The following is a 144179-nucleotide window of genomic DNA, read 5'->3' on the forward strand; positions in this document are numbered from 1 at the left end:
AGGCTTCAGATTAGCCTGAAGTGATTGGACCTCATGAAGTACACACTGGCATTCTGTATCTTTGCAGTCAGTGTTTGCCTGTACAGTTTAATAGTGTAATAAATAAATACATATTATAGTGCAGCACAATTGAAAGCTGCAGAGATGCAATAGCCTAATAATCACTTTATTTATTAATCAATCGAAATGTAGGCCAGGATCATATGATTAATAATCTAATTAATGGCCACACACACAATGTATGAGTCCTTCACTTCCACTTTAATTATTATGGATACTGAGAGTGCAGAGAAAAAAAGTCTGTGCTTTTAATTGTTATTCATTTGCTTTTCTCCTGTCACCCCACAGGATATTAAAAAATGCCTACCACCGAGCCCCTCATCAGATCAAAGCAGACAGAGCAACAAATCAATGGAATCTCAACGCAAGTTGTTTGTACCGAATTTAGCAATTATATATTCATTGTTATCACACAGTATGGCAAGATTGGAACACTGGTATCCGTGACGCCTGACTCCCAAACCAATGATACCGTCTCTTCAATGTTCTCCACCAAAGTCCTGCTGGGAAAAGATGAGGTATGCTATAAATCAGGGGTCTTCAACGTTTTTCAGACCAAGGACCCTCTAGTTGAGAGAGAGATGAAGCAGGGACCCCCACAACTTATATATGGATGCAAGGGTTCAAGTGGTTAATGTAAAACTTCCTGTAGTAAATCTGAGGACCCCCTTGGGTCTCCGGGCCCCCTGTTGAAAACCCCTGCTATAAATGAAAGTTTTCTAATACATGGTGTCAACATGACAGCTTTGATCAGATGGCCATAATTGCTGGGAGACGAGTGGTCCCCCAGTGGTCTTACAGTATGGGGTTCTCATTTCATGCTGCAAATAGGCAAGGAAGGTTGCAGAGAGACTGCTGTGGTAGACAGCGAGCCTAATTAAATGTGCCCTGGGATGGATTTCTGAGGTCCGTCGGGCTCTTTCCATACAAACGATCCATGTTCGGTGTAGGAACATCAATAAAGAAATGCATATTATCTTTGCTCGGTTGCATCTTGGTTATTAAGGCATATACTGTATGCCAAACACAATTTCTAATTTTTTATGTCTTTTCAAGTAAAAAATATACAAACATTTTAAACAACTTGCAGTATTTCTACTTTGTTGTTTGTTCACTCTACCTACCTGATTTTGGCTCTACAGAGTTAAGTGTTTTGGTTGACACAAATTCTTCTTTGTGTGGTTAATTTGCGGTGGGATGGTTCTGTATAACTTTTTTTGTCCATAATGTTCTTTGTCTCAATGGGTAATAAACATTGAGCTACGTATCTCTGACGGGTGGTGTTTATTATAAGTATTATTATCAGTGTCCCTCGAGTAATGGAGGAGTGGGTACTAGGAAGAGAACAGGGGCACAAGATGGAGAAATCATGACTGTTAACCACTTAAACCCTATGTACTTATGTGTCCAGGGTCCTCCAAGGCTCTATACTTAGTCCGCTCCTTTTCCCCTTTACACCAAATCTCTTTTGCGGATGTAGATCTACTATTTTCGCTGAATGTTTGCCCCAGAATAGGGAGCTAGGGTGAAAGTGCTATACATGGGAGTATGATGAATGTAACAATGTCTCATGTTTGTTTTTGCAGGCTCTGACACATGTCTGTGCCAAAAACCTGGCAACTTCTGTGTCGCAAGAAGCTGGCAACAGGCCCGTTTTGCTGGGACTGTCACTTAAGGACTCCTCCATTGACTCCATAAAACAAATGAAAGATCTTATCAAAAGTTGTCAAGTATGGTAGCATTAGTCAGTTGGAGAAACTCAAACAAAGGACATAGAGCCTGAATTTGGTTAAATACAGCCCTTGTGCTGAACTCCTTATTTTTTTTATTTTTTTCACCTTTTAAACTGTTGTATTTGCTTGTTTTCTAAATGTTCATTTATGTAAATGTCAACTTGGAATGTATCATTTGTAATAAAGTAGCCTAAAGGAATATGTCCTTGGGCCACATTAAACTAAAGTGACATTTTTTTGTTGAATCTTGGCAAGAAAATGTCTTTTAAAAAGCAAGTTTAGTGTTAACCTCCATGTTTATAGGACTATTAATGCCACTTGGTTCTGCTAAAACTGTATGAATGTATGAGGACTCACTGTATTTCCAATGTATTTGAAATAATACATGTCTTTATTATAGGATTTTTGTATTTTTAAAATACCACACCATCTTCCTATACTTGATCAAACCAATTATGTGTTAGTAGGCTCGCTAGGCTGACGCCATTATCAGTAGAGCTACATCATAGGACCCTCAGGTCTGGTGACATGCAATCTGGGAACCCATCAGCAAAAAAAAGAAGAAAAATCCTTTGAATTTGCATCTGGGGGCACCGCACAATTCCGTGTAGAGACTGGATGTCGGCCCGTTAACTCTCCTTCAGCCCTCTTCCGTGGTGCTCCTTCGTTTACATTCCTAATAACAAATATACGCGTTGTAATGGGAGTTGCCGACAGATTCAGCTGCAGAGCTCTGAATCTGAGATTAGGTGACGGGTAGTCTCGACTCTCGCGTAGCCAGACAACTATTCCACAATCTCTGAATGCTATATAGAGTCTGGAACTACACCTCCCGAAATCCGAGAGAGGAAGCTGGCACTTCCGTTCACAAAAATGTATTTTAAAATACCTTTACATTTTATTGTTTTATTTCCATTTCTGCTAAGCATTAAGCTATATATGCCTAGATGATTTTGATTTATATTAGAATAAATTTGTGTGACTGTAAAGACAAAACGGAAGTGGGGGGGAGGCTTCACACCCGCTTTATATTTTAATCATGATCAGAGCTTCCGAGCCCCAGACTTTATGACCATAAACATTTGAAAATTGTGGGAGGCAACAGTCTGGCAACGTGAGACTAGGTGACGGGTGACGCCAACCTCCTTGAGGTCCCCAAGACCAAGAACCGTACCTGGCGCGATATGGCTTTTGCTGCCCCAATCCTGTGGAATGCACTCTCTGTGAAGCCCCCACCCTCCAAACCTTCAAAACCACTCTCAATTTCTCAAATCTCATTTGTATGAATAATTTGATGTATTTTGCCTCTCAAGCTTGCCACTGGGCCTGTAGACCCACACTGAAAAGTAGTGAAATATCCAGTGGGTTAATGATTCGAAGGAGAAGTCATGACAATTACTTTTCTATAGGAAAACTTTTACTCACAACGCACACTATTGCAGCATTTCCAACCAACTCATACGCTGGGCACAGAAGAGATGGTGTGCTTTGATTGACCTTTTATATTGACAGAGTGCGCATATACATAATTTACATATCTGTCAAAAAGATGAAACACAAACAACTCCAGAGCTTACTTCCATTGTGGTCCTTTGAGTGCAAATGTGTGTACAATGAGTGCCATGTGTTTGAGGTGGGGTGGGTAGCAGAGACATCCAGAAAAATAATAAAAACGGCATAGAACAACATGGGTACTGATGGGACCTGTTACAACTCAACTAACTCCTGTAATTACCCCTGTTCCTCAGGGTTCCCTTAAAATTAACAGAAAATAAAAGCCATATGGTGAATAAATGATAAGAAAAGACACAGTACTGTAACACATACACTCCCCAAGGAAAATAACACTTAACAATAGTGTGCACCCCAAAGCATGCTGGTAAGAACCTCCCCTGTCCTATGCACATCCCATCACCCTACAGTAGTTAAGCTTTTGTAAGAATTCCACGAAAAGTGCAATCTTTCTCGATATGTATCGTCAACCTCATAGCATAGGCTAATTGTAAGTAATTTCTTGGTCAAATTGACATTTCTGTCAATTTCTCTCCTAACTGCTGCTTCATTGTGCCTTATTGCCTATGTCCTCAGAGAGCCTATCAGAATGCTTGTTACATTCCAAAATCAAGTCAACTTGTTGATACACATATATATTATACACACAAGGTATTTATTTATTTTTACAACATCATTCAATTGTCCTGAGCTTGTACATATGCTAAATTTCAAAGGATTATTATACATTTTATACATTTGAAAACTTACCAGACTTTTACTTGTAACAGAGTATATCTACATTCATTGCAGAATTGATACTTTTACTCATGAGTAAAAAACAAATGTGAGTACTTTTCCCACCAGTGTCATTCAGTAGTCGTGGCCACAATAATGTGTCTGTGCCTGTGATGAAGAGGTTACATGACAAAGGGACATTCTAACATTCTAATGCAGCAGACACTGCCAGGATGAGCTCTGCCTCTGACTGGCAGGCAACGTGATGTTGATGTTGACTGATCACGTGACTCATTCACCTGTTCTGAACCTGTTTATCTGCTGGCCGGGTGCTCGTGTCAGTTGTCTGGCGCTCAACGATGATATTAAGGCATTCAGCACGAGTCTAGTGTGTCGGTTGCTTAGCCTATATAAGTACCATAGTATTGTGTATATGTATTGATCCGTGCTTTTACAGTACCAGTCGCCGGTGACGGTGTGGACTTCGACCTTATCAGTCTACCTGTTTCAAACAAGGAAGTACTATCCCTGGCTGTTTGACTGCCCATTGACGCAGTTGACGGGGCATTTTTTCTATGGGCAGTGAATGCCGACGATCAGGGTGTTTGAATAGGCAAAGTTTTATTTTTAATACAATACTTGTTGTCTCTGCGTGGGCAAATGGTAGTACATTTTACCTCATCGTCGCGGAATTAAGCTATTTGGATCAAGCTGCTGGTCACGTCTAGTCTTCACCAGATCAAGGACGAGGTGAGCTGCTTTGGCTGTGTGTTACTTCATGGAATGAGTTACAGTAGACTGAGGCTACACCAGTGGTTCTCAAACTTTTTTTGTCAAGGACCCCTAAATTAATGTGTATTTGGCCGCAGACCACTATCTGGAAATATTTGGTGCCAAGGGCCCCATACAAGGTGTTAAAAATATTCAAACATTTTCAAATAATCAGTCAATTTTGTTTTTAAATAGCTGATGTATATAGGGCCCTGCCCTGGGGGGGGGGGTCCCCCGGGACCACACTTTGAGAACTCCTGCATAATTAGACAACGTACCACCATAACTCTGAGAGTGTACAAATGGAACCAAATGGACCCGTACCATTTGATTCCATTTTTACACTCAGAGTTACAGTCACACTGTCTCACAAGGGTCCATTTGGTTTCTAAGTATCCTAACTACCTATCATTCAGCTGGGGACCCCCTGGAATCCCCTCAAGGACCCATGGGGGTCCCCGGACCCCACTTTGAGATCCACCGGACTACACAACTCCTGTTTGTACCATGCTGATCTGACACTATGGCCTCCGGCTAATTATTTTCCCTTCTCTACTCTAATAACAACAAACGTTTACCTTAATCTGATGTTCTCATGTAGCCATAAGCTATGGAAACAGCAGTTCCTGTAATCATGGTAATAAGGCACATTAGAATGTGTCTGATATTATTAGCCCAATGTTATTGTGCTCTGGTTTTACATGGTATGATAGGCCTACTGTATGATAAGATAGGAGTGAAGCAATACTGTCTGCCACTCAGTGGTGGAAAGAAACTTAAGTACATTTACTCAAGTATGTACCATTTTGATGTATGTTTTACTTTACTGGACTATTTCCAATTTTCTATACTTTTACTTCTACTCACTACATCTCGGAGGCAAATATTGAACTTTTACTCCACTACAATTATTTGAAAATGTTAAGTAGTAGTTACTTTGTAGATTTAGATTATTATTTCTAAACATACACTAACCACTTCAGCCCTATTTAAACTTAGTAAAACATTTGAGTACTTCTTCCACCACTGGTGCCACTCTGCAAGGGGAATGTCCTTTCCTTTTGCATGGAGGTAATGATAGGCCCTTATTACACATTGTGTGTTTTGTTTCCTGTTGTTTCAGATGAATATCTCTTTGGAAAACATGGACTCGACAACCAAGAATGATTCTATACCTCACTTGCCTGCACCAATTCTCGCAGCCGCGTCTGACATCTCCAAAACCAATATGACAATTATCCAAACAAGCAATGGATCACTCATAGAAGACCAGATGTTTTTAAATACAGTGGCTGCCCAAGCCATATCAGGGATTTTTGTCTGGGCAGCGTTGCTTATTACTTGCTATCAGGTGAGTTTTGGGAATCTTACAATGATCGTAACTTGTACCTTTTGTTATTAATATCCCTTACACGTCAAGGAAACAAAATCTCTGCTTTACCACCCGTCTTAAAGAGAAGCAGCCTCAAGGTTTACTTACTCAGTGGAGTCAAGGGTAATAAGAGATTGTACGGATCTGTTTTGTCTCCACCCCTGCCAGAGGACAGTGACATAATACACATGAATAGTGGCGGCCATCACTATAGGTTTCAATGTTGTTGTTTTTTGTTTAGTTTCTTAGAGCTAAGTAATCCAGTATAGTGCAGCCTTATGGAGCCACAGTTATTCATGAGTTAAGATGGTAGTGTGTTCTGTGTTGACAGATGCCATGGTTTCCCCCTTAACCCGGGAACGCATCTGCAAATGTCTTCCAAATCCCAACAGGTTTCTGAAAAACTTACGTTTCTATATCAGTGGTCACTGGTTCTCAAACCTTTTCATGTCGAGGACCCCCAAAGTTATATGTATTTGGCCGCCGACCCCCATGTCAAAATATTTAGTCCCAGGGAGAGATTTGAGTTACAAATGTTTGCTTTAAAAATATATATTCAAAGATTTGCAAAAATGTTCACGATTTAAAAAAAATCGCAGATCTACAAGCTCATAGCCCGGCACTCGGTGCTGCGCTATGAACTTGTATATATAGGTTCCCGGTCTTAATGGGTTAAACCATGGGATCATGGGGACATTTTCCTTGCTGGCTTTTCGCTTATCAGTGACAATTACATTGAAATGGAATGAGCTGCTTCAGGTGATTGAAATAGGTTGATACAATGCAATGGATAGTCTATAGAATACATAGCCTGTAGCTCATCAGGCCATGTGGCTTGACAGTAACATGTATTAAACAGAAAGTACAGGGTTCTTTATAAACGAGTGTTGTTAGTGGGTGTGGTTACTGCTCTGTAGGGGCCACACGATAGCTTATCTTTATTATTTAAGTACATTTCAGAGAATGCAGTTAGGCGCAGTAAGTTATCAACAGGGAAATCAATTGATATCGAGATCTCATTTACAGCACCATGAATAACTAAAGTCCTGCTCTCAGGCCTGCTCGCTAATGTGCATACTGGTCTGCAGTGGGAATTATGCTCACATTTGTCTCATTCATTACAGTAATAACTGTACCTGCAACTTGCATTCTCCAAAAGGATTGGCAGGATGGTCAAGTCACGTGTTTGTGTTACACTCAGGATAAGTTAACTTTACAGTCTCTCTTTGAACAGTGTTTGTTTATGTTTTCACTGTCCCTACAACTCTAATGCACATTTGTTTTTTATTTTTGAAGGGTTTCTAGTTTAATCAAATAGGGGCACTTTAAAGCCACCATTGTTCATGGATCTGTGACACCATCCTGCCAAGATTAATGTTTCGTAATCATCATGAAGCATCTGACCATACAGTTGTGCTTGTCCAAACACTTTTCATTTACACATATTAAAGGTAGGGTAAGTGATTTATTTTGGTTAAAATACTGTAAGTGTTAAATAGCTCTACATTCTTATAGTACTCATTGCTATAGAGTGTTTGTTCAGTAACAGGAGTCTCCATGTCTCTCCAGCTCTTTATTGAACATGAAAATGCATTTTCAGGTCAGGATACCAATTTGATCCAATCGGAATAGAGAACTCAGGATACAGATTAAACGTAAAATTGGAAGTGATGACACAAATAAATGAGCAGACAAAATTGGAACTGGAACACTACAAAAATGAAGCTGATAAATGGGTACTCTCTCCTTTTTGTCACCTGAAAATGTATTTTCTATTTATTAAAGAGCTAGAGAGACGGGGAGACTCCTGTTACTGAACAAACACTATAGCAATGATTACTATCACAATATAGAGCTTTAACCTAAAAACAAACGAAAAAATATCACTTGCCCTACCTTTAAATTGTGCAGTTAAATAAGTCTAGCCATGTGGAGAAATAATAACACCAGGTAGATCCGTTAGAATACAGAGTGAGGATAAGATTGTCCGTCTTTAGCTCTAGTTTTAGAATGCTAGTCAAGTATCTGACTTTGCTCTAAAACCTTGGCTGTATAGTATAGTCTCTTGTTCTCACAATGTGCATAGTAAACACGGACACAATGCCCTTACATCCCCTTTGCTGTAAGTTGACAATACTGTTTGTCTCATCCATCTGGTGGGCTTATTGGTGTCTGCACTTTACATCAGCAGTTATAAAGAGGATCAACACAGTCTATTTTGTATAAGCTTAATGGCCTTTCTCACTCGGATACACTACTTAACATCAATATTATGCAATCACCACTACTGTTTTATTTATTTATTTTTGCTTTATTGTCACAATGGGGCTGATTTAAGCTTACACTTTAATCACCTCAGTGGAATGATGGGCTGGTTTGCCAAGCTGAAATTAGTCCGTGCTTGGGGCCGTTATCCAGGGTGCATCTTTGTATTACTGTGAGGTCAGCATTGTGGAGCCGCCGGGAGTACCATAGCTTTTTCTAGACATTCTAGCAAAATGGAAGACATCAGTCTACAGCCTGCTTCACTTCACTTCTCAACAGGGCCAAATACATCACACTCCCCGCCCCAGGCTCACTGTGGTCAGGCTTTAATGTGCAGCCTCTAATGGACATTTAATCATGCCACAAGCTTCTAATACAGTAAACTTGAAGGCGACTAATAACAACACGTAATCTGCTCCTCCTCTGAATTGGTCATGTGTATTAGTAGATTATGAACTTTAAACTCGAACTTGTGCTGCCTATTATGAATATTCATGCGCGAGTTGAACAGGTGTTTGATTATTATTCTTCAGCATAGGTTCGTTAAAATGTTATTCAAACCACTCTACACATATACACTAAAAACTGAGATGTGTTTTTCCCTTTCTGACAGTCGTTTAACTCAATAACTTTGTCTGAGTTCAATATGCTGAAGACATTGCACTATGCCTTCCATCACTTTACAATTGATTTAAATTCCAGTCACTCATCGTGAATCCGTAGAAAACTTAGCTATCCAGCTTGCCACTATATCTCACTAATAAGGAATGAGGAATCTCTTCAACTAGTGACACGATGTCTTATACTGTAGACTCAAGGATACAGAATAGTTAACATTAAACATTAAATGAATAGCTCACCATGATGGAACATGTCAGCTGCAAAGTTAATGCAACTTTCATGGAGAGAAGTGTTGTAACATGTTCACCAATACTCCAGCGACACCGCTATCATCATGTCACTGTTTAATGTACAATTGCTGAAATTCTACCGCACCCCACAGCATAACAGATTATGCAATACCATAGATTACGCTAGAGAGATTGCCATAATTAGTGGTAAGATGACACACTGACTGGGTAATCCCTGCATTGGATGATTTTTATTCATATAGTACCATCTATTTAACTAGTGATTGGTTAATTCATTCATTTTAAGATTAAATTCCATTAATGGCCTCTGGAAATTCACACACATTTTGACTTTGCTGTTGAGTCAGCCTGCACGATGTGAACAGAATGTGATTTTGTGGTTATTTTGTACTTAAGTATAAGACTTTGGGGGAAGTTTGGGATGTAATTCTCTTTTTACTTACGCCCTTGAAGTCTACCGTAATACATCGAAGTGTTTTGAAACACTTTGGGTACACTGTGCATTTAGTGTTTTTGCTATACATCAACACAGCTTCAAATATTTCACTCCTGTTTCTGAGCAGTCACCTACATGTTTGCACTGCTTTGTTGTTGGTTCTGTTGCCGTGTTCTCAAGGACAGGTCAGGTAATCTGATACTTCCTGTCACAGCTGTCATGGTAGATATCCTATTTCGTTCACTGTGCCTTTTGAGAAGCTATTGTTGTCAGGCAAATAGTTAGCCTATATAAAACAGTCAGACCATTTGGTTGTAACTACTGAAATCATCTAAACCCTTTCAAATTTCAGAAATCTTTGTCATTTTCAACATTTCATTAAGGGGTTCTTGAAAGCTCGTAATTAACTATCCTACTTGCCTAATCTGAATGCATAAAGCCTTTAAAGATGCTTATACATCTGAGTTGAGGCTATGCCATAACCACATAACCCTTAAAAAAAACGGGAAAGCACCTAAAGTCATTTTATACTTTGGCTATTCAAAAATAGCAGATATACAAGCTCATTGCAGATCTGCTATTTTAAATCTTTGAATATCTGCTATTTCAAATCTTTGAATGTATATATTTTTAAAGCGAACATTTTAAACTAAAATCCCAGCTTCTGGGGTCCCTGGTACAACATGTTTTGAGATGAAGGTCCACGGCCAAATACATATAATTTGTGGCATCCTTGAGAAGATATAGCAACATAAGTTTTTCAGAAAACTGTTAGGATTTAGAAGCGCTTGTAGAATCGGCCTCATAATAGGTTAAACCAGTGGTTCTCAAAGTGGGGGCTGCAGATACCCAGGGGTCCTGGGGGGGACTGTTTGAATGTTTGAGATTAACAGACTTAAACTTAAGTCAGTAAGTTGACCGGGGTACCCCAGGGGCCTATACTTGGTCCCCTCCTTTTCCCTCTACACCAAATCTTTTTGCTGGATTTTTTTTTGCCAAATGTTCGGTGCAGAATAGGGATTCTAGGATCCATGTGTTTAATTTTTTTAAATAATTTATCTATTCTGTTCTCATGGTTACCATAATGGTGCTGGGTCATTGAGGCAGATTCTGCAGTCTATCCCTTTTCCATCCAATGACATGTACAAACAAATAAATGTATATAATTGCCTATTCCTTTCATAGAAACCTCTTCTGTGTCAAACACAGAAGAATATGACAAAGTAAACGATATTAACGATATTAAGGGTGCAGCAGTTAATCAAACTAATTGATTTAATCAATTATAAAAAATAGATTCAAATATTTTTTATTTAATTTGATTAAATCATTTAATAAAATTGTAGTCCTATCTACAAGCTTGTGATGAGCCGTCTTGTGAGCTTCTAGATCTGCTATTTTCACTCTTTTTGCATGACTCCGTTGTGCAACAAAGTATAGAATGGCTTAAGAGCTTAATCAATTCGAAAGTTACAATCTATAGAGGCCTCTGTAATTTGTTTGTTTGTGGATGTGATTGTTCCATATCTATTGGTTATGGTATCTATAGCAATGAGCGTCATCGTGTCCCCCAACAAAGTAGATGACTGTGAACACTTTATCTTATTTTAAAAGCACAACCTGTTTCTCATTCCACATCATGGCTGCATCATTTGAAAGAATACAGTATCTCCCTCCGATGATACTGATGATGATGATAGCATGGGATTTCTTTGTCTATAAAATCCTGTGATCATAACCGCTTTGTCTGCTTCAAATAATATTTTGAAAACATACAGTATGTGTTTTCTTTCTTGCTACCCCTGTTTAAGTCAGCAAAGTCTACAGAGCAAACATCAAGGTGTGCTCTGCAAAACAAAAATAGGACAAAGCTATGTGACTAATACTATCATAATAATTGCAATATATGAAAGAAAAAAACAGACAAAAACCATAACAACGGTTAAACTAATCGATTTAGAATAATGTATTTAAAATCCATCTAAATCTATTGATTTTTAAAAACAACAAACATAGCAGATCTACAATCTTATAACACGTTGCATTGCGATGTGTTGTGAGATAATGTGTGTGTGTGTATATAAATGAGCTTCTCGGTTATTCAATTAATACAAAAAGCAATCGATAGGACCATCGTCAGGGAAAGTTATCAATAATTACAACCCTACTTGTGAGTGCAGTAGTCAGCAGATCAGAAGGGAGCAAAGTGCTTAACACATCATTAAACTGATGGTCCTTGTTTGTACGGACCTATCAAAATGCAGGATGGATATAGACTCCAACAACAAACGTCCAAATCAATAATTATTATTTTGCTTAATGATAGAAATTACATATTATCTATCAAATACAAGTTAAAAAAATAACAATAAATACAATGTAAAACACATTGATTGTATTTCCTCAGGCAAGTGACTTTTGTATTTTAGTTGGTATGACTGCATTTTGTTAATTACCGTCTTCACTTTTCAAAAACAAAACAGTCCCTTTGTATGATAGAAAAAGACAAGTTATTTTAATTCATAAACTCGATATTTGAAACTGACCTGTAACTGTTTGACTGGAATAGGGAAAATGCATGTATCTTTTTAGAGGTTGAACATTGAACCCCTAATAAGACATTGAACCCCTAATTGCTCCCAATGAGCAGGTTGGTGCCTTGCATGGTTTCCTCCGCCATCGGTGTGAATGTGTGTGTGAATGGGTGAATGTAATGCACAATCTATGTAAAGCGCTTTGGATAAAAGCGCTATATAAATGCACCATTTAGAGGTGAAATTGGGGTGGGCATTTCAGTCATTGCATCACTACAGACTGATGTTCATCATAATGCTTGCATGTTTGCATCTTTCATTGCAGATCTACACACACCTTAGGTCCTACACTGTCCCCAATGAGCAGCGTTACATCATCCGGATCCTATTTATTGTGCCAGTATATGCCTTTGATTCGTGGCTCAGCCTGCTCTTCATCAGCAATGACCAGTACTTTGTCTACTTTGACTCTGTGAGAGACTGCTATGAAGGTGAGTCCCTCCCTCCCCATTAGGTCTGGGCCATATGACTTCAATATTAGGATTATTTAAAACCTTTAGCTCGTTTACGATTAATAGTAGAAAATAGTGTACATAGCAGATTTACAAGCTCGTAGATCTACAAGTTTGTAGATCGGCTGTTTTAACTATTTTTGTATAATACAGAGTTAATTGGTTAATCAGACTAATCGATTTAGTCGATTACATTTAAAAAAAAAAAGAATTTCGATTCATTGATATATAAGATTTATTTTTTCTTTATGGTCAAGAAACAAAACAAAAAAACCTGCTTCTCGATTATTTGATTAACCTTAACAGTTCATGAGCAAGATTAAGTCGGTTTTTGGTTTTAAATATCGGTTTCGATATATTTTCATTTAACCCATTCAACCCGGGAACGCATCTGTGTCATTTTAGATTTGAGCTATAACCATTATTTTATACTTTGGCTATTTTAGAAAAATCGTGAAAATGTGTGCATACAGAATCGGCCTCAGGTCTTTGCCCAGCCCTACTTCCTCCTCCTCTCCCCACAGCTGTTCCTTGTCTGGACAGTCGGGGCTTTACAGGTGTGGCAAGTTCATAGGACATGCACACCTAGTCACCTACACTCACTTGTAAGATGCCGGGTATCAAGATAGAGGCTAAGTGCAACTGACCAAACTCGTTTTTCTTACCAACATTGTTTCCATGTCGGAGATGTTATTGTCTGTGGTGTTTTGCCCTCAGGAGCTGTAACTTGGTGGATGTATTACATCTCTTATTTGATATGGGATCCTTTATTTCAAAGCTGTTGCCATTTTTTTCTTTTTAAAAGAAGTGTTTCTTTATTACAAATATAATAGAAATATCAATTTTTCATGCAGCAATTCCTTCCTTTTTAAATTACTAAAATTCCGTAGATTGCTCTTTAAATTGCCTTCATATAATGACCATAATTATGTACTGAATCAGAATAAGAATAATCAGAATAAAGCACTTCACCAATGGCAGAGGCCAACTATTATGCAAAATGAATTACGTTTTATGTGTAATCTGAGAGAACCGCAAAACTTTAAAGAGTTTAGTAATTACATAATTGAGATAGATTAATTTCCAGTGTGTGGGTCAATTTTGTGGTTGGCTAATATTGCACTTTACATTTGGAATCGGAAAGCAGGGAAATGTGGATTCCCACCAGCGGCTATACGTAAAACGTGATGGACTTGCTCTTCAGTGGACACCACTAGCATTAGCTTGACTTAAGCCCTCCTTAAATAGCAACAAAGGATTAGGAGGGGATTTCCAGCACAGAGAAGCTCAGAAAGCCTCTTAATGTTAGAAACCGAAACTGTGATTATTCAAAAATATAGGTCTAATTCACTTTTTTATTATTATGTGAAATATGATTTTTCTCCCTCGAAGATGATATCACATGCTAATGACATTCATTTTAAGGTAATTGTTTACAGTTACATCATGTCCTGACTGAATACATGCTACTGTATATAAACAAGCAATTCTTCTCTCTCCATCACAGCCTTTGTCATTTACAACTTCCTGACCTTGTCCTTTGAGTATCTGGGTGGAGAAAGTGCAATCATGTCAGAGATCCGAGGAAAGCCCATTCAGTGAGTGCCCTCATTCCCGTCCTCTGCACAACGGTTGTTCTTGAAGAACTGGAGGGCATTTTTTAACCACATGAACCTTAGTCTGGGCATGTAACAACATAACATTCAATGAAAAATAGCAGATCTACAAGCTCACAGCACGTTGTGCTGCGACGGGTTGTGAGATTGTAGATTTTAGAGATTTCCGGCAAAGAGATTTAGTGTAAAGGGGTAAAAAGAGAGTATAGAGCCCTAGGTGAGACTTGTTAACAAAGTATACAGGGTTCAAGTGGTTTAAAGCTGCATACCCCCTACTGTTCTTCAAACAATGCAACATATTTTAGGATTCACTACATATGTCTTGACTCTTTTATGTCTCTACTAACCATGGTATGGTATGGTTTGGTTTGTGTTTCTTCTGACTACCCCAAGAACAGCAGGACTTGAGAACAAGTAGTGTTAATTAAATCAGTATGTAATGTCAGCACAAGACAGAGCAAACAGCAAAACAAGCAGTTGAAAGTTTCACCTGTATTGTTCTCCCATTGCTTAATTTGTGGAGTATATGAGTTTAATATTTTAAAAAAAGGAAGGCTTGCAAATCTTGTTTTAATGCTCTGTAGAAATGTTTATTTGATACAACGTTTCGACCCCTCCTGGGTCTCCTTCAGTTATATTAGTGTTATATGACTATAAAAACTGAACGGTGTCCAGGTGGCATAGTGGTAAAACACTCTGCCACCAACACACACAGAGGCCCGGGTTTGTTCCGCGGCAACGGTAACTCTGTCTTGGCTGGGCGCTCCAACAAACATTGGCAGTGTGTTTGCCTGTGGGAAGGCAGCGGGGGATTGTGTCCTTGTTGCAGCACTAGCAACTCCTACTGGTTGGTACAGGCGCCTGTTCAGCAGGGAGGGGATCTGAGGGAGATGGCATGAAACTTTGTGTATGTTATGCTCTCTCGGGGAAACTCAGCAGCTGGTGATTTGCAGGAGACACAGACACGTGGTTTGTCTACACCCTCCCCAGGCCAGCTGACAGGGATCGCACTGCCAATACCTGCGGTGCACCGCGGTCACAGCAGTGCACATAGGTATTGGCAATGACTAAATTTGGGAGAGAATAGAAAAGTAAACAACTACTAAAACGGCACAACATTCAATTTAACATCAATCAGCATTAATAATCTGGATTTGGCCACACCTGCCCAGTTTGTGAAACCCAGCTAGCTGGAAATATGTGGTCTGATTCTAAAGGCAGTGGAGACTCTGGCTATGAGCCAGACAGACCATGGCATGGCTCAGACCTTGGCCAGTGGAGACAAGGCAATATATTTTATGTCATAAGGAATACATTTTACATTTAGAAAAGTTTAAAGTGCTATACTGGTTGGTAAATAGTGTTTATTTTTCCGCTTGTTCTCTCTCTTTCTGTCAAGCAAACCAAACCCAAAGTCATGAATGATTGTATCAATTAGTTTTTGATCTGGGAAAGTTTCAACTTGAAATATTGCATATGATCATATTTGAATAATCCTTACTTTACAACTCTACATTGTGTTGATTTTCACCTTAAAGGTGCCATGAACCTGTTTTTAAATGACATATAAAACTTTAAGGACTACTTAACCGAAAAGGACTTTTCCCCCCCCTATCAATTAAAGTATCACCCCGTGAAGCTTTGAATATATATTATGTTTTGCTTTTGTTGCATTCCCTTTGCAGTGATTGAATAATCCAAAAATGAAGAAAATATTTGATGAATTGAAGTTAATAGGTGGCCAAGATTAACAATGGTAAAACTATATAAAAAAATCGGTTTATGAATTCCAAAACAACACATGTCTTGTATCCAGTTAGTATATCCAAAACATTTCTTTAATCTGAAATATTTACTTTTTAATTAACTTCCGGGATAAATCGTGTTATGCACGAACAATGCACACACCTGGCGGCACGTGGACATGAGAACTGAGCTCCTGTTGAACCCCACGGGCATGTCATATCAGTTTGTGCATGACATGGTATGCAAGAGAATTAGTAAACAATATATAATATAGTAATCATTCCGCGAAAAGGTGTGTTTTTGAAGTAATGAGGATACAGCATACATGGCTGGATACAAGATTATTCTCTGTGAACTGTGTTGGAGGATGAATTCTTCGTTTAGTGTAAAGGAATGCGACAAAAACAGCAATTATCCATTTATTCAAGGCTTCACGTGTGAGTTAATGAGAGATAAGAATTAATTTTTGGTGGTGTAGTCTATTTGGTTGTAGAGTGTTTTTGTTAGTATACTACTAACACATATCCATGCTTGTTATATAATGACCTAAAATAGCAGATCTACAAGCTCACAATGATGCATTTTGAGCTTGCAGATCAAAACGCACAATAGCTAGTAGAGGAATATCTTGCATAGCCAACCAATCATTTATGAATGAGATTTGTTCTCTAGCCCATCAAATGCCATTGTATTCACAGGTCGAGTTGTCTATATGGTACCTGCTGCTTGGTTGGAATGAGCTATTCCATTGGATTTTTAAGATTCTGCAAACAGGTGAGCTCCTCTTTCCTTCTGTTCCATCTCACAAGGGGCACCCCTCTCTGCACACTGCACAGTTAAATGAATTACACACTCTGAATACATTGACATAATCAAACAGTGATTTAAACAATATATATCATCTAATTTACCCATTTAAATTTTAAACGGATTGCTGGGGCTTTTCAAAATGGCTACATGTTGGAGGATAATATTCGCTGCTTAAAAAAAGAAAAGTAATTTAAACCAGGTGAATCCTGGTTAGTAATAAACACTGAGAAATGATATGAGCTGTCAGCTCAGAGCCCTCCTCACAGTGTCTTGGGATGCAGCTCGAGCTCCCTGTTTAGCTATGATGGAAATTGGATCTGAGAGGCATGTCTCCAAAACAGAATCGAAGATGAAATGTAAAATTTTTCTTTTAAACGGAACATGATAAACACTTTTTGACAGAGCTACTACGTGGTGTGGTTTAAAAGCAAAACCTTGCTGTTTCCTCTGGTGGCATTATTGATATAAATCATGATCTCTGGATCTGACATTCAGAATTAATTTAAACATTATAGCAGGAGTGGAGATTGTGGCTGTTAAAAGCCATATAAGCCGTGCTTTTCCAGAGTTGTCTGGCTTTTAGACTTACGGTATATAATATCCTCATTTGCATTCACTGAAAAAAGACAGTTCTTTAGCTTTTAGTTCTGTTTGTGCAGGTTGGCTTGTGTGACTAAAATTACATTTTGAAGATAGCTGCACTGCTGTATATTAATCAAAGTAGCAGCTTGATGAGCGGCTTCCTTGATTGGCCAACCCTAACTCGTCCTTCACTGATTGGCTGAGCTCTGCGCCACTTCGTACAAAGTTTTCAATGAAACAAATAGTACGAGATCTGTGCTAATGGATGAAGGATGCCGCAGCGAATGAAAGCGGCGGCATAAAGTAAAACGCAATGTGCGTGGCGCTGACAACGGGTAGAACGGGTACATCATATAAGAGTTGTATTGCACAACGGGTGGCGTGTACCGCCGACTTGCATCATTCCCGACTTGCATGGCCCCCGAGTAGGCCGGTGCCCGGAGTGCACCGGTCTAGTGATTATATCATTATCACTTATTCACTGAGGTAGCAATGGCTCAGGAGATAAAGTGGCTTTCTGGGAGTCGTAAGGTTAGAAGTTTGAGTTATTCTAAATACTAGCAAAAGCGCTATATAAATGCAATCCATTTATTTCACTATATTATGAGAGCCCTGATCACATGTGCTTAAATTAGCAGGAATATCATAACATATCAGAGTAGTAATAGTATAAGCTGTGGCACTGCTTTGAATAATCAATAAAATCTTAAATTGGTTCTAAAGTCAACTGGAAGTCAAGTTAAGATTAATTAAATGGGGCTTATATGATCATACTTCTTAATGAAAAGTGAAACTGATTTATTCTAATTTATCTACTCCTGACAAAAATACTATAAACCTTCCCAGTACAATTAGGTAATCACTTTAAGGTAGCACTATAAATGAGACAGTACCCTGCAAAAGCTGTGTATGAGCAGTACTGTGTATGAGCAGTACAACTAATGCTTTCTGAACAAAATGAATTACCAGTTCAATAAATGGACAGTTGATATTTTGATGACAAGATGCTCCACTGCAGGGTTGCAGCACTGATTATCCAGAGTTGTAAGGATCTAACAGCTACTGCATCACCCCATGCAGCCAGTTCACAGTTCCTCCCTTAATGTGTTGTTGGGTGGGTCAAGTGGTCCAGAACCACAGACCCAGGAACATTAGCTGTGCTTTAGTGCCCAGCTAATGTGCATCCTAACAAACAAACAAATAAACAACACTATATAGTCACAGAAAGTTTTATGCCCCATTATTGTTATTATTCGTATTCTTTTAGTTATAATTGCCTTACTCTGTAGAAAAACATTTGGGATGATGGCAGGGAGGAGGAGGGCGCGGGGCTGTGGGGGGCGGATGCAAAGCATTGTGGCGTAAATAATTTAATAAGAATCTGCAGAGTCCTTGTTTATGCCTACTTCAACTTCCATCTCTCCACCATGAGTTACCCGCTGCATTTTAAACTGCTTTTCCATTTTACAATGAGTGATGACACTATTATTTGAAAAGATTTGTGATGAAGGTATGGGTGTGCACGTTGCCCTGATGTGTCATAAGTCTGTGTTAAGCAAGCTGGCAATGGAGCAGAGATGCCATCCACACCACTAACAAGGCAACCAAATCTTGCCCCAGAAAGTCAGGCTCACTCAGATGTTGTGTATACTGTATGAACGCAGAGCTCACAGCTCTACACATTTCTGGAATTTCTATCACCAACTATGTTGGTAATATTTACTATATATAGCTGAATATATATATACGGTAGTGCTTGAAAGTTTGTGAACCCTCTAGAATTATCTATAGTTCTGCATAAATATGACCTAAAACATCATCAGATTTTCACACAAGGGTCGTTTGTACACAAATCAGGGTTCAGAATTTTGCTAATTGTGCTTATTCAATCATGCTTGTCATTGTTCTCTGCACCGTTTTCTCCAGGCAACCCTTCAGTTCTGTGTTGTCAAACCCCTCATGGCTGTCATCACCATCGTGCTGCAGGCCTTTGGCAAATATCATGATGGAGATTTTAAGTGAGTAGTCTCTCAAGCCAGACAACTATTCCACAATCTCTGAATGCTACAAGGATTAGCTAACTAGGCCTACTGAAAGCCGTGAACGGAAGCTGTCATCTGTTCGTCAATTCCATTAATGAAAATATATTTTAGAATTTCCATTACTGCTAAGCAGCAACTATATGCTTTGGCTAATTTGATTTACAGTACGACAAATGTAATGTGACTGCAAAGACGAAACTGAGGTAGGGGGACGCTGTAGTTTCTTCACATTTTCAGCGCTTCTGTTGCTGTAAGGCGAAACCATTTGAAAATTGTGTGAGCCAACAGTCTGTCTCGAGAGACTATTAAGTGAGCATCACCTCCTCTTACATTTCCTTTTAATGTTTCATTTGTCTGTCTTTCATACCCACACATTTCAAAAGCACTTGGATGGAGGCTCATTTGTGACTCATACAAATAAACACTTTTTTTTGTTTGCCAATATCGTCCAACGCTGTTGGCAGGCACAGCCTAGGAGTAGATTGAACTGAGTACTTTGGTATTGATGTATTTTCAGCTATGAGAGATGGGCACTTAATGAAATAATTACAGCCTTTTTTCAGGCCATTTCCCCTATCAAAAGTAAACAATTATATATGCAATTAGTTTGTAGTCAAAAACTCTGAAGTCTGGAAATGGCAGGTAAAACAATGATAACTTATTAACTTTCAGGATCTCCTTTTTAAGACATTGCATTTTATGGAGCTTCTCTAATGAAGCTGTTACTTCACTTGATTCTTAATTAGTCCATGATGGAGTTATTCAGTCAGCCTCGAGAACATTATGTGCTCCCACATTACAGAGTATAAACAAAGACATCAATAACTTGTTTAACTGTTGTTTCCCTCTGCTTATTCTCTCACAGAGGTGAACAGGACAGTTGGTGGAGAGAAACCGTTATTAATGTTGGTCTTTAATCTCCATGAAGGGGCACAGTGATTTAAGGCTGGACTAATTGGCATCTCATTTACTGAGCACATAGTTATAGCTGGGAAAATAGACTAAATTGCAGAAAGGCTGGAAAGCGGATCTGTTAAGTTATTGAAGAATCTGGTGGAGTTTATGAGCTGTATCCTGAACTAGGGTGGCCATGTACAAGAAGTCCTATAGCTCTTTAGCTATTCGTTCTTTAACTGCAGATGCCATCGATTAAATCTAAATGGTCTGCATTTTGTCCCGTGTTGCTGGGTCCATTACGGGTAAATATTTTCAGTTAAATGAACACTCTGATTTCTTCTGTATATACAGTACTAACGTAGATGTCCTCACCTTTCCTGCAAAAATCCCTAGTGTCAGTTTAACTCTGAGAGTGGAAAAATGGGCCTTTGACTGACTGTGTTTATTGTTGTCTTTTACAGCGTAAATGGAGGCTACCTGTACATTACCATCATCTACAACTTTTCAGTCAGTCTGGCCCTCTACGCCCTGTTCCTCTTCTTCTTCGCCACCAGCGACCTGCTCAGACCGTACGAACCCGTGCTCAAATTCCTCACCATCAAATCTGTCATCTTCCTGTCTTTCTGGCAAGGCAAGTCCATCCGTCCCTCAGCTTAATTTGTACCAACAGCCATTATCTCTACTGAGGAGACTGTCATTTCAAAGATATCAGCCAGTGCTACGCAGTAAAAGTAAACTCCTCAGTGTGAATTTAACTCTGACCTGATTGTTCACATGCCTGATTGTCTGGGGAAAGAAGCTATTTAGCAATCTACGCTAAGGAATTTACTGTGTACTATACCACTATTCAAGCACTTAACAGTGGTACATTGATCTTTTATGTAGGAATGGTGTTGGCTATCTTGGAGCGCTGCGGGGTCATCAATAAAGCACTGGTCATCAACGGGCAAGAGGTTGGTGCTGGCACTGTGGCGGCTGGGTGGCAGAGTTTCATCATCTGCATCGAGATGTTCTTCGCTGCCATCGCCCTCCGCTACGCCTTCACCTGCACCGTCTACCAGGAGAAGAAAAACGAAGTACCAGGTAAACCACCACATACATACCACCGTCTTTAGAGAGAGGCGAAGCGCAAGCTGTTCAGAGGAGCATTACATGCCGCCACGCCTCCCCTCCATCATTCCCCACCCTGAAAATATGTTACGTGGTTAATTGCCCCTATCCATCACAGAGTCTGGGCTGGCATTCACTTCAAAGTACAAGAAAAACTAATAAATAAATGCTAACCTTTTGTTGAAAGCGCTTCACAATATGCATTACATTCACCCTTTCACACACATTCACACACCGACGACGGCGGAGAAAACCATGCAAGACACCAACCAACCTGCTCATCAGAAGCAGTTAGGGGTTCAGTGCCTTGCTCAAGGACACTTGGACGCCAGGCGGAGGCAGGGATCAAACCGGGAACCTTCTGATTCCCAAGCGGCTGCTCTACAGTACCTACTGAACCACTGCCATTCGCACTTTTTACATAATTTAACCCATTCAATCCGGGAACGCATCTGTCATTTTAGATTTCTTTGGATATATAAATAGCAGATATACAAGCTCATAGCGCTGCACCGAGTGCCGTGCTATGAGCTGGTAAATCAGCCATTTTTGAAAAATCTTGATAGTTTGTGCAAATCTTTGAATATGTACTTTTTAAAGTGAACATTTGTAACTCAAAACTATATCTATATCTAAAAATGTTTTCTAAATCCGAACAGTATGTTACTATATCAGTGGTGCTCCAACTTTTCCACGTCAAGGACCCCCAAAATGATATGTATTAACATTGCATACACAACCTGATGTGTATGCAATGTTTACACCATGGCCCCTGGGGGCCTAACCGTCTAGGAGAGGGTGGGTCTGTCCCATCCGTCCAGGGTTGATCTCTCAAACCACTCGGCTAGACTGTTGCTAGCTGCTCGACTCAATTAGTGGCATCTTTCGAACTCCCCTCATTTATTTTCACATAATATGTTATATATTTTATGAAATATTTAACTTTAATTTTATAATGGAAGTCAATGGCGGATCGTGGTAGAAACCTTGCCCAAATATGGAGATGGCTGACATCATATCTGACGTCATACATTTGAGATTTGAGATTTAGCACAGACGACCCATGGCGGTCGGATCGGACTGAAATCTTTGCCCAGGTAAGGAATAAGGATGAAGTCTGAGATCCACATAGGAGCCACAACTTTTTATTTTATTTTGTTTAATTCCTTCTGTTCAATTGTGTGCTATGGTAAACAGTGTGTCAGTCAAGTGTGAAATCAGCAGAGGTTGACATCATCCTTAAGGGTACAGGTGGTTACTCATGGCTTAGAGTAGGCCTGTCCCAATTACAATTATTTCACCGTAATAGTTATTTGTCATATTTTCCCTTACAAGCCTAAAAGCAAACATAAATGTAATTTTCATTATGTTCCAATGTTCAATGCCAAAAACACAATTAAATCATTATTCGTAATTATGTGTACTAGATGTCAGGGCCGCATCTAGGCCCGATCCGAGGTTGGTCCAGACAGAGTCCAAAACTCATCAGATGTCAGGGCCGCTTCAAACTCTCCAAACATTTCCTCTGTCATCCCTTCTAAATAGTCAATTTCCTCCTTGTGCTTTAGTGGTGTGTGTGTAACAGATTCACATCATCATCCTTTTTATCCTTGCCCACATTGGGCAAGGATTCTCTTGGCCTTGACCTTTATTGATGGTAACGGGGAAAGCTAACCTGACAGGGAACTGGCGTCTGCATAATGTGAAGGGAAGCTCTTCACTTCTGTCACGGTGAGGGATCCTTGGGAGAGTCCGATCACTGATCGAGGTGGGGTAAGATGCCTAAGAAATAGCCATAGCTCAGTCTGTGGCAAGTTTCGGGGCAAATGGAGTGATCCTGTGCTTGCATACCCCGGACGAACTTTCTGAGCTTTTGTCAATTATATAATATATAGTAAGATAAGATAAGATAATCAGTGTTGTGCCTGAACGCGTTCAATGAACGATCGTTCATGAACTCGTTCATATTTTGGGCGAACGTGAACTGAACGTACTGTATATCCGCTAGATGAACGTTATCGTGAACGCGTTCATTCTGGCGTTTGTGAACGGCGTTCTCTCTTCGTTCAACTTCGTTCAAGAGTGTCCCAAATTTCCATGGTTACATCGGTTTGTCATGTTGTATTTCATCCTATTCTGTGTTTCCGAGGCGCCTTGAACGCACCATCAGCCCCAGAAAAGAAAATCAAGGCGGTGTCTAACATTCATCTGCGCAGCGCGCCGAGCGCGGAGTCCGAGCAGCACAGACAGTTCACGGCCACTCGGCCAGGGCGAAGAGCTGACACTTTATCCGCTCTGCGAAGATCATTTCCCGCCCACAAGCATTTGGAAGTTGACTTGTGTCTCTTCCAAAGTATCGGTGTTGTTTCCTTGGCTTCACTGCCGACAAAATTAACTTGACGCTGGGCTGAATTAATAAGTAAACACCGCGGAATGGCGAAATGAGTTTGGGATCATGTCACAGCAACAACGTGGCTGTGTAGCACCGTAGCCTAACAGCCGACTTTAGGACGGTAGCCCCGGTCCCCGAACCTCTGAATGACCGTCATATTGTAGTCTGGACGTCCGACCCGACTTTATTTTGGCATTAAAAGTGGACTTCTGCACCTGGCTTTTGATGTTAACAGTGTCATACACTCACTTTGACAAGCCCCCAGCCCGCCCCCAAGATGAATGAAAATCTTTAGAAAATAGCAGATCTACAAGCTCACTGTGTTGCACCGTGACCTGTTTGTGAGCTTGTAGATCGGCTATTTTCCAATAGCCAAAACTTAAATAGGGCTGAAGTGATTCATGTATTTGTAAAATCTACAAAGTAACTAGTAACTCAAGTTTTGAAATAATTAAAAATAAAGTACAGTACTTGAATAAATGTGCTTAGTTACTTTACACCACTGGACATAATAAATATAGGGTGCTTTATGTATGAACACCAGAGAGGATATAATGTATAAGAAAATTAAATAAATAACATTGGTTTTTATAATGAATTGGATAAATAATAGAAGTATAGTAATAATAATAAATAATATATTTGGATGCATCCTGCTCCATATACAATACAATGCATTGCTTTTCAGTTCATCATTCAAGTTTGAGCCAATAAAAAATATGCGATTAATATGTGATTAATCGCACTAATATATATTGAAAAAAAGAACGAAAAAGAACTGAACTAGTTCATTTTTTGAACCATGAACTTTAGTTCAAAATTTTGAATTATGAACTGAACTTTGAACTAGTTCATTTTAAAATGTGTGAACTGAACTTTGAACTAGTTCATATTTTAAGTGAACTTTCCCAACACTGAAGATAATAAGATAAGATAGTAAGATGACTGACTAAAATAAAATTCCATGATCGTGACAGCCCTATTTCAGAGAAAACACTTTGTAGAAAAGAAAAGCAGGGGAAGACGAAGAGAAATTCACAGTCTCAGTACATAGACTAGAAGGGAGCTAGAGGTAGCCCTTTGACGTCAATACTGTTCACCCTTCCAAGACAAATGGAAACCAAGGGAAAAGCCTTCTGCAGTGTTATCAATCATTTTGGCTCACATTTCCCCTATAGGAACGCTACTGTTGCCTTCAACTGCACAATGTGTAGAGAGAGAGAGAGAGAGAGAATTAATTTAGCATTGAGAGCTGATAAACACTTTAATATCAACTTGAGCGGAAGTATTTTTTATTTAATCTAGAGAATCAAAGAATCATATGACAAGGCGTCTCAGATTTTCTGTTTTGATGGTCGATGGCAATAAGGGGGGAAGAAAATGCATTATTTGTTTGCTGTCCGAGTGCTATCAGTTATAAGAGTTATATAATCTAACTAGATTAATAATTAGATTTCTTAACCAATATGTGATAGCAATTTGGTTTTGTTGCATCAACACCCAATACAGACAGACACACACACACACACACACACACACACACACACACACACACACACACACACACACACACACACACACAGTCTGACACTCCTCATGTGTTAAATCTGTGGTCATTGTGCAAATGGAACCAAATACCATTTGTACACTCTTTGTAGTTAAATTAACATTAACAAGATTGCGCTGTGTGATATCACTGCCACTGTCCACGAGAGGAAAGGGAGGTTATTTCTGCTGGTCCTAATTTGGAAACCCTGGCACAAACTATCTGTCTATTGCACACCGTACGGTGTAACAACGTAGCAAGCAGTGCCAGCATGTATAATATTCTACAAAAGATATAAAATGGAGATGGAGCCTCTGGAGCTTCACACTACAATCAATTATCTTTTTCTTTTTTTACTCTACTACTACTCCCCTGTTGGTGTTTACAATGGTTCACAAAGAGATACATAGGAGCACACCGGCCAGGCTTTTCTAGCACAACATATATTTTGAGGTTTTACTATGTATTTTCTAATGGCCGGAAGGTTTATTTTTATTTTTATACAGTTGTGGAGGGAAAACCCATAATGGAGAAGTCTTCATGTATCGATTACACATTTATGCAAGGGTTTCATAAATCTATAAGCTGACAGCTACAGTACAGCTTAACTAGAGTTCACAGGGAGAAAGAGTTCCTGCTATTTACATCCTATGCTTGTAGAAGCATAATATAATATCGTCTCTGTCGGGTGGAAACCTCATTATGTCCCAAACTATTACTTTTCAGGATTCAAATTCAAAAGTAAAAGTAGCAGATCTACAAGCTCAAAACGCATCGCTTCACGTCGTGTTTCGAGCTTGTGGATCTGCTACATTTGATACCGTATTTTCCGCACTATAAGGCGCATCTGAGTATAAGGCGCACCTTCAATAAATGTATTATTTTCATACTGTATATAGGGCGCACCGCATTATAAGGCGCATCCGCACTATAAGGCGCACTGACGGTGCGCCTTATAGTGCGGAAAATACTGTACTTTTGTTTGACGCTGTAGTATTATCAAGTAGGACATTCATTTACGAAAAAACACAAAAGTTAGAATATGGAGATAAGAGGTTTCTGCCCGTTATAGTCCGATATAGTGCAGTTGCAGCAAAGCAGTTAGGGAGTCGGTGCCTTGCTGAAAGGCATTTCACCCGTAAACGTAGACTGACGAAAGAGTGCATTTTTACTCCCTTCCCCTGTCTGGTCTCGTTCACTTAACCTGCCCAGATTCCCCCTAATGGGGTGGTTTTCAAAAATGTTTTTCCCAAGGCACACCAATGACAATGAGCACTTAAAAATCTCACGGTACGGGCGCCCGCTGGCCTTGCGGTCCAGGCGCATACCACATACGCTGGTAATCCAGCTTGACAGCGTGTCGTGGGTTTGACTCTCGATCCCGACGACCTTTGCTGTGTGTCACCCCCCCATCTCTCTCCCCATTTTCTGTCAGTCTACTATCCTATCAATAAAGGCAGAAAAATCCCCCCCCCCCCCCAAAAAAAAAATCTCAAGGTACAACTGTATCCATGGCGGAGGGAAAAAGTCGATCTACAAGCTATGTGAGCTTGTATATCTGGGTTGGGGTGTATATAAGGACTGCAAGACGCCAGGTTTAAAGTGCTTCAAAATATTTGTTTAGGGTATAGAATTTGCCTCTGTATTGGGAAATAAGTTCATACAATGTACTGATGTAATCAATAAAAAGATTAATAACGTATATTATTATTATTTTTAAATAATTTTCAGAACCCAAGATATTGTGATCCGAAGATTTGCTGCTCCATTCACTTCTTGTTTAACTTATTATTATTATTTTGTTTTACTTTTAAAAAATTGCTGGCACAGTATGAACATATTTTTTTATTTCATTGGCACTGAGAGAGTTAATAAATAATGTTTATATAGTTGTGTATATATTGCAATAACAATAATGTGTGGTTGTCACAACAAAACCCAAGACATATCTGGACTTGTCTCATGGTACACCGTTTCGGAACCACTAATGATCTGGAGCTTTGAATCCACATTGTCCCAGATTTGTCTGACCATTGTTTCTGCTCTTATTTTGTTTTGCAGCCAATGCAGGCAATATCGCCCCCATGCAGAGCATCTCCAGTGGTCTGAAAGAAACGATAAACCATGGGGATATGGTCCAGGATGCCATCCACAACTTCTCTCCAGCCTATCAACAATACACCCAGCAGTCCACACAGGAGGTGATCCAGCCCAGCCAGAATGGCAAGGCAGGCCTAGGAAACAACAAGGGCTCCCGTAAGTCTGACAAAATCATGCTGATCACATCAGATGACGAGTTCTAGGCTGTTACCCAGCAACATGGAGGTGTAGTAGGGAGAGACCGTTGCTGGCTGCCCGCCCTGATGAAAGCATTCTTTCGCATTGGCCACATAAACGGCATTCCATCCGTGCGCTTAAGTTTCATCATCTCAGCCTTTAAGATCAATTCCTTCCTTCCGTCTGGTTTTAATGAATAATGCAAACATCAAGAGATGACTGAAATGGATTTTTGTCTTTTTGGTGTGTGTGTGGGGGGTCATCGTTGAGCAAGTCGACTTTAGATGAGCTGACATGATGTCACCTCATCAGCAGTAATCACAGGAAAATGGCCTCTCTTCTCAACGCTATCAGACAAATCTGGAGCTGTGTCCCCTCTTCAAACTTCAGAGTATGTTTCAGGCATATTGGTTATGTGCATGTCTGGCTGGCCAACTCTGTTGTCAGTTTCAAAGAGGAAGTTGATTAATACGGGACTCCAGGAGTGCACCCAGGAAGCCACTGATGTTGAGGACTGACACTCGCAGGGGGAAGCGACTTGTGCATTTGCTTGTTTGAAGTATTTGCTAAGCAGTTCCTCTGTAGGGTTTCAACAAATAGAAGGAGTCTTTCAAAGTGGCTGCTCCACACCGGCTGTGGAGCAGCCACTTCAAACTGCAGGCATCGGTTGCTTTGAAATTCTTCGCTTCTCAACATAGCATCTACAAATTGGATGATAAGCCTGTCTCCTGTAAACTGCAAGGTTGTTTTATCCTCATTAATTTTCTCAGCATGCACAAAGAGAGTGAAAAACCAGTGCAACTAGACAGTGGTTTAGTAACCAGTAACCGCTTTAACCCTGGTGTCCCTATTCTGGGCATGCCATTACAGGTGAAGATTTTTCAAAACTCTTTCAAAAATAGCCCTTCTACAAGTTCACAACGTATCACGATGCTACATGTTGTGAGCTTGTAGATAGGCTATTAAAAATATTTGAAAATGTTTGAAAATATGGCTTTGGTTAAAAATCTATTCTTCTGCAGCTTCTGTCTTGTGAAAACCTTTGACAGAGCCTTGTTTATTTGTTATGTTCAGACTTTTATTGATGTTTCAGTTCCATGGTCACCTGATTAGAAATGTACATAAATTGTTTTCTTGTTAAAATGTTGGGGGGGGGGGGGGGGGGGGGGGGGGGGGGACAAAGCTCTGATATTATCTTCTGGAACATCTCTTATCCTATTGCACATATTCAATATATGAATTGGGCTAGCTTAACAGTGGGGGAAGGCAAACACGTGTTTACTATAACACTAAAACTGTGTTTTAGTATACTTTGGTGTTCTTTTCCTCTTGTTTTCCCAACCAGAAAAAAAAAATCTATAAGTTTGTGTCACTAAGGGAGAGATGTATCTATCTATTTTAGTGTATAGTCTAATTGCATATATTACAATGAGATAGAGAAAAGTCTTTTGATACCCTTTTGTGCCAATGATAGCTGCCTTTCTGGGAAAGCAGACAGAATTAGTTGGAATAAAGTTATAATTCTAAATATTGTATTTTTTACAAGTAGTATCATTTGTCTTATTTATATTTTCCACCCATGAAAAATAAAACTTTTTTCTCTTAATTCTGAACATTTGTGCTGAAAAGAGTTTAACAAGGAGTGCTATTTATTGAGTAAAAGCTTTATTTAAAAGTACAAAAACAGACACAGCAGACCTATGTATAGGAATAATTTACCTCATTTTCAATCATAACAAACCAATACAGATTTTATTTGTACATGAGTGTAGTTTGAGAAAATATGTAAATAAATGCATGTAAATAAAATAATTTAGATGTTGAAAATAAAATTAGAGAAAAATCAATGTAATAAATATTATATATATATATATATATATATATATATATATATATATATATACGAGCAGAGTAATGACAAGTCAGGAAGGTATGTTACATATACTCAGTTTATGCTGCCTTAATATCATCCTCACTTACAGTCACCATTGGCTGTGAACTCTTACACTGCCATGAGACTAAGGATAAATGGATGGAATCTCCTTTTTTAAAGTCTAGTGTATAACTTAAAAGATACAAACCAATACGATGAAGTGAACATACAATTTGATTTAGCCATAGTTCTTTCACCCATAACCAAACGGTTAATTAATGAAGACTTACAGACATTGATGTCTGTATTATGGAGCTTTAAATCCACTTTGGGTATTGTAAGAGTGATTTGTTTAAATGAAAATAGCTTTTAGGACTGAGAAAGCTTGTGTATGAGAGCTTACTTACACCAATACAAACACCAAGATAATATAACAAAAACCTTTAAGGCTGCATACAGGATACATACAAGGAAAGAGTACTCTATATATATATATATATATTTATATATATATATATATTACCAACCCAATTTCTATAAAATTGCATTGTCATTTGTCTGGAAATCTGAACAAGTCAATGGTATCCTAACAGTCCCAGTGCAATGTCTAATACATAGACAGCAACAAGCACTTGTGTTCAACTGGACGAACAGGGCTCCCTTTAAAAATGTAGATAACTCCTAACTTGTGTTTATATGTAATTTAAAAAATAAGACACTTGAAAATGCCAGTTACACCTGGCTTTGCAAATCATCCCATGACTTTTGTTAACTGATACTAAGAATGTCTGAGACTGATTGGTCTCATTGCCACCTATCAGAAGATGGAAACAATACTTAATTCACCTGGAGTGAGGTTTGTCTATTATGACAGTACAGAAAATATACTGTATATATTTGTGTATCGATTGAAGACATTAAATGTTTTCTTTCAAAGGTGAATGACTAAAAAGGCATTCATTCACCTTGTATCCAATTGTCTTACACAACAGTATTGAGTGGTAAAATGACACAATGCCTCAAGTTACAGCATTTAGGTTTGGAACTTTACCACAAGAGGTCACTGTAATGCTTTTAAACGTCTAAGCATAAGCATACCGCTTTAGTGTTACCTAATGTGCAGGAAAAAGTGAACTTGTGTAAACGACATGTAAAAATAGATGTGTTTTCTGCTGCCTCAATCTATACTCTGGTTGAATACAGTCCATTGATAGAATAAAGGTCAGGGTGGACAGTCTAGCAGCTCTGGAATTACTTTCAGGTAAGGTTTCGTAGTTGTCACAAAAGCTTTACCATCATCATCTCAAATTCTGTGCACTAAATCAAGCCTTTCTAACAAGGTGAAACTCATCTTTAGAAAAGCATGACGTCAAGTTTTTCCATACTTGAATCAACCAACACCAATATCTGTTGTCTCTATTGTAACTAGGTTTACATGATACCTTTATTACTCTTATATTCTAAATGAAATGATCCCATTAACACTTAAACTAAAGCACCCACCCCATTACTGCTGACATTTCAGCTCAGACGGGTACATAGCCTGTTATTTACCTCTGAATAATTTCTGTCATAGAATATTGGTCATTTTAAAAAAAACTGTTCACATTACTTCTCCATTTGTTTGAAGTATTTGTCAGACGTATATTTAAGCTGGACAGCCTAACAATTATGCATAATCTTTGTGGTTACTGTCCTTTCCTTTGCATAGATATTTTATATGCTACCTTTCACCACACAACATTTTATAGATGTTGGGTGTTTGTGCTTCTAAAGGAGATCATAATGTTCAATAGAATTGCAAGTTGTGAAGGACAACATTAAATGTTAATCCAGATACATTTTCCTGATTTAAGTCAGGTTGTGCAGAGATAATCCAGTTGTGTTGTGCATATTGTATAAACACCTAATCAGTGACTGTCCAAATTGCAGATTAAATGAGTGTTAGGTGGCGGGAAGGTCTATTCACAGGGTGTTCAATGCAAAAACAGGATTAGGTCACAAGAAGAAGTGTTCAGTCATACATGTATATAACTTATTTTTTCTAACAAAGTTCAACAATAAACTCATTTGACTCAAAAGAATGATTACTGGATCACACCACTCCCAGGATATTACAAGACATAAATATAGAAAAATATGTATGTGTATATATAATATATATATAGTATATAAAAACTAAATATCAAGAGAAAACATGGATGTATCAACATATAAACCAAGTGAAAATACAAAATGAGAATAAGAGCACAGCAATGGCCCTGCTTACAATCTCAGCAGGTGATACAGCAGCAAAGTCCCCCATAGTTTTCTTTGCAGCTATGGAACAGAGGAAGAACAGTCATGTCCTCTTCGCAAAGAGAAAATCCTGACCTGAACAATCTCTATTGGCTTCACTCCACATTAGGAATGGATCCTAGGTAAGTATGACTTAATTTCAAGTTAATTTCATCATTTCATTTTCAATCATGTTACAATCACAATAGCGACATGTTTCACTGCATGGCGCCATGGTGTCTAGAGACGGGTGTCAGGAGTTCTCTTGCATAAGAGTCTGTGTCATAAAAGGTATGTAACTACAGTTTCAGATACAGTACCAACACCGGCAGCAGCGTTTTCTCATGATGTAGCAGTAGGAATGATTTTTATGTGGACGGAGTCAATGTAAAGTGACAAGGAGGCAATTGAGAGCTGTATGTTTCCTTCTCTCACAGGTAAAAAAAAAAGAAAAGAAAAAAACTCTAAAGCCTAATTAATGCCTCACTGAAAAGCACTGATTTACAAGCGAAAAAGGCTTTAGTCTGTAATATACAAGAAATGTGTTGCATTGCATTTCATTTCATTTGTCAGAGCAGATCCCATTATCAGTTTATCCAATATGGATTACCTACCACAAAAATGGCATTGCATATGAAGGAAATAGGCAAAAAGATCATAAGTGCTTCTCTGTATAGTATAAATACGCCCCCTGGCATTAGTTATAACTTGGCTTGACTCTATGCAATAAGTGCTCAGACTACACACACTATAGTCCTCATACAGTCAAGCCCCTATAACGTCAGAAATGCAACACTCAGCTCTGTTTGTAACATTCCTCTATCACAGGCTACAGATACCGTGTGACTTAAGGTTATTTCTGAATGTGTGTGTAGCTTTTATACTGTTTCTTTGCAGTTTTAGAGTAAGTGCTATTCAATGATGAACGAAGGTAAATCGTCGAATCTTCCTAAGCCAAACAAATGTTTAACGCTCCTGATAAACTCAATCACTGGAATAAAATGCACTGTGAAAACACATTAAAATGATTGTTGAGATTTTAGCTGCCAGTCTGATTTTTAGGGTGTCCTTTCAGTTCATCCAACATAGCACTTGCCATCATATTGGCTTTGGAATAGCTGAAGCAGAATTTATGTCTGAGGACCTTAAGCTTTCATTGAAAAAACACAAACAATATGCTTTTTCAGAGAAATTGTATCCAGCAGCCCCTTTCACTTTCATTGTTAACAAAATAATGATTGAACCATTTTTTCGGCCAACATGCAGGCAGAAGAGCTTCTTGGAGAAATAAAAGGACAGAAGGTTTATGATGAATCAGGTAGGCTTCTTCTAAAATCCGAACCATGCTTACATGAGAAAAATTAGCTTGTGAGCATGTCACTAAACTTGTTCCCAGTACCCTATAGGGTCCTGATTAGTTCACTGAAGTATAGTGAGTCCCCTTTTTTGTAGCATGACTTTCTCATTGCTAAGCAAACTATTTGGCATGATTGGATGCATGTGGTGCCCTGGTGTTCAACATTGGTCAGTTTTCATTGCATACTGGCTGAGAACAGATTTAAGGAAAAATTATTCCTTAATATGTTAAATAAACTGTGTGTGATCATCAGTATCTATTATTACAGAGATCACTCACAGGTTGTTTTAAGGCAAAGCTTATGACTCAACTTACATTGAGACACTGGAAAAAAATTAAATAAAACAGGCGTAGTGTTTTGCTATACAGCTTTGCCATCAAAGTAATACACATTTCTTATCTCTGATGGTGTGTGTTAATGCAATAATACCATAAATATCAGAGCTGTCTTACACCAGTGCCTCCATAGCAAGACATGTCATACACAATTCACCCTGGAGTAACAGCAAATCTCTGCTAACAGTCATGGAGGTAAGGTCAGTGAGGCCCAAAAGCCCTGCCGGTGCTGGTGGGGTGGGGGGTGGGGGTGGGGTCGCACAGTGCACAGACAATGTTGATTATTTAAGAGAAAGAGGGAGAGAGAGAGTGAGAGAGTAGTGAATGCAGCATCATATCACATGGAGCTCACCGCTCCCCACTCCATCCCTCAGTCTAAATACTGAGCTTCCTCTCAGTACAGGATGAGTGGGGTCAGCCTGGGGGTCAGGACCAGGCAGGTGACGGAGAGCCCAGTCCTGTCAACACTAGGAGGCAGCCGAGAACGGGGTCGTGTTGGAGTTGTGCTTGGCGGACTTGACAATGGTGATGACACTGGTGGTGGCCACTTTGCCCGGGGAGAGGGGCCCGCGTGTCACAGTCCGGGCGAAACACTGCAGGGCCTCGTACTTGGCTCGCAGGGCGTCGAGCTCCAGCCTCATGCTGGCGTTTTCACGGGCGAGCTTATCCACCTCCTGCTGCAGATCCATCTTCTGTCTCTCCAGCTCCTCCTTCTGGGTGACTCGTTTTATGCGGCAGCTGGCGGCGTAGCCCCTGTTTTTCAGGGTCCGTCGCCGCTGCTTCAACCGCACCACGTCGTCCTTGGTTAGGCCACGCAGGTGCTGGTTGAGCTCCCGCACCGACATGGCCACCAGCTCGTCATCACTGAGCACTGGGGCATTTTCTCCCTCCTTCTTAACCTGCAGGCAAATCAGAAGTGAAGAAGTGAGTGATGGGTGGTTTACGCTTAATAAGTATAAATCAGCCATGATGAGGAATGACTGTCTCTGTTCATTATTGAATCAAACATACAGTAGTAAAACACAGCCAAACTTAACGTGAAACATTGCTATTCAGACTTGCCTTCAAAGCGTTGCTCGTTTTAAAATGAGTCGTCATACCCTGAATGCGAACAATTTGGCTGAGTCTCACAGAAGTCACGCTGTGGAAAGAGAAAATAGAATTAGTGAAAGATATCTAATACATTTTAATAAAACCTTTTTTTATATGTATGTTGGCATGTTTTCCCATTAGTAATTTTCCTCTGTGAATAAATTGTATATCATCCATGGTGCCCAAAAATATTCCAAGGTAAATTCTGTCAATAGTTATGTGTGTGTGACCAAGCTGGCCAGCAGAGGGCAGCACCATACCATGAGATGGCAGCACTGTTGCGCACCCTTATTTACTTCTTGTAGGGCTTCAACAATGTAGTTCACTAGACCAAGCAAGATTAGAAACAGACCCCATCTCTCCATACATCTTTTTGTGATCTCTGTGCCTAGACAGTCTTCCTGAGCCATTTGCCAGAGCGCTTTTTAGAATGGCCCCTCTGTATTCAGTACCATGAGCCACATGCTTCTGAGATTACTGCCATGGCCAAAAAAAGAGAGATCACTGTGCTATGATCCTGTGAGAGGCACACATCCCCCCAAGGCTCCATTTCAGGACCTGAAGACCAGGCTTACTGCGAGTGCACTGTTCCATACTAGACCGCTGCCATGGAAACACCCTGCAAATGGGTGTGGGAGTGTGAATCACATGTTCAGCAAAAAGGGGTAAACAAGTCTAATTCATAATACCAACACAGACCTATAGATAATCGAAATACGCCTGGCTAACTTGTGTTGGTAAATTGGCACAATATTTACAGTGTATACAATACCACGTTTCCAAAAGGCTGTGGTCTTTTTTAACAGTTACCATTCCGTGACCCATGCAGGCCATTCTTCTTCACCACTGTGTCTCGTCATCACAGACAGCAGCAGTAAAACTGGCCATCACATCAGTATAACATTTAAAGTTATGCTGAACTTTACAGGGCAGCAGATACGCATGTGGAACATTCCTGGAGATAGAGTGTCACAGAGGAATAGTTTCCTTTCTAGTCACTGATGTATTTTCGCTGTGAGACAATGTACTCCCATCGATTTAGTGCTGTCTCGTCTGCTGGATCCTCTTACACTGGGCTTTCCTGAGCGAGCGGCCCGTATGCCCTTATTTAACTCGAGCAGATATATTTAGCTCGCTTGTGCCGACACAAATTTCTGCCAGCTAAACAATTTAAGTGAGCATGCGATAAGTGATATCTCAGTAAGAGGGCAAATATTTTGTGCTGCTCGTTTGTGATTACTGCTGATGTGCAGTTCCTGACTGAAAGCAATCGTAGACGGGCATAAAAACTTGACATCTGCTACTCTCTTCTTCTTTTTAAAATATGAAATGATAATTTAAGCAATACAAAGTGTTTAATGTGTTGGATTAATTATTTTTAATACTATACACTTAGTCATCCATTATCCTTCTGTCCACATGCATGGAACGTTCTGCTATGATGACTGAATTTCCCTTGGGATTAACAAAGGTCTATCCCTATCCTAACATCACTGGAGGAACAGCCACCTTCTGTATGCATGGTGTTTTAGCCATGAGCATATAATAAAGGAACAGAGCCCCGGATAGTACTGACAGAGAAAATAAACAGATCCCCCAATTGAACTGATGAATCCAACCAAGAACCACATGCATTCCTGTTTGGAGACTCAGTATGTAGTAACTTTATGATCCATTTAAAACTGCATTAAAAAACATTTATTCTCCAATTACGATTACAATGTTGTTGTGATGGCAGAGGCAAGTGATAGTGCAGAACTTGGAAAGCCAGCGGAAACACAGGCACAAACAAAGATTCCTCGACAGCAAAGCCGACCCAAACAGCCTGCTTTAGCCAGAGTTGCGTCAGAGGGGGTCCCTGGGTGTATTCCTTGCAAGGATTTTGGAAAACTGGTGTGGGGCCTCCCTCTCTCCATAGAAGAGGCCTCAATCTTTAGCTAAGAGGCCACGTTGGAATTCTTTATACATGTGTTTATGTTTTGCAAATACCACTAGGGAAGAGCCTTCCAGATCAACATGCACAAGTTTCTTCAGAGAGGACTAGAAAATATGTTACAAGGCTAAATGCAATTATTTTTGTACGAATACATAAAAGTGATACATATTCTATAATTAACTTAATTGTACATTTTCTCCCTTGATCCCTTTTTTATTTTAGTTTTCCTGTAATGTTATAGAAGGATTCTCAGAAAACACTTCAAAGAAAAGCCATAGACAATGGATAAAGAATGGTTGACAGAACCACATTCCTGAAAGAACACGTGTATAAACACACACAAATCTTTATTTGTGAGGGTAAAATGCAGTCAGAATATGTCCTGCAATGCACCCAAATGTGGGGGTGGAGTTTAACCAATCCCACTAGTAAAACCTACAATAATTCTTAAAATGTCTGGAATTCAAAAGTGTCTCTCATGTTCCACTTGCCCAAAATGTAGTCTGTGTGTACATGCATGTCAGGGATACACAAACCGCCTTGTAGGTGACCCTGATTTTCACTTCACTTTCTTATACAGTATAGTCATGGACAATATATCATGTGAAATGGTAGAATACCTCAAACATAATGGGCAATAACAAAAATGTGAAAATGTTACTGAGATTAAGATAATTTCTATATAATTGCTTCTATAGAATCATATACATTACATGACTTTATAGATCTCATGAGATTGTATTAAGCCAGTGTTCCATCTGATGTTTTTTCTGTTGCACCTACTTGGATGTACCAACCGGAAAATGAAAAACAATAATCCACCACCGGCACTACTTATTCAAACCTATTCTAGGAAATTCAAATTGTCAAATGTACGGAAATGAACCAAGACAAAATGCAAGTCACTTTAGTCGATTAGGTCAAAACATGATGGCTTTTGCCTTCTATTAATAATGGCGGATCTCCTGTTTTTTATCTAACGCAATTACAACAATTATAAACAAGGTCTGGGCTGTTTGTCTCGCCTTTTCATTTCTCAGTTTGGGATTTGGTTCTGCTGAGAGTGGACTTGTTGCTTGCCTTCACAAACAGCTGCTAAAGTTCCTCTGAGAAAGCAAGCGCTGCCTTCTGCTTACTATAATGTCTTCTCTTTCTCTGTTTTCTCAGGGAGGTGGAGAGATTATTCTACAGACTGGGGTGTTGCTGCATTCTGCTCTTTCTCCAGCGCAGCACATTTGGTGGGATATTATGTAAAGGAAATGGAGAACATAGCTGAGGGGTGAGTCATGCTGTTTACTGGTAAAAAACGACGGCGAGCGGCAGGGAATCACACCCTCCCAAACTGACGTTTCCTGGAAAATCCCGTTGTTTCAGAGGGAGGAAGGAAAAGTACAGAGAACCTTAGAAATGGTTGGCATTGGTACCAGAACGTTTCTGCGGAAAGGGAGGAGATCAAACTTAATACCTCAGCAAAGCTATTCCCCTACTAAGCGATGCAGGGATTCTGAGGAATGACAAATATGCAAAAAAACAAGGAAATACCTGTCCCGTTTTTGCTAATCGGGTGATCAGCTGCTACAAGTGGAAAGGGAATACTCTTGGGAAAGAAAATAGATTACCACTCACATTTTCCAGTGAGAAATGCCAACAAGAGAGCAGGGCTTCACGTCTTATAACTAATTTGATGTTTATTTTCCTTCCAAACTGAATGACGATATTGCCACAAGGACAGACAGGTTGTGACGGCAAAGCACCCACAGAGACACACACACACATACTACACTACTTATCTCACAGAGCTTTGAAAAGCGGTAAATGAGGGGGTAAATTATATTTATAGCATACAGTACATCTTTAATAGCATAATCTCCACAAAACAAAAACACTAAGCACTAAGCACTTTAGTCCATCCACAGCCCCGGGTGTAATGTGGTTAGAACGTTGGGTTTTAAATCCAGGAACTCTCTGACAAAAGCAGGGATGGACAGGAAGTGCATCATTGTGGGAGGCAGAGTGAGAGGTACGATGTTTGGTCGATATGTGGTGATGTGATGACCATGTATGTGTGCCGTGCCCCAGACAGGACATACAGGAGATGTCAGTGGAACTGTTTGCCTGGATATAACCCGGTCTAGTAGGCTACACACAGTAGTTTCTACACCTTAATATCATTAATCAAGACACCGTATTTTAAAAGATAAAGCAGAAAAGAATTCTAAAACAAATTCTAATAAACATACATTCGCTGGGAGTCATTCCATTACTAATTCCAGCTATTTCACCTTCACAGCACTGCCCCACAAAACAACGTCACTATAGTAGGCTGCTGCATCCTTCACAACTAACTTCAAACACAACACAAGTGGCAAATTAGGAAAACTATATCATATACATGTTCAATGGAAGTTCTCATTATATGCCTTGTCACTGTCTGACAACCGAGTTGTTATGAGTCAGCGTACTTCTTCATTTGAAGAAGACATCATCACATTGAACCACATGTTAACCCCACGAGGATTGCACGCACATCTGCCTGCCTTTCTAAATGCAGCATGTAATATTGTATACATGTCAAGGTATGAACAATGGTCAGAAACAAGTCCACAGGACTTTGTTGTTATCCTTTTAGCCTAAAAAGTAATTAATCGACCAATCAATCAATCAAAACAATCTCAATCTCATATCATCAAAGCGGGAAAGGTTGTAATAAAACCTCACCAAAATAAATAACTGATAACAAAAATGTGAAAATCAGTCGAGTTACTGTAGCAGCTTTTAATAGCTTTTCCTAAGAGTCAACTTTAAAGTTGTAACTGTTAAACTGTCAAATCAGCACAACAATCCAGGGGGGGAAACAGCAGTGTTGACACTTTTTTTTTCTTGATCCAATCATGCTGCTGAGTAATAGTGTAATTATGTTTGGTAAATTATGTATTATCATTCTTGGCTACACATAGTTTCTTCCTGGCTGACCTATAACACGCGTTTCTGTCATCATCTCACTCAGAAGACAAATGCTCTTTTTAAGAGTTTTGTGAATGAGGGGCGGTTGTACATTTATAATGGTTTATTTCATCTTCATAGTAGGCTAGCTTGTAGATCAGCTCTTTTCGGCAAGCGACGCCAGAGCTACACCGTGAAGAACGCGCGCCTACTCAGCGCGCGTTTCTCTCGCCTGCCCCGTCCCATCCTCCTCCTGGTGGTCGCCAGTGTTGCCAGGTCTGCTTATTATAAGCGACGTTGGGCTTGTTTTTCTGTAAAGTTGCTTGTAAATATTGGTGGTTGCGTTTTTTGGGGGGGCTTTTTTCTAAGTTGCTTATTTAGGCTTGCTTCCACATTTTTTTAATTATTATTTAAACCAGTGGTTCTCAAATATTTTCATGAAAATATTTTGTGCCACAGGCCAGGGAGCATTTGTGCTTTTTGAATGTTTACAAAAAACCTTCCAAATATTCCGCATTTTATAACAAGAGTTTTTTGAAAATAGCAGATCTACAAGCTCACAACGCGTCGCACCGCAATGCGTTTAAAAGTGCTCATGTTGCCTAAATTGCTTCTTTTGGGCTTGTTTTCACAGATCTGGTTGCTTATTTCTCTCGCATATCTGGCAACACTGGTGGTCGCACTTCACGAAGTGCCCTTTGTCCCACTAGTCTAAAATGCAGACCACGTGTTGTTTCTTATGTCAAAAAGTAGCAATATTTTGCCAGAGACACCTATATCACAACAAACGAGCTTCTGGATAATTAAGGGACACACTGTCATTACATTCAATATTTTTAAGTTAATATCTTTCACATCGTTTCTTCCAAAAAGCTAACTGAGTTGTAAAATAATTAGATCATAGCCAAATATTAGCCCACATTGATTAATTTGCCTAATAAGCCTAAATGATCATATTCGGACAAATAAAATCTATAAATTAAATTATTGTATAAATAATATTAATTATTATTCCATAAATTATTTTAATCTTCCACGCACCCGACAGGATCAGATTTACGTCTCATTTTTGTCATTGTTAGGATACTCCAACACGTGTCCAATATATGCAATATTCCATCATACATAAATAATTATCAATCATATGTTTTAAAAAAGAAAAGTAATTTAAACTTTAAATTGGACGTATACAGCATGCCTTGCCTATGTAAGATCCACCTACAGGCGTTAATGTGTCACCATGAGAACTTGAGCAATTTAGAAAGGAATGTCAAAACATCCCAAAAACAACCTCATCGTACCTTTTGATCGCGGATATCTGTGACGGGAGTGATGCGTAAAAACTTGTGGAGTAAGGAATCCTTTTGAAGAAGACTTGAAGTTACTTTGACAGAAGCGCTGAAGGCGTCCCGCATGCGACCAGCAACGTATCCTCGTACTAAATTAAACTACAAAACAACAACAATGTATCAACATTCCACGCGCTTTGCTTCCGCAACCACTCACGTCACTGCAATTCCTCGTGACCGCCCCCTCCATTCATGAAAATAGCTTTCTGCTGACGTGAATCGGAGAGGGGGGCTTTGTTGGGAGGGCCATAAATAGAAGATAGATACAGCTGGTGAATGTTTTTGCTTAGTTTACGAAACTTATCTCTCTACACATATACAGTTCATAATGTCTTAAGCTTGGCAGCTAAGACTTACTAAGAAGAACAACATTGGAAGAGATATTAAGTTTCAAAATTTTCATTTGTATGCCTACCTTTTTGCATTGTGTTGAAGTCTAGACAAGTAAAGTTTATTGAATAAAATAAACTGTGGCAACCCCCCTCCCCCCTCTCTCATAAGTAGACTAATGTTAAGGTCAGACTTGAGAACAGAACAGCAGTAGCATTCCATTCCAAAGGAAAGTATGTGCCATAGTAGACTAGGAGTCACAGGATTTCTGTTATTTTAGGTGCGCTGTTGCCTGCAATGTCAAGCTATTCTTGGGAAATTGACCACTAAGAGAAAATTATCTATTAAGTCAGCAGCATATGTAAGGATAGCATCAAGCATCCCCCAAATAGTTTCGCTTAAAATTAAATCCAACATCAATACACTAGACTCGAGCTTTGAGTCACATATTTAGCACATATTCAGGTGACCCCCCCCCCCCCCCCCACACACACACACACACACACACACACACACACACACACACACACACACACACACACACACACACTTGGACTGTGCCCCCTTCCCCCAACACACAGACTGTGATCATAATACCCCCTCCCACCCACACACTACACTGTCACATGGACTATGCATGCAACCACCACCCACACACAGTGAGTGACTGTGATCATAGGATGTGTACAGATGTTATTTCATGTCAGATGTTCTCTTCTGTTGTTGACGCTTGTTGGAGCATGTGACGCAAGATCAAATTTCGTGTAAATGGACAAAAAAGTTTGATCTTATCTTACTGGTCCGTCTGTACATTGTGAGAAATTGACTTGGGATATTTATTTTTGCTACTACTAGCAGTAGCTTGAGGCAGAACAGGGCTTTTGAAACTGAAAATGTTCCCTGGAACTGCATATTTTGTTGTTACATCACAGGTTTACATAGTGTCTAAAGTGGGTGGGTGAAATCCTTTTTTGTACAAGCTCCCAATCATTTGCAGTTTTTGAGAGAGAGAGAGAGAGAGAGAGAGAGAGAGAGAGAGAGAGAGAGAGAGAGAGAGAGAGAGAGAGAGAGAGAGAGAGAGAGAGAGAGAGAGAGAGAGAGAGAGAGAGAGAGAGAGAGACTCTCATCAGGGATGGCAATATTGTTTCTGCCGATCCAGTCCAATGATACTATTCAGATGTTTTCACATTTGCTATCATTTGTCCAATGTCTTCAGGCTAATTGGAGTAAAGTCATAAAGTGATGTAATTAAAGAACAACATCACCCATGTTCAACCTTATCAAACCTGCCTACCAGTGACATCATCGGTAGGCAGGTTTAGTCATTTCAAACAAGATTTCAAACTTTTATTTTCATTTTTTTTTATTAATGCAAGAACAGTGGCTTTCCATAAAGAGAAAGGCTGTAGTTTCTATTAGCTTGGGATTCCTATTGATGATGTCATTGGTATGCAAGTTTCTGAACTGTCCATAGCCCTCCAATGAGATGCAGAGTGAGTAGACGGAAAATTATTATATGAAGATAATTGGTTGAAAATGGGTGAAGTGCTCATTTAAGTTACCCCAAATGAAATGTTCATCACTTTTTTAAACTAGACCAATTGTGTTCTTTATACATATTTAGTTCAGCTACAATTAGAAAAATATGTGACTTTGAAAAATACTGTAAATTGGGAATCTGAAAGAGGATGAGTACTACTGAGTAGTTTTTGAGTCCAGTCTCTTGCACAATATAGAAAGATTTCCTCAAAATGGAGATGACTAAGTCCTGAGAATTCGTTCCGTTTACAGGGACTTTTTGCCTGATGGCGTCCTGGATGGTACAGTGTTTTTACATTAATTTTGACGCTGTCGGATGGAAACCTTGTATATCCAAAACCATTACTTTTCAGGAAATGGGGGAAACACTTTGTATGTAGTAAAGCTCTTGTCAGTAACTTTTATATTTAAAAAAATATTTATACTTTTCAAAAAGTTTCAAATCTTTTGTACATTTCTCAAAAATAGCAGATCTACAAGGCCACAACGCGTCCCATCTCAATCCGTTGTGAGCTTGTAGATCAGCTATTTTCACTTTTGTGCGACAAGTCTTAAGACAAAGTGTAAAATAAGGCATTCATGTATGAAAAAACCCTAAAAAGATGAACTACGGACATACAAGGTTTCTGTCTGACAGTGACCATTTCTGAATGTGGATTACCACTAGTGACTCACCAGATGAATCTTCCTCTGAGGGAGACATATGGAATTAATTATAGACCCGTGATGGCGTGCTGAATTCTTTCATGTGCATTTGAGTATGTTTTGAGTAGGAGGCAAATAAACTTTATCAGATGAGTAATCACTTCACCCTGTGTTCAGGGTGACTTGACAGTTTACTCCTTGCACTTTTAGCCCCGTTAGTGTAGGGTGACAGTGTTAGTCTGTCCATCCATCCACCACTTTGGTCCCAAACAGCATATCTGGAAAACTACTAGCTTGATCGCCATGTCATTTTGCTATGCAGCTTCCTGATCCCCAAATGAACCCTACTGATTTTGGTGACCTAATGGCCTGTCCTTTGGTGCCACCATTATGCCAAAATGTCTACTTGCACACAAGCTATCTCAAAATCTAATGGGTGAATTGTCACAAATCCTGCTCCCTAAAGGGGGGCTTTACTGATTTTGGTGATCCTATGGCCATTCTAGGGTCACTTAGGCAACAATTCCCAAATGTAAAATCTAGGGGGAAGCTTGCTTAGTGACCCAGTGGCCTTTACTCTAGCGCCACCCTTAGGCCAAACTTTACTCTTGCACACAAGTTATCTCAAAATCTAAACTGTTTTCCATTAAACTTGCTGAATGCATTCTTGTACCTGAGAGGTGAGAGGAAGAACCCAAACTATTTGAGTGGTCGCATTACTGTTTCTCTAGCCGCTAGAGGAACAGCTAGAGGAACAGCTAGAGTCTAGCGCCATCCTCAGCCCCAAATGTCACCTTTGCGCACAAGTTATAATCTAATAGGCAGATTGCAAGGATGAACCCTACTGATTTTGGTACTTTACTCCTTACTTATATGGATATTGTTTTGTTAATACCATTGGTTTGTTCTGTATGGTACTGTCTTACATACAGTATGAAAGTCACATTTTAGGGTGAATGTTTGAATGCTTAAATGTCATTCACCCACAGCATACATTCTTATCAGACATTTCAGCTGATAAGAATCTCCCTTTCGATCCCATAGGCTACTCAGTAAAATCCTGATGGGTCGTTTATTATTGATTGATTTATTGATTGATTGATAGATTTTTTTTCACACTTTCAGAGTAAAGTAACATTTCACAGTGTAGCACCCATGGGTGATGAACAGCTGGCAGTAAATCCTCATCGTTGCTGTTGGGAAGAGCTGCATCTGCTGCTTCCATCTTTCTTGGTAATGACGTGTTGACTGGGCTGAACATGCTGGCAGCAATAAGAGCTTGCTCACTATTTTATTTTCAAAGGAAACACATTTTTTCATTGGCAGTATTTGGAGGGGGCATAGGGAAATGTATTGGAGTAAAAAGTATATTATTTAATATTGTAGTGGAATAGATGCTAAATAAAATACTCTAAAGTTAAGTACAGATACTCAAGAGAAAAGAGTAAAGGACCAAATAGTTTTATTTAAGTATTACGACTTCTAATTGTTTTCGCAGATTTGTGGACTTGCCGCGTATGACACCGGATTTAAAAGTAGAACACTGACTAAACATTCCACTGACTTCACTGAAATGCTTTTAATTTGAAAACACTTTACGTAATAAGTTGGCACGTTAAAGTTGCATGAACACATGGTGAAGTTACTCTAGTAGACAGTAGTTGTAGCAATACCAGCTGTAGCTATAGCAGACTTACAGTATAGTTCTTTAAAGCCAATAACACAGCTCTTAAACCACATGAACGGTAGCATCCCTATTCTGGGGGCGAACGTTTGGCAAAGGTATTCAATGTACAAACATACTGTACGTCGCAATGCTTTGTGAGCTTGTAAATTGGCTATTTTTGGTGAAGAGATTTGGTGAAGAGGGCAAAGAGTATGGGGCCTTCTACAGGTACAGACCCCTGTGGGACTCCTGTCAACTAAGTATATAGGGTTTTAGTCGTTAAGTAATTTGCTTCACATTAAAAATGATTCCAACCTTCATTCCAATTTATTTATTCTTCATGCTGTTTTAATGGCCACAAACAGAGTGTGTGTGTGTGTGTGTGTGTGTGTGTGTGTGTGTGTGTGTGTGTGTGTGTGTGTGTGTGTGTGTGTGTGTGTGTGTGTGTGTGTGTGTGTGTGTGTGTGTGTGTGTGTGTGTGTGTGTGTGTGTGTGTGTGTGTGTGAGAGAGATATAGATTGAGAGATCTGAGGTCATGAGGTCATCTGAGCATTATGCATGAGTGTGTGATTTGAAGCTTCATAAGGTAAATCTAAATCTTTTTACCTGTCAAAGTCAACCACATAATTGAAACACTGATAAACAAAGTATTTATTTATATAATTGCACTGTGAATGTTGAAGCCCTCTGAAGACAAATGGGGCCAATGTGGTTTTATAATGGAGCTTCACTCCCTGTCTCTACCATGGGAACAGCAACAATACAGTATTGTTCGGTATACAGCCATCATCTCTCTGAATAAGTCAAGTTCATTTTATTTGTATTGCACATTTCATACAATGTAATCTCATATGTTTAATATTAAAAGAAATAAAAACAACGAAACTCTTCCCCAAACCCCCTAGAGCATAGCATGACGCACACACTGCAGCGCGCGCACACACACACACTGCAGCGCGCGCGCGCACTCACACACACACACACACACACACACACTGCAGCGCGCACGCACGCACGCACGCACACACACACACACACACACACACACACACACACACACACACACACACACACACACACACACACACACACACACACACACACACACACACACACACACACACACACACACACACACACTCTAACCAAAGCTTGGGAATATAAGAAGACCTCAAGAGGACACAGTTGTGGCAGATCTCAGGTCATCAGGTATTTTGTTTCAGAGAGTAGGTCCCTAATGACTAAATGCACCATTGCCAGATTTACATTTGGTTAAGTACAGCTAGCAAACGTGATGATCTGAGAAGTCTTTTTGGTTTATTGGTAGTGAGCAGGTCAAACATGTCTTCAGGTCAGACATGTATTCAGGAGCGAAACCTTGTATCCTTATAAACAATTAGAAGTAGGCTACTTTAGACATCATTTCTATATTTATCGAGAGCCAACAAAGTGATCTGAAGAGTAATGGGATATGGGTCAGTTTCTTCACAGATATGACCTTTGGGAAATGGAGTAAGGTTAGCATTACACTCTCCCACAATTCTAGGAAGAACGGTAATATGATACAATTACAATACATTTATAATCATAAAGTACTCTACAAGGTTAGAGTAAAAAGGAGATGCTTGTCTTAGTGGTTAATGGTGCTCCATGTGAAATAGAAAGAAGAAAAAGAAAAAAGAAAGAATTAGAGGAATCCCTTAAGGTTTAGTCCTCCTGCTTTAAACATTGAAAAGCTGTCTGGAGGGAGTTTAGACAATAGCATGTGTTCTACTGCCATCCAGTGTTCATACAGAGGAACATGAGGAACTGATGACAGTGAAACAGAGCTAGGCTCAAGTTCAACTGTGTTGCCACTGTTTCTCTGGCTGAAACTCATAATGTTCCTAGTTACGGGGCCAGAGCTCAGCTCTGGACCTGTTTTATTATTCACTTTATTTTAGTTCTTCTGCCACTTTTCGCAGTTCTGGCTGAACCGTGCTGTCGCTTTTTACGAAACTCGGCCATATGATAGATGGTCATGAAAAACTATCAAGAAATAAATCTCACAATCTTTCGTCAAAAGGTGGCGTTATAGCACTCAATTGAAAATGCCAACTTTGAACAGGTACAACTCATGCCCTGTTTGACCTACAGCCATGAAACTTCAATACACATATGCGTCTACTCATGATGAACAGCTTTCACACTCTGACTTTTGACCTCTGACCTTTAGATCTACCACCATTTTGAATTACATGAAAAGCTGTTAAAATCTATCTCCTCCTGGGATTTTTGTAGCCTGGTAAACCCCCCTCCCTCCGGAAATCTCATTTGCATTTGTGTTGCAAGCTTCTTCCATTTGACAGAGTCAGGTTAGGATTTTTGAGCAATCTGCACGAAACTTTTTACACATGAACTTTGGACCTATGCCGACAAAACGGTGCGAGCGGATTTTTTCTAAGTGAAAAAATGAAGCTTTAATGAGCCAATGAATATTGCAGTTTTATGACAATTATTCATCTGCCCCTAACACATACATGCAGACTCACATTTCTTTGAAAATGTGCAGTAATGTACAGGGTCATTCCAAATATCACTGAAACCAATCTTACTCCAATTGGTCAAAGGGGGGTGCTATAGCAATTTTTTGAAAATGCAAACTTTAAACAGGCAAAAGTCATGCCTCGTTTGGCCGACAGCCATTAAACCTGCTTACACATGTGCCTTGACTCATGAGGAACACATGTATCACTTTTACCAGTAAGCTCCGCCCTTAGATTGTCCGCAATTTTGAGCAGTTTGAAAAACACTTAAACCCAGGATTTTTCAGCTATTTGCGTGAAATGGTATCATCTGTCAAACCTCCGTTTTCACTAGATCAGGTCTGTTGGTCCAATGGCTTCCCGCTTAAGTGAATGTCTCACAACATCAAGGTAGCCGGTTCAAGCCTCACTTGGTGCAGACTTCATTTAAAGTGCATTGCAAACAACAAGACTGTATCAATGAACACATATGCAATTGATAAAGATAACATGAAATGCTTATTTGAGAGGTTATGTTTTTGCAATGTATGACATACTTCATTCTGAAAATAGCCGATCTACAATCTCAAAACTTTTCAGATAGCAACGTGTTTCTGAGCTTGTAGATCGGCTGCTTTCACTGGTTCATTTTTATCTTCAACAGACAACCTCAGCCTGGACAAAGCTATAGCACTATAGGTAGTGTTGCAGCATGTCAGTCCGAAGATTGAGGGTTCGATTCCTGCTAATGGCAATAGGTTGAGATGTCCAATCAATCCAATCTGCTTCCATCTCTCTTCAATCTATTCCCCCCCCCCCCTCTCTCTCTCTCTCTCTCTCGGTGAGAGGTGGCATTGCAAAAAACATGACCTTAAGCTCAGTCTTCAATGGCTTATTGTGCATATTACTTATAGTTTTGTCTCTCTTTTAATGTATGATATACTTCATTTTGAAAATAGCCGATCTACAACCTCACAACTTTTCAGATAGCAACGTTTTGTGAGCTTGTAGATCGGCTACTTTCACTAGTTTTCGTTCTGAGGAGACACAAAAATGCCTTTATTGGTAAATGGTTTGTGAACCAGTGATCTAGAGTCTTTCGGGACACAGAGGCCTGGTTCAAAATGAACGGAAATACTTATAAATATCAACAGACACTATCAGGGAGGCCATATATCTAGCTCAATGAGAAGAAAGGCAGTCTTGGAGTCCGTAGGTTGCTGGTTCGATCCCTGTCCACGACTATGTATTGAGGTGATCATAATTTGGCATTATTCGGATAACACATAGTGTGTCTTGAGGATAGGCTTAGGCGTTGTTTTACTGAGGTTAGGGTTAGTGAAGGTTTAAAATCCTCATGTTAATTGCATGGTCTTCTTTCTCTCAAGTTCAGTATTCTATGTTTCAATGGCTTATTGTGCATATTACTTATCATTGCTTCTTTCTTTTTTCTCTCTTCATTACCTGGCCCCGTATTATCGCTGCTTGCAGCTATATTATATCCTTGTTTTCCTTTCACTGTAAGAGAGGAAACGATTCTTGCAGATTGCATGCAATGCCTGAATGTAGTTCTGTCAGGGTGGTTTCTAAAACTGTTCACGGCAAGAAAGTGAATACAATTTACAAATATAATTGAGCTGAGAGGCATGTTTCATGTTATCTCGTTCGTTATCTCTTTTCCTTACTCATCTCCTCTTAGCCCTTGAGTGAATATTATTAGAATATTATTTTGGCATTACCGCTAAATTGTCCATTATTATGTTTATTAATTGGGTTAAAGTATGTATTTTCATTGAGGTGGGCACGTACAGTGGCTCAAATATACAAACTTGCAGCAATGCTAGTTAGAAAGCAATATTAAAGGTAGAGTTAAAGGGATAGTTCACCCCCAAAATGACTTCTTCTTTTCTCTATCGATTACTCACCTCTTGGAGCCTTGATGGAGATTTTCTAGTTTTTGTCGCATTCCTAAGCCAATAATTTGATGATCTCCGGTAGAAGACTCAAAGAGTCTCCATCGAGTCTCCCGCCGGTCATCATTATTGGTTTAGGGATAATTAACTATCCCTTTAAAAGGTTAAAGCTCTATATTCTGATAGCTATAGAGTGTTTGTTCAGTCACAGGGGTCTCCCCATCTCTCCAGCACTTTAATGAACAGAAAATACATGTTCAGATGAGTTGCCAATTTCAGCTAACCAGAAAGTATAGTATATTATCTCAGAATGCATTTTCTGTTTACTGTTTTTGAGCTGGAGAGACAGGCAGGCCCCTGTTACTGAACAAACACCTGTATAGCAATGATTACTGTCAGAATATAGAGATATTTAACACTTATTTTAACAAAACAATATAACTTAAATATTGCACAGAATGAGCATTGTATGACATACATCCTCCTTTACGGTAGACGGCAGTAAGCGAGCACTTTCATGTTGGTGTGTGCGACCAATTACTTTCAGAAGAAGAGGGGTCATGGACAATGTTGCCATGTCCGCTATTATAAGCGACTTAAGGCTTGTTTTTCCTGTGAAGTTGATTGTAAATATCGGTGGTTGGTTGCGGTTTTATTTGGGCTGGCTTCCTAATGTTGTTTAAACCAGTGGTTCTCAAAAAATGTCATGTCAAGGACCCCCAAATTACTATGTATATGTGTGGACCCCCCCCCCCCCCCAATCTGGAAATATCATAGCATGGGTCTGGAAAATATGTTGTGCCAGGGACCCCAGAAACAGTTGTTAAAATGTTTTGAAAAATATATTTTTTTGAAAATAGCAGATCTACAAGCTCACACCCCGTCACATCACTTACAGATGGGTTTGTAGATAGGTATGTGGTTATTTTAGGCTCGTCTTCCTAGACCTGGTTGCTTATTTCTCTCGCAAAGTCTGGCAACAGTGGTCATGGAGCGTTGTGTTCAGTTCATAGTTGATTTTCAGAGTTAACGTACAAAGGTAAACAAACACGACACACATTGAATGAACCTGAAAGAAAGAAAAACACGTGAAGTTCAGTGTTTCTTCTCTTTAGGTATGCTGTTAGGCTTACTATTTTGACTCATGTATGTAATGCTAGCTAAAGTTTCCATCACTGCTAAGTTGCTATATCAGCGACTCGTTTAAAGCTAGCATGTTAGCATCATTCATGGCATTGTTTCATGTAAATATTTAGTCATTGTTTATGATTTGATTTCTGGCATAAACATGATAGCTACCAGACTGCTAGGTTCATGTATTGACATTTGTTATTGTATGTATGTATTGTATGTATTTGTATATATGTGTTGTATGTTATTGTATGTATCGACATTTGTTATTTAAACATTATAGCTATCACTGCTAGGGTTGAACAGTCATGTATCGTCATAACGGTTGCTACGAATGACATTTGAGTGTCTTAATGTATACTAGAATTAGCATGCTCTAAAAGTGTGTATGGGTTCAGCCAGTGGTGGAAAGTAACTAAGTTCAACTACTGTACTTAAGTACAATTTTGAGGTATTTGTACTTTACTGGAGTATTTCCAATGTCCAATACTTTTACTTCTACTATACATTTCAGATTCAAATATTGTACTTTTACTCACCTACATTTATTTGAATACTTTAGTTGCTGGTTACTTTGTAGATTGTGATTATTATTACAAAACTTACATTAACCACTTCAACCCTATATGCATTTCGGCCATATCACATTGTGAGCTTGTAGATCTGCTATTTTCCAAAGATTTTTTTAAACTTGAAATGGGACATTCTGTATAATGAGTACTTTTACTTTTGTACATTAAAGTACATTTTGATGCCAATACTTTTGTACTTTTACTTTAAATTGTATTTAAATGTTTAATTCCGGACGTTTACTTGTAACAGGGTTTTTATATATTGCAGTATTGTAGCCCTAGAATGTCTGTGATCTTACATACATTTCAAGTATTCCAAATACACAGTCATAGATCCCCCTCGTAGGCGCGCTGTGTAGTGACGATCTGCGCGGCCGTAAAAGTGCTCTAAACTCCGTCTGTACTCACCCAATAATTAATTCCTAAGACTTGGAGTCATTTTTTGTCCACTAGTGTCATATCCATTTGAAAGTTCTGGCAGAAAACGTGTGTTTAGTCAAATATTTCCACTTTTCCACGAGCTTCACACGGACGACTGTCTGGATGCGCTAGGGGGGCCGACTTGAGTGACGGACCAATTTACTTGTGTGGGTCCGTCACTCAAGTCGGCCCCCCTAGCGCATTTTAGTTTAGAGCACTTTTACGGCCGCGCAGATCGTCACTACACAGCGCGCCTACGAGGGGGATCTATGACTGTGTATTTGGAATACTTGAAATGTATGTAAGATCACAGACATTCTAGGGCTAGCAGTATTGATACTTTTACTCAAGTAAAAAATGTGAGTACCTTTTCCACCGTTGGGTTCAGCTAACAACATTAAATCATGTTTCTTGTCACAGAACTGGCTGGCTAATGTTGATGGACCCTTAACCTGCGAGCCACACAGAAAGCAGCACACTGTGACTGATTCATAATGAATCGACCAAAGCCCACAACACTCAGACGCCCCAGCGCTGCAAAACCATCAGGTATAGTATGTAATACACATGGTACAAAATGGTGCAAATGTAATATGGGATCCCAGCATGTATTAACCCATTGAGACCTGAAGCCAATTCTACATGTCTCCTACAGTAAATCTCAACAGTTTTCTGAAAAACGTATGTTTCTATATAAGTGATGCTCAATCTTTTTCATGTCAAGGACCCCCAAAATGATATGTATTTGGCCGCGGACCCCCATCAAACTATTTTGTTCCAGGGACCCCCCAGAAGCAAACATTTTAGTTAAAAATGTTCGCTTTAAAAGTATTTATATTCAAAGATTTGCACACATTTTCACGATTTTTCAAAAATAGCAGATCTACAAGCTCGTAGCGCGGCACTCGGTGCTGCGCTATGAGCTTGTAGATCTGCTATTTTAGATTTTTTGAATATCTTCAAAAATAGCAGATGTACAACCTCGCAGCACGGCACGAAGTGACACGCTGTGAACTTGTAGATCTGCTATTTTTAAATAGCCAACATATAAATGAATAAAGTGTTTAAAATGATTGTTATGGACATTAACTGCTTTTACTGGGGACCCCCTGGAACACCCCCCAAGGACCCCTGGGGGTCCCCGGACTCCACTTTGAGAACCAATGCTCTCATCTATGCTTCACCTTTTCAAGTTGAGTCCTGGTGATTGATTGTGTTACTGCACCGCCACCTACCAGATAAGAATGGAAGAAGTGAGCACTCAATAACAGATCTATAAAAATGAATCATAGCGTTCTGGTTGACCACAACATTTTTCAGCTCTCTGGTGGGCTTTACTGACTATGAGGCAAGTGTTAAGGTCCCATCATAAAAGTGTGTGGATAGTTTTACCAAAGAACTGTTCAAATGTAACTCTATGGTGATTTATTACCTCCCCTGGTGCATAAGAGGACACGTTGAATATGTTGTTGATAGGGGTATGTGCCGGCTGGGCCAGGCGTTTGTATTTCCTTTCGCATACTTCCATTGACCTGGACTTGCGTTGGCCTTAGTAACAGCTGCAATCAGGGTAATCATGCGATTCATGTGTTGTGTTCTTCTTTCAGGGCATCCTCCCCCAGGGGATTTCATAGCTCTGGGGTCAAAAAGTGGGGGAGAGTCCAAAGCACCTGCTGTTCTACTGAAGCCAGCACCTACAGGCTTACCGGCCGACCGCAAAAGAGAGTCTTCTTCCTCTCTCCCGTCTTCTTCGGGGATATCCAGCCTAGCCAAGCGCCCCAAGCTATCCTCCACACCTCCAGTGAGTGCCCTGGGCCGACTCGCTGAGGTTGCTGCTGTGGACAAGAGGGCGATATCGCCCTCCATTAAGGAGCCATCAGTGGTTCCTATTGAAGGTACAGTAGATGGCAGGCTCTTTTCCAAAGGAAGATAATATTATGAAAAATAATAGTCCAGTACTACTTGGTAATAATACTTAGAGTAATAGCCATGAAGTATGCTTACCTCAGTACAAAGGTCTTTTGGGTTGTTGAAAGAAGAGAGTTTTAAAAAAGGAAGATAATATTATGAAAAATAATAGTCCAGTACTACTTGGTTAGTCTGGGAGGCATTGCTTCGGAGTTTGGACGGCGGGGGCGCGGCCACTGCGTTGTGATTCAAATCAACAGCCAATGAAGAAAAGGGGGCGGGATCCACATGCAGTGGGTGTTGCATCTAAATAGGATCGACGGGAAGCAATTTCCCCTTGAGAAATTTCGGCCGCCATTGTTGTGTACTGCTGTTTGCCTCTCGTCGGACTTTTTAGACGAGTTGCACAGCTCCAGACCGGTAAGAGGCGTGTCCGCTCAGATTCAGAGCGTAAATTACATCCCGCCCACAAATCCCAGGGCTCTGGCCCAGAAGTTCCTCGCCGAGCCGGCGAAAACTTCTGGGAACTCAGATTACTACTTGGTAATAATAATTAGAGCAATAGCCATGAAGTATGCTTACCTCAGTACAAAGGTCTTTTGGGTTGTTGAAAGCAGAGGGTTTTAAGTAAATCATTAAAAAGTTTAATCATGCACAATGATGATTATATGCGTATTTCTTCAGTAATACCATGTATTAATGAACAAGTGCAACTATGCAAACAACATCACAGGCTTTATCAGGTTTGCCATACAGTGGTTCTACCACAAGTGGTACAGCCACAACCATGAAATAGACCCAATAATGGTAATGCAATCAATGCCCATAGTGACTCAGATCAGTTTATTATAATCTCTCAAGGCAGATTCTGTTAACAGCAGAATCTGTCAGCGCTACTGCCTTAAACATGTAATGATGTTGTTAGTAGGAATAAACACAGAAGCACCCGGGAGGAAGTGGACTAAAAAATGGGGAGCAACCAAACCCGAGTTCCTGTTTAACACAAAAAAGGAGGTTGTGCCCCCAGAGGCAAAAAATGGTTGATTGTAACTCATCCACATACAGATATAGAGCTTCCAAGATGCTAACACAAAAACACTACATAGTCATGAAACATACTAGTACACAGGAAATGAAATTTACCTGAACAGGGAGGGTCTGTGTCATGGATGGTGTGACTACTGGCATTTAAAGTCAGGTGTGAACACCCACATGTAATCCGACACAAATATAAATATTATATTTCCTCTATATATTTCATCTTTGTTATAGTTCCTGCAGCAGTACTGCTGGATGAAATCGATGCTGCAGAGAATGAAGGAAATGATGATCGCATTGAGGGACTGCTATGTGGAGCGGTCAAACAGCTCAAACTGAATCGGGCCAAACCTGACGTCACACTGTACCTCAGTCTCATGTTTTTGGCCAAAATCAAGCCCAATGTTTTTGCCACTGAAGGCATTATAGAGGTAAGTGAATTAAATGATGTTGAAGATTACAGGTAGACGATTACCCCCCCGACTGCACATTTGGAACAGTGCATCTACTTAGCCGTGGAGACCCAATCGCTGTTTGAAACGGTTTACACTTCATTTATTATTTTGGTCTTGGAGCGAGCCAGTGTTCAGATTTACCAGGAAATCACATTTCACTGTTTGAAATCCAATTCTGAAGCAATAGTCTTGTAAATAAATATTAACCATGTTGTGTGCAGGTTCCAGATTTCCATTAAAAAATGCACATCCAACTATGGTTACTTTTTGAGGTAAACATCATGTCAGTGTTGAGTATTGTTAGCAATGAATTGAAGTAAGGTTATTTTTTAATGTTTTATTTAGGCCATACAATTCTTGCATTCCATCACTTGGTAAATAACCTTAATTTCATTAAAGTAAGGTTTTATTACTATATTGCACTTTTACCCTAGGGCTAGGTATGCTCTTAGTTGCTTGTTTTAGAAGAGAATGCACTTCTGGTGATTAGTAGTTTTCTTGCCTACCTATGTTGAATGCACTTATTGTAAGTTGCTTTGGATAAAAGCGTCTGCTAAATGACTGTTATGTAATGTAATGTTTATTTGGAAATCAGGCAAAATCTAAAAACAACATGGATAATATTAAATGATTTCATTATTAGAAAATCATTGCCGCGGAATTCTTAAAAGATAATTTTGGGGCTTTTTGCCTTTAATGATAGTACAGTAGGCAGACAGGAAACAGGGGGCGGTGGGGAGAGACACTCAGCAAAGGTCGCCGGGAACGGGACTCGAACCTGCGACGTGCTGTCAGGCATTGGAGCCTGTATGTGGTATGCGCCTGGACCGCTAGACCAGCGAGCACCCCTCAAAATTGGAATTTAAAAAGCAGAATTCGGTGGAACGGCACTTCCTGGGAAATCTCCAAGACCCAAACTACCTAAATACCATTTGATCCAGAGCTTACATTGACTCTGCCAAAGAAAAGTACTGTGTATGAAATGTTTTCACAGAAAAATGCTTAACTGCCTTATTTTTGTTTCTATCACTAGGCTTTGTGCAGTCTTCTGCGTCGGGATGCTTCTATCAACTTTAAAGCAAAGGGGAACAGCCTGGTTTCTGTGCTGGCTTGTAATCTGTTGATGTCTGCATATGAGGAGGACGAAAACTGGCCAGAAATCTTTGTCAAAGTGAGAACCTCCAATGAAAGAAATGTTTTGCATTTTTGCGGTCCCTGCTTAACGGTATTGGAAATCTGACATTGTTTTATTGATCATGTTTCCAGGTGTACATTGAGGACTCACTCGGGGAAAGAATCTGGGTGGACAGCTCCCAATGTAAGAATTTTGTTGACAACATCCAGACTGCTTTTGGTACCAAGATGCCCCCTAAAAGTATGCTGCTGCAGGCTGACACCGGTCGATCTGGTGGAGATCTCAGCGCCGGTATGGTATACCAAGAAGGCACACATTGACGCACTGGTGAACATTTTGTGACGGAGCAAATGCATGCTAATTGGTGTGCTTATTTCTATTTTTGTTTCTACCTTTATTTTATCTCTATTCCAGGTAGCAGCCCTCACCCCTCAACACCGGACGAGGATGACAGCCAGACCGAGTTGCTGATTGCAGAGGAGAAACTTAGCCCGGAGGATGATGGACAGGTTATGCCAAGGTAAAATGAGGAGCCATACACGTGCTTGAACAGGCTGAATGGACACCAGTTGAAATGGATGGATTTCCACTCTAAAGAGAGATGGGGCATTTAGCCCAGCTCAGATTTCCCTGCAGATCGTTTTGTGAAGCAGAAAGTTCAAGCTGTTGGCATCACCTGTTTTGTCGCCGGGCCATCTGTTCCTGACCATTTCAGCCTGTAACGTAATTTTCACATTTACTGCCGTATGCCAGTACAGGGCCTTGTTTAATTATAGGCTTAAACGATGCTAGGGGTAGGATTTCCTCACCGAATTTCCTCATGTAAATTCCCCCGTGGAATCATTCTTTTGACTGAACAAAAGCAGTAAGGGGGGGTTAAATCATGAAATGACTACTACTGTATGCTATAGTGTAGCATCAATGATCATTTTGAGATTCTCTAATATTCTTTATAGAAATTTCAATCAAGTATTTTCTTCAATCAGAACACACACTGACTATTCTTTCTAAAATTTACTATAAACTCCACAACATTTCGTAATTATACCAAACAGATATATCCTCACATCCAGCAAACTCCCTATTAAATTATCTTCCTTTGGGTGAAAGTCTCTGCAGTATAAAGGCCATAACACCTCACTTCCACATTAGCACCCTGAAGCAATCCACATGTACTTGTATAAACCCCTTTTTAGTAAACCAAGCAAGTAAAAAAAGGTGCTTAGGAAGCGAGATACAGCCTTTTTCAGTTATACGTTAAACAAGGAGTGGATGGAGCTGCAAATCGATCGAATGATATCTTGGGTTCTGAACATTTTTTCCCCCAAAAAAATAATAAAAATAATTTTTAAAAACATTTTTTAAACTCAGGATCTTTCGTTCTTGGCACTGAGGGCATTCAGATAAAACTTGCGATATCTCGTTGTGTGGCACTGAGAGTGTTAAGCACATGCACATATTTAAATATAATTTAAATATTGTAAGAATATGTTTTTGTGGACACTTCTTGTGTGTTTTGTGTCTACTATTGTTCTCCGAGCACACCGAAACAAATACCAAATCAACTGTAAATTTGATATGTCAATCTTGAATATTTAGAAGGAAATTCATTATTTAAGGCAAACTAAAATGGATGGAATCATGTAATTCTATTGCATTTATAGAATTTTTTTTTTATCATGCTGTAGATAACTGTCTAGAGGTATAATTTATGATCTCAACTAAAAACAACCCTAAACCCTCATATTTCAATGTAAATCACACAACTGTCTTACTGAAATGTTATTCCCATTTCTTTTGTAATGTTGCCATGGTATTATAGGTATGAGGAACTGGCAGAGAGCGTGGAAGACTATGTGCTTGACGTCCTCAAGGACCAGCTGAACCGCAGGCAGCCGATGGACAACGTGTCCCGGAACCTGCTGCGTCTCCTCACAGCAACGTGTGGCTTCAAGGAGGCACGACTTATGGCCGTGCAGAGGCTGGAAATGTGGCTGCAGAACCCAAAGGTACGAACACTCATCCACAAGGGACAGCCTGCTACACAGTAACATTCCCAGCGTTCGTTGTACTAAGATTGTACAGATGAATCAAGTGCAAGTGGATCCGTAAGGATCCATTTGATTCTATTTGTACACACTCAGAGGAGTTAGATCTTTAACCACAGCTTGTCTACATCATATTTTCAGTCCGCACATTGCATTTAATCCTTTCCAGCTTTAAGTGACATATGTCAGACTGTAAAGCTACATACATTGCAACTTCCATTATATTTAAAAGGCACTTTTTTTGGGGAAGTAAAATATATTCTTTATAAGTCAAAATATCAGTGCTGACAGTTAACTGATCCGTTTCTGCATCTGCAGCTGACTCGACCAGCTCAAGACCTTCTCATGTCCCTCTGTATGAACTGCAACACCCACGGCGCCGACGACATGGAGGTGATCTCCAACCTGATCAAGATCCGACTAAAACCCAAAGTCCTCCTCAATCACTACATGCTCTGCGTCAGGTCTGTGAGGGTCCCCTGTTAGTTGGTGTGTCATTTTCAAGATCTTCTCGTCTGTAATGTTATATGAACCTGTTTCCTTCTCTCGGGCGTCACCTCCAGGGAGCTGCTGAATGCACACAGAGATAACCTGGGCACTATGGTGAAGCTGGTGATCTTCAATGAGCTGTCCAATGCCAGGAATCCTAACAACATGCAGGTTCTCCACACAGTCCTGCAGCACAGTTCAGAGCAGGCTCCAAAGGTGACATTGAAACTAACCACTAATCATACACAAATAGTATTTTGGACAATTCTTCATTATATAAGTCATACGGTTAGAGCTGGGAAATATATCTACATTCATCTTTAGTTGGCTGTCATTGTAATTATCACTCCAATGATGGTAATATCCGCCCATCTGTCTGCCCGTCTGCTGTATGGATTGCCATGGGATTTGCTGTACATATTTATGCTCCACAGAGGCTAAACACTACTGATTTTGAGGAACCCATGGCCTTTCCTCTAGCACCACCCTTGGCCAAAATGTCCACTTGCACACAATGTATATCAATACAATATGTAATGGCCAAATTGTCATGAAACTTGCTGTCCATATTGCTCACTGGAGGATGAATGCTAGCAATTTTAATGCTAACCATTTGATTTTATTTATTTATTTAGCACAATGTAAAAACAATTTAAAAAAAAACAGTACTCAAAATATAAAAGATAAGTGCCAGGAGGAGGGAAGAAGCCCAAAAGTCTTGTACGAGGCCTCTATCTATGTATAACCACCTTTCATCTACACCACTCTCAGGCCAAAATGCCACCTTTGCACACAAGATTTCTCATAAAGTAACTGAAAGTAACTGGCAGATTGCAGGATGATCCCTACTGATTTTCTTGACACCTTGACCTTTCCTCTAGTGCCACTCTTAGGACAAAATGTCCAATGTCCTTTCTCATATTGTCCCTTCAGTTCTTGGCCATGGTGTTCCAGGACCTACTGACCAATAAAGACGACTACCTGCGTGCCTCCCGAGCTCTGCTCAGAGAGATCATCAAGCAGACGAAGCACGAGATCAACTTCCAGCCTTTCTGCTTGGGTTTGATGCAGGAGAGAAAGGAGCCCACTTATGTGGAAATGGAGTTCAAAGTCAGTACATGCACGTCGAAAAATCCCCTCTTCAACTGCACCCTTTATATGCACCTCCATGTGAATAGGTGTGCAACAGTTAGTCAAAGTAATTTAAATTGATTATAAAAAGTAATTGATTTTAATAAAATAATCAATGTATTATATATAATTATTATTAAAAAAAATTGCACTAGCAAAAATAGCAGATCTACAAGCTCAATGTGTGGCATTGTAAATGTGAGCTTGTAGATTGACTATTTTTGCGTGACACTGTTGCACAACAAAGTATAAGATAGGGTATAGTGGTTAATCAGATTAATCAATATAGTACAAAATCTATTTGAATGTGTCCGCATTGACGTAAAAAAAATGCATTTCTCAATTAATTGAAAAAGTAATCGATTGAATAATCGCTAGGAAAATAATCGATAGTTACTGCCCCACATGTGAATGTGAACCGTCTCTGTCATTGTCTCTCCTATAGGAGCGCTTTGTGATCCAGGTGACAGATTTACTAACCGTTTCCATGATGCTGGGCATCACCGCTCAGGTCAAAGAAGCTGGCATTGCATGGGACAAAGGAGAGAAGAAGAGTGAGTGCTTGGTAATCGTATTGTCTGTCAGGTTGATTCACCTCAGTTGGTATTAGGGATGGGACCATATGAAAATTACTTCAATAATTGTCAGGATTATAGTGGCAAAGATAATTGATATTAACGATATTAATAAAACTTAAAATGCCACTTTTGTTTAACCGCTTGAGCGCCCAGCATCCCTATTCTGGAGGGAACATTCGCCACAAATAGTAGATCTACAAGCTCTTTTGGCGAATCGATTTGTGTAGAGTGAAATAAGAGCGTGCCAAATGTCCTCTTTATTTAACCGGTCCGTTTTATCAAGTATAGACTATAGATGGGTTAAGTGGTACTGAATTTGAAGCTAATTCATCCTAGTGTATGTATAATGGAGGACAATTTCACTCTAGATTAAAATCTCTGCAATACGATTATTGTGAGTTTTTTTTTTTTTTATCACGATAAACAATAATAACGATTATGGTCTCATCCCTTGCTGGTATTTGAGAGAGTTTGCCTTGTTGTTTTGTGTCAGACCTGGAGGCCCTGAGGTCCTTTCAGAATCAAATCGCTGCCATCCAGAGAGACGCCGTCTGGTGGCTCCACACTGTGGTTCCCGTCATCAGCAAGGTCGCGAACAAAGACTACATCCATTGGTAGGTATCGGTTTCCCTGAACTCAAAGTGTAAGAGCTTAATGAGATAAGTCGCACACAAAACATGATGCATCTGGTCTGTCCCTTCTCATGTCCACAGCCTTCACAAAGTGCTCTTCACAGAGCAACCCGAGACCTATTACAAGTGGGACAACTGGCCCCCTGAGAGCGACAGGAAGTGAGCATCCTCTTACATTTGACAAATTAAACGTCTTACTGCACTGTGAAATCCTGAGTTTTTGAAGCTGCTGTCTGTTAAATGTATGTCCTACCCTGGATTTGAATTCCTAAAGCTGATTTAAAACGGATTGCCTGTTTGGGCAAGAGAAGATATTACGCTTTGAGCTTCATGCAATATATTTTGTCAACCAGTAGGTGTCCTATCCAAGCATACGGTCTAGATTTCTCAACAGAAGAGTAGTAGACCACCAGATGTACAAATTATATTGCATCAACACACTCAAACATAGATAATGATTAAAATGTCATTTTATTCACACAGTTATGGGTTGCAGCTTTAATTTAACTCTGAGTGTGTACGCTTACATTTGTACAGTCTCAGAGTTATAGAGGGATAAGAGGATTTTACTTTAACTTTACAAATTAGAGCTTCAACATCTGATTTGCTGGGGTTTTGACCTAAGCGTACATATTTTTCCCTCTCCCAGTTTCTTCCTTCGCCTGTGTTCTGAAGTGCCTCTGCTTGAGGACACACTGATGCGCATCCTGGTCATTGGGCTGTCACGTGACCTGCCCCTGGGTCCCGCTGATGCCATGGAGCTCGCAGATCACTTGGTAAAGAGGGCTGCTGGAGTCCAGTCTGATGGTACGTACGGCTCAGGTTGCTAAGAGTGTTATTACATTTAAAAAATGTGTATTTTTCTTATGGCAGAACATTTTCATTATTTTCTATCAAAACCGCATGCCTCCTTGTAATGAGTAGACTATGTCTGTCATCAGGGCCCCTAGACTCTGGATCAGCCTCCCATTGGACCTCAGGTTTGCTAGCTCCATAATCATTTTTAAATCTAAATAAGAAAAAAAGCCTTTTTAACCCCCTAACAGCAGAAATGAATGCATCTATTCTCACTTATGCTGTTATTGTGTGTTGTTTTTGTTACTGTAATTGTTTATGATACACTGTTTGATTTTAAGTTGCTAAGCACTTTGTAACTTTGTTTAAAAAGGTACTATATAAATAAAGATTATTATTATTATTATATCGACTGTTCCTGGTATTTCTACATAGGTGTTAATTCTTGGATTATGGCTTTTTACCTAATTTTGTGATCAATAATAGCAATTACTAAAACTACTATTTTAGTTATATTTTCAGTGGATGGTTGCGACATCACTGAGTGTCAAAATTAAATCATAATCAATCAATCAATGTCAGCGAATTGTCCGACTGTTTTACTTTTTGTTTTTGTTTTGAAGATCTGAATGTTTTGAGAGTGGAGAGGATCCAACTCATTGACGCGGTGCTGAACCTGTGCACATACCACCACCCTGAGAACATTCAGCTGCCTACAGGGTACCTCCTCATGTTTCTGTTGGGGTTTTAAAACATTTGTGGGCCTATGAAAAATAGACTTATTTGATACTGATCTCATTACTGTTATTGTAGATATCAAGCACCAAATTTGGCTATATCGACGCTCTACTGGAAGGCATGGCTTCTGCTGCTTGTGGTGGCTGCATTCAATCCACAGAAGATAGGTATGACAATTGTCTGTGCTAGTAGTTGAATATCTGTTAGCCTCATAATGTTTTTAACTGTGACCCCACCCCTAACAGTGTAAGGCAGCCACTCTGTCAGGTGGTCTGTCTGTCTGTCTGTCTGTCGGTCAGTCTGTTCATCCAGAATCTTTAAACCAGTTTATTATGAATGACATGCTTGTTTACCAAAACATTTGATCTTATTCTTTTCCTACAGGGTTGGCTGCCTGGGATGGCTACCCTACCCTGAAAATGCTCATGGAAATGGTTATGACAAAGTAAGAGATACAAGCAGCCTGCTTTACCCTAACTTCAAAGTTATAATACTTAACCGTTTAGGGTTAGGGTTAGCCGCTCAATAGCCGCTCACAACGTGTCGTGATGTGTCGTGACTGTGAGCTTGTAGATCTGCTATTTTCAATGTTTGCCACTTCACCTATTATGACCCAGAAAAGGGACGCCAGGCTTCATGTTGTTAAACCACCTACAGTACTGTACCTTGTTTTCTGTTCCTTACAGTAACTATTCGTACCCTCCTTGCACCGTTGCGGATGAGGACACAAAGACGGAGATGATTAACCGGGAGCTGCAGGTCTCCCAGAGGGAGAAGCAAGAGATCTTGGCCTTCGAGAGCCACCTGGCAGCAGCCTCCACCAAAGCAACCATCACAGAAAGCAACAGCTTGCTGTTGTGTCAGCTCACCAGTCTGGACCCACAGTAAGACACTCACTCATACAGTGCTCTACTACCAGTAAAAAGATCTTAACATGCACAATTTAACAACATCACTTGAGCCCTATACATGGTTGACAGGAGCCCCCCTGGGCTTTATACCGGGCCCCCTCCTTTTTTTCCCTCTACACTAAATATCTTTTCTGATGCATTTTGAGCTTGTAGATGTGCTGTTTTCGCCGAATGTTCGCCCCCCCCCCCCCAGAATAGGGACACTAAGGTTCATATGTGGTTAAAATACCAGCTCAGGACAGAAGTCCTGAGCTGGGAGGATAGATGGGTGCAGATTCTCAGTGAACAGTCTATAGAAACTGTTCATATGTGGTTAAATGTTGAATCCTTACTTGGCTGTGGAGAAAATGTAAATGGTGCTGTAAATATGGTTGCATAGCAACTTTTAACTGACTAACTCATATTTCTGCCAGCAAAAAGAACTCGGCCTTATCCTCGGCATTAATACTCAGAGGATTAAATCAGTTCCATGTAGGCGACCTCACATTAATCAAGAGTCCCTGAGTGGGAATGTTGATGCAGCTTGGCCTTGGTTTTCATACCAGAACATGATCAAGGACACCTACACACGTAATTTGAGATAATCTGCCCTTAAAATCCTCAGTATTCAATTATCCATGGTTCCATTTGTACACTCACTGAGTTAAATTGACATTCAAGATTTTACAGTGTTCCAGAATGCAGAACATGATCAAGGACACCTGCATACTTAATTTTAGATCATATACTCTTATAAGGTGAAAATATTTGGGACTAGGAGCATGGAATGCCATGTTACATTTATATCATTCCAGGGGTCCTCCTCGTCGACCACCACCGGCGGTCCAGGAGCAGGTGAAAACCCTCAACCAGACCCTTCGTCTGGGCCACCTCCTCTGCCGTAGCCGCAACCCAGACTTCCTGCTCAACATTATCCAGCGACAGGTAAGTGAAAGGAATCAGTTGTTTTTTTTCTTTTCTTTTTACTACCTCATCCATTGCGCTGTCTGGCTGGGTTTTGCAATCGCTGTATGTTGTTTGTGGTCTGCAGGCTTCCTCTCAGTCCATGCCCTGGCTGGCTGACCTGGTCCAGTCCAGTGAAGGGTCCTTGGATGTGCTCCCTGTCCAGTGCCTGTGTGAATTCCTTCTCCACGATGCAGCGGATGACAGCCTGCCAGTTGAAGATGACGATGAAGCAGAGAGCAAAGAGCAGAGGGCCAAGAAGAGACAAGTATGCTGATTATGACATCACAGGCCAATGTTCAAAATATGTCTGTCAAAGACAAACCATACAATGAGAAAGGGGGTGGGAGTAACTCTTAAATATATATTTTTTTATTGGTAGACTGGTGCCATTTTAAATTCTTCTCAGTAATTCATTTAAATCTCTACTGTGGCTCTCAAAGTAAAGGCATTGTAATAAAGTTAAACACTCTTGTGTTGACTCTTGTGGTGGCTCAGCATATCGCCATCCCATTCCATTCTCAACCCAGCATTTTATTTCTCTCATCTGTTAGAGACAACAAAAGCAAAGGCAGCTCCTGGGAAGGCTCCAGGATCTGTTGTTGGGCCCCAAGGCCGACGAGCAGACGACGTGTGAGGTGCTGGACTACTTCCTGCGGCGACTCAGCTCCTCTCAGGTGGCATCGCGAATCCTAGCCATGAAGGTAACGTCTGGGATGAAGATAATGCTTATCATCGTTGTGTGCACAGACTGCCCACAGTGAAATCCTCAAGTTTCATTTATCCATTTGTAACTCTGAGAGCTCTCAGAGTTAAAGCTGCAATCCATAAGATGTATGCCCTTGGGGTGGGATTCAAACCCTACATTTCTACTGGTGAGCTTAGACGGTCCGCCCACCTGGGCAGGGGAGATAATTGCACTTTGAGCTTCAGGCAGTGCTACTTATCAACCACTAGCGTTCCTACCCGAACACAGGGTATACATTTCTCAATGGAAGAGCAGGTAGACCACCTCCAAACACTGCAGTTGTGTTATATGTGTATTGACATACCCTACTTACTACTTGCATGCTTTACAGATTGATGAAAATAACATTTTATTCACACAAAACCGTTGCGGATTGCAGCTTTAAATGAACACTCCGAAAAATATTCCAACCGTGTTTCTCTATTGTTATCCAGGGCTTGTCTCTGGTGCTGACGGAGGGCAGTCTGCGAGATGGTGAGGAGCGGGATCAGCCCATGGAGGAGGACTCTGCAGATGCTGAGCTTCTACCAGGGTATCAGTGGCTCCTGCAAGATCTCCCAAAGCTGCCTCTGTTTGACACCGTGAGAGGCATGACCTCCACCGCCCTGCAGCAGGTCAGCATCTACCTCTACAATTGGCTCAATAATTAACCACATTAATTAACCCTGGTGTCCATATCCTAGGCATACGCAAAAATATTCAAAAGATTTCCTTTTTAAATAGCTGATCTAGCTGATGTCTATTTTCTCTATTTGTCATACAACAAAGTATATTGGGCTTAAATGGTTAATAAAAAACCCAAATATATTTTTTATGTACCGGTAGTTATGTATGGTTTTGATGGTAGCTAATGTATTTGTGTGCCGTCTGTCTGTCCCCAAGGCCATTCACATGGAGACGGATCCACAGACCATCAGTGCCTATCTCATCTACCTATCCCAGCACGCACCAGTGGAAGAGCAGGCATCCCATAATGACCTGGCTCTGGTAATCACACGCCACTGTTGCTTAATCTTCGTACATTGCTTGCTACCATGCATTAGGTTTTTGTTCATATGTTGCATTGTCTTTTTATGGTGTGTGTGTGTGTGTGTGCACGTGTGTGCGCGGGCATATGTGGCATCGATCAGCACCACATTTCTTGTGCACGCAGCACTAGACAGGAAGTACCTCCATTTACGTACTGCACATTTTATTTCCACTTATATTTAAATATATTTTCTTAAATATTACATTTTATCATGGAAGTGAATGCTGATGGATTGAACCCAATGCCGTTATTAGACCCTGTCTTGTTTTTTTTTATGGAATGAAGTGGCATTTAAGGGTGCGTTCGGAAATACAGCACTGAGCGCTCTGGCCAATACAAACTAACTCCCGGTGCGCATTTCCGAATGCACCCTAATTGTCCTTGTTGATTTGTTGTTTGTGCACCGTGCAGGACGTGGCCCGGCTAATCGTGGAGCGCTCCACCATCATGAACAGCCTGTTCTCCAAGCATTACTATAGGCCAGAGTCCGACGCCGTGCTCTCTGCTTTCCTCACCATCTTTTCCACCTACATCAAGAGGATGAGGAAGACCAAGGACGGAGAGGACCTCTACAGCTGGGTGAGTCCTCGGCTAGAGCTTTACATTTGCTCCTTTATCTGCTCAGCTGGCGAGTCCGCGGCAAATGTGTTGAACTATGATGAAAAGTTAGTTTTTGAAGTCATCACTGAATGCGATGAATTGTGTTGAATGTTTTCTTCTAGTCAGAATCTCAGGACCAGGTGTTTTTACGCTGGACTACAGGAGAGACAGCCACCATGCATATCCTGGTCGTTCATGCTATGGTCATCCTGCTAACCCTGGGGCCGCCTAAAGGTGAACCTGGCCAATGTCAAATGTTCAAGCCACACTGTAAAATCCCAGTGTTAATTTATCTCCAAGAGCGTACAAGTGTAAACAAATGGACCCGTTAATGTCCACTTGGTTACATTTCTACACTGCACTGAGAACAACTGGATACATTAACACTGAAGAATTTAGTGTGTATGCATGATTTTAGAGCTTCAAATTAATCTTCTAAACTTTGTTATTCTCCATATGTTTGCAGGAGAGAGCGACTTCTACGGTCTTTTGGACATTTGGTTTCCTGACAAGAAGCCTCTCCCGACTGCCTTCCTGGTCGACACCTCAGAAGAGGCCCTTCTGCTGCCCGATTGGCTGAAGCTGAGGATGATCCGATCCGAGGTGTCTCGATTGGTTGATGCAGGTACAACTTTCACAAAATAGGGGGTGCACCAGGTATTTAGTTGTTATAGTGCTTTGGCAGTATAATCACAATGTCCTTGGTTTGATTCTGCCTGGAGATGTTTATGTCGTCCCTCAACTCTGCTCTTAGTTTCTTACACTGTACTTAATCTATATGAAACAAAAATACCTACTGTAGATATATAAAACATTTTCATTCATGTTAAAATATAGATTATCACTCGGGGATTCGTTGTTACCCAAGCTTATCAAGGGTAGCAACAAATTCTGGGTGATCGTTTGTTTATCACATACCCATAGCCTTACTGTTTCACAAAGATGACGATAAAATAACATTGGCCAACACTTTAAAGTGAATAGATTAACTTGACTGTCAACAATGAAGTGCCCCTGCAGCCAAAAGGGTTTAGTTCCACTGGGATTCCCAGGCAGTGTGGGGCTCAAAGTTAGCTCATGGAAGATGTGTGGCTGACTTGTGTCAACTTTGTTAATATGCAGCCACCCTATGAACCAATGTCCACAGCAACCATGTTTAGTGGAGGAGTTTTGTCTTATGTTTGACTTAACCACATTAACCGTGGCAAAATGTGTCAAAAGTGTTTTAAAATAATGAATAATATAAATGTTTCTAAAATAGCAAATCTATAAGCTCACAGCATGTCGCAATGTGACCCATTTTGAGGTTGTAGATAGGCTATTTTTGGGCGTAAGTGGTTAAGTAGCTATGTCGCTGACTGGTCAGCTGCCGTATAACCCTTACAGAAGATACATCAGCTGACCAGTAAGTGCAAGCTCGTTCTCTTATCAGTCCCTTCTCCGAGGGTAACATAATGAATATTTCATTTATGACCTGTAGCTCTACAAGACTTGGAGCCTCAGCAGCTGCTGCTGTTTGTTCAGTCCTTTGGCATCCCGGTGTCCAGTATGAGTAAACTACTGCAGTACCTGGACCAGGCTGTCTCCCATGATCCACAGACCTTGGAGCAGAACATCATGGACAAGCGTAAGAATGTGCTGAAGATGTTGTACGTGCATTGGTTTTGGTTTTAAGATGTGCAATCATCTCACCATGTTGTTTTCCTCTGCTTTAGACTACATGGCCCACCTGGTGGAGGTGCAGCATGAGCGAGGTGCCACCGGGGGGCACACTTTCCACACTCTACTGAGCTCTTCTCTGCCTCCACGCAGAGGTCAGTGGCTTTATTGTCCTCTAAAACCCATATATGACATCACTGGTCTTATTTTGAGTAAAAATGTCTCGCAATGTATGTTTACTAATTGTAAATGCATGAATGTGTAGACGTACCATACGGAATTGAAAACAATGCCTGCTGATCATTCCTTTTTTACACCCTTGACAGATTCAGCTGAAGTGAGTAAGGCCAAAGTTACCGTGGAAACCCCCCATAGTTCTGTGAAGATGAGAGCCAATCAGATTCCTGTGGTAGGGCCTGATGATGACCTCACTGGCATGATGCTTCAGGTACGGAATTTACAGCTTTTGTTGGCTTGCCATTTGTATTGTTCTTGCAATAGCATTTATTACTCATGGAGCAGACCATAGTGTATCCACACAGTAACATTCAGTGTTAAGTTATCCATTCATGGGTCCATTTGGTCACATTTTATACTCCAAGTCTAAGAATTTAATTAACAAGCATTTTACTGTTTAGTATCCAGTAGTTTCTCTGACCTGCTGTTTTTCAATGCTGGATGAGATGAATCCCAAAGACACACAGACATGATGGTGATGTCCCTTGCCTCGCCTCTACAGATATTCCCCATAAAGGCAGACCCTCGCTGGCACGGCCCACCTCCCAGCCAGCTCTCCCTGGCTCTGCAGCAGGCTCTGGCCAAGGAGCTGCTCCGTGCCAAGCAGGGTCACATTCAGCAGGCGGGCTTATCCGTCCGCCTTCTCCAAGCCATGGCTGCCCTGCTCACCTCTGCCCACGCGGGGCCCATCGTCCTTGCAATGCACCGCAGCCACGCCCTCTCCTGTCCGTTGATGCGTCAGCTCCACCTCTACCAGGTGCATGGCAGCCGTTGTTGGTGCAAATTTTGTATTTGTAGTTTTCTTTTGAATAAAATTCCATTTAGTTTTAGTCATCTGAAATGTTTTAGTTGACTAAATATCATACGATTTTAGTCAACTAAATCTACAGTTGATTTAGTCGACTAAAATGTATATTGGCGGGCCGTGATGGTGTTCTAATGACTGATTTGTAGACCGGCTACCGAAAATAGCTCACAACTCGCTTGTAGATCGGCTTTTTTCGGAGAGTGACACCCGCACACAACCAAGCATAAAAAGACTCTCTTCTCCACTAGTTTTTATTCATTGACAAAATTGTCATTATATTTAGTCATCATAGCTTAGTTTTTATTTAGTTTTTATTTAGTTTTCGTCAGTGAAAAAAGTAAGTTGACAAACATTTTTCGTCATAGGTTTAGTTGACGAAATGGCAGCAATTTCAATATCACATGACTAGGCTGATATAGATACTGTAAATGATTGCACAACCTTATTTTGAGTATTAATGCTTGTGTCCTGTGCCTTCCCAGCGACTCGTCTCCCAGGATATTGCTTTCTCTTCGCTGTTCCTCAAGGTCATTGTAGAGATGGTGACCTGGTTAGAGAACCCGACTGTGGAGGCAGGAGGACCATTAAAGACTCTGCTCAAATCCTTTGCTGGGGAATATTCTCACAAACACAGGCTTACTGATGGTGAGTACCCCTTCTCTTTAAGAAAAAATCTAACTTATCTCCAAGGGGAAATTCATTTGTTACAGCAACCAGTAGCAGAATTAAGGGGAATAAGTTAGCATGTTTCATATAGGTGCTAGATGTCCTGTGTTACTTTGAAGCTGAGGAATGCGCTTGAAGTTTGAATAATGCTTTTGTTTTTATCCTTCTGACATCTGATCATAAAATATGGCCTAGTGCTATGCTATCGCATGAGAGACACCAGCTGCAAGGTGCTGGTAAAAGTCTATCCACATGCCTTAAAATAAAAAAAATAAAGTTGAATTTGACTTGAATATCTGTGCTTTACTAACTATACTAACTAATTGATCTCACGTAAAGGGAACAGCATCTGGTATAATGTGCCTCATGTAGGGCATGGTCATGTTACAGTTTTCTGCAGATTATGAAACTGCAGATTGTGAGCTTTCAAGTGATGTGTCAGTGAAAATAGTTGAATATATACAATTTTGTTGAACCTCATTTCAAGAAGCTGAGAAAAAGCCCAGTTCTTACACGTTTCACAGCCACTAACACGGAGCTTAGTTCAAGGACAAATTATGCATATAAGTAGTATTTTGTTATTCTAAAACTCTTCTTTGTTATGTTGAGGGGATACTTAAACATTTAAGCTTGTGTAATATGAACTCCTTTTTTTTTGCCCAACCTATTTCCTCGATTTGTGTGATTTTGTTTTTGCCGACTTGTGACCATAATGTGACTGAGCATGTCTGCCTCACAGTGCGTACAGGTTTCCTCCACTTGGCCGAGGCTCTCGCCTATCGCAGTGACACCGAGGTACCTGTGAGAACCATCATAGCCATGCTGAGGGCAGGGGAGCGATGCAATGCAGAGGCCGAACTCATTGGCAAAGGTATAAAGCTTTTATTACTGCCGTTATGGGCCGTGTGTGAGCGAACCTTAATCCAGTGTGAAATGACACTTGGAACTGTCTGTGGCAATAACGGTAGCTCTGCTATTGCTGTCCTTTTGAATTGGTGGTTGGTGTTGCACAATTGCCTCCGACTTGCCTGTGTCCTTCACCATCTCCTTCAGGATCACTATATGTTCCCCTGTTGTGTAACCTATTCCCCCTGATTTTTGAAGGCATTCTTAATAACCACTTAAGCCCTATATACTTAGTTGACCGGGGTGCTCTGTATTAGGTCTGCTCCTTTTTTCCCTCAACACCAAATGTCTTGACCAAAAATAGCTCATCTACAAGCTCACCACGCGTAACTTTGCAACGATTGTATATCCGGTATTTTTGCCGAATGTTTGTCCCAGAGTAAGAGACACTAGCATTAAAGTGGTTAAAACCACAAACAAAGACTAGCTCTAACAATGGCTACCTGCCTTTTGTCCATTTTGTTCAACACGTTCACATGAAGCTTGATGACAATGCAATGTAATATTACACTGGTACCAGTTTGCTTACGTAACAACTGTAATGACGGCTACCCAAAACCCTATTAGTAAGCACCTTGTTTATTTCCCACAGTGTTACAGGGCTTGATGGAGGTGAAGTCACCCTATTTGGAGGAGCTGCTGTCCCTGCTAATGACTATTGGTACACAGAATGGGACAGCTGGCCCTGTTGCCATGGTAATTTCGCTGCTGCTCCAGGAGGCTGAGGAGCGAGCTGTGAAAAAAGAAGTGGATTCTAACAAGTGAGCCCCGCAATTCTATTTCCATCTGAACTCATGCAAGACACATTTTTATATTTGACAAACATGGCCGCAGTGACATGAATTGCAAAATGAAACTTGTCTCTATAGCTGCGCATAGACAGCCTTTTACGAGATTTGTTTTGGAGAAGCTTTTATATTTTGTTTTTTGAAATGTTGCCAATAGCCGTGCACACTCAGAAGGTGTGGATAACGTGGAGCACTCGTCCTGCATGTTCACAGAGGCACCTTTGAAAGCCAAATCGGTGTTGTCAACAAGGCAGCTGGTTGCTAAGACCTGCTTCTGCTTACTGGACATAAAATATAACACATTTGTTTAAATGATATTCTGGTACTGCTACTTTGCATGGTGTTTGAATGCTTTTCAACACGAGAGCTTAGGTACTTAACACTTAAACCCTATACTTAGTTGACCGGAGTCCCCCAGGGCTCTATGTACTAGGCCCCCTCCTGTTTTCGCTTTGCACTAAATATCTTCACCGAAAATACAAGCTCACCACGCATTGTGAGTAGAGGACCACAATGGAAAATAGCCCTTGGGCTTTATGTGTTTTCATCCTCGGTGATGCTACTTTGACTGTATGTCGGGAAGTGCTATTGTGCTCTTTTTTTATGTGATGTCACCAAATAAAATCAACCAATCAATCAGATTGGCTACTGAATTTGTGCCAGGGTGCTAGGGTGCATGTGGTTAACATACTCCAAATGTTTTAAAACCTGTGCACTAGGCCTGACCTCGATTAGTTGAATAGTCGACTAATTAGTCGAGGGGTGTCTGTGTCGACTGCCAATCTCTTAGTCGAATTATTAAAAAAGAAGAAGAAAGAAATATATATATTTTTTTATTCTACTGAGAGATTGGCCTAGTTTGTTATATTAATTAACTAATAGTTTGCCAACAATAGGATATACATCATGATTTATTGGGAGAAACCAATAGTATATTTTAAATCAGACACAAAGCACCCTATATAGCCCAAATGGATGTTCCTCTATTGCATAACATATTCTTTTCATGATTTGACTGAGAGATTGGCAGTTGAATCAGACTGATTCGACTGCCAATCTCAGTCAAATCATGCAAAAAAAAAAAAAAAGTTATAAAAAAAGTTTAACAAAAAAAAAAACATATATATATATATATATATTTTGTGTTGCATTAGTCGACTGCCAGTCGACTATTAGCAATTAGTCGCCAGGCCTACTGTGCACATGTTCTATGTTTTTTTTTGTATGTATATTGTACACACCATCCATCCGTGCTCTCTTTAGGAGAACCTGCAGATTATAGGAATTCGATAGATGTTCACTTAGCACTCATGTTTGTCCTCAGTGGGTAACCAGTCAATCTATTCTCACCTTCCTCAGCAGCTGTGAGGTGACAAAAACAGGACTGAGTTCAGGCCTGTTGGTTGATTGGCTCGAGCATCTCGACCCAGAGGTTACTTCAGTCTGTCCAGACCTGCAGCAGAAGCTGTTGTTTGCTGTCAACAAGGTAAAGGTAAATGGTGTTTCCTGCCTCGTCGTAGTGTTGTATTTTGGGTTTGGTATTGTGACTTAGCGTCATTTTTCCCCTCGTTCGTTTGTTAATTTCAGGGGCGAGGCACACCTGCGTATAGGCCGTACCTCCTGGCTCTACTGACTCATCAGTCCAACTGGACCACTCTATTGCAGTGCATCAGTGCTCTTCTCAGCAAGCGGAGAGACCTGAGGTACACCAACACACCTACACAGTAAAATCCATCGTTGGGATCCTCCGTGTTGCATTTCTTCCATATGAAGATACGCTGTTTATTTATGTACTTATAGTAATAAACATCTTCGGGAGCAGTTGGCTGTGAACACGAAACAAAGTAGGCATTTTGACATAACTATACTATATCTATGTGTGAGACACTCTATTAAACAGTTGCTGGTTGATATTTATCAGACTGGACCCTTCATCTGCTCTGGACTTCCTGTGGGCCTGCAGCCATATCCCACGTATCTGGCAGGGCCGTGACCAGAAGACCCCTCAAGTAAGATCAAAAGTCTACGACAAATTGTTTCACCGTTTTGTTTTATGATGAGTACGTTCGGAGTTGTTCATATCCCACCCTCCTCTCTGTCTCACCGTAAGAAAACTGAGAAGTTTGTCCTGCGGCTGAACCCAGAGGAGCTCATCAGCCTTGTGGACTTGATCCTGTCAGAGCCAGAGTTCAGCGGCCGCGATTCCCCCCATGACAAGAGCACCTTAGACCAGGCGTCCTGCGCCCTCATCCAGTCCAGGCTGCCGCTCCTTCAGTCCTGCTGCAACGGAAACCTGGAAAACATCAAGAAAGTCTCTGAATACCTCATCAGTTGCACAAAGAAATGGGGGGACAGGTAAAGATGTGTACTGGTATTCAGTATTCTTCAATATTTGTTTATCATTTTCCCTCTAATCCTAATTCCTGCCTCCTCTCCTCTGTCCCTTCCTCCCTCGGTTGAAGACACACATACTCAAAGTATTTTGCCCGCACATGGTTCACCACAGTGCTCACAGGGCATGCAGCTGGACACGTTTTCTTGCTCGTACTAATTAGCCCGATTGCTGAATGTGGGTTTTTTTCTGTTAGGATGTGCTGATCAACTCGGTTAAATCACACATAGATTTCCCCTCTTAGAGCAGATGAACTTTTCAGGCATCCTCTGTCAGGCACAATGCTGTGGACCAGGGGAAACTCGATAATTAGGTCTATTGGTGTGAAATTAAAACCAGCAGAAGTCGTCTGTACTGTGATCTCTTTAAAAGCTCAGTGTATTATAATGAAGCCAAGAGGATTAAGGCTGAAGCTCTAAACTTGCCTGTGTTGTGAATTCCTGCTCTGACTTAGCTGTCAGAGATCAGGGTGCAACTCTTTGTGGAAGCAGAACCTTCTTTCATGAATATGTCTCTGGTTATTAAACCATTTTAATGAGGAAACTTTGGCCAAGGTCAAGCAAAATTAGCTTCCGAATTACAATATTTTAAGTACTGCTAAGCTGTTTGGTAAAATGGCTCCTACTGAAAACATGGTTGGATAAAACCATGTTAAAAGTTGATGGCTTTGGCCTTCTGTTGAAAAAACACTTTGTTGTGTGCTGAGTGTTCTGTTAGTAAAAGCTCATTGCTACAATAGATTAGATGGTGTTTGTTCCCAAGTACAGAATTACTAGTTAAGTTGATCTATAATGCTTGCGCAAGGGCATCCCGGTGTAGCCAGTGCACACTGTAGATGGTATTAATAAACATGAGTTTGGAGAAAACAACATCACATGAGACTGATAAGAGCCTTTACCAGCACGAGGATTTTACAAGACGGCAGTAACTTAGAAGAGAATACATCTGAATTTCATTATTCAAATATGTCTACTGTATAGTCAAGAACACACACTTAAGTTTCCCCCAAAGTGCTTTACATACAGTGAAAAAACTAAACAGGGTATCAAAGCAGAAGAAATACTGTACAATTCATCTCAAGCAAACAACACAAGCATGGGAAATAAAATCATGTACCATCAACAAATGCCTGTTCAAATTGTAGCGTTTTAAGGTTGTTCTTGAAAATGTCCACAGAGGCTGCATCTCTCAAAACTTGTGGAGGAGCATTCCAAAATGTAGGGCCTACTGCGTGAAAGGCTGTGTCACCTTAGGTAGAATGGGCACATAACGTGGGACCAGGTCAGTTAATTATTAAGACCTGAGGCGATTCTTAAAAATGTTTTCTAAATCCTAACAGTTTTTTGAAAAAAAAAAATTCAAGATTTTTCAAAAATAGCAGATCTACAAGCTCATAGCGCGGCACTCGGTGCCGCGCTATGAGCTTGTATATCTGCTATTTTTGAATAGCCAAAGAAATCTAAAGTGACACAGATGCGTTCCAGGTATTAATGGGTTATTAAGTATCCCGGGGCCTGACCATGCAGAGCACCAGGACTTTGAACTGGGGCGTTGTTGCACCCCTTAACCACTTCCACTTTTGCGTCCCTATTTTTGGGCATGGCATTATAGGTGAGAAAATATGGAACAATTAAATAGCTGTTTGATGAGCTATTTTCGCATAACACTGTCATACACGACAAAGTATAAAATAGGGCTGAAGTGGTTAATATGTGATGACTTCACAATAGAGCTATCGACAGAGCTGTCATGCCAATATACAGCTCTATTGATAATCAGTTGGGATAGATGAAGTCATTGACACCAATTAAAGTTTCTGAGCCCATGGGAACATTATCTGATTGAGAAACCGCAGCCATTTTTATGCAATAAAGTCAAATTCATATAATTCTGAGCAAAGGCTCTTTCTGTAGGGCTACATATTCAATCCCAGTTCATGAAAAAGCTCTGTGCTGTACATGTTATTATATTATACCTGCCCCAATAGAGCGGGTGTATTGTAATCACCCCTCTTTGTTTGTTTGGTTGTTTGTCTGTCACTGTAAAAAAAAAAAGTTTTAATCCAATTTGGATCAAACTTTCCTGATGAGTTGTTTGCAGGGTTAAGACCTGTGCTGTTGATTTCCTTTCTTTTCAAATTAGTCAAGGTTTAACCCTATGCTTATACATGGGTCATATTTATTTATTTTGTAGTCCACATCAAAGATGAATCTTGTTGCTTTCAATCGTGGACATGACCAGCACTACAACGTGAAGTAATCAAAGGGAGGGTGTGCCTCTGTAGTTTGCAGCTTCTCTCTACATTAGAGCTAAAGCCTCATTTATACCGTACTTGGCTGTGCATCGTATGTCGTGTAGATTGGCTGTTTTGGGTGCGAGAGACCGGCGCGAAGTGTAAATCACGCCTAATGTCGATTTGTTCTCTTCAGTGTGATGAGCAAGCGGTGCCAGATCCTGCTGCTTCAGATCTACCTTCACTTCCCCGAAGTCATCCAGCATGTGACCCTACCTGATGCCACCTTGAACAGTGGGGGGGCAGTAGATGGCAGCAGCTGCAAGGTGAGGATCCCTTGCGATTTACCACAGAGGTTATGTAGTGACTGTCCTCACGGTTGTCCTAGGAAGCCTTATCCATGACTGGAATTCACTCAGAAAAGATATCCGATAGAGATGAGCTGAAGAAATTCTCTCAGCTGCGTAACTTTGATTATATCTTTCATAATGATCTAGGCAATATTTCTAGAAGGGTGCTGTACAGTCCTCCTTCCCAGTAGAATCCTTGAGAAGCGAATCTTACCTGGAGACAGTTTCAGCAGAAATATGGTTCATATTGCTTGACAACAATAGTAAAACAAGGCAATCTAGGAGTGTACGTTGTTGAGTTGCATTTTCAGCACCTTCTGGTCGGCAGAATGATGGGTTGCATTGGCCAGGCCTCACGCACATGAGATACACATCTCAATGTTATTTTTATGGTTATAAAATAGAATGGATATAAGTAATAACTATACAACCAAACATACAAATGGACAGTCTCATTACAATAGTTATGCACTCACTTCACACAGCTCAACTAATAACTGAATCACTGATTCCTAAAATAATTCCTGAGAGTTTTGGCAAGTCGACCTGTATTTGGCAGCTGTAGCCAGTAATGTTTAATTGTGCCAGATTGGATCAAGTTTACACTTTTTTCTGCCAACCACTGAAAAGTTTGGTCAGCTAATTAATTTCCAAAAGAAACTGTTCAGTTTTGTTATAGTTTATGGCCTTTTATGATTATTCAGGTCTTGGTGTACTGTTAATAAGATGTTCCAAAGATCTAAGAAATAATGACCATTTTACATTAACTGATCTATTGCTTATTGCTTAGGTTGCTGGTAAATGATTGTATGCAGCGATGTAAAGTAACTAAGTACATTTACTCAAGTACTTAAGCACAATTTTGAGATATTTTTTACTTTACTGGAGTATTTACATTTTTCAGTACTTTTACTTCTACTACATTTCAGAGGAAAATATTATACTTTTACTCCACTGCAATTTTTTGAAAACTTTTGCTAGTTACTTTAAAAAAAAATGTATTACTAGACCATACCCGGTCGACGCATCCGTGGGGGGATATGCGCACATGATCTGGCAACCCGGGAGGCAGTTCGTCCCATAGCTGGGCAGCCCCGTAACCATGGCGACAGTGTTTGACACAAAAACGCTAATAAGAAGCTGAGATTTGGTGAAATGGAAAAACGGGCTTCACAGTTAAGTTGAGATGGTAATGGTCAATGGCTGTGTGCAAAATCAGAGCATTTGCTCCAGCCACTGAGGAGAACCGGGTAGCTTCACCTACTCACCACTACAGACAGACTCACCCCATACTAGAATTATAGTATGATTATTACAAAACGTACATTACCCACTTCAGCCCTGCGATGCGACGCATTGTGAGCTTGTAGATCTGCCATTTTCAAAAGATTTTTAGACATTTTATACATTTGAAAGTACTTTTACTCAAATAAATGTATAATTCCGGCCTTTTACTTGTAACAGAGAACTTCTACATTGCAGTATTGATACTTTTACTTAAGTAAAACATTTGAGTACTTTCCACCACTGATTGTATGTGTTGTCTGTCATTCAGCTCGATGTCTTAGTTCATCGTCTGGTCACATTGCTCGCTGAGACTGGAGAGTCAAAGACTGCTGAGAACCGAATGTCAGATGCCAACCTTGCCTGTCGGAAGCTGGCTGTGTCCCATCCTGTCCTTTTGCTCAGGTAAACAGTACGGGAATAAATGGGTGGAGGTAGGAGCTAACATTTTATCATCGATGTCAGGGCGAACCTTGTATGTCCAAAACCGTTAACTTTTCAGGATATGAAACGAGAACCTGTGTTCCAATGGATCCAGTGTAGTTATTATTTAGTCACAATCTTGGCCATTCATTTATGATAAAACAAAAAAGATGAAATATGGAGATCCAAGGTTTCTGTCCGATAAGCGACGTTTCCTCGACAGAAGGATAGATGGATCTGAATCTTTGCTAAATGGAAGGGGCCCCAACGTAATGACTTTATTTTTATATTTCTGTACTCAGACACCTTGCCTACATGGAAGGGGGTACAACATACTGACTTTTATTTTATATTTCTGTACTCTCAGACACCTTGCCTACATGGAATGGGGTACAACATACTGACTTTATTTTTATATTTATTTTTTACTCCCAGACACCTGCCTATGATCGCAGGGCTCCTCCATGGTCGCATTCACCTCAACTTCCAGGAGTTCCGGCAGCAAAACCACCTGACATTCTTCACAAACGTACTGGCCATCCTGGAGCTGCTGCAGCCACTTGTTTTCCACAGTGACCACCAGAGGGCACTACAAGACAGTCTACTCTCATTCATGAAGGTCCTTCAGGTGGGGAGCCCGCACTCTTTGTATTCAGCTCCAGAGGATTTAGGATTAAGTGGAGAGATATCTTAATTGTTTTACAGACTTACTAAATTGTACTTTTGACAATTAATATTCATTGTTTTATTATGTGCTGCCTCCTCCTCGTAGAACTTTCAGAGAAGCCGCTCTCCGTTGGTCTTCATTAACAAGTTTCTGCAGTTCACGCAGAAGTACATAACTCACGATGCGGCCGCAGCCATTCCCTATCTTCAGAAGCACTCTGACATCTTGCAGTAAGTTTGTCAAACCATGCATGTAATAATTTTTTAACCACTTTATAGCCAAAACAAATCGAACAATTTTGATCTACAGATCTACAAGCTCACAACACGCTGCATCACGACGTGTTGTGAGCTTGTAGATCGACTGTATTGATAGATTAAATGGTTAAAGACATTGGTGAAAGTACAAAGGTTAATCATTGAAAGATTTGCTGAAATCAATTCTATGAAACGTTCAAAAATGTATTCAGTCTTCGGTGGGAATTCCAATCATATGAACGTTGCCTTTTTTCCAAAGGGGTTTGTGTTCTGAGAACCCAGACCTGGTCCAACTGAAGTCTCTTCTGGCTGGACTCACCCTGCCTGTAAAGAGCCGCTCCTCAGACGTTGCCAGTGACGACAGAGATGGTAAACACACTTCACAATGGCTTCCTTTGCCAACTTTCAAGGGTTTTTCATGTCTGCAAAAAATCGAATAAAACTATGTTAAAATAGAGTTTTCATGTTTTCTTCTACAACATAAATTACACCAGTTAATATCTAATATATCTAATAATATCTAATGTGCTTTTCGAAACCTATAATTGCCTGTCACGGTCAGAAATTGTAAAAAAGTGTGTTGATTTGTCGGGATTATGTGAATATAATTTATCCAATACCCGATGCATTGGAAATCTGTGGCAGGAAAACGTGTTGTTGGGCTACAAAAAGACATCATCCCTGTAGCACTCTATTATTAGCATGTTGAAAGCATCTCGGTATGTTTTTGTAAATCTTCGGTTGAATAGAGTAGGCAGTAGTAATAGGCAAGATATCAAACCATTTCCGGCAAGCAGGCAGTCATTCACCCATGTCCGTGTATTGTCTGCAGAGCCTGCCTGGCTCACGGTTTCATTTAAGCCTGATTTATACTTCCAAAAATTCTCACAGCGCAATACGCTGTGTGCTTGTAAATCGGCTATTTTCAGATTAAGTATTAGGCTACGTGAGCCAATCCAATGAGCGATACATTATCGTCTCTGTCGGGTGGAAACCTCATATCTCCAAAACTGTTACTTTTCAGGATTCAAATTCAAAAACGGCAAAAGTAGCTGATCTACAAGCTCATTTGTGGATCTGCTACTTTTGATACTTCTGTGTGACGCTGTAGTATGAAACAAGTAGGGCATTAGTTTGCTAGAATATGGAGATAGGAGGTTTTTGCCCGACAGCAACGTTATGCTAAATAATAATGTCAGTGGCTTTTCCGTTTTTGCCCTCTCTATCAGATGAGTCGTCTACAGGGTCCCTGCCACTGGTCAACATGTCAGCCTCCGTTACACTGACCGCCGCTGACATGACCATGTACCTGAAGAAGATGTCCAGAGGAGAGGCAGTCGAGGGTATCTAACGCAGTGGTTCTCAAACTTTTCCCCCCAATTTGATATGTATTTGGCCGCAGACCCCCATCTGAAAAGGTTTTGCCATAGAACCCTAGGAGAGAAGATTTGTGTTAAAGAAGTATCAAAATTATTTAAAAATGACCAAACATTTTCAATATTTTCCAAAAAATGTCAAAAATAGCAGATGTAAAAATAGATAAAGTTTTTTTGCATAGCAATAGCAGGCACAGAAATAACATTATGGTCATAATGGCCTGTATGTTGATGGTTCACCTGCTTGTTGTAGATGTACTTGAGGTGTTGACGGAGGTAGACGACAAGTCCAGGAGGAGCCCAGAGATCATCCAGTATTTCACCGTGAGTCATGAACTCAGCAGCAAAAAACAAGTCTGTGGATATTCAGCCGTTGGTTGGCACCAGTACAGGACAAGCTATTAAACACATGAATCCGTGCACCCCTATTCTGGGAAGAGCATTCAGAGAAAATAGCTGGAAATAGCTGATCTACAAGCTCAGAGTTGATATATATCATACATATAGTAGATCGAGCAGCAATCAGAATTGGCCGATAGTATAAATATGAGATTGCGAAAACCGATAGATGATGGATACAGTGTTTAAATTTATAAAATCTTACAGAACCTTAATGAGTCTGTGATGGCTAAACATCATTGTGTGAAGTCATGGAAGTTTTAATTTTGTTTGTAAATATTATTTTTTTCCTGGAACTATTTTCAGCTCGACTTTTCAAATCAATCCATGTTTAAAAAGCTATAACCACTTAAAACGAATAGTTCCTGTCCTTATGATTGGAATCTGAGCAGTTGCTCACTCTGAATGCCATTCCCCAATCCTTACCCTAACCTTAACCACACCTACACCGTAACCTAAATTGAACCAGCTGCAAGCTATATTCATTAATTGCCCCGATCAACCAAATGACATAGATTCCGGAGGGTCCTACAACTGAATATCCACTAACTAAAAAGAAAAAAGGTATGGTATAGTTTGTTGTATAACCTACCGAGTATTACCTCTTTTCTTTTTTCTTTTCAATTTAGAATGATCTACAGAGACTGATGACTTCCTCAGAGGAGCTATGTCGGAACATGGCCTTCAGCCTGGCCCTGCGCTGCATCCAGAACAATCCCTGGTAAGTTCACTGTACTCAAACATTCATCCCCCTATGGAGCGCCAGGATGCTGTGGAAGGTGGAGAAAGTGAGGGAGGAATTCATTTTTGTGCCTGGCACATTAATTACTTATTCTACTACCTGTAAAGAACCATGAGAGGACAGTATACGATTTCCATTCCATTCAGACAGAACTGAAATAGGGTATTATTGCGAATCAAGATTTCTATATTTTTTCTGGAATAATGATAATTAATTTGACCTACTGTATTTGATCCGACGGGGATTTGGAAGTCCCCAAAATAGGGCAATGTGGCACAAACAGTCAGTCTGTTTTTGATTGGTGTTTGGAAAAGTAAAAAAAACTAAACAATCACTACTCTGGTTGGGACAAAAATCCCTGCAAATCTTTGTATATATGTTTTTTTAGAGCAACATTTTTAACTCAAATCTTTGCTTCTGGGGATTCCCAAATGTCGAGAGGGGGGGGGGGGCAGCGGACCCCCCCCCCATCTCAAAATATTTGGTTCAAGGGACCCCCAGAAGCAAAGATTTTAGTTAAAAATGTATATATATATTAAAATATTTGCAAAAATGTGCAAACAAATTGCAGATCTACAAGCTCATAGCCGCGCTATGAGCTTGTAGATCTGCAATTTTTTAATAGCCAAAGAAATCTTAAAATGACACAGATGCATTCCTCGTCTTAATGGATTAAGTAACATGCATTTTCTGGTATACAGCCTGGCGACAGACTTCCTGCCCACCTTCATGTACTGCATGGGTAGTGGTAACTTTGACGTGGTACAGACAGCCCTCAGGAATCTGCCAGAATATGTACTTCTCTGTCAAGGTAAGAAAAGAGTCTACTCTTAAACGCTTTAGCTACTTATGCCTGATGTATACTTGGTTGTGCACCGAAAATAGCCGATTTATAAGCTCATAACATGTCACAGCAACAACGCGTTGTGAGCTTGTAAATCAGCAAAATATTTTAGTATTGCTTCATAACTCACAACTTTGTTGTATTTTGAGTTATTTTTATCCCCTCTTTGAGGCAAGAAAATTAAGCTGGTAAAAAAATGTAAACCTCAGCAGCAATCATGTTATTGTTACTAGAAAATGGATTACACTAGTATTCTCTGGAATTTTGACTACTAAGTTAATACTAATACTAGAATTAAGCCGGCAGCTAGTGGAAACATCAGAGCCTCAGGTTTTCTCATCCATGGATTATTTTAATTTCATAATGTCACAAGGCCGAATAAGGCCTTTCACTTTGGTATCAATATTAAATCTATTTATGTTTCTGTGGTGTGTCCTACACCATAGTTATAAGACAGACTCTTAGGATTCAGGTAATACTAAGTGTGTAATGTTTTGTTTTTTCAGTGCTCAAAACAATTCATATACATATCTATGTGGCATTTCTCCCCTTGCAGAGCATGCAGACATCTTGCTCCATAAGGCTTTCTTAGTTGGGATCTATGGCCAAATTGACACCAGTTCGATGATCGCCGAGTCTATGAAGGTCCTTCATATGGAAGCAACAACATAAAACCCCATTAACACAACTCCAGAAATGATTCTTTTTTTTTCTGTGGCTATCTTAACCCTCTAATGTAATTTTATCTTGATTGATAAACAGTGATAGATAGTGATTTCCATAAGTATTTGGTCAGTGGCACACTTTCCATCTTGGCTTATCTTGATTTAAGTACATAAAAAGGCAGGATAACGCTTTTAAGTGTTTATCCAATACATTCACTGTAAAAAGAGAAAAAAAGGTGTTTTACTGACATCATACTGGAGCTCATTTTATGTGTGAATTCCTTCAATTGGCTAAACTCAAAGTTCCTTAAGCTTTGCATTATACAGTACACTCAAATGCATTACCGTATGTAAACCTCTGCAATGTTTTCTGAATAAAAAAGGTTCTTGGAAAAAAACCTTACTACCTTACTTCATTTTCATCCCACTTGATAACATATAAATTATGTTGCATCTTTCAACAGTTATCTTTGTTACCTCCGCCAGCGAGAAGTTTTACTACAGTTTAATTTCAAAAGCAGTTTAGTGGAGAAATCGTATAGCATAAGCATGGAAATTTCACAAGAACCAATTATTGCCTTTCATATTAATATTCCGGCACCTCAAACAAGACGGATGGGGAGAAAATAAATGGAGCAAGACCTTGTGTCCTTTCATTTCATTCCAATAATTTTTGTGTCCTGATAAAACTGGAAACGGCTGTCATAAGTGTGCTCACTTTTCACTGGGGTGTAGCAAACAAATTAAAGGCATGTTGCCAGTGCTGTGATGGAAACCGTTTTGCCATGAAAAGCGTGAGTTGTTTTGCCCAGTGCCACAGACTTCATCTGAAAACCTCTTGGAGAAGTCAAAGCGGTCGGTCGAACGATGTGCAGGCATGCTTGCGACGCAGGGAAATGGACGCTCCCATTTATGGTAAATTAACCGTGGCAGTAATTGGTCAATCATTCAGACCACAGGGTCCTTTGAAGACGTGGTGCGGCTAGACCATTACACATCACAAAAGGCTGTTGCTGGTGTTTTGTTACATGTGAGAATGCAGAGATTAACCTGTTGCACAGTGAAGGTTAGCTTCGCCTCGCTGTGCGGGTGAGACAAGTCCACACTGGTGGGTCAGTGGAAACTGTCATTTAGGACTAACAAGCACTTGACTATCTATCTATCTAATGGGTCTTTGCCATCATACTTCAACTGTGCCCCAGATATGCTGACCTTCTGGCTGATGTGTTAATTGCACCTGTACGGTGTCCTGTAGCTAGCTGAAAGCACTGTTTATAGTTATCCATCAACTTACGACACAAGTCGCAGCAGCCTAGGCTCTTGGTAGGGCGCCAGCATCCTATTGGCTGGGTGGCAGTGAGGCGGAACAGAGATGAGTGACAGTTAACGAGGAGGGGGGTAGGAGGGGGGTGCAGGTTGTCACTGAGTAGCCTGATGAACCACTGACAAGTTAACAACTTCTGGTTTTATTCATCTCAGCAGGTTTGATGTCCTCCAAAGCAGCTGTTAAACCCTTCCACTCTCGAAAGCCCACGGTGAACATGTATTCATTATCCATACAGTTCACCTGTGATACACACATTCTTTTTATATTTTTTTTACATATTTTGTGATAACTCGTGTCTGACTCGTGTCGGTGTTGTCCACCGACTGACCGTGACATGAGTGCAAGTTTGTGGCAGACGTCTGTGGTCCACCGACCGACCGACCACACCCTCTAGGCATGCGCAAATCTCTGCGTTGTTAGGCAACGGTTTCTGTTTGTGTCTGACATCAGTGCATGTTGTCCACCGGCCGGCCGCGTCACCAATTAGGTTCTACACACAGGGATCCATGCCTCTGCTTTTAAGGCATGAGGCAGACCTTTTTCCCACTCTGGACTCTGGTCACTTTTTATGGCCGGTGGGGATATTTTATCCCTTCTTTGGGATATGTTTTATCCGTGCTTGCTTCTGGTCAGACTGAATTAAATGCATGCATTTCCTTTTGGGAAATGAAGGCAGTCTGATATGTTTCATAGTTATGTTTAACAATTTCATTAAAAATGTATGTTAACCCCATTATTTCCCCTATTTTGGGCAAATGGTCAAAAGGTTGTCCAAAAGAAAGCTGACAACACGTAGCGATGCGACACATTGTGAGCCTGTAGATGGGCTATTTTTGCTGTTTGCTGTATGCTTAAGTGAAGTGGCTAAGTATATATACCCCCCCCCCCTGTTTTTTTTTTTTTTACAAATCGTACCCAGCATTCAACTATAGGAGAGGCCCCGATGTGCTGCTACCTGCCCGCGCACATCTGTCGGCTCTGTGTCTTCCTCTCAATGGCACCCTTTGCTTAGATCATCTCCTCTTCCTCCACGCATGAGTTGCACTTGGCTTGCGTGGAAAAAAATGTGGACTGGCTCTCGCCTCTCTTCTAGCTGGCACTTTGATGTCTGAAGTGTGATTGCTCTTGGATTGTGGCCGCTTTCCCTTGAAGGTCTTGACATGAAAAGCAGGCTGGGCTCTCAGGTTTATCCCATGGCCAGTGATCCAGGACTAAAACAATCAGCCTGCTCACTGTGGGATACTATTACCAGAGAGAGTGGGGCACCGCGCATAGGGGCTTCCTCAGCCATGAAATACACTATTCTTTATCTTGTCTGAGATACAAAGACATTTCCACTGTGATGATTGAATTAGACGCATTTGTGGGGCCGTTAATAGATTTTCGTTTTGAGTTTGTGCTTGTCTACAAAGGTAAAATATGAATGGAGGCACCCTGAAACATACATTCTTGCCATTTTGCACAGAGAACGAAAAGACAAACTGTTTAGCATTTGTAATGAATAAAAAAGAAAAAAAAGAAAAGAGGCTAGTCATTTCAGTTAAGATTGACCCAGTCTGATAAGTGTGATAATGTGACATGTCATTAACGGCAGAGGCACAAGTGACAGCCCTTAAGCCTCACTTATACTTTCATTAAATATTGATCTTATCTTTGCTCATTGCTGTTCCAGGCTGCAAATTACACCAGATAGATATATTCCCATGACACCGGAACCAACGATAATCATCCATCTTGACGTGACATTTGGCAGAACTCTTGTTTTATGAGTTAAAGTGTCATTCTAATGGATGGGTGGGAATGATACTGTGAATTGTTCACTGCCTCTGTCATCTCAAGTTTTATTTGAAAACATCTGGAGAAGAAGAGAAGAGAGTTTAGCCACTTCAGCCAGACATGAACATTTTGTCGCTCAAGGGCAGAAACCTTGTATCTCCATATTTCATCTTTTGTGTCGTGTTGTGTTGTGTATATGTCCATGTTGTTACCTATTTGATAGATAGATAATAGATAGACAGACAGACCTTTATCCGCAGGGGAAATTCACGCACAGAAAAGGAGATACAGCTAGGAGTAACTAAATAAAAAAATAAAAAGAGTAAGAGTAAGCAAGTAGGAAAACATGGGGCATTGGGAAAAGAGTACCAGAAACCAGGTATACTACAGAAATGTTGCTTCGCTCCCAGCCCTGGACTGCCTGGGAATAAGCGTGGTGAAAGAGCTAACCGTATAATAACATTAAATTAACAGGAATACATATAGTCCAAATTGCACATAGACAATCTACCCCCAGTAGAGTTGGTAGAACAGAACAGTCAATACTTTGTCACATGACAATGACAAAATTAGCAAACATTCCCAATTTGCAAGCTTACAACGATGTGATGCATTGTGAGCTTGTAGATATGCTATTTTCTCAATTTTTCAAATATTTTGAATTAAAATATAAAGGAGTTTAAGTCTGTCTGTGGGTTTTATAAATATTTCACAAATGAAAAGTATTAACAAGAGCTTGTGACTAAATAATAACTACGTTGATTGGATCAATTGGGACACGCTCTTTTTTCCATTTCCAAATAAATACAGTAAATTGCGCCCCATTCAAAGATGTCATGACAAAGTAAATTAAAAATAAAATAAATTGTTACCAATTTTGGAGATTCTGTGTGCAATTAATTACAGAGTATTCAAAATGGTGCTGTTGTGTGGATGTAATCATCAATCAATGTTGATGCATATTTTTAATTAGAAATGTTGATGCATATTAGCATTAATTGGGATGGGAAGGTGTACACGAGGATCATTACATTATCTGAGATCCATGGCTCTGTCACATTCTATTCCAAAGGGGCTTCCAGGTGTCCCTTTCCCCTGTAGCTCTTAATGAATGGATGCAAGCTCAAACAAGTCCATTTCAAGCTAAAGCCACACTAATGGGTAAGAGGCACTCCTTTGGTGGTTCTCTAAACCCATGGAGAATGTGCATCCTTCCCTCCATTTTAGACCCTGCTAATGATACTATGATTGTCATTTAAGCAGTGGATCTAGAAGGTTGCCTTGTGATCCGGGGAGTTCGAAATACCTGCGAGGCCAGTAAAGGCTAGCATTAGCCATTACCATTGTTGCCTTAATGCCCCCTTCAATTATCCACAACCAGCTCATTTGAACAAGCATTTGCAGACTGATGTCACAACCACCCCATTGGTTCTTTGCCAATTTCTTGCCTGATTATCTGGATCAATAGGCATTAAAGGACCAACGCTCAGACAAACACGGCAGGGGGAGATCTACTTTCAGACTTGACAGAAATCCCTGGGTCTGTCTACCTGTGTGCCAGGGACAAACTGAAATGGCTATTCAGTCGTCAGTCCCACCACACACACAGTGTTTATTTAGCCACCACTCAAATGACACGCTTATAATCTATTTTCCTTTTCACCTCAGAAATTGCAAATCCCAAGATTCTCTCTCTCTCCCTCTGTCTCCCCCCTCTCTCTCTCACACACACACCCCCTCACCTCTTAATATTCTTTCTCTCTCTCTCTCTCTCTCTCTCTCTCACACACACACACACGCACGCACGCACGCACGCACGCACGCACGCACGCACGCACGCACGCACGCACACACACACACACACACACACACACACACACACACGCACACACATTTTCGGTGTTGCACCCTGACCTCGTTATTACCTCTACACAGGTATTAATTTAGTGTTTGAACAGGTGCAGATGAAAGGCCCACAGGTGAGAGAGGTGCTGCTGTCCTCACTGCTGCTGTGGAATGACCAGACACTGATTCACCAGCTCGTAGGTCTGAACACAGCTATGACCAGCTGTGTTCTGCTCCGGTTCTGGGCTGATCAAAGCCAGCTTGGCCCACCAGTTTAGTGGTGACAACACTGACAGCGGCATGTTTTTGCTGCTGTCTGAACTGATATGTTGTCCACAGGATGTGCTGTTAGGTGATATGTATCTTCAGATTAATTGACACACCTGTGTCTCATTCTCATAGACGGTGCATACTATCATCCCATCATCAGAGATCCTTCAACACTCAAGTCACAGCTGCCTTAAGAAAACAAAACAGAAATGTGTTAATAATCTTGAACGGTCTGAGCCCTTAATGTGTTAAGGTAAACCGCAGTCTAGGACCTGTGTAGAAGCTGAATGTTGTTTTGGGTTCTTGCATATACAGTACATAATACGGTATACCTGTGTGTGTGTGTGTGTGTGGGGCCGTGATTCTGATTCTGATTCTGATGTGTTCTGATGTGTGTGTGTGTGTGTGTGTGTGTGTGTGTGTGTGTGTGTGTGTGTGTGTGTGTGTGTATGTAGGCTATATAATATATAGCCTACATACACCCACCCACACAGTATATAATACAGTATAATACTGTATACTGTATATACTGTGTGGGTGTGTGTGACTGTAGACAGACCGAAGTGTCGGGCTCATTAAACAAACATGTAAATGACCTGATATATATATATATATTTTATACTCTATTTATTTTTCTAGTTAACTAATGATTGTATTTATTATTTTTTTAAATCACATCTACAGTGGCATGAAATAACAGGCTGGGTGTACTGGCAAGGGGCAGAAAGAAAACGTTCAAGCAAGCAAGCTTTCACATTTGTCTTGTTATGAAGAAGAATGTGTTTATTCTGGAACCAGTGGTACTGTGTTGTCATCATTGCAACAAGACTGTTTTCATTATGTCTTCATTGGAGTAATTTGTTTTCAATCTTGACAACTGTTGAACATAAGAAAATAGTGAGTACGTGTCTGACTGAGTCTGTTCCCCCTCCCAATTGGATTTCCAAACAATGATCTGACATCCATGTCACTGATTGAAACTTCAGAAGCTCTGAGTGTCTTAACTTGTCCAAGTTCAACAGAGATAGACTTGGGGTAAATACACCATATCAACACCACCATGAGAGATCATATGGCATTTCAGGTGCATTTAGTTGGGAAAACTATACCTGCAACCACTGTTGAAATTATCCTATGAATTCATAATCAATCAAAGGATGAATAACAGGTCATTTACACGTTTGTTTAATGAGCCCAACACTGCTGTCTGTCAGAACCCGCTGGGAGTCATGTGACAGGGAAGGAGGGGGAGAAGATGGGAGTGGAACATTATCAGTCTACGGTGAGACCACCTCCACCACTCAAGTCTTACCTTGTCTCTCCAACTAGCACCTTGTGTCTCACCTGAGCTCCCTAACCACAGTGCAACTCTAACTTGTCAGACGACTAATTGGAAAGATTAGTGTTGTGGCTACAGTGCTTTCCTTTACGATTTCATCATTTCTTTTGTTTGTTTGTTTGTTTGTTTCTACTTTGTACAAGTGATGTTATCTACTATTCAAACAGCATCCCTGTAGAACGCAAACTTGGCCCTTTTTACAGGATTGACACCAAAGACTGGACTCATCTCAGAACGTGGACATGTTTGGTCCTGGGCAACTAGTATCTACCCTCTTGCCTGCAGTGTTCCACTCGCCGATGGCTCACTTCTTCCCTGCATTTCCAACCAGACTGGGCTCACCTACTCAAATCCTGATCCCCGGACCCCTGATCAGCTACGAATCCTTGAGGAATTACCTCCAACCAGAGCCATGCAAGGAAGCCCTGCTTCTTGCAACACAGGCAGCAGGGATGGGGCAACTTACAGAGGTCATAGGTGAGTTGGCTTCAAATCACTGTAAAGTCTCAGTGTTAATTTAACTAGGAGTGCACAAATGTCTATTAGGTTACGTTTGTACACTTTCAGAGTTACGAATAGATAAATAAACACAGAGGATTTGACTGCGTAAATCTAGAATTGATGCTTCATTGTGTGCCACGCCTCACAGCTGAATTTGTACTTGTGTGGACGACATTCAGATAGCCAGTGACGCCATTTGATTGCAGTATAAATGTTTACAAAAGATTGGCTAACAGCTCGTAACTAACAATCAATTATCAGGCAGTGTTAAAGTGGGTCTAATGAACGTTATGCTAATTATCCAATCTAGAGCCATTAGTTTCTTGTCACCCGTTGGCAATTGTGTAATTGGCGCTTGTGCTGGTGCTTTCCAGATGAACAGAGGCCAGTGAAGCAGCGTCGCGCCAGGGCCAACTACAGCAGCTGGCAGCTGGAGGAGCTGGAGAAAGCCTTCGAGACCACCCACTACCCCGACATCTTCATGAGAGAAGCCCTGGCCCTCAGACTGGACCTCATAGAAGCAAGGGTGCAGGTATTTTGTGCACCTACTTTAAGGCACTGTTCGCAGTGGTTGGCAACGTGTGGGTTGAGAAAATATTATTTTTTTGGGGGGGTCCCCAGATGACAGTGAAGTGACAATTTAAGGACTTTTAAGACCTTTTTAATACCTAAAAGAAAAAAAAGAAAGAAAAGTTACTGCATCAAAAGTAATCAACAAACTATACTATAAAAACTGGAAAACATTGGCCAAATTGTCAAATAATATAAATGACCAAACATGTAAGGGGGCATTTTTTTTTTAAATAGCCGATCTACAAGCTCTCAATGCCTCGCGTTTTTTCACAATATTTAGTTAAATGTAATGTAAATGTAATGCATCAACTCCTACAATTCCAAGTGTTTTTCAGGGTGTGGGGTCCCCAGTTTAATTCAAATATGATTATTCTTGGGGGTCACGGCCTGAAAAGTTTGAGAACCAATGCTTTATGGCACTATTGTACAGGTGCTATAAAACAAATCATAGCACATGCTGTTTGCTATTAGTTTTCCCACACATTGGTACATTGGTAAGAAATTAACCACTTTAACCACCCTATTTCAAAACTAGTGAAAATAGCCGACCATTATTAATTACAGACTATATTTGCTTTGCTTCCTTTTTTATGTATGAAAATGTTTAATATTTAATTTAACAATATATTTTTTATTGTAATTTATTTATTCTTTAATTATTATCATATTCTTTCCATTCAGGTGTGGTTTCAAAACCGTCGTGCCAAGATGCGGAGACAGCTGAAGCTTCAGGGCCAGCTTGTAGGGCCATATGTCAGGAAGGACCATGACGAAAAAGTGGAGAAATTGAACAAGAGTTCACGGCCAACAGAGGGCTCTGACAGTGACCACTTGGAGAGGGGGCAGGAGGCAGGAGGAGGCTACCCATGGACAAACACTGCAAGTGCTGCTACGGTGACCCAACACGTGCAGGCTGTTGACCAGGGGCCAGGGGACTGGGGGGACAGGTCAGAGAGGCCCAGCCCAGAGGAGCTACGCTCCTGTAGCATTGCGAAGCTAAGGGCCATGGCCCGGGAGCACCAGGCTGAGATCCAGAACACTGTAGTAGTAGTAGTGTCATCAGAAGGGGACAAACCGTTACAAACACAGGAAGCTGATGGCATGCAGAATGATTGATAAGCTTTCCTTGTTCCTGTTTATAAAGAAAATGGATAACAATAATGAAAGAACAAAATGTGAATAATAATAACCCTAGTCCAGGCATGATAATTATAGACTTGTATAAAGTATTAGTTCTATTTGGGGGATTGATGCATTCTCATGGTTAGCATTTTTCTCATAAAGTATGAAAGTGTTTTTGGCCTTGAATTCATTTTCTATGCCGTATTCTGTTAAAAGAAAAAAAGAGAAATATTTCTAAAACTGTACATTTGAACAAAATTATTTGTGGTGAACAGTTCTGCAACTCTGCAAGACACTTTAAAACACATTTAGAGACACAGTTGCTTATGCTAGATTGTACAGCAGTAAAAATGTGTACCACTATTTCATTTGTGTTATTAAATGCAAAACTTCATGTTACACATACATATAAAATGAATATAGCCTACCTTGTCTCCTATATTATGTGGATGGTAATCTCATTTGAATACAATGTCTAGTGTAATGAATTGTCCATTCTGGGGCCTTGGGTTAGTGTTCCCAAGTTTATCTGCTGACAACTGTTGCCCCATTAACTGTACTGTTCAGGAAGAATTGAAAATGAAAACACTCATGACAATTTCTCAATGATCTCATTGATGACACGTCCGTTCCCTGAGCTATCCTGTTACCGTCACAGACAGAGGCAGGATGTTTGCGTGCAGCCACAAGTCCTCAAAGGAAACCATGGAAATAGCTGACAAATGACCTCAGGAACAGTGAGTCCATAAAGATAACATGGCAAATATAGCTTGTTGATTATCTTGCATTTTGGAAAGATATCCTTTTGTCCATTGCTTTTGACATGGGTTCAGTACAGAGTTGCTCATTTAAAAGTGTTTTGGAATAATCTTTTATACCTGAAGTGATTTATAAAATATATATTTTTTCTGTCCATTGTAGTGGTGCACATTTTTCTGTATGAATATACAGCACATGATTATAACTTGTTTCTCGCTATAGTATACCTGCTCAGCCAAGATCCGTCTCACTCTAAAGGCTACATGGGAAGAGAAGATGTACCATGTCAAAGTCTCTTTGCACTTTATGGTAAACATGCTTTGGGATCATCTTGGGTAGTTTGGCTAAGCTCCTTAGCCCTTTAAACAAACAACTAGGTGTAATATGATCTTATGTGTTATTTCTTACAAATTCAGGATAATGTTGGAGCAGGCCTATATCTTTGTATATGTACTATATGAAGATGAAAGTAACTTGGTTGTTGATTCATTGATCGCTACACACTAAAAAGGAGGTGCTTTGTGAACATTTTATGACACGATTCAGAAACAATATAAACTGAACTTGAGTCCATATAGTGTAGTTTGCTTAATTGTTGAAGTAAATATTTTTCAGTACACAGGCAATCATCTCAGATGTGTTTTGGTTTAACTTTAAACCCTAAATTAGGTCAGGACAATGATAAAAATATATTTGTCTTTAAAAACAACTTACAGTAACTGAGTCAATCAAAACCAATGTAAGGGCATTATACTATACCTGATTCACAGTGTATAAATCCACTTATTGCCACATCAAGTGTGGAAAAAGAGAACATACTGTATATTTTCATAAAAGCACAAGCCTTGCATCATGCAAAAGAATGCACAAAAATAATACCCAAATCTTATCATATCTTTCACTCAGCCTTTCAAAACAATCACTGACTCACGAGAAATATTCATTCTTTTATTTGTGCCAGTTCATGTGGTATCATTTCTGTAGTGCAAGTAATCTTCTATTCACAGTTTATAATTATGTTGGACCCCAAGTATGGCTATTCAAAACATGTGTAGATGTTGTGTGACAGCGCCCCCCTCTGGACATACAAATTCTTAAAACATCACTTCAGACAGGGAAATGCAGGGGGAAAGCTTGTTCATAAATCATCATTACTGAATCATTGATACATGTGTTTCATGTGTTGCATGCACCCCTGTGAAACTTTTACAAGGATGAGATTTTTCTTTATATCTATTTTGCCAATTTAAATATCCCATGTGCCCCATTTCTGTAAATGAGGTCAGCTTGGGTCGCTCTCACATTTCAGGGAGACTCAAGTTCAACTGAATAAAACTAATTACATTTCCCAGGTCAGACATTTGAAGATTGCTTAGTAGGTCTGTAGGTCAGAATTGAGACTGCCTTTCGGAACTTGATTAGTGAAACGCTTTTGAAAATCAGTTTTGTTTCCTGTTACGGTTATTATTCTAAAATTGTATACAACTAACTGGGTCAAAACATTAATTTGACCCCATAGTCCAGGGGTCTTCAACAGGGGGTCCGGGACCCCTAGGGGGTCCTCAGAGTTACTACAGGGGGTCCGGGACCCCTAGGGGGTCCTCAGAGTTACTACAGGGGGTCCCCCAAATCTTTGTGTGATGAGATTATTTTTTTTTGCATTAACCACTTGAATCCTAGTATCCCTTTTCTGAGGAGAATTTTAGCCAAAAATAGCAGATATACAAGCTCACAACGCCTCGCGTTTGTGAGCTTGTAGATCGGCTATTTTTGGAGTTATAGGTGTGTAGAGGGAAAAAAGAGCAGCAAAAGTTTATCTGAAATGCAATTTTATACAATATAGAGGGGGTCCCTGCTTCATCTCTCTCTCAGCTAGGGGGTCCTTCGCCTGAAAAGGTTGAAGACCCCTGCAATAGTCCAAATACTGTGGCCTGCCCTGTCCTACACAAAGATGAGCATTGTAGGAAAAACTCCTGCCATATAGATTCTAACATTGATTCTCTTGAAGCCCACTGACCTCATTACACTAACACTGGCTGGCAAATTTCATACATCTTTACAAAATAATTTCATCTTCACTCTTGGTGAAGCGAATAAGCTTCATTAAAGTATTATTCTAGACATTTTTATTTAGCTGAATGATGGTTGATGGCTTTTGTCCTGAACATAAATTCTGACACACAATACAAATAATGAGAAAAGAGGACAACAGCAAAAATATCCCATTCAGTGCTCATTAGAGGCCAAGTCTATATTTTTGTCTCAAAGCATCCATTGTAACCCAATGTGAACAAATTGATTGATTGTTGTATTTAAATAGATGTCATGGATTTACATAATTAAAATCTCTGATGATTTATCCACAATAATTTGATGATCAGTGAAAGCAGCAGAGCCTATTTGAATCAAACCAAAAGGTCACTGAGGGGCGTCTCAATTTAAAGTTTGAGTCTATAAATTATGAGAACCCGTTAAGATTTAAATTGTTATATAGGCCTATAAGGGAGTGGGACACATCCATACTGTAGTAGCCTATATAGGCCTACTAGTGGCCAGGGGCACTGCATGCATCTCTTGGGACTTGGACCCCATGGAATTACATCAAATTGGGCCCCATGGCACCCCCAACTCTGCAAAAATAAATCCATTCCAGAACCTAATATTCGACCCATACAGAGCTCAGCCAATACCGCATGGATTACCGAAAAATAGTAGGCTAATAGCCTAACTACACTGTGTTAGTAGGCCAGGCCTACAGTTTTTTTTAAATATTTTAATACCCTGAATTACTTTGAGAGGTTATATGATCACAATTCCCATATAGCCTATATTGACCATATAGGCTACTAATTAATTCTACGATAAACCTTAATGCACAATCAAAATTCCAATGGGATTGTAGTTTACTATAATATTTTGGGAAACAGGATAGGTGGGCTGTGGGCACTATAGGGACATCTGGGAACCTCAATGTAAAATTGGCTATTTTGACCAAAATTAAAATTAAAATAAAATATTTGAAAAATGGTCTTATAAGTAATGTAAAGTATACATGATGTGAACATGAACTGTACATCATTATCAGACTTTACTGTATCCTTCAACTTCTTGTTTATGCCCCAAATTGACTGGATATACAAGTTTTGTAGCAATTGTAGAAATATTATACCTTAATTATCGAATGTTTAAGCATGTTCTAATCATGTATACTTTACCTTTCTTAAGACCATTTTTCTAATATTTTATTTTTATATTTAATTTTGCATCGAGGTGCCCAGATGTCCCTACAGTGCCCACCTAGCCTAATACCATATTTTGTTGTGGTTTCGGTCGAACGGGGGGAACCATATGGGCCATTATCTAATCAGACAGACTTTGGAAAACGCCCAGCGTGCTAAAATTAGTTTTCTAATCAATAACCTAGTATTGCGCGGCCCACGGTCGTGAAAGGTGAAGTGTGTCTGTGTGTTAATTAGTGTAATGAACCTTCCCGGGTGGTGCATGTGGTTCATTACTATTCACACCGGCGGGTGCATGATGCATCAATGGCCGTTGTGTGTGTTCTCAGGTAAAAGAGGAAACCGGACGCAGCTGCTGCACTAGTCTAGTGGGTTACAGTTCAGTTCGTGGTCAGAGGAGCGACGGATTCGGAGGTTTTTCTATTCTTCTGGCGACGCGTCTTTTCCCCCCTGCAGCCTGTAGCCTGTGTGATAACGGCGCCCCTTAGTCCTGCTTTCACCGTGTCAGCGTGTCCGTGTCTGTGTGAGTAAACTGTCTGGTCTGGGAGAGAAGAAGCATGGCAGCCATCAAGGCTCTGGAGCTGTGGTGCAAGACGCAATGTGACGGATATGAAGAGGTATCGATCACCAACATGACCACTTCGTTCAAGAATGGACTGGCGTTCTGTGCCATTATCCACAAATACAGACCGGACCTCATGTAAGCGTTTCATCACCATCACAGCCCGTTCTGTGACTGTTCCCTCCACCCAGTGGTGGAAAAAGTACTCACTTATTTTTACTTAAGTAAAAGTATCAATACTGCGATCTAGATATACTCTGTTACAAGTAAAAGTAAAAAATACTGAAAATTTGAAATACTCCAGTAATGTAAAAAAATCCTGAAAAGTGTACTTAACTACAATACTTGAGTAAATGTACTTAGTTACTTTACTCCACTGCTCACAATTCATGTCCAGATTCACCCGCTTAATAACCGGCAACAAGGACATAAATAAACGTGGGCAGACTGTACATGTAGCCTAACCACCTGCAGTCAATTAATGATTGATTAGCATTTTGCTCTGGATCTAATTAGCCTCTGTAAAAATACTGCCAGTGGTAGACTATTATGGAAATAATGGACACACACACACACACACACACACACACAGTCACAATTTAATTATCAAATTAATGGTTTAATTTAACTTGCCATCTATTTGATGTCTTTCTTTTCCCAGAGACTTTAAAGCTCTCAGCAAAGAGGATACGTTTGAGAACAACAACTTGGTAAGATGTCACACAATTTGTTCAACACTTTCAACTTTGTCTTTGTTGTTTTGTTTGTGTCTGGAGAACTTGGAAGGCAAATCTAAAATACAATATATATCATTTCTTTACAGTGCAAGGAAAACAAGTAATTTTTTTTTTATTTCAATGTAATGGATTCAGTTGAAATATTTGGTTTCAAGTTAACAGGTTGGTGAGGTGATTGTAGGCTATATTATACACAGTCAGCAGACAGACATTACAATCAGTAATATCTATCCCAGGTCAAGTTTAAAACTAATTTCAAACTTGAAATATTCAGTCTTTTTGTTACCTTTGGCCATTTGACCTACTTTATTTTTACCCCTCCAGGGTGACTTAAACGGTGCAGCTCCCCTGGCTTCCTTCCTATACATTTGAGGATTACAGGGCCCTTAACACAGTAAAAATCCTCAGTCTTCCTTTATCCATTGTGTAGCTCAGAGGGAGTACAAGTGGCACCAAATTGACCCGTAAGGGTCCATTTATTTGTACTCTCTCAGAGTTAAATGAACTCTGAGCATACAGAGCTGATCTCCACACTGTCTGGGTCCCCCTGACAGTGAGAGCAGAGAACCTGAGCTCAACAGAGGATCTGCAGGGTATTCATTTTGAATGAGGCTTACTGTCATAGGCCACTTGATCCTCACGACGATACTTGGTCCATTTTAAGACGGGGGGGGGGGGGGGGGGTCATCATGACACACTCCTGGAGGGTTATTCAAGAAGAGCAATTTCACGTGACACAGTTTTGTCTTCAGGAGAACACGGTGTGTCACAGTGTGTTTAATTAGGCTTGTCTAACTTTCGGCTAGCTGAGGTCTTAGGCTACTCATATTGAAATGTAAGCTGTTGGATCGTTTTAAAATTATTCATTTTTCCATAAATGGCAGATTGCATTGTTATAATTTCTCACAGGTGGCCACTGGCAAGTTTATTTTTTTCTTTTGGAAAATGTACAACAAAGCGCCTCACAAAGCCAGTCATTGTGTCTTTATTTTTTCTCGTGTTGCTGTACATTGGCAGACATGGTATTCAGCACTGCTGTTAGATTTTAATGAGCGTGTCCCATGTGATCCTAAACAATGACCTGAAATCCTGCTCCCTCCATCCTCCTGTTCGTTTACTTTTCTTTTTTTTTGTATCCACGAGACTGTACAGGAAACGTGCTATTCATTATACACCCCTTGTCCAGAGCCCCACGCGTCGGGTCACAACATGCATTCAGTGCTGCTTCTCTATTTATAGAAAACCTCCTTTGTTTTCAAATAATTGTGGGAGCAACCTTTTAGTGCCTGCTTGACTTGGTGAAGTGAAGCAAGTGCTTATTTAGTCTATCATACAATTTAGGCATTTAGCAGACACACTATCCAGAACCTAGTCAACATGGTATGGTCACGTAAATGGAGTGCAAAAAAGCTATGTATTGCTTCAAAGTAACGGATACCAGATCAAACCTAGTATCTCTTCAAAACATGCTGTCTAAGTAACATTCTTTGCATCTGTGTTGGGCATTAACCCATTAGACCTGAGGCCGATTCTAAATCGGTAGTTTTCTTGCCAAGGACCCCCAAATTGATATCTATATATGGCCGTGGACCCCCCCATCTGTACATATTTTGTGCCAGGGACCCCCAGAAGAGAAGGTTTGTGTTAAAAAAAAATTCAAACATTCTCAGTCTTTTTAGAAAATAGCAGGTGTTAAAGCTTGTGACACGCTGTGAGCTTGTAGATCTGCTATTTTTGAATGGCCAACGCTACAATCTAAAATGACACGGATGCTTTCCCGGTTTTAATAAGTGAACAAGTAACCAACATGTCTGCATCACGCTTACATTGTCATCTTGTCAGAGTGTTTGTCTCATTGTCTGTATGTGTTTATTTTTACCTCCCCAGGCATTCCGGATTGCCGAAGAGAAGCTGGGGATTCCTGCCTTACTGGATGCAGAAGACATGGTGGCCTTAAGGATCCCAGACAGACTGAGCATTCTCACCTATGTTTCTCAGTACTACAATTACTTCAAAGGACGCTCTCCCTGTAGGAATGCTCGCCTTATCTCTCTTCTCATAATTATATTCGCAAGATTTTCAAAGATGTCCTTCTTTTAGTGTGTCTGCCCCATGAACACGATATTTAATTGACATATTGGCACTGTGCATGTTTGTCTTTTCTTTTCTGTGATAAATTCCTTTTTCTTTTTTTCAGTGGGAGGTGTAAAAAGGCCAGCAGAGGGCTCCAAGGAGGAGCCATCAGAAAAGAAGAATCTCCCTGTAGTTGCCAAAACCTTTGTGTCTAAAACAGCCAATTGTTCAACATCCAAGTTGATTGCTGACACCTCATCCAAAACACATAGAGCTGCTGCTGATAAGGTCAGTGTTGGATGACTACTTTTAGGGCTGTGTTTACAAAACAACAGCTGTCATTATTACATGTGAGATATATATCTGTCTGGTACATAAATGGAAGAATATATAGTATCTTCAAACATGGTCATGTGAGTTTGAATTTCTTCTTTCACAGAAGACGGTCCTTGCTGAAAGCTCTAATAAAACGGGGACACTCAATAGCAAATGTGCTGCATGCAAGAACCATGTTCATCTGGTGCAGAGGAATTTTGTGGAAGGGAGGCTCTATCATAGGAGCTGCTTCAAGTAAGAATTCAATATATCCTGCGAGTTTTAATTACAAGTTGTACACTGTGCTAACCATTGCATGTTAAAACTTAACCCAGATGCAGTGAATGCTCCAGTGTGCTCCACCCTGGAGCTTACAAAGCCGGAAAGGCACCAGATACTTTCATCTGTAATACCCCTTGCAAACCGTCCTCCTCTGGGGCCGCGATTGGAAGCGGACCCATCGGTGCCGTCCTCCGACGAAACGGTGACAGCCAAACCCACCCCGCCCCGCGCCCCTCCTCGGTGCTGTCCATCCCTCCGAAGAACAGTGTCCCGAAGCCTGTTGATCCTGCCCCGCCACCTCGGTCCTGGACAGCCGCAGCCCAGAAGACACAAACAGCTCGACAGAGGTTCTTCCAGGCTGCTGAGCTGGTCTCCGAGGTCCCAGCCAGAAACGGGTTGCCTTCGTGGCCCACAGATTGTTCTGGGAGGCTGAAGGTCCCCCCGAGTCGTGAGCAAAACTGCAAAACAGGGGCAACAATTGGCAAGACTCTAGCAGAGGAAAACTGCAACAATAACAACACACGCCACTTTGTCATCAGAACGGCAGAAAGAAGGTGAGAGAATGGAGCACCATTTGTCCCTTTTGTACATTATGCTCAAATGTGTTCCCTTTGTTTGGTATTCTTCCCACATTGTAAAACCCTGAGTGTTAATATAACTCTTCGAGTGTACAAAATAAATGTAACCAAATGGCATTTGTACACAGTTGATGTCAAATTTGGTTACATTTGTACTTTGCTGACTGTGATTTCTTCTTGTGATTTTTAATCTGAAGGTGACACTCTTCTCTGTCCCCAGGTTTGGAGAGGAGCCAAGACTGTCTGACAATATCAGTTTGAGACAGGATAAGTGTCAGCCAGGCCCAGTGGGGAAAGGGGCAGGACATCCCTCGATCAGCCATAGGAACAAGGAATCCCCTTGCCTGGATGCCATCAACAACAACACCACCACAAAGCCAACACCTGGATACTGGAACAGCAAAGGTAAGCGGCAGTGGTGGACAGTAATGAATACCTTTATTGAGTACTGTTACTGTACTTAAAGAGCATTTGTGATTGTCTGTACTTGAGTATTTGTATTTTTCGATGGATACTTATGACTTTGACTTTCACTCCACTACATTTCAAATTAACAACTTAACACATTGAGTGCCAAAAACGGTCCGGACCGTTTTTCATAATCCAAACGAGGTGTGCCAAAAACGGGACCGTTTTTGGGCAAAAATATGAAAAAAATAAAATAAAATCCCTTCACAGCACCAGGAGATATGATTTTTCGAAGATTTAGACTCCAATCCACTTCCTGGTTAACTTATGACTTCAAAAGCCTGTATCTCGGCTCCTGTGTACTTTTCTTTTTTAGTATGTATTTTTGACTATTTTCAACTGGCTGCAACTATGGAACGGATTACCGAATGTTTTTAATGTTTTTCCCCGGATTGTACGAGACCCCTGTGTGTGTAATGAGGGGATCACCATGATGACGGTGATCACTGAAAATATTTTGTGACTACTTGAAAAAGGTCAAAAAATGGTTAAAAATCCAGGCACTGGAGGTACCCTGTTTTGAAAAACCCCTGGCACTCAATGTGTTAAGCTCCATTTGAAATATAGTGAAAATAGCAGATCTACAAGCATTCTGAGCTTGTATTTCTACTATTTTCACTATGTGTACTTTTGAATACTTGAATATTTGTTTTAAAGCAAATACTTACAGTACTTAAATTCAAGCGCAAAGGGCAAGCTTTCACCTAGTTGAGTAATATTTGACGAGGAGTACTTTGACTCAAGTTCTGAGGGGAAGTACTTTGTCCACCACTGGTAAGCAGATCTCAATCTGAATCTATTCACTAAGCAGGTCATCTGAATTGATTAAACCTTGTCATGTTGGCACTGTTTAAGTGCATTGTACCATGATATGAATGAGACGGTCTGTGTTTTGTAAAATGAATGTAGTGTATAGTGAGTCAAATACAGTGTTTGTTCATATGCTATGCAGTCTTTGAGATAAACCGATGTCTAGACCTGTCTCGAGTGCTCCCCTCATACCTTAAGACAACATGACATAGAAATGAATTCACTCATTTCCCCACTGGTTTTTGACTCTGTAAATGCATTCACTGGAGCGTGTGAAACAAAATTAGGTTGTAATGAGTGAGCATTACATCCACCCATTTAATTTTGGTAGCCTGAGTTCCTCTGTTCTTTGGGGTCTGTCTGAATACATTTGTCTTTTCCTGTAGATCTGGGCCCTAATCACTGGCAATCAATGCTCAGGCCAGTTAAAACGGAACCAGGACGGAGGTGAGTCTGCTCTCAACACGCTTAATAATCATTAATCCTCTATAACTCACTGGATAGGGGAAAAAGGGCTAAGTCACTCGGGTGGATAAAATAACTCGACATTTGACCTTGAGACCTGACCATTGAGCTCATTCACTCTCCAGAATGCCGGTTCATCCTGCTTCGCCCGTCTCTGTTCTTGTTGACTGGCTCAGAGTGAAGCCGCTCTCTCTGTCCCCCACCTTACCATATCCCAAGAAGTGCCATGCCTGACTCTATCCCTGCTCTGTCACTACATACTAATTCCTCTATTGTTTTCACCTTTCACCGTTTCAAAATATGAGGTGAGGCCTCTCAATTTACTTAAAATGTATTGTCATTTTCAGTATGTTTCATCAATATGTGTGATCTAAACACCCTTCGAAACATCACATTTGGGATTCTTTACATTGTGTCACATTTGGTCTCATCCTTGGCAGAAGTCCAGAAACTGATGGACTGGCCACCACTGAACCACATGAACTTGACCTCCTCTCTAAGCCTCCCTGGAACATCTTGGTCAGTACAACGTCAACTCCAACACCTATTGTATCTCCACCAGTTTCTGTTGCGGTTGCTCCTGCATACCACCAGGATCTCTCTCCTCAAAAACCCCAGCCGGTATCTGAAAACATGGGTAAGTTCTTCCTGTGCATATTGTTCATCACAGTGTAATTCTTAATATACATAATATAATTAATAAACCAAAATGTTTATACGACTGTGAGAAGTTGCACAGTGAAATCCTCAGTATAATTTAACTCTTGTATGTAATGTAACCATAATACGGTATACAAATGTAATCAAATGGACCCATTTTTACACTGAGTAACAAATCAGTAATGTATAAATTAACACTGAGGATTTTACTGTGTGCAGAGATTAGGAAAATGACGAGGTGTGTGTGTATGTGTGTAAATGGTATTACTGTGTGTGTGTGTGTGTGTGTGTGTGTGTGTGTGTGTGTGTGTGTGTGTGTGTGTGTGTGTGTGTGTGTGTGTGTGTGTGTGTGTGTGTGTGTGTGTGTGTGTGTGTGTGTGTGTGTGTGTGTGTGTGTGTGTGTGTGTGTGTGTGTGTGTGTGTGTGTGTGTGTGTATATGTTACAGGGAAATTTGCATTCCAGGGAAATTGGAAAAGGAGCGCTTGTTTTTACCACCCACCCAGGCAATTCTGTATAACCAACACTAGAGGGCAATGAATGCAAGCGTGTGCATGTGTGCACATGCGCTCGAAAAGCCCCGCCTCGCGCCTAAGCCCCGCGCCTAAAAGCGAGCGCTCCTCTTTCAATTTCCCAGGAATGCCAATTTCCCTGTGACATATATATATATGTGTGTGTGTGTGTGTGTGTGTGTGTGTGTGTGTGTGTGTGTGTGTGTGTGTGTGTGAATGGTATTTATAGCTATTTGTTAACCTTCAAGTCATAATTTCAGGCTTAGATCATGGGAACTACTACTCAACTATCAAGTCCCCATCCAGCTGGTCTGCTATGCAATCTATTGGTTCTTCCATGACTGTTCCAGAAAATGACAGAGACACAAAGACTTGTTGCCCAGGTTTGGCCTCTTGTCTTTCAATTCTAGATTCTTGTACACATCGTGTTTTGCTAATTTTTATTTCTTTATGTGAGAAATATTTCAAATGAAAATTACTGAAGTGATGTAATTTGTGACCATGATTTTGTGAAAAGCCGCCATAAAAGGTCCATCTAATCCTATTTTATCTACCTCTTAGCTTCTAAAAAGGGAAAGTATTTGTCACCCACCAACGCCCCCAGTCCTGAAATGAGGTCACCGTCTGTAAGCTCTCTCCCTTAAGTCTCTTAAAAGATTAATTAACAGCAAAGCAAAATATGATTTCATTACATTCACAGCGATATGTTGTCAGTGTTAAATTTTCAATCATGCATCGTGACACTTGGTGTTCTTGTGTTTCTGCCAGGCCAAATCTCATCACATTCCAATGGATCAGATTGAGAGGGAGCTGGATGAGATTGAGACAAACCTGAGCAACTTGGAGAGGGAGGGAGTTGGGCTGGAAGAGAAGCTACGCAGCTTTGAACAAGGTACTTTTCCACTTGTTCTGTGTCATCACTTCCCCAACTCAGCACTGTGTCATCACTTCCCCAACTCAGCACTTCCTGTCACTTCCTCCTGTTCCCACTTCAAAAAATGGAAAATCAAAAACAACATCCCTGCTCCCACCCTTTTCTGAATTCGAGGCAGTATGGAGATTGATGGATAATTTTCCGTTTCTGTGCCTGTTGACGCAGCATGAATGACCTCTTCATAAATCTACTGTACTTTACAAACATCCCTATTCGTCTACTCCAGTGTGAATAGTTCCAGTTTAGAGTTGTGTTCTCATGCTTAGACTGTTGACCATAGGGGATGCACCCAGTCAACTACAGGCTGCTAGTGGATAGAGCTGTGCCAAGCCATTTCAAGTGCATCTCTCAGAAAATGAGTCGGGGCAAAACAAACCACAGGGAGTTTAACACTCTGATTGCTTTGAACCTTTGCCTTGCTAGCAGGATATTGTGTGTATATATGAGACTCCTTTTGCCATATGGCAAGTACAGTATACTGTATTTCATTTCAAACCTCGCAAACATGTGACCACTATTCATATGCAAGAATAGAATTGGGTGTTACTTGAGATGTAAATGCAGCCAAAAATCATGAATGAAGTTTTTTGCCACTTGACAAACATTTGAACAATGTTAGTTGTGCTATAAGAGAAATGAAAGTACAAATCTGGACAAAGGCATGGCTTAAAAGGCAAAATTCACAGGGAATATCCAGCTCATTGAACCTTACATATCATTGGTTGCTTTGGCGGTTGTTAATGCTTTTCTATAAAATATAAGAATCGGTCAGATAAAATTAAATGCAATGCTTTGAAACTCCATATGGGGCATAAGGTCTTGCCATTTTAGGGTATCAAATCAGTGACTGAGCAGAAACAATGAGAGTTTGACATGAAGTAAAAAATATGCTCAATATTTATACATGGTCCCTGAATTTCGGATGACAAACAAAATTGGCATTCATATTAAATATCTAATTGCTATACATCTGTAGCTCTTGTACCTTTCACAATACCTTGTTTATCAGTATTTGGCACATTGCTGTTAAGTGGAAATTATTTTAAGTTTTTATTAGCTTTCTGCAAATAATAAGACAAATGAAAGATTTGAATGATCCCTATTGACAATTGAGGTAACGCAGACTAGATCAGATCATCTCTTCAATTGTGAGATTGGTCAAATTCATACTACCAGGCACAGTTGACAGTCTGTACACAAAATTACTCAACCCTTTTTTTTGTTAAGGTGCAGTGTTTTCCAACTGACATTTATGATGACCTTAACTGGGTGGAATTGTGGTTTTGCCATTTCATTAGAGTGACCCCAATGCTGAAGTAATTTAGATCAGTATATCGTACATCAGAATTCTCACTGGGGTACATAAAATGTAAAGAGCCTGTTCCATTGGCAGGTGCCGAGAGCAAAGCTGCAACTTTTTTCTGGCACAGCCATCCAGCCACTTTTGACAAAACTTTGCAGAATACCAAACGGCCAAGAAACAAATCTGGCCAAAGGGGGTGCTATAGCAATCAATTGAAAATTGATGTAGTAAAGTGCTTTGTTTTGTGGAGTTGAGTCTGTGTATGGCTACAAGTCAGTGCGTGTAGACTTTTCTCAATATTCACATCTATTCTTTAAAACCTTTCAACTTTATTTATTTTTAAATCCCTTTTCAACCATGCATCTGAGGGTAATATTGCCCTCAAATCTCATGCTTTAACTTCTTGTCACAATATCCTACTGTGTGCAGAAAGTGGAAACATATTTTAATATCCTAGTGTAACTCCAGGCTCTTATTTACTGACTACTTGCATAACAATTTGGTTTCTTTTTTGGATTACAATTGCCTACTGGTATTGAAGGTACATGACTTGATTATATTGGATGCATTGTGGATTGGTAACTGACAGTCATACCTCAACAGTGAAGAAGGCTACCTGTGTTGGGTATTCAAGGTGTTTATATAATGGCTTTTAAATGGGAATTACCTTTTCAGAGGAGAAGGGAGACATTTTGATGGACCCTCTAATGGTTGACTGGTTCAACCTTATCAGAAAGAAACAGATGTACATCAGGAGGGAATCTGAGCTCGTATACATGTGAGTATCTTGATCAAGAGATTATTAAATGAGTGTCACAATTCTCTTTCTATACTGTCCCCATAGTTCCTGGTAATTGATTTTTAAAAGAATTGCACACAATAAATATCTGATTTTAATTCCTAATGTACACATTAATGCATAAATATAGAAAAAAATACTAAATTATTACTTTGCATCAATGTTTTTAAATGCTATTACTCGTACTATGTCAATGTGCTGTATTTAACACTACTAACTAACTTTAAACTGAATGTTCAAGGATAACAGTTTTGGGACAAGTGTAAGATATGTGCAATATACAATAGGTTTGCTCATTAACATTAACTCCATTTAAAAAAAAATGTATTATTTGAACTCTATTTAAAAAAAAAAGTATTAATTGGTGATGGGTAATTTATTTGAATTCTGGATATGTTAAGAGTGAAGACTCAAGACCTTGAGGAACAACAGCCAAGTGTGGAGGAGGAACTTAGGAGGCTGTTGGAGAAGCCAGGTGTGAGAGCTCTTGTGCACCTGAATGTCATCAAATGTTTGTTGTTCACCAACACGCAACACTGACATCTATCTATTCCTCTAAAGCAGTAACAGTGTTGTGTCAAAAATAGCCTACCTACCAGCCCACAGCGCGACGCATTGTGAGCTTGTAGATCGGCCATTTCTGACGCGTGACACCATCTGTGCGACAGGAGCATAAATTTGGCACCGATCTCTGCATTTAGCTCCAACATTGACATCTTCCCACTATACCAAGACATTAGAGATGCATACTTCCCACAGATTACATACACCCAAAGTGAGTTTGAAAACATGACCAACGACAAAAAACTCCCATACCTACTGGGAGAAATACAACAATGTGCGAACACAGCAGCAAGATTTGTGAACTGTTGCAATAAAAGGTCAGCCAATGGAATACAACCACCCTAAGAACTACTAAACATTGAGTGTCCTACCTACACTATCTGTACAGAGTAGTAGACGTACTGCACATATAAACAGAGCTGTTACCTTTAAACTAGGGGTGCAACGATATGTTTTAACAACGATTCGATACGTATCACGATACTTGGTTGTCGATATGATACATGAATACAGGTTAATTTAGAACGATGCGATTCAATGATTTAAAATCGATATAGTAACTATTTATTTACCCAAAAAATCTGTGTGAAAAATAAATACCTGGATACTGGATATAAAGCCCTCTTTCTCTTTTTTGTTCTTAAAAGTACTTAGTATTGATAAAATTGATTATTTGCATTGCAAAACGATTCGATACGATTATTTGCTTTGCAAAACGATTCGATACGATACAAAGTCAAACGATACGATATTTTGCTGTTTGCATATCGATATAGTAGATCGTTGAAGATTCAAAGCGATTTTTCGATGCAGTTACTATATCGTTACACCTCTACTTTAAACGCATTTTAAATTTGAGTCTTTTTTTGTATACTATTTAAATAGTTTTGAGAGAAAATGCTGCGATTTGTCCCAAAGTGACAAAAGATTGCTGCTATTTGTTTCAAAAGGCTTTATAGCCTGTGTGTATGTATAAGGAAGCAATGTCAATGTGACATAGCTCTGTATATACTTTCCCCATTTTCAACCATTTTTATTATATTTTGACACTTGCTTTGGCAATGTAAACGTATGTTTTCTGATGCCAATAAAGCTCCATTGAATTGACATCTGCACAATGACATCTGCATTTACTTCCAACCAACAGTGATATCTGCATTTACCTCCCGACACTGTCGCAAGTGTCAGTGTGCAGATGTCCGTGTCGGGAGTTAAATGCAGATGTCTGTATTCACATCCGACACTGACATGTGCATTTACCTTTACAGATTGTTTGAAGTCCACTGAAGAGCAGCAACGGCAGCAGAGCCTGATGGAGAGACTGGTGGAGATAGTGAACGGTAGAAATGCCATCGTGGAGGGCTTGGATGAGGACAGGCTTAGGTAACAAGGGGGGCCCTTTCTGGTTAATTTTACATGACTCATTACAAATTAATAACCTTGGCAGTGTAGTCACAAATATTTTGGCTTCTACTGTTAACCACTTGAGTCCTATTTTATACTTTGTCGTACAACTGTGTAATGCAAAAATAGTGACAGGCTTAGCATAGACGCAAAGCGCTGTGAGCTTGTAGATCGGCTATTTTCACACATGCGCACAAATGTTTGATGGATTGCCTAGAATGACATGCCCAATTAAGTATGTACTGTAGTTAAATAAGTCTGAATGATGTTTTTGAGAGGTTATATTTGTGATTGTTTCAGGGAGGTGGAAGAGGATCAGCGGTTGAATGAGATGATGCAGAATCTTAGTGAGTATTGCTGAATTATGCTTGACTTTTGAAATAACCTTTCCAATAGATATTCACTGAAATTGGTCTGTGAGGGTCCATTTGAACCCATGAGGATCAGTTTTCTGAGGATCAATCCTGCGCGTTAGTTTAGCTCGTAGTGTAAAAATGGAGTCAGTCAAAGACTTTTACACACCATTTAAACTAGCACTCAAGATATCACACTAATACACTGTTCCTTTTTCATAATGTTCATTATGGCGAACAGGGGTAAAGAAATCCAAAACTAAGAGGACATCCTCAATCTCCAAACTGTTCAGGCGGAGAAGTAAACGAGTTGTGGAATGATGAAATGTCAATGGAGCCTTTGTTTCCTCCTACCGGATGTGAAAATTGTGAGCATATGTGATTTGATTTGAGTGCATTGATTGTGTTTTTATAATTTTTGAATGAGAGCAGTCGGATATGGAAACGAATGACGTTAAATCAGGAAGGATGGAACACTATTTTTTTTCACAAGCTTATGTTCGCAATGGAATACTATTTATTTTTTCACAAGCTTATTTTTTCACAAGCTTATGTTCACAATATTTCTGATATTAGCATGTGCTTTGGTTAAATCTCTTAACCAAATCTTAATTTTCACTTTCACTTTACATTCTTGGTGATGTTTGGGAAGTCACTTTACATTCTTGGTGGTGATGTTTGGGAAGTCACTTTACATTCTTGTTGGTGATGTTTGGGAAGTGAAATTGTATTGGGAAGTAATGATTAAGTAATTGCTTTATTTTATGGTGCTTTTGATTTATTCACTTTTCTTGGTTTTGTTTTCACTTAAAAATGGCCTTTGTTGGTCTTGTTTTGAAAAAAGGTGCTAATGTATGAAATAAGGTGATGGAATGTGGGGACAATATTTATAATGACGACGCTTAATTTAATTATGCCGACGTATCCAAATGATGGTCGGGAGTACAGCTGTACATTCATGTCTTGGGACCAAAACAACGCATGTTGGTCCAAACTGTATTTGGCCACTGCTGAGATGAAATGTAAAGGAAACGCTGGTTCCATTCAACACGTTGATAAAAATGAATGTTGGGGGAGGGAAAGCAAGCTGTAATGGTTCTACTGTTTGATTTTAAATGAGTATTTTAATATTTATTTTAGGTTGCTGTGAGGAAAAGACTTTGAGTGGTTTTAATATGTAGAGCCACACAGGTTGAGCTCCCTTGTTTTGACTGTAGTTCTCCTTCTCTCACACTGTACTGTAGGTGGCAGCCTAGGTATGCATTAACACAAGGATGGAACTCCAAAATCCAATTTGCCACAGTACAGACAGTTAATTTCTTTGCTAATTTTATAAATGCTGCAAAATGTTCAGCTTTGCTGATGCAATAATGTTATGTGAAAGAGGATTAGGCAGAGCAGTAGCTTATGGCCTGGGAAGGCTTATAAACTATAGGTTTTATTGAGCTCTTTATCTTCAAACCCAGTTTAATTAAACATTACTCTTTACTAATATCTGCTAAAGAATTGCTCCATACCTGGGCTATTATAATCAAATTTCAAACATTGTTGATGTACATAGTCACTCAGCTGTGAAAAAGCCTGTTCCCACCAAGTGATGTGTAATACTGTAATGGCTTGTGGCATTTTTAGAAGTGGTAATATGTTATACTTTGTGTACCCTACATTATTTATTTATATATTTTTTAAACAAACTTTAATGTCTAATAAATCCTCTGAAGGTTACTGCATATGAGAGGTTGATTTATTTGCTTGTTAACAAATTTCCATTTGGCACAAACTTGAATTTTAAACATCTCTTGACTGGATGTCTTGTCATTGCACAACTGTTCACCAGTTATTCTTCAAAGTACCACCAATAACTGTTGCTGCAACCAGCAATACATCATTGTCGGATAGAAGACTTGTATATCGATATTGCTTTATATTTTCCCCTACAAATGAATGCCCTATTAATACCATCGTATGAGTTTCACACAAATGGCCGATCTACAAGCTCTCAATTCATCACGATGCATGAGAGCTTGTGGATTGGCTGTTTGTGCACTTTTGTTTTTGAAAAGTTTGCCCAAAATAGAGAGGACTTGACCACAGGTTGAAAGTGGTCAAGTCTGTCTGGGGGTTTTATGACTATTTAATAATAAAGTATTAAGACCCTGTGACTAAATAACTATACTTGATCCATTGGAACACACAGGTTCTTTGTTCCATTTCCTGAAAGTAGTGGTTTTGGACATACAGGGTTTCTTGGACTGATGGCAACAAATATCAGTTTCTACTTTGAGGAAAGCGCACACAAGGCTGGGACCTCTTGGCATCAGAGCTGCACAGTGTCATTCACAGAGTTAAATCAATGCTTGCTTTTAATGTGGGTTTTTAAGCAAGGCATCAAGATAATTTGCTCACGTCAATTTTCGCAGCTACTTAGGAACTACATATCCCCCATTTGAAATGCATGAAATTGTGATCACCAACTTGGAACACAATCTTTCTAGCTGAGCAGAGCTGGGGATGTTATTGGTACTGAATGCCATGCGTGATGTGGGTGACAGTCAAGACTGAATATGTGTGATATTAGAGTTAATTAAAGCTTTGCACCCCATCTACTGCAAATGCTTGCACTTCTGCAATTAAGAATCAAAGGCGAGGGCTTAGTGTCAGGGGGGTGTCTAATACATGGTTTTAACAGGAATGGGACCTGATTTGCCAAGCTCCTAGCGACAAGCATTAACAACAGCCTCAAATTAGAGGGACATTAATATTCATAAGTAAAACAATTCATCCTGTGAATGTGTGATGAAATGGAATCCTCTGAGGTGAGCTCTTGTGTCCAGGCTGCCATCGTTCATTAAAATATGCCATTACCCATGAAGTGCTTAATCTTTATGAAAGGGTGGTAAAAATCTGTTGGAACCACTCTGACAGAAAGGTGGTAACAGTAATATCGTTCAACAGTATCGTCACAGCACGGAATTCCTTTTAATAGACAATGGAATCGGTGTCCAACAGTGGATATCCTATGTTAAGTTATTATGGATATGTGTAAAAGGGATTGGTTGGGGTTGGCCCTGACCCACTGTCTCTAAAGTCACCTACTGTATCTGAAATGAAGCAAAACATTATTTGTTTTGAGAGATTTAGATGTTTAGATGACCTGTAAAGAAATAAAGCGGTAGTTTTTTGTCAGTCTATTAAAGGTATTGGAACACACAGTGATCATTGAGGTTAGGTGTTATATTAATATATGTTGAAGCTCAACTCTGTGTGTGTGTGTGTGTGTGTGGGTGGGTGGGGGGGGGGGTGAGGAGGTAGGTTTTTTTCTTATTCATTGAGGATGCCAGAGTCTGTGCCACTAGCCTGTAATTATGATCCTCGAGGTAATTTTATCAGGCTCATTAGCTCTGATGAGTAAACGAGAAGCGGGCCTCTAATTTATTGCCCATCCAGGCTGGAGACTTAATTCTCATCAGAGAGATCATAATATTTGTACAGAGAGACCGATATATACACTCAGTTACTAGGCTCTTAGGCCAACATTGAGGGTAAGAAGGAACTTTTAGGACTTAAATCCAGTAATTACAGTCTTAATATTGGACTGATATGGAGACTGGCAGATAGGCTAATTGGGCATGTGCTTAAATGATTTCTATAGATGATGTCATTTGGATGAGTAGACCTCAGACAGAACGTGTCACTTTTCTTCTGAGCTTTGATTTGAGCATGACTGCAATTGAAAGTTATTATGGTTTTCAAAGTGTTGTGACCATCTTCCCGTATGAAATTAGATTCTCACACCTCTGCAGACAAAAATTGCATTGTTTTGTTCCCTTTTCAATGGCAATGATCCATTTTCTGTGTCACAGAACGTGTGTTAAGGTAGCGGGGTAAATATGCTCACAATTTCAGTGTGTAGAAATTTGCATTGAGAAGAAATTATGCATGCTGGCTAGTGGAAATGAAATGTAGAAAGTCCATGACTGGTAGACTTGACAAGTGCAGCTTTCATCCATCTGAAATGAATAATTTTCACTTCCCTTAAACATCCCTAATCCAACCATGTTATCAGCGGGCATGCAGGATTCTGCCAGACTTTCTCCTCAACCGCACAGCAACTTTTAACTTGACTTGAGATTCTCAGCTGCAGTTGCTTACCACATGGTCTTAGGGACTCACTCTTATCCGTTCCTGCTGGTTTTTGTGGATCAGTAAAATTCCTTAAGCACACAATATATACATAACGCAAGTCTTAATAGATAGCAGAATGTCTCACTCTACCCTCGCTGTGTGCTGCCTTAGAGGTTGACTTAATGCACTGTATTTTACCTCTGATTCACATTGGGCAGAGAGGATGGTATCCAAAAAAGGAAACTATTTGCTAGGTGACCCTTTGTCATCCATTTCAGATTCCAGTGAACAGTAAAATCCTCAAGAGTGTACAACCATGTGTACACACTCTCAATTACACATCAATAAGAGTCCATTTGGTTCCATTTGTACACTCAGTGTAGCCTTTCCAAACATCATTTGGAAAGGCATATGCCAGTGAAGGGATAGGGAAGGATATTCATAATGAAGTACTCATTTACAGTGGACTATATTCAAACCCCAGCCGTTTGACTTATGTTAAGGATTTATTTTCAGTAATATATTTCAGCTCTTAACTGCTATTTATATACTTACATGATACTTTATTAAGTCTTCCATATTCCTATCTATTTAAATTAGTAAATATGACGTGTAGTGTGCATACAATGACAATAAACAATTAAATGTGTAATTGATGTTGATGCCGTTAATCCCTGTGATAGCCCCTAATATGAAAGGTTACCTGGCTATTTTCAATATCCACTTATGCAGACGCCTCAGTTTGTGATAAGAATATTAACCTCATCAATTTCAGGTAACTTTCAATGCTTTAACATCTTGTCTTAAAGACCTATGCGTTAGCAGGAGTCTCAGCCTTGGCATTTAGTGACATTTTAAGCCTTTTACCAGAATCCAGACAGGGATTTGCAGTTTCCACCAAAGGAAAATAATTTATATCCCTCCTTTCTGAGAAACTGTGGGTAGAGGGATTAAATGCACCAGAGAGATTTGTATGTGGTGCAAGTAAAACAATATTGTGACTCGGTTAATACATTTCTTAACATGTACAGTACTTTTCACGCTTTGAGAAAGTCAGGAGTTGTTACTCATAGAAGCTGAGGCTGTCTTTGAGACTTTATATGTTTATTATTTACATTCTCGGTAATTAAAGAGTCAGAGGGCACTGATGATGACAAAGTTGTGTACCTGAACTCCCCACCAGACAGTACAACAGAATCGAGACGAGAAACCATTCTGTGCATAATTCATCATAGTTGTGCAATGTCCGAAGAATTAGTGCTTAGAGCTTGTAGGCTACCCAGGTACAAGTAAGCTTCTGTAAAGATATTTTCAACCGACTCTGAAATGCGTTCAAAACATAATGGATGCTGCGAGTGCTACACACAAATCCATTTGTGAATGACAGTTTTTGGAACACAAAAGGTCCTCCATGAAGTCCGGCTCATACTTTATACTGAAAATCTGTTTTTTTGGGCGAGCGACATTGTCACACAACAAAGTATAAATGAGGCTTGAGTGTTGCCTGATATGTGGACTGTGTATCTGCCAGTGTTTCTGATGGCTGCTGTGTGTTGGAGACTGGGCTCTGTTCTCTCTGTGGGCAGGCAGCTTTGATGCACTGCCTCTCTTATCTGGTTTCTGGCAAGGTTAATGAAGTGGTGGCACTTTTGGAGGAAGTAAAAATGGGATGAGTAGCAGAGACCAGAGGAAGCTGGGAGATGAAACGTCCCTGCTCTGAGTGGCAATTTTGGTGAATTACATAGACAATAAGAAAGGGCGTTTGTCATCCTCTTAAACACAAACAGTCGCGTGAATCAGAAATGGTCGATTGCATCTCTTTAAGCCCGGTTCATATGAAATTACATTAGCATTTAGGTTTCACTTGTAATGCGATCTGTCAAACATATCCTTATAAGGACATTTTTATGCTTCCATGGCAACCTTTTGCTCACTTCTACTTTGCAGTACTGTCAGTCACAGTTTGTCACGCTGCACAGAATGGCACAATAGAATCATTGTACTTTAGAGGCTTAGAGGCTTACATATGAAGGCATACAAATAGGACAAACTTGTTTTCTGTCTTAAGTTTCACAAACCTCTGACTTAAATCTGTAAATTCAGCGGGGAATCTTAACTTTTTTTGGACTTATGAAAACCCATTATGTCTTTGTCAAGGGCAACAAGTCTCACTTAAGTGGCTTATTTTATTTGTAAAACATTTCTTGAAACTTGGCTTTGGGTGTTACAGCTTAAACAAAAGGGCAGGAATGGTGCCCTAATATAAATATAATAACAGGTGATGTACTGCTAATGCTCTGTATTCCTCAGCTTTTGATTTTAATATTCCAATTCCCTTTGCATCTATAAGAGCTAATAGGTAAACAGTCCTGAATGGAAGAAATGAAGCAGGTCTACATGCCAATGAATTAGCATATAGATGAGTTCATCTCATACAAATAGTGCTCTTTTGCCCAGAACTCCCTGTGCTGAGCAAAGATCATGTATGTAAAGTATGCATGCAGAAAATGTAAATTAATCCATTTCAATCATCATCCAATCTAATAACATTTCTTTCCCTACTCGTTTGTCCCTTGTTGCTCAAATGTCCAGAATTATTGAGTATGCGGTCAAATCATTCCCTGAAGCAGCGTAATTGTTTTAAAAGGAACACAAGCAGAAGAAAAATGGAAGATGTAAAAGCAATGTCTGTGACTCATAAGCACTTGGATAATCTGCCTGTCAAAACGGTAAATAAAGTTTTACGTTAATGCTAAATTGAGGGGGCACAAAGTTAGGTCATAGATAAAACAACAGTTACAATTTCCAAAAGGAAAGGATGCATGAAAACGGCAAAGCTGACCGGATGTTTTTTTTGTTTTGTTTTATGTTTGATCCTCAGTGTTGTAATTCCATAAATAAACACAGTCTCTATGAATCACGCCTATTTTGTTACATAGCTCTTGTTAATATGCTAAAAGAAGCTTATCGAATTAGGTCAGCTAATTAAGCAATTAGCTTATTTCAGCTCTGTGGTCAGGCTGTTACTAATCTATGGCATTGTGAGCGTGGATATGCCAAGACCAAGAGGCTCGTCTCTGTGTTAGGCTGTGCTCCTCTCGCCTATCCTCTCTCTCAAAGGATAATGTTTTTGAAGTCATCCTTCTCCTCAAAGTACAGAAGATAGTCTCTGTTCCCTAATGCTTACATTTCTCATGCAAATCCCAGGAAGTGAATAGGTTGTTTATTGTCTAGTTAATATATTGAGACATTTATGTGGTGTTGTTGATGCTGTCGCTGTGTTAACACACATGAAATCCCAGACAGATTAGAGGTTGATATAGCATTAAAGCCACGACGAAGTCTGTGGCTTTGGTTGAGCCTGCCGTGTGGCGTCTTACCAGGCATCTGATGATGGAATCCTCAGGCAGCTTGACTTTGGAACATTAAACCATCCATGTTGACAATCACTGTAACTTTTGGTTTTAGTCAACCACACCCACATGTTGTAGAACCTCTATACACCTAGAGAAGACATCCAGGGATGTGACTTTTCCTGGTGGTAAAATATCATCTTAAAGCTACAGTACGGGAATTGATACAATGCTATATTAACCAAGGTTGGAGGTTGTCTCCCTATCCATTGAGTCATTTTGACCCCATGGTGTCGGGTAGGACACCTTCCGGTTGACAAAGTAAATGCAAAGAAAAAGTGCTCCTCAGAGCCACCAGGTCAGGTAGGTTGTTGTGGGCCAGCAATGTTCGGAATTCAGTCATTATAGATGTGAGTGGAATCTGTCGAAGTTGAGGGATTCATGTTGATGATTGCTGATAACTTGACTTTAGAGATAATGTGTACCGATTTGCGTGATGTTTGGACAAAATCTGCAGGAGTAATAAGAAAAAAAGTGTTTTGCAAAAGTCTGCCTCCTGGTGGCGCTAAAACAGGCAGCGTGTGTGAACTTTCACGGCAATCGGACGCTGCGATTATGATTTGAGGCATTTTGTTCAAAACAAGCCACTCCTGCAAACTTTAGATGCCAATCTTAGCCTATCAGGATGGACTATGAAAAACGGACAGATCCGTTTTGATCACATGATTATAGTTTGGACAAAATCTGTAGGAGTAATATCCCCAAAATTGTTTTACTAAAAACGGCCTAGTGGTGGCGCTATAACCTGGCCAATGTGAATTTCTTCTTCGGCCTAGTGAAAAGTGCGTGCAAAGTTTCACTGCAATCGCGCGCTGCTTTGATGATTTGAGGCATTTTGTTCGAAACGGACTACTCCTGCAAACTTAAGAAGCCAATGTTGGCCAATCAGGATGGAATATAAAAAATCGGACAGATCTGACTTGATCACATGACTATAGAGATACTGTAGTGTATACCAATTTGCGTGATGTTTGTACAAAAAAAGAGTAATTTAAAAAAAAAAAGGTTTTGCAAGAATTGGCCTCCTGGTGGCGCTATAACAGGCCGATCTGAAACATTAGGGGCAGAGGTTCTGCTCTGGCATCCAGGGAGTGCGTGTGCACAGTTTCACGTCGATTGGGCCAATGGTGCTGGAGATTAGCTGTTCACGGAGGGACGGATGAACGGACAGACAGGGGACAAAACATAGTCTCGGCCACGCCTTCGGCCTGGCGGAGACAATTATTTGAAGCAGACCAGATTGGACACTAGATACACCGCCATCTTTATTGTAGTTCAGATATTGTTTCCATTACTTCTCAACATAAAATGTACTGATTTTGGACAGCAACACCTCACTAAAACCTTTGATGTGACAGGCCAGTTAAAGGCAATACATTTTACTGAAATGCTATTTGATGCTATTTTGTATAATGCTACTACGGCAACAATGTTAGAGTGACACAGTATATTTATATGGCATAGTAAGGTAATGGTCATTTGATGAGAGAAATCGGAGTGAGGAGTATGTCTAATTGACGGAAAAGGCTTGAAATGCATTGTTAATGGGTCAGAGGAACACCACTTATGGCCATGATGATACTGTATGCAAGGTGTGGAAACGCATTCCCGATCTCATTGGCTTGAGCCCATCGGTTTCCATTCGGAAGCGCATGCACTCGTTCATTAAGCCTCATGCATATCATCAAATACTGGTGCACTCCATTCTATCAGGCAGATATGGCAGGGATAAAATGATGTGAAGGGTGCAAATTCAAACAACCATTCCCATTTGCAAAGGTCATTAAAGCCTGGCATACATTAGAAAATCTGCTAATTATGAAATGGCTTAACTTCACATTCAGTGGGATTATGTCTACTCATTTAGAGTACGTTGATCCCCCTCCCTTACTCGCCACAAGGCAGTTGATGTATGGGACTTGTGGCACAGAACTAATGTTCCCAGTGCTTGTCGGTCATCTTTACGGACTATAAGAAGGCTGTGACAGTCGCCATCTGAATGAATAGTAATGAATATCTCCATCAGCACCACGCTTTTGTGATCCCTGTAGTTGCATGTGAAGCACGTTGTGGAACTGCAAGGAAAATAATTTCTAGCCGTTCTTTCACTCAGACATTTCATCTTCTCTAGTTTGCACACTCGGTTTGTAAACAAACTTTAATTGCTGTTACATTGCTGCCTTACTGAACTGAAGTTAGGATAAAGTATCATAGGGAGGGAGAGAGAGAGAGAGAGAGAGCGAGAGCAAAAGAAGAAAAACTGTGTGATCCCCTGGGCCTTCCTCAACAAACGTACTTCATACAATAATGTAGTCTATTGCTCTTAGTCGACATTTATCACATGCTGTGACATAACCTATTTGAATATCAGAAAGACTTTGCTGCATAGGCTATACGTCTCACTTCACAAAGGCTGGGAAGCATTGATTTGAAATGGCAAAGCGCCCCAGCTTCATGTGGAAAGAGTCCACTTAAGCTTCTGATTTAACAGTCAAAAAATGTGCATAGTATTGTATGGTTGTTAAACATGTTATCAACCTTACTATGGTATTCATGCTTCATATGGCTGAGGGTCACCGTACCCTCAAGACATGTGGTACAGCATATAGATAGATTGTCTGCACCAAGGAGGAACTTCCAAAAACTAAATTGAGCAAGACAGAGAAAAAGTACAGCATAACCGTAGTTTGAAGCTCTACTTCTAAAATATTTTGTACTTCTATAAACTATATTTTGAAAAAGTAACTTTGCATTTCAAGTTACTGTTAGTATACAGCTGTGAAAAGTAATGGTTTATCTCAACATTCACATTGGCATTACTAAGTGTCAGTCAGTTGTTACAGTGAAAGCTGTGAATTAAGCACTCCATGTCTAAACTATTCAAAACCTAATTTCATGCCATTTTATATGGCAGTTAGTAATTAGTCATTTCATATGCCCACACCAAATTGGGCCAGTTGTGTTAAACCATTTATATTTTATGAAATTGGTCTAATTATGATTTTGTAACAGAGATAATTGTTAAATCTCAGTATTTACTGCTCAGATTACTAAATCACAACTACTGGTGTATCAGCCGATGCATGACAATATTGTGGGCAATTCGTCTTAAGGGAACCTTAGTGCTTTCCCCCAAAATCATGGGAATCATAGGTGAGGAATCATAGTGAATGATTATGGATAGATTATAGGTGATATCATAGGCGATAAAGGTATGAATCAATCCTGTGTGTCAAGAGCCATCCTCACCTCAATCTAGTTAAATCAGGCATATGTATGTTTACAACTAATTATATCCAAGCTTTCTACTTCATAGCTTCTAAGATCAAAGTTAAAATTTAAATGTAAACATTATTAGACCATTGTAATGAGGCGGTGTATTTGTTTCTCTATATGTCACTATGGCAAATCTGTCCACCAGCTATGCATTCCTCTAGCTGTTTATTTGACCACTTAACCACAAAGAATTTCTAAATTATTTATAATCTTGCCGATCTACAAGCTCACAGCGTGTCACATTGCGGAACTTTGTGAGCTATTTTAGGTTTTTAAATAAAATACATAATTATAATAATAGCCTATACATTACTGACATGGCCCCAAAAAGGGTTCAAATGGTTAATAAGCCACACTGAAAATTAACTTCTCCTTTCGTACAAATGGGTCTCATAAAACTTATCCAGCTAGTTTCCCACAATTAAGAAATTGGAGTTAGTATGTAGGCCTATTAGGACTGTAGCAATTGTCAAAGCTTTGTGCTTCAAGGCATAGTGTAATGACTATCACACTACATTGTCCCTGGTTCGATTCTTAGCTGAGGAACTGGGTTACATGTCATCCTCTATGCTCTTGCGTTCCTCCCTCCCTCTACCGCCTGAGGAATTACATGAATAAAATAGAATAAAACAAAAAAGTTAAAGTTACTGTTAGTGGTACAATGCCATTTCCTTTGCAAATTTGAACAAAGCAAAAATATATATTTGAGTTACTGCTGTATGCAGATCAAGTTCCATCAAATCTTTGTCCTTGTTTCTTGTTGAAGCGATCATGTTAAATATTGCCCATTGTACAGACACTGCTTGTTGGCAGGCCTATTGATTGAAAACCTTCCAGGGGAATTTGCTGTAGGGAATCCAACCTCTACACAGATGGGATGCACACATTGTCAGTAGGTGGAACCCCCAAAATAGCCTTTGTGTTCTTGTTTGATCAAATCAGTCTGAATTCAGTCTATTTAATAATACAATTGCCAATTAAGACAGGCAACAGCGCTTGGATCTATAAAAGGTTAATAAGGCTCAGCTGCAGTGTATTTCTCTTGGGTAAATGTCACTTAGACGTGGGCCACCGCAGGTCAAGATCTCCCTCCAGATCTAAATTTAATCACATGGCCGTCGCCTAGCCCCATCCTCACCCTCATTAGTCCTTGGCTTGTGCTAGAGTATGATCTGCCCTGCTTTAGCCCTGGCACTCTACTTTTGGCCCCTATCATGGCCCCCTTTGGCCCCTACCACGGCCCCAGGCATGTGATCAAGCCAGCAACATCTACTGTACACAGCTGGACAAAGTCAAGCTCAAAGCTAAGTGTGTAGTCAACCAACTCTTGTGTACACACAGCGATGTGTGCTCAGCCCATTTGAGCATGCACGATGACTTTCTAGGAGTAGGTGTGTGTGTGCGTGTGTGTGCACACACGTGGGGTTGCATCATGGGGATATGAAAGACCTGCCCGTAACCTTCGTACGGTGTAATCTACTGAGTGAGCTGTCACCCGACGCAGGCCTCTGCCACCTGTCAGGTCTGCCCCAAATAATAGCAGACTGACCAGAGTGATTCAAGCAGCCGTATCGTCTTAATTATCTCCTCAGAGTTTAATTAACCACCTCATCTATTTGCCAGCTTACAGCCTCGTTTCGTTTCAAATCACAGCCACCGAGATAGAATGGCTTGTTGTCAGGCCACTTCATATCCGAGCGTCTGTCTTCTGCTGACATTTAAGTGCGGTGGAATGTCATGCAGCCATGCTTTTATTGTTTTATTTAAAGCAGTTGAAATGTATAAGGTGCATCATATTCACTCTATGCTGTTGTGAGGTTGCATATGATTAGAAATGTAGTGCATTTCCATATTGATGGTTGAAGGTGTGTGGGGGGGGGGGGGCTCTTACAGGTGTCATATGTGTGTTATGAAGGTGTCCTTTATTTTATTACTGTATGCTGAAAGGATGTCATGGTGTAAGGAGTCTGTATGGAACCAAATACAGAATCATTTAGCTCTAAATGTTAATATGAATTACATAGAGAATGGTAATAATTCTTCCAGCCCTACAGAAATGATTAACATAATTCTGATAAATAGGCAGATGGCAGAATGTGTGAATTGAGGTAGATTTATCTTAATTAATATCTTGAACCTACTTGGAGAAAGGTAAATGGCTCCACCGGGGCCAGAGATATTCCTCTGTCTTGTGTGTGTATCTTTCTCATGGCCTGCCATGTCGCGGTAGCCCGAGGATATTAAGTTGCTCTCCAGGTATGCATCAAAACCCGGCAGCCTGCTGATAATGATGAACACACTCACACATCCAAGCAAGCAAATACACAGTAAAATCCTCAATGTTCATTTAACTCGGAGTGTACAAATGTCACCAAATGGACCCATTTGGTGATATTTGTACACCCCCTGAGTTACAAATGGTTAAATTAACCCAAGGATTTTATTGTGTTCATGCGCACACACACACACACACACGCACACGTGCATACAGACACACTTTTTACACATATCAACCGCAGTCGCCGCATGTGGTCATGCAAATATTCATCATCATTTCACTATGAACACATTATAAGCTCCAATTCCCGGCTTTATTGCCTGCGCCGAATAAAGTGTGAATTTCTTTTACTCATCACAAATTAAGGCAATTAACATGTTAATTATTACAAGTAGAAAGGGACAAAGGAATCCAAATAAATTGATGTATTGACGTTTCTTTTAATTAATTCATTCGGGTTCCTACTGTGTTGCATAATTATGCTTAAGTGTTTAATTACATATTTTGATGGGATCCTCAATTACCCTGGCTTAATAAAATATCATTAGCCTGTCTCCTAGGTTCTAAGCTGTGGAGACATACTGTACGGTGTTAGTCAATCTATTTAAATAAAGTATTAGATTACAGGCTGGTTGGGATATTTGGCAGGTCTCCAGCCCACAATCTACACTAAATCTCTGTTAACCTGGAAGCTGCTCCTTGCATCAAAGTTTGACATAGCAGCAAACAAACAATGTAAAATTTACATATTAATTAGTGGCAGGCAATCGGTGGTGGTGATGAATTCAAATGAGTGGCCCTCGCTTGTGGCTGTGTGGCGATCGACAGTCACACTGCCACCTTGCGGGGAACGCAGCGCTCGTGTCGTAGCTACAACAATGAGAAGTTGAACTCCAACTAGGCCTTGCCGCAACGGTCATCATGGCCACTTTTATTACACAATTTTTTGTCTCTTACAAATCAATTTGCGGTGTCATGACATCAACTGAAAATCTGCAAAGCACAGATAAATCGCCAACCTGACTGAACCTCTATTAAAATCCACATAGAAAGAGGAGTGATGGTTGTCACCATATATACAGTGCTTGCTTATTACCTTATTAAAATCTTCTAAAGGTTATTATTGGAGCTGAGCTAAGTGATCTGTCAAGTTTTGAGCTCTGTTTTACATAGTATGTTAGCACAAAGCATGTTTCAGCTCAATCTACTCCAGGCCTTTATCACCTCGGTATTTTTTTTCTTTTTCTTCTTTCCTAAATGTGTTTTACATCTTCAAGTGCAGGAACAAGGATCCTTGGCAATAGCTCAGAGGCAAGATCCTATAATTAGAACACAGTTCAATTGGTTAGCAGGTAATTTACCTTCAGGGGGAGAAGTCTAATTATTGTCTTTGAAAAGCTAATTTAGCGTCAAGCACTTCAGGTGTCTTTTCTCCTCTTCAGCAAAGAGAAAAGTATCCTGGAGCGTTGTGGGGCCTGGGCCATCTCCTGTGCCTGCTGCCTTTGGGTTTTTCTTTTTTTCCTCTCTTTTTTTCTTTTTTTGTATGTTTACATGGTTGATTCCTAAAGAGGAAACTTGGGGTCTTGAAAACAGTGCAAAGTGCTGTTTGCTTTGATTCGCCCTGACAGGTGTGAGGAGGTTCTGAGAGGAAGGCACCACTCCTAGACCTTCTGTTAAGCTGGCTAAATGTTCCTAGCAGGTGAATGTGTTTCTGGCAGATGGTGTTTGTGAGTGACACTGGTTCCCAGCAGAAGTAGGCCCAGGGAAATGATCACAGAGGAGTCTCTGCAGATCAGCCCATCCAACCTAACGGCATATGCTCTGCTGTGGCCTACACCTGCTGAAGGATAGCGTTTACACCACGCTCCCTGGGCTCCACCTGCAAGAGAGCTGTTAATCACAGCTCACTGCTCACTCAAGCACTTATAAAACCAGTAAATAACTGAATAGCAGGGGGTTCCCTCAGCACAATGCTGTGCTTTTTTGTGTGTCAAATAATGGATCCTTTTGTGTTTTTGTTTTGTTTGTGCAGCCCTCGTTTACTATGATATTTAGGGAGGCTATGGCTTTTGCTGTCTCCCATGCTGATGGGACATAGGACTGTAGATAAGTCGACAGTTACCTTTTGTCAGTTGCCTTATCACACACTATATTTCAGGGTAACTTCTGTCCCAGGTTTGATGAAATTTGGGTGAATGCTATAACTTAGAGGTTGCTTATTTTACATTTTTATGCTTAATATATACACTGTTGTGCAACAAAGCATGAATTCAGGCTTTAGGCCCAGTAGCAACAGGGCTCTAAGGATGGCAATGTCACATGGTCCATCCAGCCGTCAAAACAATGCCATGGAATTTGTTGTGGATCTTCGTGCTCCCTGGAGGATGAACCCTGCTTATTTTGGTGACACCATGACCTTTCCTCTAGCACCACCCTTTGGTCAAATGGTAGAGCTACAGAAGTACCAGCTATAGATGGTAGATAGTATATAATATTACCTGGGAAAATGAAAGCATAATGTTCCACCATGTTTGGCCTCTTTTCGCCTCCCATAAGTTTTTTACAAATTGTCTCCTATATAGAGTGAAAACGCTTGGCACTGATTGACTACATCATTTTTGTAGTTCATGTTTACATTAGGCTTTTATATTAATGTGTCCCTCTTATGTATGTGGCTATTTAAACAGTGGTAAAACATTGCAGCACTTGCTCAGGAAACCGGTTCGAATCCAGGGTAGGACATAGCGTAGCTACTGTATACACTGTACATAGTCTAAAGCAGCAGAGTGGTATGGAAACGTGTCCGTGTGTTTCTTGGCATTGATATAGATTCCATCATCACCAGCAGTTACTGTAGTAATGACGTATCCACATTCATAGGGTCAGTAACAGGTCCACTGCTGAAATATGTACAAAGCATCAATAGTCTGGGACCCCTCCGTCCAACTGGAAACCAGTGAACTGCTAAAACAGAGCTGGTGATTAGGCCACAGTCGCCCGAGTCACTGCCAAGTCAGATGTCACAGAGACCCTGGGCACGGCCAGTTTGATCTGCCGAGCTGTCATCGATTCTCAGGGCTTCCAGCTGGAGCAAAGATCCCCATTGAAGTGCAAGATAGAACCTCTCCATCTTGGCACATCTTGGCTGGCTCAGTCCTCTGCAGGCCATTAGGGAGAGAATATGTTGTTTTCTCTTTTTTTTTCCAGAAGAAAAATACAGTCTGTCGTCATGCTGTAACAGCCATTACTTAATTGTGCCGGATTTTCCGAGCAGAGTGTTGCTTTAATTAAGCAGCTAATTGCAATGTAGCTCTTGATTAGCTTTGGGGGATGGGAATGTTCAGACAGGCTGATATGTTGTGCACACTTCAGAATCATTTACAGAAATTGAAGCTAATTTCGCTCTCTGTGTCTATTGCTGCATTAATTTAATTTGGGTTGCTTTTAGCTCATTAACACTTCTAATTAATACGTTGACATCACTATTAAGATGTCTCTTTGAAATTGGTGTCTCCTGATAATCAGGATGGAAGAGGCTGACGGATAGAGTGAGGAGCTGACTAGAGGAACAGAGGAAACTCCCGAACACTGACTCCTCATTTATAAACCTCTCTAGTACTGTATCATGGTGGACACTAATAGGGCACTGTGGCAGGTGACTAAATTGGAAATGAAAGGAATGCTGATTGTTTTCAGATTAGATTGGGATTACTCTCTTTGTGTGTGTGTGTGTGTGTGTGTGTGTGTGTGTGTGTGTGTGTGTGTGTGTGTGTGTGTGTGTGTGTGTGTGTGTGTGTGTGTGTGTGTGTGTGTGTGTGTGTGTGTGTGTGTGTGTGTGTGAGTGAGAGAGAGAGTGATGCGATACTCTGGGGGGTTGGGGGCGGAGGGGCACCCGGGCCAGATGTCATACACAGCTGAAGATCACGCCTGACTAACCGTGTTTGGGTTTGTCATTTTAATGAGCAGAATTTAGCGACTGTGGACTGGTAACACCGTGTGTGAAGCCCCATCACATTGCCATCATTTTAGCCAACTTCCACTGATGCTGCAAAATTGCTTTTTGCCAAATTAGTATTTGTAATTAAAAGAAGAAATGGAGAGAGAGAGAGACGGGGAAAAAAAAAACATGAATCATTTTATTTTAATGAGATTAGATGTGACTATCTTGGCACACTACTTTATGTCTTTAGGCCAATTTGTTCAGTTATTTTATATATGAAATGGATGGCAATAGTTGTGATAATTTCAGTTGCACTCCATATTTAAGCATGTAAAATGACATCTGGGGTTGTTACATGTTCTGAACTTATAAGACCAGTTTTGGCCCTGGTGTTTCTATGTTCCCAAGACTTTTTACAGCATCACATTCAATATGATTACTAGATCATCTCAGCATTTTTGTATACTATTTAGACATGATGAGTGTCAGTTTAAAAATGTATATGTCAGTGGAATTACAACTGCAATATTGAAACTACAATAATGGATTTTACAGTGGTTTTCTCCACTTGACACCCTTTCATGTGCCCTAAGCAAAATAATGCCTCTCTGATTGACTTCCTCTCACTTGGTCCTCTATTAGGGTCCATGAGTTAAGAAATAAGTATTGATCGGGGGAAAAGGATTCAGTTATTTGGCATGACAATCAATAGGGGACCTTGTTTTCCAGGGAAGTGTTTTGTTTCTGGAGTCTTCCTGAGGACAGAACACACTGTAGGAAAGCCTTCTGTTTAACACTTCATTAAAACTGCCTCTAATAGGAGCCACTGGGGAGATGCTCCCTGCATCGTGTGTAAAAGCTATCAACATCTGCATCAATTAACCCTTCATCCCCACGGGACCCATTAGAAAGAGGAACACCCTTTGAAACTGCATATGGTACGAGCAAATATAGGAGCTTGTTTGCTTTACTTTTTTGTTGCTTATTTATCACACAATGTCTTAATGTAAGGATTTTATTTTTCCGAGACAAATGCACATATGCAGACCCTAACACTACGAATAATAATTATTCCAATTTACCGTTCTAATGAACCAAACAAAACAAAAGCAAAAAATGATACTGTACGTGAGGTGATTAAAAATATTCAGCCTATAGTAACACAAATGATTATTGTGATTAGTGACACCTCTTGAAGAATCCAGTCATCCTTGGAGATATGCCTCGACTTATTACTGCATGTGACATCCAGCTTCTAGATAATCTTCTCCTGGCCTCACTCAGGAGAACCACAGACAGGTCCAATTAGAGCGTCTTTACAAGTAGCAGCAACAGCAGCATGGACACCTGAAGTCACTATATTGGCAAGCTGGTAGAAGACACTTGTTTTTAAGACTCTTACCAGCAAAGAATAAACTGTGGCCAAACATCAAAACAATATATGGGTTGCTGTTAACCACATTAACCCTGGCATCCCTATTGTGGGCATTTTCAAATAGTTAAACAACTAAAATCAGCTTTGATTGGCTATTTCCAATATTTGTCAGCTGACAAAGTATATACGAGCTTTAGTTGTTAAATTGTTAAATCAATACTATATAGCTCTGTAATCTGTGATTTTGCAAACATTTTCAGATAAATAGTCATAATCTCATAATTCTGTTACTAATAACAATCCTCTTGTAGAGCGGAATTTTCGAAGCAATTGTTTTTTTTTACTTTTTCCCCAGCTTACATTACAGTAATTCAATCAGTTAAGATATCTTGAGTCATAATGTAATTATATTAATAATTCAAGAATATTATGTTACAGTGCTCCAAGGAAAATGCTATAAAGCAGGGAGTGAGAAAATGTGCTATAATTGAGGACAATATAAATACACTTTAAATAGAAGTCTTACATCTTACACAATATTACATAAGAGTCTCCCTTACAGTGTATCCATGTGACCTAAACTACATAAAAAGATATAAAAGAAAAGCAGCTACCTATTACTACCGATTAAAGTGTGTGTGTGTATATATATATATATATATATATATATATATATATATATATATATATATATATATCAGTAGGCTGTTGAATTGGGACAAAGCTTAAATTTAATAAGATGGGCTGCAGCTTAAAAGCTCTAACCTGTCCACATCTGCCAAGTGTTTATCCGCTCAGTAGGCAATGACAACAGAGCTCAGATACGTTTAACAAACCCCAAACCAAATCAAGTGTAATAAAATCACTCATTTTGGTTAATGAGCATATTAACAGCAGCAGAAGTGTTTAAGCACAAACAAGAACAACAACATTAATAATTGCAACTCTCTAGTGCCTGGCTGATGTAAGCTTTTAATAATTAACAAGTCTTTGTCTTATCCCCCCGAGGCCATATTCCTATTATCCAACTAAGTTACAAACGAGTAATTGCGTTGTCGTACGATGGTCAAAACAGTTACCTCCAAACCTCTTTTGATCAAAGTATAACGTATATTTTATTATTGAAATGTATTCCGTTTACTTGACAGATGCCTCTGTTAAACACAAAACATGACATTTCAACTTATTTACTTCACTTTCCCCTCTCATTAGAGGATTACTGCTCTACCTCCTGTGTTTACATATTAGTGCTAATCCAATTGAGTCAACAAGGGCACTTAGTACAGGCTATGAACTGAGTCTGAGCGACTTAAAAATGAGAGGGAGGGGATATTAATTTACTTCTTCCAATTTTAGGCTTCCAGGGAAAATAGTTTTGAACATCTGTTATGACAGACAAATGAAGCATTGAGAGAGAGCATGTTGTCAGTGTGAGACAGAGATCTCTGCCTTTCAGAGTGCAATGGGTGTAAAGATGGTTCTTCAAGCCGCCTGTAGAGGGCGCCCCTGGTTATTAGTCTGCTTAGGTTCTGGACCAGCCAATATTTGCAAGCTGTATTTTCTATTCCTACTTGTAAGTAAGTAGGGCCTACAAGAATTACTGTACAATTTTTTTGTAGTATTTTGTAGGGACCAGATGTCCGTAAAAGAAAGCTCTTTTTGGAGAATTTCAAGATCTGTTGTAATTATTTTAGATGTGAAAAAACAGGGGGAAATAGGGAAAAGTGCCAAACTGTCTTTTAAACTATAATATGTGTGATTATAATAGGAAATGGGCTAAACTAAGTTGAGGCGAGTGCAACCATTTCTGGTTAATGAGGATGTTGATCCCTGGGCTCTTCCCTGAATCTCTCCGCCATCATGCCTATAACATCGGTCATGAACTTTGACCCAAGGGCCATACCCTGTGTCAGCTGAAACTAATTAGCCTTTGATCATTGGTGACCTCACAACACGAGTGACACAATAATATATATTTCTACTAGCCTATGCTATTAGAAGTACCATGCTATATGCACACATACTGTACCTACAGCAGTAGCTACATATTGCTCAAGAATCAGCTTTGCCACTGCAGGCAAAGTGTCATTATGATTCAATGTTCTCAGACCCTTATTTGCGACAACAAATAATGTTCACACTAAACACCATGTAAACTCTAGTTAGATTGCCTCATATTATCCAAAACTCAATTAATACATCTTACACTCTACTGGCTCATTATAGAGCCAGTATTTGTTTAGTAGAACCATTTATCTTCCTCTAATTAGTTAGAGATCAATAAAGCAATTGATTTTCCCCTGTGCTCAGAGCTTCAGTGGAGGAGTTAAACCATGAAAAATGCAATACAATCTGCCCATTACATACAGACAGAAACATGACTCTTCCGCTCTCCCCGTGGACTTATACCATAAACTATTATGTAGATACAAACACATGATCAGTTGTTAATTTTTGTTTCATGTTTCCTCAGACAGAGGAATCAGTGTACAGTATTTTAAACATGCAAACAGTTTCAATAGGTTCAATTTGTGCTTAAAACAGAAGAGCTTGGTAAACAAATCCCAGTGTAATCAGGTTTGTGAGCATAAATAATCTATGACTTCAAGGAGGGTAAATGACTGCCTTAAGCGTAATTTACACTCCGTCGAACTACGGTGTCGCTGGCTGAAAATTGCAGATTTCCAAGCTGGAAAATCTGTTATTTTCTGCGAGTATAAATGAGGCTTTAGTTCACATCGGTAGAGGACACAGTATGACATGTCGTGTTTTGTCAAAAGGTTCTTTCCTGGCATTTTGATCATTAATCATTAGCCTGTCCCTCTTTCTCCAGGGCTCTGGTGATGGCAGCTAATTAAGCAGTGCTGGTGTCAAGTATGTTAAGAGTCCATGTTAGCAGGAAGGTGCACTCACAAACCACCCACTTAAGCCTATGGGCTACTGTATAGTGCATTAAATGCATTATGGTCTCTCTTAAATTGCTTTTAAAAGTATAATCTATAGGCAGATGTGTTAGAAATGAAGTTGGAGCTGTGTACCTGACAATGTAAGCTTCCAAACAAGCAAGCATGCAAATGTAGTGGTTTGTACACAAAGACAAGATTTGGGTGCAAAATTAGACAACAAACCGATGTATTTAATGTCAAGTGAAGGAATCAATATATACTCTGTGTGTGTGTGTGTGTGTGTGTGTGTGTGTGTGTGTGTGTGTGTGTGTGTGTGTGTGTGTGTGTGTGTGTGTGTGTGTGTGTGTGTGTGTGTGTGTGTGTGTGTGTGTGTGTGTGTGTGTGTGTGTGTGTGTGTGTGTGTGTGTGTGTGTGTGTGTGTGTGCGCGCGCGCGCGTGCACTAAATGAATGATGAGTTATTATCTGAAGAAATTAAGCTACTAATGGTTTGCATTTTTTGGGGCATTACTGAAAGTGACCATGAACTAATTGGTTATTTTTTGTGCTAAGGCAGAGCTGGAGTATTGTTGAGTGAAGGGACTGTGTGTGGTAGAACCAGCGACTAAAGTAACACCCATTAAAACCTAATTTGCACCTTTAGGCAGTTCATTAATATAGTGAATGCTAGAATCACACCAATATAGTCTGTCCTCACCTCAGGGCACTGTCTCTCTTCATCAAAATACACACACAAATTCCTCATTTTCGCTAACATTAGTCACCAACGCTGAGCTAAAGATCTAATAGACACGTGAGTTTATAGTGGCTTCCGAATTCTGATGGGTGTCAGCCATCCTGAAAGGGTTAATTGTTTATTATTATTTTAAAGCTAAATGCATGTGGTGTTTCTAACGACAATGTACTGTAGGCTTATTCACTATTTTTGGACATAGTCTAGCCAAAGAATGGCCTGAAATACTATTGGACCACTGATGGCAAAATAAAGCAAAGTCATTTATGTAGCCTAGTTATATTGTTTTTGTTATATTATGGTTGTAAATTGTATCAACAAGCTGCAGGCCTATCATAATTTAGCAAATGGTTTGCATTGTCCTTTGACATCAATGTCTATTTGAGGGAGGTTATTGCTGGATGCTTCAGTGATCCAATGAATCATTGTGACTGAAACCTTGTGCAATTCAGTGTCATTAACTCTTATGCCTAATTTATGCTCCGTCGTGCAATGGTGTCGCACACTGAAAATAGCAGATCTACAAGCTACAGTATTAACGCATTGCTGATGCGAGGCGTTGTAAGCTTATAGATAGGCTATTTTCGTTATAAATCGAGCTTTTCACATCCACTTGTGCCTTTCTATACAATGAACGGCACACATAAACAAAATATGAGTGGTACACAACACCCTCGGGCCATAATAGGTGCAGTTCGACCCTCCACCGGCAGATGACCAATTCCCTCTCTCGTCCCCAGTGGACCGTTCTGTCTGGCTTCTCCATGAATTTCCCTTTCTTTTCATCACTCTGATGTCCAGCTGCTCCTGTCAACACCTTCTTACAGCAAGCAATTCATTGCAACACACTGGCAGCTGAGACCCCTGTGATGAACTTCAATCTGCCGTTAGCAGAGGGGGCTTCACCCTGCGTTGGGCTAATCAAGGGAAACACCCCTTCCAAGAGGGAGGGCGTCCACGGACAGATTGAGCCCAAGTTACCCCGTAATTACCCTGCCACTAGCCCCTCCGCTGCAAGCTGGTGTGTCTGAACCCCAGTCAGCAGACAAACACACACTTTGGTGATTACTTTGTGATCTGTTTAACACTGAGCGGCAACAACCTATGTACTTCCATTACATGCCTAAAAAAAAATAACTTTATTTTCTTTTTTTTGTTTTGCTCAGGACACCCTTAAGGGTTCAGAGCAGGAGGCGTTTTTGCTATTCTACCTACGGTAACACAGTGCAAATGTCTCTGGCTGGGGGTTTCGATTATTTCCAAGTTGGTCGAAAACAGTCCCCGGGGGGAAGTTCTCAGGGCTTTCTGAATTTTATTAAAGCTTCTACAGCTGATTACTTGGAGTGAGGTGCACAGGTTGGCGCATTTTAGGAGTGGAGTGGAGGCCTGGCAGGGTCATGTTTAACATGTCCACAGGCAATCAATTCACCTTAACCCCTCCTGGTACTCCAGCCCTCTCCACCTAAGCTGTCCTTAATAACCAGGCAATGGCGAATTACTGATAAGGCACCGGGGTCTCTGACCTATATATCCCTCCATCTATGTATTGGAAAAATCCACCCTGAAAGAAATGTACATTTTTAATGCATAGAAATAGTGAAATTAAACAATCGTGTGCTGAAGGGCTGTAAAATTCACTTTACATCGCAGTTCCCCACATGCAGTGGATTTGTGAAGTATCACCGTGACGAACATAGAGACAAAAGTAGATGTCTATAAAACAGAAAGCTATCAGAGACACAATACTATAGGTGCACACATCAGTAAAGTACTATATAATCACTGTTAGATGTATTAAGCAGTTAAGTTAATTGAAAAAGAAAAAAAAACGATTTTGAAGTGAACAGTGCTACATGTAATATGTATGTCCTCACAGACAATGATTGTGTTTGGGTCCAGGGAGGGGAGTGATTTGGCCAGGGAAATAAAATGTCAAGACTGATAAGAGTAGTTAATAATAAGGTCCAACGTTTGGACTAGAAATACTACCGTTACACTGCATTTTATATAACACTGTAAACACATCACTGTAAACACATCTACTGTACACGTGGAGCTGGTTTTGAATTTGGTTTATAAATAGTGGTAAATATTCAGTTAGATTTTAATCAAGTGCTTAGAGACGGACTAAATGGTGTTTTTTTTTCTCCCTCTGAATATTTTCTATAGCTCAGTGGTTACACTGCATTTCTCTTACATGTCACTGACCTCTATGTAAGTTTTTACTTAACAAGCATGCAAAGGGTTCTACATTTGCCCTCAGATGACAGTGACTAATTGCCCTGAGGATGCGAGCTGCTTGTTAGGCTAAGGGAAGATTCACTTCACTCCTCACCCTAGCTAAATTCATTATTTCTCCTTTTCAATTCACTGCACCTTACCTTTTTTTCTAACCTCTAAAGGTTAGAAAATCATATTGAACGATTTCCCTCTAATAGTATGTTACTAATTTTCCATGTGCAGGCACTCCCAGTTGTGTTGTTTAGTGTGCACTGTAGATCTCTCAGGCATACTTTATGTTCAGAACATACTTAAAATGAAATAAAGTTGATGACACCATTATTTGTAGATGCCGACTAAACATTTATCTTAACTCTTTAATTGTGCAGTTAAAGGGATTATAATGCAATTAACAGATTATGTCTGTGCTTCCATTATATAGCCCTCTATTTTAATTTAGTGATTTGCAAGTTTCCAATAACATAAAAGAGGTGATGTTGGCCGGTATGTGAATAGTAAGAAACTTAGTATGTCACCATTGTAACTAAAGGGATTGCTGCATTCAGGGGTGTACATAGTTGATTCTATGATGACATATAGCTCTAAAGCCCGTTAGGCCACAGTAAGTATTTAACAACTCTTAACCACATGAACCCTAGCGTCCCTATATATTCTGGGGTGAACATTTGGCAAAATAGCTGATCACGTTGCCATGTGTTGTGAGCTTGTAGATCTGCTGTTTTCAGCAAAGACATTTGGTGTAGAGGGAGAGAAGGAGGGGACCAAGTATAGACCCCTGAGGGATCCCAGTCAACAAAAAGTTAGTGGGATTTATTAGCAACTCTTAAAAACTCTGCGGCCGGTGATGCGCTACTTTGCTGTAAACGCTGATATTTGCTTTTCAGCTGTCCTGTCTGTCTGGTGTCTGTGAATGGGTCTCTTTCACAGAGGTACCTGTGCAGCTGTCAGGGTCACGGCTGTTTAGACAATTAAGAATGTGAGACGGAGGGGGTTGGCGAATCACTACAAACATCAATCTGGCTGGAAGTTGTGCTCTCGCATCACCGCCCTGCTGTTTTGGTATTTATGCCCAGTGTTTACACAGAGCACACAGGGGGGGTCCGCCAATCAATGCCTAAAGGAGAACATTATCTTTTCTAATGCTGCCGGTGTCGGTTGCCCAGGCTCTTGTCCCGACACTAGACCTTTCCTCACCCAACAAGCGGAGATTTTGCTTCGTTTGACAATATGCAATTGTTGTGGCGCTGCAATTCTGAGATTGTGGAGGAATTTACTATGTCCATTGCACTGGCCTTTTTGTATAAGGATGCATTATAAAAACCCATGGTGGCCTTTTTTAGGGTGCGTTCGAAAATTACGCACCAGAGCACACTCGCCTATTAGTTTGTATTGGCCAGTGCCCTCAGTGCTGTATTTTCGAACGCACCCTTGGTTTACCCCTTTGATTTCAAGATGCCTGCTACAATAGTTCCCAACACAGCAAAATCTTCAGCGTTAATCTAACTCCGGGAGTGTAAAATAGGGTCCACATTTACACTCCCAGATTTAAATTAACATGGTGGTTTTTACGGTGTGCCTTACTTTGGCGCTCATACTACTCCTGCGTTCCACCTTCCCCCAACCTTGCCCTGCGCCTGTCCCTGGACAGGTTTCAGCATATAAATTTAAAAATGATTTGTCCTGCCCCCCCCCCCCCCCCCACCCCACCCCACCCCTTAATAATAGATGAGAGAGCCGAGTCAGGGTCCCTTCAATAAACTCCATCCGCGCTTTAATTAGTGAACAAAAACGCAGGGCCTGCCGAGGAGTCTGGCTTTGGCTCGGTGTTGGTAATTAAAAGTGAAACCACCAAAACGAGAGGAGAGAGGAGAAGGCTCTATTTTTAACGGGCAGGCTGTTTGGTGCCCATATAAGGGCTCTGCAATAAAGAGTGATAATGAAGGTGTGAGACCTCTGGGGGCCGACTGGGCGCTTGCTACAATGGCTGCTCTCACACCAGACTGAAATACAGGGAGCAATTAGAGGAGGCAGTGCATAGACTGGCCACCAGAGATTAGTTAACACCTCAGGAGCTGCGCTTCAGGACAGGCACACGCTTGTTGTCTTTTCTTCCTCTTTTGCTTTCAAGATATAACATGCAAAAGGTCTTAACGATGAAGATCTATTTGATTCAATTGTCATCTCTGGGCATATATGGCGTTTCAGCTTGTATCGTTATACAGTGGCTTGTGCAGGTATAGAGAATAGGTCATCAGTCTTTTAAAGATGTGCAGTTTTTCCTTTTTTAAATACTTCAAGCCACACATAAGTCGGCCATTGTCAAAAGCTTTTTCTTCTGCACGAGTTTAAACTCGATGACAAGCACTGGCTGAGTTGGAGGAGACCTTAAGCCTGAGAACCAATCAAGAGTACATTGTTAATGGAGGCCACATATAAGCCGTTAAGCCAGTATATGAATAATGTTATTTAATTGGAGTCATAAAAAGCCAATTAACCCCCTTCCCTTCCTTCTCTCTCTGTCACTCTTTCTCTCACTTGCACTGCTGTGTCTATGTTTATGTGATTGACACAGATGTGAAGCTAATGTGTGATGGTATAAAAAAAAAAAAAATGTGTAATGTTATGCCTTATGTTAAAAGGCAAACAATCACATTCTTTCACACTGTGGGTTAGAGAAGTCATCTTCAAAAGCCATTTCCCAGGCTCTGAAAACAGAGTTATACCTTTTAGATGTGTTATCTGTTTCTATAAATACTGTAGACCTACTCAAATAAAGAATTTGGTTTTCATACCTTTTTAAAAAATAAATAAAGGTGGAATCACAGGGGTAACGACCTCTATGTGATCAATCCTTTTTTTGCCTCTTTATTCTATGAATAGAAGGATTTCTGACAATATATTTGCTCCCAGGAAAATAGCAACTGTGGGTCGCAATATTGGATCTGTCAGACTCAGGCCATTTAAATTTCAATGCCAGTAAAGTGGGGGAGGCAGACACTGTTAAATATGATGCTTGAATGAAAATCTAAACCCTCCAATACCTCTAAGCAATGTAACTCAATGAGATGAATTAACTGTAAATGCCTCATTCTCTGTGTGAGTGTCTTCCAATTTAAAATCTCATTATTCATATAAGATCCTGAACAAGGTGACTCTTAGGATAGATCGAATAAGTGAAGATAATCTTACCGGACAGTTTTATGCAAATAGGAAATGTATTGAATCAACTAAGAGAAGAATGGAGAATCAAATAAGCTAATAAAGTAGAGTTGGGGATGAAAAACACCATGAATAATGTTTCCTTCCTATCTCAGCTCAGTGCTTCTGCTAGTCCCTGAGAAGTTACAAAGTGTATTAATTCAAAGAGCCCTGTCATTTAATGTGCATTCTCTTTAGTATCCAGCAGCGTATTCCAATAGGAATCCTGCACACGACGAACCATTCAATGACTTGTAATCATTGGATTTCTGAATCTGCTGTTGCCTGAATCTATGAATCATCACACAGTTAGTATATTGTAATATTTATTTTTCAAATTTGCCAAGAGCTAATCTGCCTTTGATAGGATTGTAATCTAAACCATCACTGCAGGTAATACACAGAAAAATCCTGAGTGTTAATTATCCATTCGTAACCTAACTACAAATGGAACCAAATGGACCTGTTTGGTTCCATTTGTATAGAGTTAAATGAACACTCAGGTCTTTGCTGTGTAATAGCTTCACATATTATGGTGCAGGGTTAGTTAGCTTTTACTAAAGAAGACTTAGTAATGAGAGTGATAGAATAGCCACTAATGATGTTTGTTAGAGAGGTACATCAGACAAGGATTGATTACAGGCCTTCTCCATTCAGGGCTGTGCAAGTCTATTCAAGTTCATCCATAATTCATTGGATAAATAATGTAACATTCATTACACAGAAAATATGAACTTTTCCTATGGTTTGTGTTTCAGACATACTGCTTATAAAGCTAACACTCAGTGGCGTAATTTGTTCATGACCCCAAGGGTGAACGCAAATGACAAAAGCAATGATATAATTATATAATAGCCTCACAGACAAAGCTTGTAGATAAGGGAACTCTGACAACAGCATGCATGTTATTAAGCGGGAAAATGCATTGTATTTATTAACCTGTGAGATTAACCTTGTCTAGTAGTTGCAGCCACGTTAGGGGTCTGGTTTGTTTACTTATTTACATTTTGCCAAATGCACAGTCTTAAACGGTTGCTGTGTTATTAGATTTGTAATGCATAGTACATTACATTTCAATAGATGGCATTGGCGGCTATAATTCTCTCTGTAAAATGACGAAATGGTACTGTATACTGTATGGGAAAGTTCTTACTGCACTTACTTTCAGAGCTGAAGCAATTTAGCACTCAAAAGAAATCTCAAGAGAGTTTTTTTTGTGTGGAGTGGATTTGCAAGATTTAAAGCAAAGACAGCTGTGTGTCAACTGCTCTGAGGCTACCGTAGGCCCACCCATCACTCTACATTAGCACTCCTTTGAACATAAGTATATTTCATTCTGAGTTGATGACATGCCGTGTGAATCTCTGGCTATGAAATTATACACATTGGAGCACACCAGCGCTTTGAGGGAGACAAGAGGGTACAGTGAACATGATAAAGGCGATCATATGAATAATATGCAGTATGTTTTACAGCTTGGACTAAATTTCCTAGACAGAAACGTACATCATGTTCTCTACTTTCTCTGCTAATAACACGTTGTCCTGATGAATACTAATTGTTTGTGAATTTGTTAAAGTGTGCTTACTGCCCTCGCACCCCTCCTAACAGCTTCAGTCTCGAAAGAAAAATAAATCTGCTACTCTTAACCATAATGAGTCAGAAGAATGAGACAAAGTTTGGAGGTGAGAAAGTCAAAGGAATCAAAGTAAAAATCCCAATCAGTAGAGCAAGCAGAACTTTGTGCACAGAAGGAAAGTTACATTTTGTCACGTACCCATTTTTATACCCAATGAACACAGGATTTCACAGTGCACAAGCTGTAAATAAGTTGGCAGAAAGTAGAAGCCAGTGTGAATTGAGGTGAGAATCCTGTGAAGAATCTCTTCTTCCTGTTCTGTCATCTGTCTTGTCTTCAGTAGGTTGGTCATGCAGGCCCATCTGGATCAAAGGTGATCATGCAGAACCAGTGGCGCCATAACCTCTCGCCATACATATCTGTCCAGCCAAGAGGCAAATCCCTCAATGCACTTTAACCACTGGCCCAATTTTACACTGGATATTTGGCATAATGCTTGCCGGACATAATCTGTCACAATGCTTACGGTAATATACAGTGTACAGAGTTTCTTTTGGTGAGAATCACTTATGCCACTGGTTCGCAAAGTGGGGTTCTGGACCCCCAGAGGTCTTTTAGGGACCCAGGGGTCTGCGGGGTCCCCAGCAAAAGAGGAACAGTTTAAGCACTTAAAGCCCAATATTAAACGCAGTTTGTAGATTGGATATTTTCAAAACATTACGAAAGACAAATCTTGAACAATTTTCTTTAACGAAAACCTCTAGGTCTATGGGAGTTTGTAATTGTAACATAAAAATATTTACCAGGCTGTTGAGCATAAGAGGTGCCAGTAAGGGAGAACAAGGTTTTGAGTCAAAAAACGTATACGTATGTATGCACAGGGCATGCAATAAACAACAACAAGCCACTACCAGGGGACACGGATGTTGCCAAAATAACAAAAGAAGCACCTAGGGAAAACAATGATGACATAGGCATTAAAAATAAATAAATATATATATTCTTTAGCGGTTCTGGATGGATGGTGCTGTATAGTGTACCGCAGCCATACAAACAACCTGTTTAGCCTCTGTATGGTTCTTTAGAGGTTCTCCCTGGCTCTACTTCAGCTTAGTTTTGGGCATGGTATATGTAGCACCATTTGAGAAAGGTTACTGTAGCACCTTTAAGGTAGGTGCTATATATATCACAAAGGTTGTTTGAATAGTATTACTAAAGTAGGCAGTTTGAACCCTCCAAAATATATCTCTGACACTGTGTGCATAACTGCTTCTGACTGACCATCCTGTTTGATTTGACGGTTTATTAATCATTTCTGTCAATGAAAAGCGTGGTGAATGCTAATATCAGGGCTCACCATCAATAAATAACCATGAAAGCATTGCAAATTAACCTCTAAATGTCATGGGAAAACCCAATATCATTCCATTAGGGGCGATAGGACATTCTCAGTGACAATTTACAAGGGGCATACATTTCACAAACATTATCCATCTATAAAAGGTATAGTATAACCACAACACATAAATTCATTGCAATCAGTGGTTTTGTCAGATGATGGCTAGTCCTTGTTGTCTCCGCCAGGCCGAAAGGCATGGCAAGAGAGTATGTTTTACCCCCTGTCCGTCTGTCCGTGTGTGTGTCCGTCTGTCCGTCCGTCCGTCCATCTGTGAACAGCTAATCTCCCGCACCGTTGGCTTGATTGCAGCGAAACTGTGCACACACACTCCCTGGATGCCAATTCAGAACCTCTGCCCCAATTTTTTCACATGGGCCTGTTATAGCGCCACCAGGAGGCCGCTTTTCGCAAAAAACATTTTTTCACAGTACTCCTACAGATTTTGTCCAAACATCACGCAAATCGGTACATAGTATCTCTATAGTCATTAAACAAAACTGGTCTTTCAGATTTTTCATATTCCATCCTGATAAAAATGTCTTCCAAAGTTTACAGGACTGCTCCGTTTTTAACAAAATGCCTCAAATTATGCACACAGCATGCAATTTCCGTGAAACTTTGCACGCACATTCCCACTATGCCGAGGAAGAAATGCCACTTGAAAATGTTCTAATCAGCCTCATGGTGGCGCTATAACAGGCCAATTTGTGTTTTTACCTATAACTGCACCGATCAGTGTAAAACTTTGTATTCACGTGTTTCCTAGGCTGTGTGTTTTCCACTTCCTGTCGATTTCATTGGATATCATTGGTCATCTGACCAGTTTCATTGGATTTCATTTTTTACATCTGCCTTTTATAGCGCCACCAAGAGGCCGACTTATGTAAAACATATTTATTTATATTACTCCTTCCGATTTTATCCAAATTTCACGCAAATCGGTACACGTGATCTCTATAGTCATGTGATCAAGGCGGATCTGTTTCATTTTTCATATTCCATCCTGATTGGCTAAGATTCACATCTAAAGTTTGCAGTAGTGGCTTGTTTTGAACAAAATGCTGCAAATCATGAACGCAGCGTCCGATTGCGGTCAAACTTTGCACGCACATTCACACTATGTTGAGGAACAAATGCTACCCTTGTAATATTGTCCTGTTATAGTGCCACCAGCAGGTCTTATTTAGCAAAACAATTAACATTTTTTTTAAACAAAATGCCTCAAATCATGAATGCAATGTCCGATTGCCGTGCAAGGCCTAAGAAGAAATGGCACCCTTTTCACATTGGCCTATTATAGCGCCACCAGGAGGCCACAATAACCTACCTGACCAGGCGGAGACCTGTGCTCCGAGGAGAACGTTTTCTTCTATTTCAGCAGCACTAGTTGCTTTAACAGTTTCAGATTTCTGAGAGAATGCAGTTTCTGATCTTTGCAATGCATGGGTCGTTTTAAGCTAAGAGTTTCAAACAGCCAATTGTTAAGATTGAGGGTGATATTACTATTCCTGGGGGGGGCAAGTGTAATCCTAAATAAAATATACGTTTTTAGAGTGGTGGAAAGTTGTATGTTGGAGTTGTTGTAGAATTAATGAAACATCTGTTTCGTAGCATCTTATAAGGAGGAGGCTACACTGACATAATCAGCTCACATGAGCACCCACCCAACCCACTTCCTCTAATTTGCTACTGCAGGTATCTATGTAAAGCCCAAAGCACAACACTGTAAATAATTCACTAAACAGACAAACGTTCAAATCTCAAACCAGTTATAAATACTTCCTTTTTTTTGTATCACGTCTTTCAAGCTAACTGGCGCAGTACCAAAGGGTGACTGATTGGTCAGAGAGAATCATCACTTGCATGATTGCGTTATTGTGCCACAAGGGACTCCACTATACTGCACGGACAAACTTTTAAACTAGTCATTAGAAATGTGAAATGAATCAACATAGAGCAAATACATTGCTTAATTTTTCATCTAAAATATTAACGGAAGCCTTTTTGTTGGACAGTACAGGTGACATAGATTTCCAGACAGAATTAGCATTAGAATTGTTTAGCACTCTCTTTGAGAATATTCAGTATGATCCAAAAAAAAAGCAAATACATTTTTACTGCATAATGCAGTTACAAACTTGACTTACTGTATTATAGTATGTACATGTTTTCACATTAAAAGACCACTCGAGAGTACTATCAAATAGTGACGGTGACTGTATTGTCCACACCTTTTTGAGTTGTGACTTTTCAGAAGGGACTTTACACTGCTGCTATGTTTGTGAGGTTTCAGCTGTTCCAGATGTCTGACATCAACCAAGATCAAAGAAAGAAATGGGATTCTAGTCTGTCATAACAAGAAAGAACTGCTTTCCAACAGGCCGACGACACTAAGTATGTACTATAGATCAATACCAATGTTACCCATTTCAATGCCACAATCAACAGAAATGTCAGCAGCCTGGTTGGGCCCTTGTCAATAAATCACAGGAACTCGTGCTTATTATGACCTAGTTCATATAACTCACCTAAATCCCTAACCGAGCATCAAGTAGGGCAATAATATTCCCTGGAAGGCAGATACTTTTTTGACATAAGTTTTAACTTATTCTTAATCCATTAAGACCGGGAACGCATCTGTGTCATTTTAAGATTTCTTTGGCTATTAAAAAAATAGCAGATATACAAGCTCATATGAGCTTGTACTGAGCTTGTACTGTAGATCTGCTATTTTTTGAAAAATCGTGAAAATGTGTGCAAATCTTTGAAAATACGTTTTTTTACTTTTTACTTTTCTTTTTACTAAATGTTTGATTCTGGAGATTCTACAAATGTCTTCTAAATCCTAACAGATAAAAAAACTATGTTGCAATAATATCAGCGGTTCATAAACGTTTTTCATGTGAAGGCCCCCCAAAATTATATTTGTCCGCGGATCCCCCCATCTCAAAATATTTAGTTCCAGGGACCCCCACCAGAAGCAAAGATTTTCGTTACAAAACGTAATGTTCGCTTTAAAAAATATATATTCAAAGATTTGCACACATTTTCACTATTTCTTTCCCAAATAGCAGATCTACAGTACAAGCTCATAGCGCGGCACTCGGAGCTGCGCTGAGCTTGTATATCTACTATTTTTGAATAGCCCAAGAAATCTAAAGTGACACAGATGCGTTCCCGGATTGAATGGGTTAAAAACAAAAAACTAATATGCATTCAAATATGATCAAAGGATCATTATACTACCGTTGGGGGTGATGCTTCAGATACAGAGTGTTGAACCAAAACACACTTTATTTACTTGTTTATTATTCCTTGACATTTGAGTGTATCCCTTTCCAATGCTAATGTCTGTGATTCAAGAATTGGAAATGTGGCTTCTGTGTGATGTGCTCTTTGGAATCATATTTGAATGGAGAAATAGCCATTTATTTGCAGAGCGGATGAAAGTCTGGAGCCATATTAAAATTCTTTGCATAAATTTCTCTTAGGAATTAATTCAATAGATCCAAAGTTTATTTTCCCCTGGTATTACTTATACGTACAGGTATAGTGTTTGTTAATCATAGATTCTTAATTTTACAGGTCTATACTTACAACTTTCACTGTACAGAAATTATTATATTAAAGCAGCACTATGTAACTTATTTTAATGAATAAAATGTAATTTTTCTGAAAAACGTTTAACCCCCATCTCAAAATATTTTGTTCCAGGGAACCCCAGAAGCAAAGATTTGTGTTACAAATGTTCACTAATATATATATTCAAAGATTTGCACACATATTTTTTTTTTGCAGATCCAAAAGTTCACAGTGCGGTACTCAGTGCCACGCTATGAGCTTGTATATCTGCTATTTTTGAATAGCCAAAGAAATCTAAAATGACAGACAATCTAAAAACAGATACACAGATATACTCTCCCAGTTTTAATGGGTTAATACAATATAACTTATACAATTGGGGCGGTTGTATTTTGTCTTCCTGCTCTTCTATTGAGACATTTAGATCGTGTCAACGGTCATGTCTCACCTAGACACAGGATCTGACAAAAAAAAAGTCAAGATCCAATTTCTCCCCTGAGCAAGCAGGCAGGCGCTATGGCCTCCTCGAAGCGCAGACCTTCACCAGGCCGGGTTGGCTACCCAAGGCTGTGTCAGTCGTAGGGTGAATCTGTCAGGTCACGAGGAAGCTGCGGGGGGAAATAGAGTTAAACGACAGAAGGTACAACTTTTCGTGTTTGTGGTTTGACAAACTGTAGGAGTAGTAGAAAAAAACTACTACTCTCATCTATGGTCCCGAAGTGTGGATCATGACCGAAAGAATAAGATCACGGAAACAAGTGGTGGAAATTAGTTTTCTCTGATGGATGCCTGGCGTCTCCCTACGGAACCAGTTAAGGTGGTTCTGGCCTCTAGTACGAATGGATGTCCTCTTGGCATGTTCGACTGGGAGGAGAAGGGGGTTGTTATATCTCTACACTGGCCTACGAACACCCAGGGATATCACAGGATGTAGTGGCTAATGTGGCCAGATAGAGAAAGGGAAGTCTGGAACTCTCTTTTGGAACTGAACTGTTGCATCCGTGACCCA

At 40.1% G+C, this 144179-nt stretch overlaps 6 protein-coding genes across 13 annotated transcripts in view; 5 read left to right on the forward strand and 1 right to left on the reverse strand.

Moving 5' to 3' along the window:
* The window catches only part of psmg3 (proteasome (prosome, macropain) assembly chaperone 3), a 3567-nt gene extending 1530 nt beyond the window's left edge, over positions 1–2037 (forward strand). Inside the window, exons 2-3 of the mRNA XM_084071846.1 lie at positions 349–578; positions 1647–2037. Of these exons, the coding sequence (XP_083927972.1) occupies positions 360–578; positions 1647–1799 (372 nt within the window). The 5' untranslated portion in view covers positions 349–359 and the 3' untranslated portion in view covers positions 1800–2037. The remainder of the gene's footprint in view (positions 1–348; positions 579–1646) is intronic.
* Positions 2038–4354: 2317 nt separating this feature from the next.
* Positions 4355–28920, forward strand: tmem184a (transmembrane protein 184a). Of its 2 annotated transcripts, XM_084071542.1 has the most exons (9): positions 4355–4772; positions 5917–6144; positions 12598–12763; positions 14292–14382; positions 16845–16920; positions 19465–19556; positions 20939–21108; positions 21363–21560; positions 27587–28920. In XM_084071542.1, exons 2-9 carry the CDS (start codon positions 5917–5919, stop codon positions 27826–27828), a joined length of 1263 nt encoding a protein of 420 aa, XP_083927668.1. In that variant the 5' UTR covers positions 4355–4772; the 3' UTR covers positions 27829–28920. The 2 variants fall into 2 exon arrangements, with proteins under 2 accessions (XP_083927668.1, XP_083927669.1); XM_084071543.1 differs by lacking the exons at positions 4355–4772; positions 5917–6144 and adding an exon at positions 12244–12332 and having other exon boundaries at positions 12511–12763.
* A 525-nt stretch (positions 28921–29445) lies between these two features.
* Positions 29446–41101, reverse strand: mafk (v-maf avian musculoaponeurotic fibrosarcoma oncogene homolog K). Its single transcript, XM_084072716.1, has 3 exons — positions 40918–41101; positions 34708–34786; positions 29446–34544 (listed from the first exon to the last, which is right to left on the reverse strand). Exons 2-3 carry the CDS (start codon positions 34741–34743, stop codon positions 34113–34115), a joined length of 468 nt encoding a protein of 155 aa, XP_083928842.1. The 5' UTR covers positions 34744–34786; positions 40918–41101; the 3' UTR covers positions 29446–34112.
* A 9427-nt stretch (positions 41102–50528) lies between these two features.
* Positions 50529–83962, forward strand: ints1 (integrator complex subunit 1). Of its 5 annotated transcripts, none has more exons than XM_084072864.1 (49): positions 50529–50601; positions 52106–52234; positions 53293–53580; positions 54866–55062; positions 56120–56257; positions 56353–56512; positions 56636–56741; positions 58044–58230; positions 58588–58733; positions 58833–58974; positions 59692–59868; positions 60335–60443; positions 60961–61081; positions 61181–61258; positions 61749–61906; positions 62041–62079; positions 62518–62614; positions 62708–62799; positions 63017–63077; positions 63319–63516; positions 64338–64467; positions 64574–64753; positions 65040–65189; positions 65668–65847; positions 66116–66220; positions 66675–66842; positions 66986–67097; positions 67330–67488; positions 68344–68490; positions 68579–68677; positions 68849–68970; positions 69262–69516; positions 70050–70212; positions 70973–71104; positions 71732–71900; positions 73287–73419; positions 73515–73630; positions 73849–73936; positions 74038–74282; positions 76749–76878; positions 78458–78591; positions 79045–79237; positions 79382–79506; positions 79793–79902; positions 80763–80876; positions 81163–81233; positions 81938–82029; positions 82752–82861; positions 83451–83962. In XM_084072864.1, exons 2-49 carry the CDS (start codon positions 52180–52182, stop codon positions 83564–83566), a joined length of 6597 nt encoding a protein of 2198 aa, XP_083928990.1. In that variant the 5' UTR covers positions 50529–50601; positions 52106–52179; the 3' UTR covers positions 83567–83962. The 5 variants fall into 5 exon arrangements, with proteins under 5 accessions (XP_083928990.1, XP_083928989.1, XP_083928992.1 ...); XM_084072863.1 differs by having other exon boundaries at positions 50539–50677; XM_084072866.1 differs by having other exon boundaries at positions 50539–50677; positions 73287–73413.
* Positions 83963–90358: 6396 nt separating this feature from the next.
* Positions 90359–92306, forward strand: LOC311054717 (visual system homeobox 2; the record flags this gene model as incomplete). Its single annotated transcript, XM_084070720.1, has 3 exons — positions 90359–90593; positions 90992–91149; positions 91872–92306. The coding sequence occupies 3 exons, from the start codon at positions 90359–90361 to the stop codon at positions 92304–92306; spliced, it is 828 nt and encodes a 275-aa protein (XP_083926846.1).
* Positions 92307–96532: 4226 nt separating this feature from the next.
* Positions 96533–110828, forward strand: micall2a (mical-like 2a). 3 transcript variants are annotated; one of them, XM_084071579.1, is made up of 17 exons: positions 96533–97010; positions 97534–97582; positions 99497–99638; positions 99807–99970; positions 100122–100252; positions 100333–100833; positions 101078–101262; positions 102522–102582; positions 103041–103237; positions 104031–104153; positions 104332–104396; positions 104539–104662; positions 106683–106785; positions 107208–107281; positions 108639–108753; positions 109075–109121; positions 109369–110828. In XM_084071579.1, exons 1-17 carry the CDS (start codon positions 96868–96870, stop codon positions 109446–109448), a joined length of 2304 nt encoding a protein of 767 aa, XP_083927705.1. In that variant the 5' UTR covers positions 96533–96867; the 3' UTR covers positions 109449–110828. The 3 variants fall into 3 exon arrangements, with proteins under 3 accessions (XP_083927705.1, XP_083927707.1, XP_083927706.1); XM_084071581.1 differs by having other exon boundaries at positions 103044–103237; XM_084071580.1 differs by having other exon boundaries at positions 100125–100252.
* The last annotated feature ends 33351 nt before the right edge of the window (positions 110829–144179 follow it).

Source organism: Gymnoscopelus microlampas (genome assembly GCF_963454915.1).
Source record: "Gymnoscopelus microlampas genome assembly, chromosome: 11".
Classification (NCBI taxonomy): Eukaryota; Metazoa; Chordata; class Actinopteri; order Myctophiformes; family Myctophidae; genus Gymnoscopelus; species Gymnoscopelus microlampas.

Excerpts from the sequence above, each read along its gene's own strand:
- micall2a (XM_084071579.1), top strand. The coding sequence starts at position 96,868 with ATGGCAGCCATCAAGGCTCTGGAGCTGTGGTGCAAGACGCAATGTGAC. Across the intron at positions 104,397-104,538 it reads CTGAAATGAGGTCACCGTCT|GCCAAATCTCATCACATTCC; the intron begins GTAAGCTCTCTC and ends TGTTTCTGCCAG. Across the intron at positions 106,786-107,207 it reads GAATCTGAGCTCGTATACAT|AGTGAAGACTCAAGACCTTG; the intron begins GTGAGTATCTTG and ends GGATATGTTAAG.
- ints1 (XM_084072864.1), top strand. The coding sequence starts at position 52,180 with ATGAATCGACCAAAGCCCACAACACTCAGACGCCCCAGCGCTGCAAAA. Across the intron at positions 67,489-68,343 it reads GTCTCGATTGGTTGATGCAG|CTCTACAAGACTTGGAGCCT; the intron begins GTACAACTTTCA and ends TATGACCTGTAG. Across the intron at positions 79,507-79,792 it reads AAGCACTCTGACATCTTGCA|GGGTTTGTGTTCTGAGAACC; the intron begins GTAAGTTTGTCA and ends TTTTTTCCAAAG.
- tmem184a (XM_084071542.1), top strand. The coding sequence starts at position 5,917 with ATGAATATCTCTTTGGAAAACATGGACTCGACAACCAAGAATGATTCT. Across the intron at positions 21,109-21,362 it reads CTTCCTGTCTTTCTGGCAAG|GAATGGTGTTGGCTATCTTG; the intron begins GCAAGTCCATCC and ends TCTTTTATGTAG. Across the intron at positions 21,561-27,586 it reads GAAGAAAAACGAAGTACCAG|CCAATGCAGGCAATATCGCC; the intron begins GTAAACCACCAC and ends TTTGTTTTGCAG.
- mafk (XM_084072716.1), bottom strand. The coding sequence starts at position 34,743 with ATGACGACTCATTTTAAAACGAGCAACGCTTTGAAG. Across the intron at positions 34,545-34,707 it reads AAACGAGCAACGCTTTGAAG|GTTAAGAAGGAGGGAGAAAA; the intron begins GCAAGTCTGAAT and ends ATTTGCCTGCAG.